Source organism: Pantherophis guttatus, chromosome 6 (genome assembly GCF_059756535.1).
Source record: "Pantherophis guttatus breed Tessera chromosome 6, ASM5975653v1, whole genome shotgun sequence".
NCBI classification, from domain to species: Eukaryota; Metazoa; Chordata; class Lepidosauria; order Squamata; family Colubridae; genus Pantherophis; species Pantherophis guttatus.
Genome location: NC_142068.1, coordinates 35,447,900 through 35,577,663, shown reverse-complemented (window position 1 = coordinate 35,577,663; position 129,764 = coordinate 35,447,900). Strand labels below are relative to the sequence as shown.

Genomic DNA, 129,764 nt, shown 5'->3' with positions numbered 1-129,764 from the left:
TGGGGAAGAAACCAGAGAGTCAGGTAGTGCATTCCAGGCGTTGACAACTCTGATACTGAAGTTGTATTTTTTGCAGTCTAGTTTGGATCGGTTTACCATGAGTTTGTATCTATTGTGTGCTCTTGTATTGTTTTGTTGTTTGTATATTGTTATGTTGAATTAAGCTTTACACGGAAGTGGTAGAAGCTTCAAATCAAAGAGGCTTACTTTAGCACTTAATGGATCTCGGTATTAGTTAAATATTCTGTTTTATTTGTTTAAATGTACTGACTGCCCAAATCCACTCAGTTGCAAATACTGTCGAACCTGGTTATTACTCGGACGTTTGAATATGGAGAAACCCACAACTACGATATCACTAATGAAGAAAACCCTGAAAAATGGCAGCGGCAAAGCCCATGTCTTCTGTTACCAACACAAATAGATATGCTCAGGCAGTCAACAGAAGTAGAAATCAATTTCTCCAAGGGGCTGCTACGCAACGCTGCTCCCTATTTGTGCACTTTAGCAGGGTAACGTTTCTCTCCCCGACCTTGAGCAACGATATAACAATGCAATTCTCTTCTACTTTTGGCCTCTATAGGTGCTTGGATTTTTCATTTGAGGATTGTTATAAAACACTAGTTATGGGAAGCTTAGTAATGCATGATCTGCCGCCGTCCGCACTGAAAACCAAGCATGGTAACTCTCTCACAAATACATGTATTTTAGATATTGTTTCGTTCAGCAACATCTCCCTGGCTTGGCAGTTAAGGAGTATTTTCTGTGGAAACTACAACTTCCAAAGACTGGCATGTAGCACGACGCTGTCTTACTTGGAAAAGAAGCGCTGTGAAACAGTCCCCTCTCTTGTCCCGCCCCTTCCTTTAAGCCAAAGGCGGCTCTGGCAGTAGGCATGCAGCCAGCAGATTGCAGGGCAAGCTCTTGACACGTACGTTTCACCAAGGGGAAGCTGGAAAATTGCGACAACTTTAACATTTAGGGCTAAGAATTATACTCCATGTGGTATAAAACCACAGGCGGTCGTAGAAAAACTGCACTTTTCCTGATCAATTTAACAGAGCAACAACAACATTTGGAAGGGATTTTAGAGGGCTTCTAGTCCAATCCCTGCTCAAACAAGAGACCCGGGGTGAAATCCAGCAGGTTCTGGCATGTTCTGGAGAACCGGTAGCCTAAATTTTGAGTAGTTCGGAGAACCGGCAAGTACCACCTCTGACTGGACCCAGAGTGAGATGGGAATGGAGATTTTGCAATATCCTTCTTCAAGAGTAGGGAGGGAATGGGGATTTTGCAGTATCCTTCCCTTGGAGTGGGGTGGAAATGGAGATTTTGCAGTATCCTTTCCCTGCCATGCCCACCACGCCTGCCAAGCCCACAGAACCGGTAGTTTAAAAAAAATTGAATTCACCACTGAAGAGACCTTGTACATTCCAGACAAATCACTCTCCAATCTCTTCTTAAAAACCTCTAGTGATGGATCACCACAGCTTCTGGAGGAAAGCCTTCACACTGTCAGGAACTTCTTAGTTCTAGGTTGGATCTTTCTTCAATAAGTTTCCAATTTACTTCTCCTGCCCTCAAGTGCTTTGGAGAATAGGTTGAACACCCCCCCTCCTTTCTGATAGCCTCTTAGATATAAGAAGATAGCTATCATCCCACACCTGGTCTTTCTTTTTGTTAGACACTAGACAGTTCCTGCAAGCATTCTTCATAGTGCCCAAGTCCTTTTTGTTGATCTTCTCTGCACTCTTTCTAGAGTCTCAACATTCTTTGTAGTGTGGTAACCCAAACCGGATGCAGTGTTCCAAGTGAGGTCTTAAAAAGGGTTATAAAGCAATACTAACACTTCATGTGATCTTGATTCACTTGCTCTGATTCTCAATAATAATCTGAGATTGCTGGAGATACAGCTACTGTATAGTCAATTGCTATATCTCACACTAGCACAGTTTTCAGTGAGATATTATCCTTTCTGGGATCTTTAGGAGGGTGGTGTCACACTAAATAACACAGCACATCAATAACTCCTAAGCCTCTTATTTTGTTAGTGGTTACAATAAAGCAAACTTTAGTTCAATACCAAATAACTGGAACAGAACAGTTCCTTAGCACTTGGGAAATCATCCAAGCATATGTTATCCCACATTTTATGCATAGAACACAGTAGCATTCATATCCCTCACTACAGGTAGTCCTTGATTTATTGCCACAAATACAACCAGATCACACAAATACAATCACTAAGCAAGAAGGTCATTATGGGATTACACCCAATTTTATGGCCTTCTTGCCACAGTTGTTTGGTGAATCACTGCAGTCGTTAAATGAATCACATGGTCATTAAGTAAATCTGGCTTCTGGATTAACTTTGTTGGAAGCTAGCAGGGAATGTCACAAATGACAACTGTATAATCCTGGCATACTGCAACCATCATAAATATATGCTAGTTGCCAAGTGCCTTAATTTTTATTATCGGCACCAACTACAGAATACATCTTGAGTTACAACCACCCATTCAGCAACCATTGAAAGATACAATGGCACTGAAAGAACAGGATTTATGACCAATCCACGAAGTTGCAGCTATTGTAGTATCACATGATCACCATTTGCAACCTTCCCTGCTGGCTTCCCACAAGCAAAGTCAATGGGGAAGCTGGCTGTAGGTTGCTCCTTCTCTGACTGCTACTTGCTGCTTGCTGGCCCATTCTTTGTAGTATCCACTTATGGTAATTTCTCATGCCTGTGATCCATAGGACACTCCTACAACACCTTCCTGCCTGCACATCAGCTCACTTTATATGCTTTGTAGTGCCCACTGGTGCCTTCAATGCTCCCACCTGGCAACCTGCTTGACTGGGACTCCCATCACTTCCCATGTGCTCATTTAAAACCTCATTAATTGAAGTTACGATGGCAACTGGGACTGCTGGTATTGCCATCACTAAATGATGAATCACATGACATTGTACTTTACAATCACATCATGTAACAATAGAAATTCCAGTCTCAGTTGCTCTCATAACCTGTTGACCACCTGCACTTCTAAACCAATGTTTCTCAACCTTTTTTTCATCTGTGGTCTCCTTCCCTATTTTTTCCCCACAGCACCCATCCAGGTGCTACTACTAGATGAGGACTAAGTTTGCAGTTAGTGTTTTCTGGTGTCAACAAGTTATACAAGGGCAAGTAGAGTAAAATTCCCCAACATTTTAAAGTGGAAGACTGTCACACAGAAAACAGGAAGCTCTGTCTACTTTAAATGTAAGAAGCATTGGGACAGTCCAAATAAAGCAACACCACATTTATTTATTTATTATCCCACCTTTATTATGTTTTTATAAATAACTCCATATCTACAGTCCATCCTTCTCCTATTTTCCACACAACAATAACCCTGGCCCAAAGTCACCAAGCCAGCTTTCATGGCTAAAGTGGGAGTAAAATTCAAGTCTTTTGTTTTTCTGGCTGGTGCCTTAACCATAATTTAAATATCTATGGGTTGCTGAACACTAAATGGGCATAAATAAAGGAAATCCAAGTATTATAAAATTCACTGTTGGATTTTGACAGTTTTGTCCAATCTGATGCCATCCAGGTGGACAGGATGACAGAAGAAATAGGCAGTCTTTTGCTGGTTATATGTTTGGGAGTAAGACAAGGACCAGGATGGATGTAGCAAAGATGCAAAGTGTTTGGGTGCAGCTTTTTAGTTCTTAGATTGGGAGGAGGAGTTTGAAAGTCTTTCTTTGTTTTCTTTACTCAGTTAAACAAAATTATTCTCTGGTCAGAGTGGGGAAACAGGGTTCAAGGAATGGAAGGAAAGAGATTTCTAGCTCTAAATCATCAGGATGTCCAAATCTGAATTAAATGTTCTATAATCCCAATTCAACTACATGCCTGAATGGTGCTGAGTTGAGAAAGAAACATGAGAGATCAAATGCACGGGCGAAGAAAGTGATTTCTACATTTTGTGAAAGTAAATAGGAAATAATCGCTGAAAATGGGAGAAAATGTTACAAGACATCACATTAAGATATTCCCTTTCCTTTTCTTTTAATCCAGTTTGAATCTCTCTGTGATGCCTTTCTGTAATTTTTTTTAAATGAAGCACTGGAACATATAATATGTAGTGTCACATGTAGTGTCTTAATCCTTTTAAAAAGTAAATTCTGAACAATTTCAAATAAAAATTACCCTTCATACCCTCTAAATAGAACATTCAGTTCTGATTTAGATACTAAGTTATTTTGTTTCGCCTTATGAGCATTAGCAGAAACCAATTACAGGATTTTAAACACATAATTGTATAAATTGGATTGCCTCAAGTATCTATAAATGAGTTTTGAATGCTTCAAAGGTTGAACAAAGTAAAACTTTGTGCAGTAAAATATAAGTATCATGTGTTTCTCGTGAACAGTATTTATTTTAAATTAGAGGAAGCACACTGATCAGTGCATAATGTTCTTATTCCAATTTTAAGATCATCCTTCGAGCCAGTATCTCATATAATAGGGATCTCTATCATCCAACTATAACATGTACATAGCTTTTTTATTTCATTTTTCTGTGTCTTTCTTGGCCCTTCCAAAAATTTCTACAGAAACACAAATAGTGAGCCAACTGAGCCAATGTAGACCTCATTCCAACCTGCTGTTTTAATGTCTTGTTCTTTCATTCTTATGTCAGCAGAACAGTATCAGGTTAGCAACTATTTAATCTCTTGCCATTTTTTTTTCAACAAAATCCCAGGCAAAAACAATTTGTAGAAAGATTGGAGTTGGAATGTCTCAGGGAATCATGTTTCAGGCTATGAATATTGTTTTCTCTAGACAGCAAGACAATTAAGAGATCAATTTCCCCATATATGTAAAGAAAAGTTGATAGTTTGGGGATAATTAATGGATATTCTTTGTAGAAAATAAGATAAAATAATCTTTATCATCACTTTCTTTTGTGAACATACTGGCAGACATTAAAATTGAAATTCTGATACCTGTTCTCAAAAGAAGTATTTTGTGATAAATCTAAGTGTGTGTGTGTGGGGGGGGGGGGAAGAGAACCCAATAGCTTCCTTTCTCCTTTTCTCATTGGCTTGCTATAGGCAAATGGAGGAAATAAAAGCTATAGCCTGGAGATGAGGAAGCAGGTATTGGGGGCCATGCAGCAACAGAGTATATTATTATTATGGTGAAGAAGATTATGTAAGAACAACATTGAAATCCAGAGTTTCTAAGGGCAGGGATGCTAATCAATCTACTAGCTTGTTAGTCAATAGTCAATAGCTCCAAGGTTGAAAAGCAGAAGTCAAATAATATATTAAGCTGTAGGAAAGGTGGAAAGAACAAATGCCAGAAATTTGTCAGACTTCACATTTGCATTGACAAAGGACAAAAAACTGTTTATAGTGGTTTTTAAAATAGTAGTATACAGTAAAGAGTTTTATTTAATCTTGTTTTGTCAAGTTTCTAGCATAGCAGGAAGCCTGACAAATAAAAGAAACAGTCATGTGTAACTGGCTTCACTTAGCTGTAAAATGTATTTTTTTAGCTAAAGGCCACATTTGCTGAGTGCAAATGTGCATTTGGAATATGTTGTGCTTAGTGTATCATTCTTCTGGCCACTTCTGTTCTTTCTTCTGTATTTTTGTGTTGTTTTTATACAAAGCAACAGAAACAAACAAAATTCTTTCTATTTGTAAGTCACCCAGATTTAGCCAGCCTCAACATTTGATTAAATAAATATATCTGGATTAATTTTTTTTAACTTCAATTAATGTTAAATTAAATAACAATTAATGAAAGATTACCCGTGTATTTAATAATGTTTTGACATAAAGCTTTACAATTAAATGGCGCATCTTGGCAGAAGGTTATATCAAGACTTTTGAAGCTATGGGTTGCACTCTTCAGTCTTACAGTAACTTCATTCACAATAATTCGTCAGTCATATTTGTCAAGTTTCACACACTGCTTGGTTATAAATTACAGGTCCCAAGTTCTTGTTTCAGAGTTGGCAAAGCATTCTCAATTCAGGTATGGCTAATCTTTCTTGCAGACAAGATCGAAGCCTAAACTGAATATCTCATAATCCACTGATTATGTAAGTGCAATGATGGCAGAGATATCATCTGTTTATGTTCTACAGTGTGAACTTTAGGCTTCTAAAATACTAGACACTTGTCTTTTGGTTTTGATGGTTGGAAAGTGTCACCTGTTTTCATAGTCGCACTCTACCATGGATTTATGCTGTCCTGTTTCAGACCAAGCATATATGCTGAACTGATTTGTTAGAGCTTATTTATCAGTGGTTCTAGGCAGTGAGCTGAGTTAAAGCACAAGATAAGAAATCCAGACTGGTCCATGGAGTCAGACATCATGGACCGTCAGCTGGTCCAGTATTAAAGAGCCAAAGTTCAAACAAGGTTCAAGAATTTGAAAATGTGGAGCTCAAGTTTGCTACAGTTATTTCCAGTGAAGAAATTGGTTACCAATGTTGGTCTAATATTGGATTGCCGTAGATATCAGGTTCCAGGCTAATAAGAAAGGAGGACACAAGCAAACTAGGTTTGTTGCTGCCTTTTTCTTTATTTCTGGCACTCACTGACATCCAATAAGGAACTATTGTTAGGGCTAACAACCCGAGCTTCTTTTTATATGTTATTCCCCTTATTACCCCCGCGTGTGTTGTATCCTCCCTCCCTAACCCAGAAGTGTTGCACCGTGCAATGCCCCCATCTACATCCTGACTCGCAGTAAAGCCACCCACTGCTCCACTCAGCAGACCCAGCAGGAGAGCAGCCGCCCCTCAGCTGTGGCAGGAATGACCATCCCGGAAAGTTCAAATTGATGGCAGAGAGAGCGGCAGCAGCTTCTCCCACTCGTGCCAGTCTGCCTGATGATGTGATCGGTGTATGGCCATCTTTCAGCTGTGCAGCAACTGCACTACAGCCCCGCGGAGTGAAAGGATGGTTTCGTGCGAGTCCACAGCTTCTCCAGGCAGTTGGTCATACTGTGCACGGTCTTGGGCAGGTGAGTGGTCACCCCCCCTCCAAATGGCAGCCCCGGGCCGGCTGGCACACCAGGGCTGTCAGTAGATGTGTCTGTTCTGCCCCAGCTATGGACCCCAAAGAACGCAGCACACACAAAGTCTGTACAAAACTTAATTTACTAAAATAACTCAGTCTTTTTTAAACAAAGGCTGTTAATAAACTTCTTAACAGCCTACAAGAAACCAAAGATAAAGTAATCACAATCTTACTATGGTTGACAGAAAGACCAGAAGCAATTTGCAGAGAATCCAGACGCGAAGGAGAGTGAACTAAAGTTGTTCCCTACAAATTGCTTCAGTCGGCGTTCCTCCTTAAATAGGCTAAGGGAGTGGCCAATTAGCCCCAAGCCTTACTCTCGAGGAGACCTCCTCCTGAGGAGCCACTCCTGCCTTTTGGCAGCTCTGCGCGCCTGTGTATCAAGAAGAGGCTCCTCCTCTTTGTCCTCTTCACTTAAAGGAGCTTCTGGACGTTCTGAAGGTCCTGGCTGAATCCCTGCCTCTGGCACCACATCTTCTCCAGCCTCCTCATTGTCTGACTCGAGTGCAAGCTGCACAGGCTGCTGGTGCAGCACCACACCAGCCTCCTTGTTGTCAGAATCAGCTACAATCTGCACAGGCAGCTGACGGGCCACAACAGTGTCTGAATTATGGTATTGTTTCTGGAGGAGCTCAGCAGACCATCTCTAATTAGCTGTTTGAAATTCTTGGCATATTTTTGAGCTGGTGGCCTTTTGGTATCAGGACTTCTATCAGCTGACTCATTCTTCACCTGCTGCAAATGAATGCTGGTGGAATTGCCTGAAGTAGCTGATTGCTTCTTGAATCCTGAGGTTGACATTTTGCCAGGAGGGGTTCTCTACCTGTCAGTCTTCCAGATCAGAGGAGAAAATGACATTTTCTTTACCAGCATCAGCCCTTACAGCTTCAGCTTTTACAATATTTCTGTAAAAGTATGATCTACATTCTACAACGACATAAACATTAGGAATCAAAAGTGCAAGTCCCTGAACATAGCAGATGTTCTTTCTCTACACTAATGAGTAAATGAGTTTTAATTGGGCCAAATTTATATATCTTTTAATTGTTTTTAATATTTGTTCTGCATGTTTTTTAATCTGGCTGTACACCGCCCTGAGTCCTCAGGGAGAAGGGCGGTATAGAAATCCAATATAAAATAAATAAATAAATAAATAAAAAATAAATAATATATTTAGGAGCTTCAATCTCTTTGGTGTCGCAATGTTTATCTCGCTTTTGAGAAGAGATTGTATTTTGGAAGAATCAATCCTGTTTCTGAACATATGATGACATATGCTGATATTACTAATCTAGAAGGGCTGGATTTCTGCAGTTTCCATGAAGCACTAAGAAAATGGGGAAAGCATTTTTTTTTAAAAAAATAGAATATATCAGCTTATAGATAAATTTTAAAAGATTGGCAGAAGTCAGCTGAAGAAAAAAAAATGCTACTTCAGATTCTTTAGTATCTTCACTTGAAGATACTAAACTGTCAGACATAAATTCTGTGATTCCCAATTAGAGCTGTCAAATTTCCTGACAAGTAGAAGTTCATTTCCTTCTTCTTCTGATACTTTTCAGCAGGTGCATGTACAAAAATCTTTCTGATTTCTGCCTATTTTGAGAAGCCTTTTAAACTACTGGAATTGCGATGCAAAGTGGAGGAGAACTGTATCATTTCTGCAATGTAAAACTCCTTATTGAAGCAATGCGAATACATTTTGTGCTGGATTTTATGCTGTGTACATACAGCTTTTGTTGACAGAAGTGTGGGAGAAAAACATAGGAAAGTGGTGCAAGGGAAGTGTGGGAAGTTTTGTAACTATAGTAATATAATTGATTGAATTTATACTAGAACTGATGTTATAGTAACTTAATGAAATGGTGGGATGATGGAAAAATAGGTATTCATCTGTTTGTAATTATTGGTATGCTTTAATATGTTTATTTATTATTGATGTACCATGTATCACGTATATGTGCAAAAAAGGCTGCAAGCGAAGGTCTGAAACTACAGGAAAAACTGGGTGTGGCAGATGGAGAGAGTTGTAACTTGTTGAGATAATTGTATTTACTCTTCAAATTATTTTCCTTTCAAAAGAAATTCTCACACTATAGAACAGAGGATTCTGTTTGAAGAAGCATGCTAGCCAATATTGCACCATTATTTTCTAACCCTATTGTGTAGTTGTTCTGTATTATCTTTGCTTCCATATAAAGATGACTCCCACTTTCTCAATCAAGCACCTTTCATAATAGGTCTCCTTCATAAGAATGCAAATAAATCAAAATAGGGTTTCTATGACAACACAAGTGCTCCTTTCACATAAAGGGGGAATTGTTGGAAGTTTTATATCAAAATATATTTTATTACTTATACTGCCTCCACCTTCTCTTAAACATTAATCTACAATGGAATGAGAATCAGTGTTTCCGCTAGATAATTGACAGTCAAGCTGAAACTAAGTTAATCAAGTAAAAATAGAAAATGGAGAAAAATCTTTTACTCAAAACAGTTAGCGTTCCAAGAAACTCATCCGCCAAAAGCAGAACTCTGAGGCAGGTAGATTCCTCATTGAACGTATTTATTGGATAACTCTCATCAATACACCTAGAGAAAACCAGCTAGAGAAATCCAAAGGTTCCCATGGTTTTTTCCCTAATCAAAAGAGCAAATATTTTCCTCCCCAGGTGTCACCGATCACATTGCCCAATGAAGGTAGCTGGGAGGCTGCTTGGTCACTCCTCTCCTTCACTTGCCATCTGTTGGGATGAACTTGGTTCCCACAAGAAAAAAATTAGTTTTGATTGGTAGCCAGTCTATCTGCTGCCATCCTCCTTTCAAAGTTTGTGGCAACTGTAAGGCAGGAAAAAATGGCTTCAGCCTGGTCAGTTTCAGAGTTGACAGTTGGACCTCTCCCTTAACTGGAAATTTCCTTAAACCTCAAAATAAGTTACCCAGACTTAACTCACACATCAAAGAATGTCTATAAACACAAATAAAGTTAATTAAAACTGTCTCCCAGTGGAACTACATGTTTACAAGAATAACGTTCATAAATGACTTGTACCTACATATGCCCACATCCCTCAAGTGTCATCCTAGAACCAGCACACATCCACACATCTTAAAATCCACACCAACGAAAAGCTATCCTATACTGTAAAACAGCCCTTCTGTATTTCATTTTGTCTATAGCCACCCCCACAAGCAAAACTCTTTGCTTTTGGAAATAAATACATCTCTTTTCCTCATAGCTTCCTGGACTTCATTTTGATTTGTTCTTGCACAACCCTGGCTCAAGTTGGAACCCCAAATTAATTTTTGGACAGAAGTTATAGCTATGTGCATGGGACTCTACAAATAATAATCTTGGTAGATCCCTATATAAAATGGCTGTCAGGTCCAAACCCAGGGATGACATTGCAAATTCCAATCAAGTTCAATGTCAGCGTCTCACCGCTGGCATAGAGAGAAGAGAGATAAGCCCTGAACTTTTGCCTGCTAAATCCCTTTGAAGCTGGGTTGTCGTGGAAATGAAGGGAGGGGGGGACATTCCTGTGAAATGACGAGACAAGAAGTCAGTGGAGTGACTTGGAAGATAGCCAATGAGAAGCAGATAATTGGGGGTCGGAAAGGGAAGGATTGGGGGCAAAAGGTCAGTCTTGTCCGCATTGAGTCATGATCCGGTTGCTGTGCTCAAATAAAGAGAAGATTTTCTTAAAGATTGGCAGTTTGGAAATTCATTTATTTTGAGATAGCATCGAAGTCTGACATTCAGTCCTTTTACTTGTTTATACTTAAATGTCCAGATTCTTGCCAAATGTAAGCTATAACCTCCTAATCTACTAAATGTCAGGGTCCCAAGTAACACTCCCAAAGAAAAAAGATTCTGAGGCTAGAAGTTCCTCAAAGTTCCATTTTATTAGAGATGTCACATTGGCACATCTGGGAAAACCCGAATCTGAAAGCTTCCAGGTTTTCCGCACCCAAAAGAAAATCCAAGTCCCTTCCCCTGCACCCACATGTCCATCACATGGTCCAATCAATGCACCGTCCCAACTGGAGATGCCGCCCAGACACACCACCCCAGGGACAGGCAGAATGTCCTTGACTCCCAGAGAAAAGAATGTTATTACGGCAAGATATCTCTGCAACTCCATGCAATCCCCCCTCCCAGTTTCCCACAGCCCTAAGTATGGCAGCCATGAAGATAGAAAGAAAAAGATGGCCTCCAGGGCAGACACTAGATATATCTTGAGGGATTCTAGCAGGGGTGGGTTCTACTTACCTTTACTACTAGTTTGTAATGGGGCCGTGTGCAGACGCAGAAGCGTTCTGATTACATCGGGGTCGGTAGGCGGAGCCTCCTGCCAGTTTCGCTACCGGTTATATAGAACAGTGTGAACCGGGGACAACCCACCACTGGATTCTAGGGTGTGGCTATCCTGAACATTTCCACCCCTTCTCCATCCATTTTGGGACTGCACAGTCTCTTAATCTGTGCCTCTTAATCTGAGCTGCCAAAACTGGAATATGTAGGGAAAACAGGCTTTTACATCACAACACATATCAGAATCTAGCTCATTTTGGCTGATCTTAAAAGACTGAGCAGTACTAGACCTGGTTAGTATTTCAACATCCTAAGGCTGAATACCACACTAAATTGTAAAAAAAAACAAAAAAAACACACACACATGAAGCCAGTGATGAACTTTGTATTATTGCTAAGCTAAATGAAATAATGACGTTCAAATTGAAAAAGACTTTTTCTCTTACCAGTTTTATTTAGTTACTCTTATAGTTAATCTTGATGAGCATTCTGCTATATAGGAAAAATGCCACAACAGAGAAGGCAGATGTCTTCAGTTCCATGTAATGAAACTATAAAAAGGAGGAATGGTTAAACAAAGAAGAAAAAATAAAATTACCTTTAAAAAAAACATTTTTATTAAAAAACATGGAAATTAGTTTGTTCTGGCCTCAGCTTTTTATTTTTCTGGCTTTGTCTATTACTTGGAATGTTGTCCCCAGTATAGGACTCAAGGCTAAGTGCTCTCCTCAGCCCCAAGTATACTCTAGACCTTCCTTGGATATTATATAGACATTAAAACAAAAACAAGCTGCTTTTTTGCAGCTGAAGGCAAACTTTAATTTATTTTATTTTCCACTGGTAGAAAGGCAAATGGTGGAATTAGAGATATGATGATGCCATTGGAGGAAGTGTTGGAGTTGGCAATTTTGTAATATTTTTCTTAATTTGTTTTATTTTGTTTTGCTTTAAAGTAAGCAATTATTCAGTAATTTGCCACTGGATTTTGTTGGATTTTGTTGGAATGAATTTGGAGAGCTTTAGAAGTCATAAAAGTGTGGTTTAACACCCATAGTTTATCCACTCTGAATAAATAAAAGCATCCACACAGATTTATGGTTCAATTTTCATTAAACATGTGCATTTAAATTTATCTGTTTAGGAGCGAATGTTTAATTCCCACTTGACTAAATAGTGTCACCATATTTTTAATATGTCAAAAAACCCATGCCTAAATATGCCAATATATTTTATTTATAGGGTATACATGGCACTGCCAAAAAAAAAAGCTGAAATATAAATTTGATTTAGTTCTTAACTAGTTGTCCTAGTCACTAAAATATGCTTTTAGTTATGAGAAAACCAAATAGATATTATTATATTCCAAACTTCTTTATGGAAGCCACTAATGTAGTATCAATTCTCGGTTAAATCAAGGCTGCTAAATAAGTACCATTTATAGCTTTACCAGTATTTTGTGTATTTTGTGATCTCCTAGAATTCACAAAGGGGAATGGGTCAGCTAAAGCTATTGATCCTCAGTGGCGCAGTGGTTAGAGTGCAGTACTGCAAGCTACTTCTGATGCCTGCAATTTGGCAGTTCAAATCCCACCAGGCTCAAGGTTGACACACCCATCCATCTTTCCGAAGTGGGTAAAATGAGGACCCAGATTGTTGGGGGCAATATGCTTAGAGAGGGCTGTAAAGCACTTTAAAGTTGTATATAAGTCTAAGGGCTTTATCAATCAATCGTCAATAACTTCCCTGTTTTACATTACTTCTTTGTTTTTGGAATGTTGCAAATAGAAAGGATTTCATCTGATTATTAACCTTTTCAAGCCTAAGGCCCATTTCAATACCTAAAATCTCTGACCCCCTTTACCCCCTTTTGAATATTGCACTTTTATTTTTTTAAAAAAGTCTACATTCTAATGGATATTTAAGCATAATAAAAAATAGAGCATGATTGTCTGAAGAAACTTGTCCTTAAATTTTAAGAAGGATAATTTTGTTTTGTTTAAAATATTTTAAATTTGTTCAAGCAGTTGAAGTCTGCCCTCTGGTGATTCAAAAGCATTTTACACTACAGAATTATATACTGTATTTCTTTGAACTGGCATGATGAGTATCTCTTTCTGACACATTGTTTTAGTGCAATGGGTTTCATGCATAAATTGCTTTCCCTTGTAAAAGAAATTTTATTTTTCCCTTCAAACTTCTATAGGGTTAATACTTGTAACTGTAGCGTGTATTCAATTTTAGGATTTGTTTGAATGCATTGATTGCTATTTTGTAAATCCAGGACACTTTCCTCCATTGATTTTGACGGCGGGAACACACAGCAACGGCCTCTTTCCAGCCCTTTGTGAAAGCAATTTCTGCTGCTCTTTTTCTTTTTTTTTTGTAATCACAAATGATACTGTCCACTTCATCTACTATTTTTAATGCCATGACAATCACATCCATTCCAATTGTGTACTGTGCATTGTGTCTCATGGGCACTGGCAATGGTAATTACATTTTTGTTTGGCAAATTGTAAACAGTACAACTCTTCTTTCTCCCTCTTCCTTCCTTCCTTCCTTCCTTCCTTCCTTCCTTCCTTCCTTCCTTCCTTCTTTCCTTCCTTCTTTCTTTCTTTCTTTCTTTCTTTCTTTCTTTCCTTCTTTCTTTCTTTTTTTCTTTCTTCCTTCCTTCCTTCCTTCTTTTTTCTTTTCTTTCTTTTTTCTTTTCTTTTCTTTTCTTTTCTTTTCTTTTCTTTTCTTTCTTTCTTTCGTATTGAAAGTGGTAAAAATGTCACTTTCTATTTTTCATCCTTCCATCCATCCATTCATATAAATATACAGTTAGGGATTGATTATCATGGGAATAGGGAAGTAAGTACTTGAAATCTGGAAAATGATCCCTTTATTTTTTAACCAATTTACACATGGGAACTGAGGAGATTAAGGCTGCAGTGTGGACAAGTCCATAATATTTCAAATTAAAAATAAAACTTGACTTTTTGTCAATTTCTGAGAAGCTGATGTTCATTGTAGAAGCTATTTACATTGCAGAAGCTATTTATTTAGCTGATGTATGTTGTAGAAGCTATTTATTTACTGTATTATATGACAAAAGACAAATAAACATATACACACAAGCCACATCATTATATACAAAACTTCTATGAACTATGCCAGTGGCCTCGTAACTGGATGTCCAATTCAGCTATCCAGATTATCACCTCTGACATTACTTGATGAAGATCTTCTAGAAAACCAGAGGATGCATGTTGTGGGCAATCTTGCACAATATGTTTAATAGTTGCATATCAGCCCCACAACCACAATAAGGGGAATCTTTCCATTCCCACAGATACATGGCAGAGGCATTTCTTCCAGTGTCATACTTCATTCTGTTCAATTTTGTCCGGAAGGAGTGAGCCAGGTTAAAACCAGGTGGTTTAGTAGAGGGATCACTAATGGTCAGGCCACAAGAAGATACCTTGGACCATTCCTCTGTCCAGACATTCTTGGGGTTAAACTGAATAGATGTTAAGTGAACAGCTGTTTTTCATTCTGGCCTATGGGGTTTCAGTCTTGTGATGGACTAACATTGAAGGCATCAGTAGAGCCAAAAGTGAATATTTGGCTACGATCCTTACAAATTATTCAACTGATGTTCTAGTATATCAGGAAAACCACACGAGGACTTTCATTAACTGACAATTAAGGATGAAATATTTGGATATAAAATAATAACCACATTGACTTTCCTTTCAGAAACTATTTAAACATAATTTTATCTTTGATTAAATCTAGTTTCCCAACTATCAGAATTTGCTTGGCTAATATTAAAAATGGAATTCATACAGGCCTTTGATAAGTAAGTTTATTGCAATAATTATAATAGTCTTTAAGAAGAAATTCTAGCAACAGCCTTTTTAGTGAATTTCTGGTTTAATTCTTGCACCTTTATCTTGTACTTGTGTTGTGCAATGGGATCAAGACCTCTTCTTTTGCCTGGGATAAGAACTAGTCCCTTGTTATGTAATGTTTATGCAATAAATTGATTAGAGACATATGGCTTCAGGCTGTTTGCTTTTGACCTTGCAGAACAAGTTTTCCAACCAACATTCCATTCTAAATAGATTAACCTATATTATTTCATGGCCAATGGTAGAAATCCCAGTTAAGAGGAGAAACCTTTTCCATGTTTTAACTATTGTTAATGTTTTAACAACATTATAACTATCTATGGTAGATATTTCTTGATCATTATATACTGTTTGTTATGCATTAATAACTTTTTAAAAAAGCTAGTGTAAGATAATTTTTGGCAGAGATATTCCAGTAATGACTTATATTTTAATTAGATTCAATCACACAAATGGGAATACTATTGTTTTGTATTGTACTCTCACAGCTATTTGCAACTGTTCTCTTACACAGCCATTTCAATCATAGTATACCACAAGCATATGACAAAATGTTTTCATTTTAAATAGATCTGTGTTCAAATAATATATACTTTCACAAAAGATATTTGTCTTTGTTTTATTATTTATATCTGCTTTTTCATTAAGCTACAGAAATGATGTGATTGACCATCTTTAGCAAGTCATGAAGCAAAATTCACAACTGGAGATGAAATCAGTTTTATCTTATTTGTAATAAACGCAACTTTTTATCATTTGTGAGAGGGCCTGTCACCAAATGTACTTGCCACTTTTAAGCATCATAATCATTAGTAGTACATGTCCTATAGAACATAGAGAAACAATTTTCTGAAGATGGAATTGAGAAGTAGTAAAATGGGAGGGTTAAGAATTAGCAATGGAGGAAAGATGTTGGTTAGAAAATGAATGCTTGTTATGAAGGCATCAAAATTGTGAGTTGGCGATGCTTGGTGAGCAAAAAGGAAAAGAAAAAGAAGAGAGGGAAATCAGGAGTCACAAAGTTCATATAAAGAAATTACATTAAGGTTCAGAAAACATTCCCAGGAGAAAGAGGACAAAGTGGTGATCTGGGAAAGGCACAGTGGTATTAGAGGTGTAGTTATGTGTAGATAAGATACGTACAGATAAATTATTGTCAGAAATCCAGTAGACCAAATTTTTCAGAGATTCCAGGCAAAGCTGACCTGAGCACAGTTTAAGCATACTCCTAAACCTTTCTTATGTAGCTTTAATTATTGTGGCAGCTTCTGTACAAGAGAATGGAGCAGTAAAAAATCAATTTCACGGAATTCATAGATGGGCCAAGACAAGAAGTAGTTTTACAACAGAGATATGTTGCATTCACTCAGAGAAGAATTTCTAGAGAAGCCATTGGGAGGAAGATGAAGGCTGAGACATAGGAATGGTATTGAATAACTGCTACTCTATTATGAATAACTGAATAGCTGCTATTCTATTATGAAAGCTAATAGAGTCAGTTAAAGGAAGCAGCCGATAGCAGAACAAGTGATTTTGGAAAGGGGAGAGGTGGTAGGAGTAGAAGTGTAAGAGATAAGTTGTAAAGCAATTAAAATAAAGCACATTTAACTGACGTAAGTGATCAAGAAGGAATAAGAAAAGAGAGGTGAATGAAAATCTTTGTGGTCAGGAAAACAAAGTTCTTATTAATAACAGTGTACTTACTATGAACAAAACCTGTAATCTAACTAAAAGGAATTTAGTTAGCACAAGATAGAAAGGAACATGTCTTAGAAATACAATAGGGATAGAAATGGCACAAATAATACATTTCAGTTTTTAAACAACCAGTGAACATCCAGTATAGTTTTGTTATGCTTTGTTCCATATAACTCAATCTCTGCTGATTATTTGCTCCTGCTGCTGCTGTTCTTTTATCCTTTATCTGCTCCCCCTCCAAAGCTTTTCAACACACTTTCATCTCTGATATAGCTGCATTTCAGACTTGAACACCGAAGTCATGAATACTAAAACTACTTTATTATAGGGTTACAATAACAGAACCTTGTAAGTTTGAATGGACTTTCCTGCCTTTTTCCTAAGAAGAACCAGATAAGGTCAAGTCTGAGAAATTTTATGAAATTCCATTCCTGTTTTCAAATGAGATTTCTTTTATCTGACCATTGTCTTGGTTAAACTCCTCCAACTTTCCCTCAAAGTTATTCTCATTTCCCAGTACAAGCTTAGATGTGATTTATATAACGTACAAGATGTAACAAACAATGTATTGTTGTCTTGCAATGCACTAGTCACTAAGATCACTTTGTTTGGCTGAGACCTGACAAGCTAACATGCACACTTTAATAACATTGCTACTTATAAATAAAATAAAATAATTCCTTCAGCAGTGCTACATCTGCTCCACGCCTTACTAGCATGAAATGTAAACATAAACTAGTGTAAATTATATGACTGAAATGTGTATATGTTACTAGTACGAAAGGAAGAATGGGATTTCTACTACACCCCCTTTGTATGCACAGTACAGCATATTAGTGGCAGTAATTTTGAGAAATATAAATGCTGCTAAATAAGTACATAATAACATAACAGCATAATGCAATTTTGTACTGTCTGAATTTACAAGATGGACACATATCTTGTAATTGAAGAAGAAATAGACACTGCAAAATTCACATTTTTGTTTAGCTGGTAGAGTGTTATAATCTCTACTTGCTATCATGTTCTATTCATATACTGTATAGTCCAATTTTGGACTAAAATCTTGCATATATTTAAGTAATTATTTTTTAAAATTATTTTGTCATTCTCATGCTTTTGATGAACCATTTCATCATTTTAAAATGTTAGCTCTTCCTGCTTGCCAGCTGTTTAGGGAAACTGATATTTGGGATGAGTTCTTTTTCCGATTATCCTTTGGGCATTCTCTAGTCAAATTCATATAATCTAATTTTCACCCAGTAATTCAGTGTAATTCATTTTAAACATTAGTAAAAAAAAATGTATTATCCGCATTTTAGTTATGGAATGTATTTTCAAACATATTAGTCTACCACATCTCCTTTCTTTGTTCTTTTCAGAGAGCAAATGGATAAGCATGAACCTATTTGTGCTGGCAAACCCTCCCTCCTCCATAGAAGCTATTGAAACAGACTTCAATCTAGAAATTTGTTATCATCAGTGGTGGGTTGCCCCCAGTTCGGACCGGTTCACAAGAAGCGGTAGTAAAACCGGCGAGAGGCTCCGCCCACTGCCCTGGATGTCATCATCAGCGAACTGCACATGTGCAGAAGCTTCTGTGCATGCACAGATGTAAGGCGCGCACGCCAGTGACGTAAGCACACATGCACAATCCCGTTGCGAACTGGTAGTAAAAGTAAGTACAACTGACCCCTGGTTATCATGACACAATTTTCCCAAATGACTTACTTTTTGTTGGAAATCAAGCAGTCACTATACTATGATCTCCACAGTAGGATGATAATAATTCTGAGGAAAGGTAGTGTGGAGTTTGTAAATGTAGATTCTTTAGGATGAATTGAAATATGTCAGTCTCCTTTGCCTAAGGAATAATGACCGTAACACTAATAGCAATTTTTAAAATAATGGTTCACTACTTTTTACTGATTTATTTTTCAACTGTATAGAGAATAGAAAACTACGTACACTGATAAAAATGACATATTTTTAATGAGGTGGCCATTTGAAAGAGAGTTTCTTGTTTGGAAATAAGGGAGCTTTCTTTCTTAATGAAAAGTTCATGAAATTTCATATTTCCAGTATATCAATAGATTTTCAGTATTTCTTTCATTTCCTTTGTAGATCTTATAGCATTAATTTCTTCTTGGAAGAGTTATCTTGATCAGTACTACATATTACTGCCAGAGGGAGCTTGTGTTCCTTTGCTAAATACAACGTCACATATCTAAGCTGTTAATATTTCTACTTTGGAATCTAAACAGCTGTTGTTGCAATACAAAGGTGGTTTATTTCAATTTCTGGCTTGTTTGTTTTAAATAAGAAGAGAAATAAAGTAAAGTAGGATAAATCGGAGGAAACACATAAAGGGAAAGAGATTTCAAATGTAAAATGTTTTCTTGAAGTCCTCCTCCCCCCCCCGATTATAATCATGCTCTCTGAGTAGAAAATCTAAACATGGTCAGTATACTTGCCTTAAATCCTATTCATATAAAAATGAATGTACTGAAATAAAATTTTCAGAATTCCTGGTCAGCATGCCTTTCTAGCTAGGAAATTTTGGAGTTTTCATGATACAGTGTGTGATATTGGGCTAAATCACCAGTTATATCTGTAAATCAAAGATGCTTTTTTCAAAAGGCAACTATATTTTATTTTTCCTTGAAGATGTTTTGCTTCTCATCCAAGAAGCTTCTTCAGTCAGACAGAAGAAGTTTCTTGGATCAGAAGCGAAACGTCTTCAAAGAAAAACAAAGTACAGTTGTCTTCTGAAAAAAGCACCTTTGAGACAACCATGATCTGGATGACCGAGACTCTCCATAGACATATATGTAAACCAATAAGCAGAGCTATTGTTTATTTAATCACTTATTTAGCAATGGATAGGATGAGGCAAGAATTCCTGCTAATAAGAGCAACACAGATTTGACAAAAACAAATTATATTGGGAGAAGTTTCCTATAATAGTGAAAGTTGGTAGCCTTTCTATGATCAGTCTGGATTCCAATGCAATAAAAGAAAAGACGATCCCCCCCCCATTTGCATTTCTGGCTGTGCAGGGGTAACTTTCCAGGAACTACCTGGAGGGTATCAGTGGCAGTTAAATTCTTTAATTTACTTATAGTCAGCCTATTTATTTTTTTACTGTTTCCCTTTCATTCACATTTCCCAAACCACTGATGGCCCACTTCCTAGGACAGTGATGGCTAACCTTTTTGCTGTCGCGTGCCAAAAGTGGGCGGAGCAGGGGGGGTCACACATGCGTGTGCCCACACCCATAATTCAATGGCCCCCTTTGCCCTGCCCCTGACCTGCCCCCTCACTTTTGGCATGCGACGGCAAAAAGGTTAACTGGTGGGCCTGGTAGGCCCTTTTTTGCCCTCCTCAGGCTCCAGAGGCTTTCTTGGAGCCTGGGAAGGGCAAAAATGGTCTTTCCCCCCTCGAACCCCTCCGGAGGTCGGAAATGGCCCATTTTCCGACTTCCAGTGGTCCTTGAAGGCCTGAAAATCAGCTGGCCAGCACGCGCATGTGCTCTGGAGCTTTGCTAGGGTAACGCTCGCGTGCCCACAGATATAGCTCCACGTGCCACCTGTGGCATGCGTGCCATAGGTTCGCCATCATGGCCCTAGGATAATGGCCTCCTTTAACTAAACTCAACCTTCCTCTTCTTGACTTTCTCTGATGTTCACCATAAACTCCTACAGACCTTCAGAAAGGTGCATTCATTTCTTTTTTAGCCATGCTAGAAACTTGTTGTTAGCCATAACTGCATGGTAAAGTTGATTCAATAAGTTGACAAGAACTCGATTTCCTTGACCTGGGGATAAGTGCCCATTTACCAAAAGTCAGCATCTATTACCAGTAACATACAGTAACTAGAAGCTCTAAAATAAAGAAGGCCTTGACCTTAGGCTGTGTTGGTGTCATTTGCAAATAACTGATTTGGGAAGGCACCATGGGTCTCCTGTTACCAAAATAGTGCACATGTAACATGAGGCATGTAATTTACAGAAAGGAGAATAGCTCCTTGTCTTACTAGGTGGCTTTTTTGGATGTTAGATGGGTTTTATAGAAATTCTAGAGAGATTATGAAACATGTAGTTACCAGACTGTGAATCAACTGTTATTATTTAGGTCTTCTCTCTGATGGGTAGCTACAGAATTACAGAATATACACTTTCAAGAATGTTCACTTTTAGAAAAAAAGTCATGTTTCCATGAGAGCTATCTCTGTAGTTTGCTGTTATAAAGTTTAACAAACAGGTGATTTTCTATGTTGAAGTGTCCTTTAAATAACCCTGTCCTATATATTTAGAAGCTTTTCTTTCTTTTAGGTCTGGTTCTTAATTATACATTTCCCAAACTTTATTTGCCTGCTGACACCAAACTATAGTGCTGAGTAGCAGTTCCATTTAAATTATGAACTTCTCCTTTTTTTTTTACACCTTAGAGAACATTGTTCAGATTTCTGAACTGCTAACGTGAGTGATCTTTTATTTATTATGATGCTAAATGTTATTGAAAGATCTGTTTAATTATTCCCTGCTGAAAACAGTGGTGGTTCTTAACACATATTTTGCATTTTGTAATGTCCTGCTGCTGGCATAGTTAATAATGCATGTAATAATAGTAATAAAATAAAAAATTATAACTGCATAAATAATACAGACAATGAACATAGTTGAATTTAAATGGTCAATTCTATAATTCAGAATGAATGCATTATACCTAAATAATTCAGATTGATAGAAAGTAATGGAAAACATGAAGCTGAAACTTCAGTATTTTGTGTGAGCCTGAAAATGTTTATCTTGATACTACTGTATGTGTTAAAAAGTCATTTTTATAGCATAGTGAAAACCATTATACTTCCATTCCAATAAGTCTGCCTACCAATAGAAAAAAAGCTTATCATAGGTATCCACTTTTATATTACCCAAAGAAAGAAATGTTCGTCATGAAAGAAAAAAGAAGCCCACATTTACACAATATTATAAAATGTCAGTGATACGTTAGAAATATACAACTGGAAATAATTACTATATTTTAAATAGAAATATACTCCTGGTAGTAGGCTGGTGAAGTGAATAAGTGTCTTCTGATGTCTTTGATTCTTTGGGAGAAGCTGTTCTTCATCTGCTTGTGTATCTCATGATACCTACTTGTAGAGCAGGGGTGTCAAACTGATTTCTTTGAGGGCTGGATCAGCATTGTAGTTCTCCATGGGCCGGCGGGGGGAGCAGGGGCAGAGGTGATCTTCAGCCGGTTGTTAAAATTCTGCCCAGTTTGGCGAACTAGCTAATCCCACCACTGGCTGACCCCGCCCCTCCTATTTTTTGGCTCATTTTCCAGGCCATTTTTGGGGCATTTTACGGGCTGTTTTCCAGGCAATTTTTGGGCTGTTTTCGATTCCAATATGGCCCTGGAAAATGGCCAAAAATGGCCCAAAATGACCTGAAAATGGGCCGGAAAATGGCCTGTAAAAGGGCCAAAAAAACAGACTGAAAAATGAAGATTTCAAATCTTCAATTACCTCTCTTGAAGCTGTACAACAATCTGAATTTGAAAGGGGAAGAGGAATTTGTAGCTTGTGTGGGAATACACTTCAGACCTCTCAATATTTCACATCCATTGTGCTTTTTCCTGCTCCGCTGCATAAATCTTTTAAACATTTGCTGGCAAACACAAAGTGAGCCTTCACCCCAAAGCATATTCTACCTTCTGAATTTGGATTATTACACAACCATATGAAATATTATAAAATCACACCATTAAGTACAGTAACACCTGAATTTGTGAAAAAAATTATATAAGTCCCCATACCCCATATATAGATTATGTTGAACAAATGTAATGTCTTTGGGCTGATTTAAAGCCAAGATATGAAAATAAGGAAAACAAGAAAACTTCATCGAAAACTTGAATTACCATAATGTTTCTTCCTAAAGCCCCCTACTTCCTTTTTTGCTCCAATTACAATTTCTGTAATTATAAAAAACTTTATGTCCAGTTTTAGAACCAATTCTGAGAAAATAAGCTTGAAAGAGGATCAAAAATCCTTCCACCCACTTGGACCTTTTTCTCATATCAGTACATCTCTTTGCAAACATGTTGTGCTTTAAAACTCATTATCTGTCTTTAGCATAATTAGTTGGACAACAAGCAGACTCTTTGGAAAGAAATCAAGGAAAGGAGGGAGGGAAACCAAGAGACGCACCCAAAAAAAGTAATAGGGTGGGGTAGGGACGGAATCTTAAGTTTCAGCGTAAAAGTCTCTTTTTTCCAGTGATAACAGTTCTAGGATAAATCAGATCAATAATAATGTCTGCCAATGTATCTCTTCTGCTCAGCTTTTCCTCATTTTCTGACCATTCCAGAATATAAATAAAGACAGAGGAGGACAGTTTTATGATTGGGAGAACTTTGTGTCTATTTTTCCATACTATAAATAAAGAGAATGGAGAACAATTCTTGTGATTGAGAGAACTTTCCTATTTTTAGGGCCAGAATGATCACAGCTCAATGACAGAGCATAGATATTGCATATTCAGGCAAAGCAGAGCTGACAAAAACTTCTGTTGCGAACTTCTTCTCATAAATTATGGTCAAGGAAGGTGGAAAAATTAGTGATCTTTGGCCAGGGGGGCTGAAAACTCTGTCCATTTTGGCCAGCGGAGGCACTGCAGGCTGGTCCTTTGATATTTCCAGGCTGGCCCCGCGGGTCTTGACACTCGGCTTGTGGGCCTTGACTTTGACACCCCTGTTGTAGAGGATCTTTCCATAGGGATATGACTATTATTGATTGTCTGAGCATTTCAACTGGCTACTATATTGCCTTGTTTATTTCATTTGCTGCTTTTAGAGTGGGGAAGGACTTAGATGGAGGTTTTTTAATGATTTTCAATTCACATTTCATGATGACTTCGATCATAGCAATGAAAAAGTTAATTTCAAGTGTTTTGCTCTCTTCTCGTAAGTGTAACTGTATGTGTATGTGTGCGTGTATATACATGTGTGTGTGTGTGTTTTATCAATTACTCAACTTCATTGAGATAAATACTCAATGATAAATACTCAAGGAGTCTTAAAATAATTAAAAAAATATGAAATAGGTTTAGCCACATTTTTGCAAGCTGTGTTATCCTCCTGGAGTATAATATATTTATTTAGATAGTTGATTATTTTAAATATAATCCAGGAATAGGCAACTAGTGACCCTAGGACTGCATGCCTATTTTTTTTTACAGAAAACCCCTGTGCAAAGAATTAGTTTAGATTTTTTTACTAAAATAGACTGATAATCTTTTAAACAGCAGGTTAAATGAGAAAGTAAATTATATAGGAGAGTAACAAAACCTCTCTCTGTCACTTAGCTTCTGACCTATCACTATCAGCATTCATTCTGCAAAGCAAAGTATCCCTGAAAATAATAACACATTCCTAGTATAATTAATTTAAGAAAGATACAAGTGGGCTTCCATATCATACTTGAATAATTATTCAAAGCCCAGGAGTCTATATCTGGGAGCAAAATCAGGTATTGAGGAGGAGTGATTTCGCCTTGGGTAGACGGAAAACACGATTAATCTTTCATGAATACAATTGTTTTAATTCACACAGGTTTTTATAGTGCCAAAAAAGGTAATATGAAAAATAATGCAGAGCCTGCAATGTAAGAGATACTTTTAGAGTATCATTATTCCACATGGTGTCATTACATGTCTTGTTATTTTAAAAGGAAACAAAAATATCTGATACGTCTTTTAAATTTTCCCTTTGAAATAATCACATGCAGCAATTAAAGTATATATTGAGCAATTGGGATTTTAAGATTCAGTGACTGTTGCAACTTCTCTGTATTTAATGTTTCCCTTTTTTATTTAGCAAAGCAAACATTAATTTAAAGAAAAGCTACCTTTTATTTTTGCTATCAATTGTTCTTAAATAATGTACTTACATTGAATTATTTTTAAAACTATTTTCTTGTTCTTCTTTGGTAAGCACTGATCAATACAAATGGGAATGGAATGGATCAAAAACAGTTTGAAAATACTGTAGAAAACAAGACCTTTTTTGTTTATTGTTTTGTTTTTAGAGCTGTGTTTATTTAAAGAAAAGAAAATGAAATAAGGAACCCTGACTAAGGATTCTGTTGTGTGGTTTTCATACTTCAAATGTGTGACTCTTTCAAAAATCCCACCTGGAAATGTACTAAGATGTGGCTGATTTCCATCAGAAATGGAACTCTAAGTAGGTTGGTTTCTTTTTTAAAAACATGAAAATGTTTTAAAATAATGTAAATAAAAGCTTATTCTCGGGTCCCAAGATGGAAGCAATTTTCTTCTGTTATAATGTTAAGTAATCAATTCCTTTTGTGTCTGCGCAAAATGTTGACTTTGGGTTGAACATTAGCATATAGTTGATGTACCCTGTGGTATGCTAACTTAACAGGAACTGGTCTGTGTTTCAGTAATTTCAGGTTTTTTTGAAAAATTTAAAAGATCTGATGTTATTGCTGCTATTGTAATGTCTGTAAGTGAATATATTTCTTGGAACAAAGAGATTAGACAGTTTATGGAGCTTTACTTACCGTACTTTAAATAAAAATTCTGTGGCTTAGTTTCTGTAGAATTTGAATTTAACATATATTTCTTAAACCTTTTATTGTTTGATATATAAACAAGAATAAATACATGTTTCTGCAGCATTTATTTCTTCTAACATTCATTTCTTCTAGTGACCAGTCATGTTTCCTTCTTTCAATTTTAAAAAAATCTATAGTTTCAATTACTAAGATAATTTATATCAGTTGAAATTGTTATGTTAAGGCAGGTTTTTTTTAATTGAACTGCTTTTCTTTGCTGTTGTAGCTATCGAAGGACCATGTTGTAGAAATGGATGACATTTGTAGAAAAACAAATCAATATTGAACCTTAAGTTTATTTTTTCTTTTAATGCCTCAGTTTATTCAGAAATATAGGCTGTAACTGATTTCATTGAACCCAGTATAACTTATTTCTCAGAAAACAAACTAAAATAATTTCTCAGCCATTTTTGAAGGATAGATACTCTACCTTTTCAATTAGATCTGTGCAATGCAAGGGACTGCTCTAAACAGCTAAACAAGCTCTGATCACTAAAACAGAGCAGCTATGTTAGTTTGCTTCACATAGCTAAAAGCCCTGATTCTGCTGGGAAATTATTGAAGCAGGTTCTAGAAGGGAAAATCTTGATGAGAAAAGTCATGTTGCTGCTGCAAGAGAAAGCACTCTCTCTTTCTCTGGTGAGAGAGAAGTTCCCTAAGGATGGGTTCCGGCCCAAATCTGAAAGCTCGGAAGACTAAACTTTTGGTCCTAGTGACTAATCCAGATTGAATGCCCTCATCTGTCTGCCTAAAGATTTGTTCAAGGGGCAGCCTCAATGAGGAAGTCTTGTTAATGAGGAAATTATGGGCATTTTACTTTAATCATTGTACCTGCTTATCTCACGGTTCTATCCCACCTAACACTGGAATCCTTAACTTGCCTGCCTCGTTGCAAAAGTGTGGCTTTTATTGTACAATAGAAACTACTTTTTCCTTTTGTTTAACACTTATTTGTGGGGTCCTTGGGGCTCTCTGAGCTTCAGTGTTTTCTTGCAAATGTTTCATTACTAAACTAGGCAACATTATCAGCACTAGCATTGATGATGTTACTAATTTGGTAATGAAACTTCTGCAAGAAAACAAGCAAACTCCTATAACACAAAAGGATCCCACAGTTCAACCCTGAGCTACAAATATTTTCTTCAATTCTTCTATTTCAACCCCCCCCCCTAATCTTGCTCACTTTTCAGATGTAGGAAGTTAGCACTCACCCCTTTCCTGGAAGAATGAAATATTTTAGAAAATATTAAAAAGGCAGAATATAATGTTTTCCTGCATGAGAAATGGAGAAACATGTTTTAAAGACAAAGCAGCTTCCTGCCTCTCCCCCACACACCATTGTTAATGGACCATAATCTGCAACACAATAGGACCCATCTAGGACAGAATTTACCACATGGCACCTGGGAAGATTACATCAGCCAGCAAGGCTAGCTAAGACCCCCAGCCCCCGGGAGTCTGACAACCAATCAGGATACTCTTTCGGGGCCCCAGGAAGTTCAAAGCCAGAGAGAGCATAAAACCCGGGGACTCGCTGTATCTCGTCCCTTTTTTCCTGTTCAGGAACTCAAGCCATGTGATCCTGTCCACCATTAAACCATCTTTCCAAGCAGTCTCCATGTTTCCAATGTCTTTTTCCACACTTGGAGCAGAACCCAGAAGGATATTTCTTCCTACACAGATGCCTTCATTTTCCTGCCTCTCTACCTGTTAGTGTACTGTATAAGAATCTCTGCCTTTCTATTATTCAGGTCCCTCTTTCTTGAAAAACAGACACCCAAAGATTGTTGAATAAAGAGCTGGTCATTTCTCCACACCTTGTGCTCCTTTCTTCAGCAAAAATTCCACAACAGAGAGAAGACTGAGTAAAAGGCTTGAAATGTCAAAAAGAGACGGGTTCCTACTATGGTTTCTGTTCACCTTAATGAATGTCAATGAAGTGTAAGCAAGGAACTCCATTTTCTTCACCCTGGGGCAGCTGCTCACAACCCCTAGTAATGCTTGGTGCTAGGATACAGATCTAATTTTAATCTTTCCTTGGGACAAAAGTACATGGGGGAGATTGCAAATTAACTTGAAAGTGTTTGACAGGCTTGTGAACTCGTGAATAACACAAGGATGGTGGGTAAACATCTTTTGATTGTCTCCCAGTTTCATTAAGCCACGGGTTGCAGACTTTGCATATTCTGGAGTATTCCTATGTGGCCTTCTGGACAGAAAAAAAGAAACCTCTTCTGCAAGGCTCTATATTCAGGGTCATTCTTTTTCAGATTGATGTGCACCCAAATCCCACTTCAATTAAATGGCATTCTGCAGCCTCCCATTTAACCTATTGAGACAGATATAATTTTCTCATTTAATCACTGCATTAAGTGATGCTGCAGCCTTAATTTTGATTCCTTTCAAATAGCTAAAAGGAAGAGCTCAGTTTAAAAGGAGATGCATTTCATAGTATCTCCTTTCTATTCCAAAGGCATTTGTTAATTTTTCAAACTGGAGCCTGGAAACGGCATCTCCGTACATTAATCAGCCAACAGCAAGCTGAATTATATAAACTATCTACACATAAATGGCCTTGCAGCTAAATATTCTGCTATCTGCAAAAAGCATTCAAAGCTAAAGCTTTCCTATTTAAATTTACAGATTAGATTACAAATTAACAGAATTGGAAGGGACCTTGAAGGTCATCTAGTCCAACCCCCCCATCCAAGCAGGAGACCGTACACCATTTCTAACAAATGGCAGTCCAATCTCTTCTTGAAAGTCTCAAGTGATGAAGCTCCCACAACTTCCAAAGGCAAGCTGTTCCATTGGTTGGTTGTTCTCACTGTCAGAAAATTTTTCCTTATTTCCAGGTTAAATCTCTCCTTGTTCAATTTCCATCCATTATTCCTTATCTGGCCTTCAGGTGCTTTGGAAAATAGCTTGACTCCCTCCTCTCTGTGGCAGGCCCTCAAATATTGGAACATTGCTATCATGTCTCCCCTAGACTAGCCATGCCCAGTTCCTGTAACCGTTCTTCATATTTTTTATGTCAGATGTAAATGCCTTATTCTCTAATGTGTAAATAATATATGAACGGGGTATCAGGGGTTAACTTATTCTTCACTTCTTAATGTATTCATAATTCACCACTCCCACATATAGCTCCACCCATTGTATATATAAGGAGCCACCTACACCCTTTTCCTCGCTTCTATCTGTGAATATTCAGTGAATATAGAATGCCTATTGTAAATAAAAGGAAATATATTTAAACCTTTAACTCTTACTAATATTATTGAGTCTGATCCTGAAAATATTGCAATAAGCTGGTAGCAGAGGATGGTTAATTGACTCAATAAAAAACTTAAAAATGTCTAAGAAAGATAGGCCCAACACCAGGGCCTACAGCAAAGAAATGGAAACAGAACAAGAAATAATCAACGAATCCACAAACGCAATTTCGAGAGAATCCGAAGAATACACCACTGAAGACGAAGAAATAATAGATGAAATTGATGACCAGAAGGAAATCGAAATAGAGAATAACGAACTCAGGTCAGAGATATTAAAACTATTAAAGAGCCAGAAGAATGATGAAAGCCTCATCGCGAAACTCCAAGATATGCTGAAGAACAGCGGAGCAGCGAGAGAGAAAAACATCACTAATGAAAAGTCTAAAGACCCAAAAATAGTGAGTGATATGACTGCAGAGAAAGTCATTACGAAGAAGAAAAACGGTGATCCCGCGCGAAATTTTGAATGGCAGCCATCTTGGTTTCAACAGGCCTCCAGGGTGAGCGAAGCAGAGCCAATCAAAATGCTCAATTCAAAATTTCTGGCGCGAAAAACGTTATCAAACAACGAAAATGAAAAAGAAGATTCAAACTCCTCAGAAGAATCAGAATCAGAAAGTGAAGATGATTCAACAAACTCCCAAATAAAATCAGCAATGAAAACGCTTTTTGCTGCATTTGGGCCAAAACTAAAAATTAACAAACAGCTACCGAAGAAGCGAGCGAGCAAGCCGATGCTTCAAGACCTGCCCGCTCCCATCTTGACTACGAGAACGCCGACGCCCGAACCCAGAGAGCCCTGCTGGTACCGCCCTACGCCACAGACCGAAGTAAGCACCAAAGCCCTCAGGGGAAGAGGAAGAGCAGCCGCCGTCGTCAAGACTCCCAAAATCGAACCAGAGACCGATTCATCTGAAGAGGAGCAGAACGAGCGAGCCACAATGGAGAGAACCTTCCACGACGACTCCAAAGAAGAAATGGACAACGCGCATGCGCAAAACTACGCAGACGGTCCGGGAAGACATGAACTGGCGAGGAGACCATGCAGACTCTCGTTGCGAGCATCCCCATGCCGTTTTGCAATTTTCTACACTTGCGAGACCACGGACTACCTCAGGTTGTAAGTAATGGACACAATAATGTCGGAAATTTACCCAGTGACTTCCCAAAGCTAAGGGTTGATGGCGTTAATTTGCAAGAATGGTATCAACAGCTCCAGGTTGTCTTTATGAAGGAAAACTTATTATTTTTTATCACTAGTCCCCCAAAAAGACCTTGGACTCTAAAAATAGATTGTTTACACCATAGAGCATTTTTCTTAATAATATCTAGTGTGTCTCCTGCAATGTATCATAGCATTAAGCCAAATCTGACTGTTTCAGAAATCATTCAATGCATGTTTAATTTGTTTCACAGTGACAGTGTAGCTACCACCACAAGGATGTCTAAAGATTTCTTTTCACCTAGGGTAAAACCAGGGGTTTCCATAAGTGAGCATTTAATATATTTAAACAAAATAAGAGCTGAGCTGCATTTGAGGGGGGAGGTGATTTCAGACCAAACAATGAAAAGTGTTATTATCAACTCACTTGATTCATCATGGGACAATTTTATGTCACATTTAGACACTATCAATCTAGGATATTTATCCATAGAAAGTCTATCCAATAAATTGATAGCAGAAGACAATTCAAGAAGGAATCGTTCTAGCAATCACACAGAACACAAACCATATAGGAAAGTAGCTTTCCAAGAAAAATATAATGAAACATTTAAATGCCACAATTGTGGATCCAGGGAACACAATAGAAGAGACTGTCCCAAAATTTCAAGAGAAAGGCATAGGTCAGAATATAGAAACAAATACAATTATAGACAGTCTTCCATAGATAGACATAGATATAGGAGCCCACCAAATTACAAAGAAAATAGAGGGGGCAGAGATAATTCAAAGGATAGAAAATCTGGCTCACTGAACGGGCTAAATAAACAAGACAACACTAACATACAGCAAAATGAGAACAATAATTGGCTTATTGATTCTGGAGCAACTAATCACACCACTAATAACAAAAATATATTGTCTTCATTTGCAGAAGATAAATTTGTAATAAAGGTAGCTAACCAAGAAAAGGTGCAAGTATTAGGTAGAGGGAATGTAACCTTGCCTGGTCTAGGAAAAATAGAGGGGGTATTGCTAATACCTGAGATACCTCATAACATACTAAGTGCCATAAAACTAAGTAGAGATTCTGACATTAACATTGTTTTTTCAAAAGGAAAAGCGATTTTGGAGAAGAATAAAATAAATATAGGCACAGTGATGATTAAAGGAGGCCTACCTTATCTGATAACTAAGGAAAAATGGTTGCATAACATTGACTCAAATATGGAAGATTGTATTGAAGTAGATGATGAAAATATTAGCAATAGTGACAATGATGAGTGTAAAACATCTCATGATCACAAAGATGCACACAATGAAAAAAAACCAAAAATAGGTAAGCCAATTCATGATGAGTGTGCTCACATCTTACATAGGAAGTTAGGACATGCCAGTTTTCCTGTAGTACAAAAAATGACTGAACACGCAGAAGGTGTTAGAATAAAAAATTGTGAAAACTATTTGGAATGCTCAGTATGTAAATCTACAAAACTAAAAACTAGCCCCAGGCCAAGAAAATCTACTAGATCAACTAACAAAATTTTTGATTTAGTACACATGGACTTAGTTGGTCCATTAACTCCATCAATCACTTATAGAAAACGTTACTTCCTGACAATAGTGGACGATTATAGCCGCTATGGGTTTGTTTATACATTAAAACACAAAGATGAAACATTTCAAAAATTTAAAGAATTTTACAAACGCATAGAAACACAACACAACATCAAAATAAAACAAATTATGACAGATAGGGGATGCGAATTCATGTCTAAAGAATTCTCCCAATGGTTAAAAGACAAAGGAATGTTACATTACACATCTAGTCCATTTTCTGCGTTCCAGAACGGGATTGTAGAGAGGAAAAATTCCACATTACAAACCATGATTAGATGCACATTGGAAGATGCTGGCTTAAGCAAACAATTCTGGTCAGAAGCCTTGCATTATTCAAATTACACACAAAATAGAACATGGTCCAGCATTGTAAATAAGACACCATATGAAGTGATGTATAATAGAAAACCAAAATTAGCACACATGCATATATTTGGAGTCACAGCAGACGTACACATACCTAAACAATTAAGAAGAAAGGGAGAAAACGTATCCAGAAGACTCAGATTTATGGGATATGAAACCGGTACTAAAGGGTACAGATTCATTGATAACAATAACAAATTTATAGTCTCCAGAACAGCTGTGTTCCATGAACAGGCTAACTGGTCTAAATTACATCTTAATGAAATATTTCCAAATAAATATAAAGGTACAAAATCTCATGAAGAAGGGATCATAGAAAAGCAAAATATCAACAAAAATAAGAACAAAACCAAAATTTGGACAAATAGCCAACACAAAATTAAGACAGACACATTAACAAAAAAGGAAGCAAGATATTTGCATGATAACGATAGTAAACCTGAAAAAACCATTAGAAACACCAGAAATCAAATGCCAAATAAATACAAGGATTACATAATGCATATGGATGGTGAGCCAACAACACCCAATACATATGAGGAAGTGTTAAAACTCCCTCGTGAAGAAAAGGAAAAATGGGAATTAGCGATGAAAAAAGAGATGGAAAGTTTACAAGGATTAAATGTATTTACACCTGCAATTGCACCTAAGGATAAAACAATTATTGGTACCAGGTGGATATATAAAATTAAGAACTTAGAGGGAGGCAATACTCTATACAAAGCTAGACTAGTTGCACAAGGTTATGCACAGAAATATCCGGAGGACTATACTGACACGTATTCCCCCACAGTAAGAACAGAGAGTGTCAAAACAGCTCTAGTGGTAGCATCAGCACTCAACCTTGATGTATTTCAATACGACATACAGACTGCGTATCTACACGCTAAACTAGATAAAGAAATATACGTAAGAGCACCTCACAGTCAATACACAAACAAAAATGAAATTTGGTTGTTAAACAAGAGTTTATACGGGTTAAAACAATCTGGTAAACGATGGTATGATTGTTTAGTGAAAGTACTTAGAACCATGGACTTCAACGCTACTACTGCTGATAACTGCTTTTTTGTCAAAAAGGATGATGATTACATTGAATTTGTATTGATTTATGTGGATGACATTTTATACATAGGAAAACATAAAGAGAGAAGAGAAACCTTTGTAACCAAACTAAATGAACATTTCTCGTTAAAATCTCTAGGTAAAGTAAACAAATATCTTGGTGTCCAAATTAATAAGACTAGAAGGGGATTCAAACTTACTCAGAGAGATAAGATTGTAGAACTTTTAAATAAATGCAATTTAAACAATGCCAAACCTTGTGATACTCCTATGCAAACTGATTTTCTAAGAAATACTGATGAATCTTCCCCCGAATTCAAGGATAACACATTTTATAGATCAATCATAGGTTCACTTCTTTATATATCTAATTGGACTAGACCAGATATCGCCTTACCACTCAATCTATTATCCAGACATGTCAGCAAACCAACAATGTATCACTGGGAAGCTGTTAAAAGAATTTTAAGATATCTGAAAAGTACACTAGACTTTTGCTTAATATTAGAACCTAAAGACAATAAAGAACCAAAGCTTACATGTTATGCAGATGCAGACTGGGCTGGAGACACCTCATGTAGAAAAAGTACATCTGGTTATATATTTCTCTTAAATGACTGTCCAGTTTACTGGTACACTGGTAAACAAGAACTAGTGGCCACTTCAACGACAGAAGCGGAATATGTTTGTTTATCCAAAGCTGCAAATAACCTTGTATGGTTTAATGATTTAATTTCAGATGTTTGGAAAAAACCTGTTTTGCCTTTTGTTATGCATGAAGATAATAAAGCAGCCATTGAAATATCTAGATCTGATGCCATTGGACAAAGGTCCAGACATATAGATATAAAATTTAAACATGTGAGACAATTATCTCAGGATGGATTTATTAAAGCAGTGCATTGTGATACCTCAGAACAATTAGCTGACATATTGACAAAGCCTTTACCTTCTAAGCAACACAAATATTTAACTTCTAAGTTATATGTATTGTATTGTCCTGAATCTGAATGTAATTGGTGTTGTATAACGAATCGGCATTTAGAGGGGGATTTGTCAGATGTAAATGCCTTATTCTCTAATGTGTAAATAATATATGAACGGGGTATCAGGGGTTAACTTATTCTTCACTTCTTAATGTATTCATAATTCACCACTCCCACATATAGCTCCACCCATTGTATATATAAGGAGCCACCTACACCCTTTTCCTCGCTTCTATCTGTGAATATTCAGTGAATATAGAATGCCTATTGTAAATAAAAGGAAATATATTTAAACCTTTAACTCTTACTAATATTATTGAGTCTGATCCTGAAAATATTGCAACATTTTAGTCTCCAGTCCCCTAATCATTCTGGTTGCTCTTCTCTGCACCTTGAGTCTCAACATCTTTTTTATAGTGTGGTGACCAAAACTGGATGCAGTACTCTAGGTGTGGTCTTACTAAGACTTTATAGAGTGGTAGTAGTTCCTCACTTGATCTTGATTGTATCCCTCTGTTAATGCAATTTAGGATTGCATTGGCTTTTTTGGGCTGCCGCTGCACACTCCTGGCTCATATTTAGCTGGTTGTCCACTGAGATTCTACAGTATTTTTCTGTCCCTGACTCAAGGGCTACTTTCTTGCTTTTGCTTCCTCAGTCTATGTTGTCACTTGTTCCATCACCTATCCCTACTTGCTTGCCTTCCTACTTTTATCCTTTCTGGTATTTATTATTTGGCCTGTATTCAACTGAACAAACCAAAAAAAGAACAAAAGGAGCAGTGAAAGCAAAACACACACATGCACACAAACACATTTACAACTTCTTGTTGTGTTGTAAATGTCATAAATATGTTTGTGTGTAAATTATTATTGAAGTAAATAATTTATTTAATCTATGCATGTACTATAAGCATCTCATTCAAAAATTGCAACTAATATCAGGTCTTCAATTCACTCGGGGCAAGTATTAATAAATGTCTTTTAAACCAGCTATCAATTTCTAAATTATAGGAATGTAGTTGACACAATATTATTTTTTTAAAGAAAATATTAGTATGGTTTTTATTTTTATTTATTTTTGATATATTTATAGTAGCCTCATTGTTGCTAGATGCCTAGGATTATATTGTATAAGATGAGTGGCCATATACAGTATATGTTATAAATGAATAAGAGATAATGACTTCTTCCACAATGTAACAACATTTTGCTTTAATAAAGTGCTATTTTCATAGCAAAACAATGCAATACATTGTAGCCAGCAAAATGTACTTCAGTTCAGAAACTTTAGGTCAACCAGGTGGCAGCATCTTGGCCTCCTAGGCTGATAAAAAAAAAAAAAAAAGCAACATCAGACCACAATGGAAACTTCATAGAAAATCCAGAGTTATAGGCTACTTGAACAGAAAAAATCCTTGGAGAAGGAGACAATGGAAAATTATTTCCATTATTGATGCCAAGTAAAACAACACAGCATGTTTGAGAGGAACTTGAGGTTCCCCTTTGGTTACAATGAAAACTCATGGCCATTTATATGAAAAGAAACTGCTGCAGGTCTCACCCATAAATATTAGCATGACAGGTATAAAGGCTCTTCAAATTACAAAGCACCATCTGTTGAAAATGAAAGTGAATTCTTATATCTCTTCTTCATGGCTTGACAGGATACAGGATTCAGGATACTGATATAGGAAAGGAAGGAAGAGTCCTAATTTACATATCACAACCAATATATTTATGACATTTTATTTAAATGTAGCTAATAGAATTTCCTGTTTTGTCAATTAAATTAATTACAGCCCTTTTAATAACAAGAAAAAAACCAGAATATTATATAAATTTGCCTTGCATGATTTATTCCATGCCTGATAAACAGTACAGAATGTAATGATTTGGGAATCAAAAATATTATAAATACTATAGTTCCATCATACATTTCACATATCTCATCTTATTAGGGTTGTTATTGTAGTAGCATTCCATCAATTTCAGATGTATGTATCATGCATATATGGTTTGTTCCAGTAACCCACTTATCATCAGCTTGTCCTGATTTCCCAACATCTGTCATGGATCTTGCTAATCCAGGCAATGTCTAAAATGGCATGACTCCCCTAGTTCATGTTCCTCTCATATTTGAGGCAGGCAATTGAAACATTTTGGAGTCTTTGCCCAAGATGTCTACTTGTAAGGTCAGTATCAGCCTGGATTTGAAACCTGGTCTCCCAAATCAAAGATGCTAGATGCTCTAATCACAATACTATCCACTGTGCAGATGTTGTTATACGTGGTTATACGTGCTACGTGGTTATGCCATGCCACCCACTAAAGATGGCATAGTCCTGGAACCATGGGTCATGGTTCAGTTGAAACTGGTTGTTCCCCACCCAGCCTCTCCCAGCCTCCAGAATAAGACATTACTTAATTTACCAGGGCAGAGATATTATAAATGGGTATCATCAGAGTACTAATAACACCTCATCAGTGGTGGGTTTCTACCGGTTCACCCTGGTTCGGGAAAACCGGTACCGGCGGTGGCAGGAGGCTACGCCCACCCGCCCAGACGTCACTACGGACGCTCTGTGCATGCACAGAAGGTTATGCGCACGCACACTCACAGTTCTGAACTGGTAGCGAAGGTAAATGAAAACCACTACTGTACCTCATCCCATGATGCCTGATGAGCTAACCCAGTAGCCTTATGTAGATGTCAAAGAAAAGAGCAGAAAGTATTGAACCCTGTGGCATCCACATAGTAGTGGCCAAGGACAGAATATCATCTCCCCAATCATCACAGATTAAATTGGCCCTGAAGGATATGGTGTAGGGGATTTGATTAGTTCCACCTGAAGAAGAAACTGAAATGGAAGAAGCAGCATAACACCATCCAGTCTCCGTTTACCAGCGGGAGGAAGAAAGAAAAGCACTTGATATTTCTGTAAAATAACTTAAAATTTTCACTTTTTAAAAATATTCTTTCTATTAGTTAATCTCTCAGAATCAATCTATTTAAGATGCACAGTGCTATAAATTTAATAACATGTTTGTGATCCTTATGTTTTCTTCCAAGTGAAAATAATCTGACCTCCACAATAACACAGAAATGAGATGTGCTTTTAAAAAACTAATGACAGCAGTTTCATTTAGGAAAAAAGAAAGACTATCAATATGTGTATTTTCATTCATTCCTGTCCTGATGTAGGGAAGACGGGAAAGGTTAAAGTTGCAGGCTAAATAGCTAGATTGTGGGATACAGAAAACAAGATTTTCTAAAATGGGTAGCTTTGTAAAAGGAGAATAGATTTTGAGAAAAGATAGGAACATTTCCCTATTATAGGGGACATAGGGGATAGGAACATTTCCCTATTCCCTAGGGTGATATTATAGTTCAATTATCCCCTGATTTAAAGGCCAGGCAATGGAACGAGGGGGACATTATAAAGACAAGATCATTTGGGGAGGAGCAGAGATAGCACCCAGAAACATATATCTACATACTACTAAAACTCTTGCTATCATGACCATTAATTGGGAAAAACAGTAGGACAGCAGTTTTTGAACCAAGGTACCTCAAATGGCTAACTTACTGAATGTGTCCAAAATCTGGGGTTCATAACTCCTGAAGAAGGCAAATTTGGGAAGTTGTCACTGCTCCTGTGCTATAAACTGATGTAGCACTGCTGGGCTGGTGGTGTGGTCACGTGATCTTCATTTTAAACATTCTGTGACAGTTTCCCATCGAGTCTCCCTACCCATTGGTCTCTCTTCCACCCAGCAGTCATTTCCTCCTGTTGGCAAGGGAAGGAAGGAAGGAAGGAATTTCTGATGCTCCCTGCCAACTTCCCACAAGGAAACTCAATAGGCAATCTGGCAGGAAGTTGGAAGTTGCTCCTGCTCCCACTGCTTTTTTTGCCCAGCCATGGTCATTCTGTTTCTCTGTTTAGGTAAGGAAATGTTTCTTTAAAAATCAACCCATGGGGCCACAGGTTGTCTAATAAGATTTTATCATTTTTAAAAAACTATTCAAATGTTTTTATTCCGTTTAACAATTCTTTCTTTTTTAAAAAAAAAATATTTTTATTATGCATTTCTCTTTATTATACATCACATTTCCAGTTTTGCAACGACAGTGAACTGGCTGTATCAAGTCCGTTTTAAGTATACATAGTATTATACACCCTGATTATAACCATTATTATCGTAGTCATAAAGTATCGTCTCTTTTAAATATATAATATTGTACATCATAGTTATAACCATTATTTTCATAGTTGTACCACAACGCTCTATACATTTATGACTCTATATGTTTTAATCTATAGTCATGTACAGTCCAATAGTACTATTGCATACAAAATATATCTTATATATATATATAACTGTATTTATTTCTATTTTGTTAATCTTCTGTATGGGCCGCCCCTGAGTGGGGTGGGACTGGGGAGACCATCGGAGGAGCCCTGTGCCCCCCCGCGTGCTTCAGCTTTGCCAAGGCAGAGGGCGCTAGAAGGGTGCTGTCCCGAAGCCTCCCTGCCACTTGGTTTGGGGCGGACGGTGCCAGCAGGCCCAGGCACAGTGGGCAGGCAGGTGGGTGGAGCGGAGAGGAGAAATGGCAGAAAGGAAACCCTTTTAAACAGCGTTGCCTGCAATTCTTCTTACTCCCCTCCGTTCTTTCTCTTTCTCTCTCTCATTCTATCTCTCACACACAGACATTTGATCACTTGAAAGGGACAGGCTGGGATTTGCTTCTATCATAAGCATGCGCTTCCCACAATCTTCCACAATTGCCTGTCCTTTTCTCAAGCAGTAGCAGGGTAGAGGCCTGGAGAAGCCTATTCTGATGAGCCGCATGGCTTTCTGCCTCATAGTAGCAGCAGCCTAAACAACACCTGAGCTCCAGGCCTGGTGGAGTGCAACTGTCCTTGTCTCCTGCTCCATAGCCACAAGGTGAGCTGCGGAACAGAGAGGTCCTCAGTGTCAGCCCTTGGGTCGCCGTGGCTGCCAATTGCACAGGGACATCCGCATGCCGCACCAGGAGCTGCCAGCTGGGCAGTGGGTCCACACCCACACACCGCACTGGTAGGCAAGGCCATGCCCACATGCCGTGCCACAACCCATGCCTGCCAGCATGTAGCCGTCACCCTGTGTGCCGCACAGCTGAGCGGTGCAAGGTCTCCGTAGACCACTAAAGACTTACTGGCTGTGGGGCGGCCTGGCAGGTTCCTTTGCTGTATCCAGGACCGTGCGAAGCCTGCTATGGCTGGATGGGTGGCGAGGCCTGTGAAGTGTGTCCGCAGTGTGCATCGCCTGCACACTGGGCTACATCGTCATCACTGGAGGACGCCACTTGAGTGGTGGGAGGTTATAGGGGCGGGCTCCAGGGGTGGAGCTATAGGAGTGAAGCTGACACTATTTAAAGGGTGAGGGATTAACCACATTAGCACTGACTTTGCCTATTTCCTGTTTGTCACTCTGTGCCAGTTGTTACAGCTTATTGGATAAAGCTTGTCAGTTAACCATCTTTGGCTGTCTGAATTTTTTGCTGATGGCCGGAACGTGACACTCGGCTGCAAGATTACTTGGCGCTGTGGGCAGGGCTGGGGCTAGCAAGAGTGCACTGGAAATATCTCCAGGCAGCCGGAGAGACAGAACTTCCGGCCCTTGCTGGATCAGCTGATCCGCAGGCTGTAGTTAAGGGGCCCAGCAGCCATGATGTGACCGGGGAAGGGAAGAGCTGCCTCCTGTACTGGCCACACCCACCCTTCACTAGGGTTTATTTTGGGGTAGGGCATATATTAGGCCCACCCCAAAAAACCAGGCTAAGATTTATTTTTGGGGTAGGTTGTAATTTTCGGTAGTTTAAAATAAGTTCAGAATGTGAAAATGTGTCTCCTTTTATGTTTGATATAAGAGAAATGAAATAATATGTTACAGTCTCTCATTGTATAGAATCTATTAGGATGTTGGCATAATCAATCTTCCTCTAAAGAATGCTTGGACCGATTTGGATTGGCATTTTCCATAGTAATACGGTAACTGTATATAATGTAGAAATACTTTAGTGTAGAAATACACCTTAGTTTCTGAACTAGGCTGTGTTTCTATGTCAGGTTTTTCCACATTATTTTCTATATGACAGCTTTGTTTTATCCAGACTTTGGAGAACTAACTGTAGAAGTTTAATTTTTGTTTTTGCTAAACAGTTTTCCAGGTAGTACTTTTCTCCTACAAAGGCACCTCAAAGAATAGTTTTCATTATGTGTATATGACCTTTTTTACAATCTGCATAAACAGGAATTACACAGCCATCTATGGCAATGTTGGTCAATACTCGCTGTGAAATAACTGACTTCTGCTATAAATAACTGACACTGGCTTTCTAACAGAGAACTTTCCATAAGGTATTGATCACTTTTACTACACTTGATCTTAGCCAAAACACTCAAAAGCAACGCACATCTTGTAGTTCTTTGAGAAGAACAAAACTGAAACATTTTCTATTCAGCTGTTATAGCTCTCTTAATCCAAGTCAGACTGTTAAGCACCTGCTCTTTTCATACAGAAGCTGCTCATTTTGATATATGATTTCATCCATATAGGTATGAGAGATAATTCCATAGTTATCAGGTTGACGTTAATATGTAGCAAATTCTGACAAATAATATTTGGGTCTATTTAGCATCCAAACAGAAAAGGAATATGGATAGAAACTATACCTTTTATTTCAGGAAAACAATCCTTAATAGCTGACTGAATGCAAGGAAATGTATTTCAAGATTTGATCCTTCCTTCTCTTGAAATGCTGCCATTTTAGAAGAGGAGATTTGCATTTCCTTTAGCCCTCATTATCTATGTTGATGACAGAAGCCTGCTTATATTATCTCATTTCCTGCTGTGATACCATTATATAAGGTCATCATGTCAGGCTAGAATTTTCCAGTCATTAACTGGGCCATGGCAGGTACTGCAGACTCTGGGCTGAAGTATAAAAAGCAGTTAATTTATATTCCAGAAAATGCATATATTTATGCCTACACAAACACACAAACAGCAGTATTGTTTTCAAATCAGCAGGTAGTGCCCCGGAACTGTCTTTCTCAACATTCACTTCTGCATGGTTTGCTCACAAACAGCTCTCAGGTTGCTATTGGTTCTTTTCAATCAGGTTCTGCGATCATGTAACATTCCATTATTCTCCAAAGCTTCTTTTATAGTGCCAGTGACAGAGATGATGAGTCTTATTGACATTGCTGCCAGAAGGGGTTTATTCATTGGCTAACATGTTTTATCAACGAACAAATGGTCTAGAGACATCATAAAATTTGCCATGGCAAATAACGATAAATAACTGTCTGCATATGGTATGCAGCCTGTGAATGTCTTCTCTATCAAAATGAAGGTAAGAGTTAAAGTAAAAAGTAAATGCAGATTTTACTCCGCTAGTGGTTGCCAACTACAGGGGGCGGTACTCATCTGTTTCAAGGCCATTGAGCCAGTGCTGTCCAAGACATTTCCACAGTCTTGTGGCCAGCATGATGTCCTGAAGCAACGTTACCTTCCCACCAAAGTGGTACCTATTTATCTACTCACATTTGCATGTTTTTTAACTGCTAGGCTGGCAGGAGCTAGAGCAAGGAAGGGAGTTCACCCCATCATGTAGCAGTCAGGTTTCGAACCTGGCCTGCCAGCTTTTCAACTGACAAGCCCAGCATCTTAACTGCTGAGCCATCATGCTGCCTTAAGGCAGAGTAGTTATGTACTTAGTCTCCATCTTTGGAATTGTATCAAGTTCCTGTGCAGTCTTCTCTACAGCCTTTCTTTATCATATTTTTGAAATTGATCTGCTTCCAAGAAATATACATTTCTTCAGCTGGGTCCAATATTAGTTTATGTTTAATCAAGAACTCCTTGGGTTTCTCTGTAGAGTTCAGTCTGACTCTTCTTGGTAGGTAAATATCATTATTTCAAGTTTGTCTCTGTAAAATGGAATTTTTATCTTCTTCAAGATATCTAATAGGAAGAAGTAATATTTTCTCTTTCCCAAAATTCTGACAGGAATGTCATTTAAAACAATTATATCCACATTTTCCATTCTTAATTTAGAGTAGCAATCCAAAATGTAATCTCTCGTTGTTCTTACAAAGTTACTAAAATATCTCTTGGTGATTTTTCTCATGGTGACAAATCTGGAGTTTATATATTTTGTCCACTTTGGATTCTAATTTCTTTTTTTTCTCAATTAATTAAATGAGCCAAAGATTTAATCATTCTTGATCTAATATCTCTCTAGACAGTTTATGAACCACTCAAAATCTTAACTGGAGTTGCTTAAGCAGCAACCGGTAACAACTTAAGTAGTTCCAAAAGAGTTGTTTCGTCCAATTCAGCTTCATACTGGACATCCTTCTTCTCTGATTTATGCTCCAGTCTACTTTATCCTTTATATGTTTAACATCTCCAGTTAAGTGGTGAATCTCTTTACAGAGTTCCTCTGGGAGTGTATCCATTTTTAATTCAAACTTTGCTCCCTGGATTGCTTCATTTGTTTTACTTTTACATTTTTCCAAAATAGCTCTTAGGGGTTCCAATTCCCTGATCCTCTTCTCTCTTTTTCGTGTTGTCATTGTCAGTTCTCCCAAGATATAACTAAAATTTAAAGATTAAAAAAGAAAATCCATTTAATTTAGTAATATTAATAATATTACAGTCTTTGGCTCTCTCGGTGTCCAATTAGCTACAACACTACGATATAATTTACAAGTAAAGTTCAGTTTCTATGCTCCCTCTTGTGGTCAAATATTCCTTTAAAGTCAAATAACTTTGAGTCTGATGTTAATTTTTATCCAATCAGGAGCAAGTAAAATTGGATTTTTTTTATCCTCTCCACAACACATTTAAAAAGTACCATTTAACGAGTCTTTATTCTAAAACGGAAGTGGTTCAGCAAAGAGAGTTTAAAATAAATAAAACCTCTAACACATTTAAGTCCTTAAATTTTTGAAGTGGTTTCTATAGTAGTTTCCAGCTTCCTTATTTTGGCTCAGTTACAGGAACACCTGCCCTCATTGCCATCTTAAAGTCACAGAGCTTCACAAATAATGTTGTTTCAAAAAAACCCCAAAAAGGCAGGGGAAGCAAACTGCGCGAAGAAGATCCTCTTTTAGAGCAAAAAGGTAAATGTACAAAAACTTATATCTAAGACGTGACAAATTTTTTTCAAGAATTGATATGGTAAGTATTTCTAAGTAAGTCTTGCAAATAAAATTTTAAAAGTTGGTATCTTGCCTAAATCTTTCTTATAACCCAGTTCTTTTCATACTTAGAAAAAAGATTCTTAATTATAGATGGAAATTAATTGAATCTATTTTACAAAAGAGTTGATTGTATAGGACTGCAAAAAAAAAATTAAAAAAAATATTTTGATAATAACCTGGGGTTTAGGGTGCCAGTAAACTGGTCATGAGGGGATATTTTATACAATATAAGAAGAAATTCCAGGAAAAGATGCACAAGATAGTGGATAAAAATAGAAATATAGAAATTGAATTGCAAAATACATCTATGGATTCTAAAATTTTACATCAAATTAAACTGTTACATCAACCATTGCCTAGGTTAACAGTTCAAGAAATAGAAATTAAACTGAATTATGTAAACAAAATCATTTTGAGTTTACAAATAAACCAGGAAGAGGCTGGAATATATATTAAGAAAGGAAAGAGAAAACACAATAACTGAGAAAATCCATGAAGATGACAATGTAATAACAGTTAATGGTCTTATTAAAGAGTCATTTCAAATTTTTATTCCAATCTTTACAAGAAACAGGAATTTGATATGTATAAAATAGATAATTATCTGAAAAAAACTGGATAGCTCTGCAGACAAAAGCACTGTAATTTAACACCAGCTGTCTGCAATTAAAGTAAGTTCGAATCTTGCCAGGCTCAAGGTTGACTCAGCCTTCCATCCTTTCTAAGGTAGGTAAATTGAGGACCCAGTTTGTGGGGGCAATAAGCTGACTTTGTATAAAATATACAAAAGTATGAAAGCTATTGCTTAACACACTGTAAGCCGCCCTGAATCTCCGGAGAAGGGCGGCATATAAATCAAATTTTTTTAAAAACATTTTTTTCCCAAACTTTCACAAGCTCAGAGACAACTTATAAATGATTCAGTAACTTCTTTTGAAATATCAGAAGCTATTAAAAAATGAAAACAGGAAAAACTCCAGATCCAAATGGTCTTACAAGTCAATATTATAAATGTTTAGAGGACCAACTCCTTCAGTCAATAAAAGTTATAATGAATGGAGTATTATATGGAACAAAAGATGCTTCAAACTTGGAAAAAAGCCAATATTGTGTTATTACCAAAGAAGAATCAAGATGTCCTGAAAATAAATAAAAAAAACTATAGATTAATTTCATTATTAAATAATGGCTACAAACTTTTTGCTGCAATTTTGGGAGAAAAATTGAAGAAGGTTTTACAGTTATATATTCATGAAGATCAATCTGGCTTTTTGCAAAAAAGACAGTTGAAGAAACAATGACTGTTCTTAACATTATTAAATATTTACAATGAGAAACAGGCAGTTTTAATATTTTTAGATGCAGAGAAGGCATTTGATAGTTTAAATTGGGTTTTTATCTTCAAAGTTCTGGAAGACATGGCCTTGGGGGTAAAATTTATTCAAGGGATCAAAGTGTTCTACACATCACAAGGAAGCAAAGATTAGTATTAATGGAGAATTAATTAAACCATGTGAAATCCAAAAATGCATGAGGCAAGGATCCCCCTCCCTGTTGTTTATACTGAAACTGGAAGTTTTAAATAGGGATATTAGGCAAGATGAAAAAAATAACATGTATGAATATTAAAAAATAACTTTATAAACAGAGAACATTTGCTGATGATTTAGTTATATATTTTTTGCAAGACTCCAAAACCAGCATAGAATATTTTATGAAGAAAGAAAATGAGTTTGGAGCTTTAGCAAGCTTTAAAATAAATAAACAAAAAACAATGATTCTTGTTAAGAATATGACCTCTCAGGATCGTGAAATATTGGCAAAATAGTCAGGTTTTAAAAAGGAGAAAAAGGTGGAATACCTGGGGGTTACACTGACAAATACAAATTCTAAACTATTTCAAAATAACTTTTGTGTCTCTTTGGAGTGATATTAACAAAGATCTATTAATTAATTGATTAATAGATTAATTAAGCTTCAATTCCCACTATGGACGAATGGTTGCAGAAGCTGATGGAGTTGGCAGAAATGGCTAAATTGACTATTTTGAGTAAAGAAAAGAATATAAGTACCTTTGTTTCCACATGGAGACCGCTTCTGAACTTTGTGCTCGAGGTAGAAAAAAATGAAACTCTGATTTTGGGTTTGCTATCTATCAGTTTTAAGAAATGGCTAGTTTATATTATTATGAAAAAGCAAAAAGTTGTAGTTTGATGTTGATGCCTTATTTTACTACAACAGAGGAAGTCGGAAATCAACACTTTTTCTTTTTCCCACCCTTCACTTCTCTTCTCTTTCCCCCTTCCCCCACTGCTTTTGTATTTACTTTTGTATCTTATCTTATAACTTATAACTTAATAAAATGTTTAAAATAAAAAAAACAAAGATCCATTACGATGCGATAAATTGCAACTATCTTTATTACGTAAAATTTCTAATTAAGATGAATGTTTTACCAAAGATGCTATTCCTATTTGAAAGTTTACCATTACTGTATTTTCCGGTAAAAAGTCGTATAAGACGACTTTTTAACACATGAAAATCTTCTCAAAAGTCGGGGGTCGTCTTATACGCCGGGTGTCGTTCTCCTGTAACCAGGCAGACCAGCCTAAAAGGCTCTGACCATACCAGCTGAGTTGCCTGCTAATCAGGCAACTCAGCATGGATCGTCAGAGCCATTTAAAAATCATTTAAAAAAAAGCCATTTAAAATCCCCCCTCCAGCTTGCTTACCTTAGCTGCTAGTCTCGCAACGCTTGCCTTGCTTCGCTTGCCTGCAATCCATTGCATCAGCAAGCAACTGAATCTCCCTGCCTGCAATCAAGCAGGCAGGGAGTTGTGGACTTCAACTTCCAGAATTCCTCAGTCAGCAAAGCAAAGCTGGCTGAGGAATTCTGGGAGCTGAAGTCTACAAGTCTTAAAATTGCCAAGGTTGGAGACCCCTGTTCTATTGGGTAAGTTTTTTCCCTTTGGAGCTTTAAAAAAAATAGTTAATTGGGTTTTTTTTTTAGTTGTTCTTTTTTTAGACCTAGCCATTTAAAGTTTAGGAAGTTTTAAATTTAGCTGCTTTCATATAAAAATAAAAATAAAAATAAAATAAAATAAAATAATATTTGTGCAGTTTTCTGATATTTAGTGTGTTTCTGTAGTGTTTCACTCTAACTACACAAACACACAAAATCTCACAAAGCTTTATGTGGAATTTTGTGTGTGTAAAGTGTGAAAGTTGGGTTTTTGGGCTTTTTGTGGCTGTGTGAGGTTCCTGCTTGTTGCAGGGGCCATTTTGGGTCTAGCACAGCTGCTTTTACATTGTGGGTGACCCACTTGTGTTGTGTTGTGTGTGTGTAAAGTGCTAGGGACTTGCTCGGCACTTGCTCTCTCTCTATTGTTTGTTATCTTCCTCCTATCATCATCAGTTCCACTTTGGTTGACATCTTAGAAAACAAACAGCATGGCAGCTCCCATGGGTTTATTGTCTTATCCTTCCTTTCAGCTTTAGAGTGAATTAGGAAAAGTTTAATCCAATTGCACTGTTTAATGTTTACATGTTTGATGACAAACAGCCTTATGTTTATTAGTGACAGTTTTCCTGCTAAGTACCTGCATGTCATAAGCATTTGAATTAAAATTACCATATTGAAATCAAATCTGATGTTTTTTAATTTTTATTTGGTGTGCGTTGAAGAGCGGTAGTCTTATACAGCGAGTATAACCCAAACCCTATATTTTAACAGAAAAAGTCGGGGGTCGTCTTATATACCCAATCGTCTTATATGGTATTTATAACTTATATTCAATTTAAACAATGGCAAATGAACATCTCTACGTTTATATGGCAATGGAAAAAAACAAGAATTATATATAAATTATTGCAAGATGCTAAGGAAAGAGGTTTGGGTTTAAGAGATTTGAAATTGTACTTTGATGTTTGTTGTTTCATCTGGTTAAAAGAATGGGTGACTCTCCAAAATAAGATATTACTTGAGCAGGAGGGCCATGAATTAAGATTTGAATGGCATGCCTATTTATGATATAATAAGATTAAAGTAAATGTTGATTTCAGCAAACCACTTTGTTAGAAATGCCATCCTAAGAGTTTGGAATAAATATAATGTAAGCCGAGCTAATCAACTTGTGCTAATTAAGCTATGCGGAAGCTGTAATGGGCTGTTTTTTCTATTTTTGCAGGCATCGGTCTACTCATTTGTTTTCTTTTAACACTGATCAGCTGTAGGGCGGCCCTTTGAAGCCCCGCGGCAAGAGTTTAAACAGTTTTTTTCCCTCTAGCCATCAGCTGGGACTCAGGAGGCAGCCGGGAGCAACCCACCGTCGTGCATTCTTTCCAAAAATCGGGACTTTTTTAAAACGCCGCGGGATGCGGGCCAAATTATTAAAAATTGGGACTTTCCCGCCGAAAGTGGGACGTCTGGTCACCTTAGCATAGATGTTCTTGGGTGTCATACCAGGAAGCTTTTTTAAAAAAGAAATGGTGACAAGGCTAGATTAGTGGATTTATGGTCAAATAGTTTTTTCAATTATGGTGACTCTATCCTAAAGAGGAAATTATAAGGATGTGTTTGATATTGGTTTACATATTTACAATTGAAAGATTTAAATTAGATTTTAAAAAAGCTATAAATTCGATTTTGTAAAAAAATGAATTGGAAACTATTGTGTTGTAAAAATGAACTTATTATTTCTAAGGTTTATAAATTGTTATTAAAATTGAACGTGGAAAATCAGTATGTGAAGCAATGTATAATTCAGTGGGCAAATAATTTTTGATATAATGTTTGAACAACAGGAAAACGTGGATAAAATATTTAAAATTTACATTAAATTATAATTTAAAAGAAATTTTTTTATAATTTGATGTACCATTGCTATCTAACACTGGATAATTTGTTAAGAATGTATAAAAACTTCAAATAAATGTTGGAAATGTAAATAAGGAACTTTTTACCATTTATAGTGGACTTGTGATAAAGCAAAGTAATACTGGAATAGGAGTCACTGTTAATATAGAAGATTCTTAAAGTGAATATAAGGATAAAAGCAGAGCCCTTCCTTTTGGGCTTAATGGATAAAGAATTTGTGGAAAAAAGGAACTTTGATGTTATATATTCTGACAGCAGCAAGAATACTCCATGCACAAAAATGGAAAGATACATGATTCCCACAGTGGCTGCAAAAGTTGATGGGAGTTATCAGAGATGGTAAAATTTATTGCTTTGATTAAGGAAAAGAATATAATTAATTTTGTTTTTACTTGGCAACCCTTTTGGACATTGTGCTTGAGGTGGAAAAACCGGAGCTTTGATTTTGGGTTTTGCTGATTGGATAGGTTTGTTGCCATAGGTAGAAATGGCTTGTATATAGTATTATATACAAGTAAAAAGTTGATGTATGTTCTTACCTTATTTTATTGCACCAAAAGGAGTAGTAAGGCAATGCTTTTCTTTTTCCCTTACACTTTTTCCTCTTCCCCTTTTCCTCCCCTATTTTCCCATTATTTTCATTTCTGTTTGTATTTCTGTATTTTGCATTTTGCCAATCTAATAAAATTTGAATCGTTTAGCGCCAGGTTTTTCTATCATCCAATTTTTGTCCACGTTTTCATCTCTTTCTTTCTCCGCCCACTTTTCACCGCAGGGCGGCCTAAATCAAAGATTAAAGTACTGTAATGCAAAAATATTGCATAAAAAATAAATAAATTCCAGCGTCCTCAGCACTGGCGCGTCGTAAGGCAGGAACTTTAGCCTTGGCAGACAAGGCCCTGTGCGGACCAATCTCGCCGTAACACGCCACCCCCTTCGCCCGCGCGGGGAATCTCTGACAAAAGCAAGCGGAGGCATACGTCATTCTTTGCCACGGGCGTGGATGAAGCCTAGGGGGCGCTGTCGAGGACTTTTGGAAAACGACCAATGGAAGGGAGGAAGAGGCGAAGCTCGGCTTGCGAGTCAACGAGGCTGAATCAAGTTAACGCTCGCGCCGCGGCGGCGGAACAGAAAGCCGAAAACCACGAGCCGGGAAGGGAGGGCGGGAACGAGCAGCTGCCTGGTGGAAGCGGCGGCGCTGGCTGAGCGGCGCGGCGGGATCCTACCTTGAGCGGGGAAGGCACCTATAAGAGGTAAGTAGGAGCCGAAGCTTAAGTGCAGAAAGCCGAGATCGTTTCGCCTTCTTGGAATGAGAACAGTCGGTGCCCGCCATCCCCTGCTTCGGCGAGGCGTTTCATCGACGGCTTTTCCCTTCGCCCGTCCCACCGCAGCCACGAAGCAGGACAGCTTGGCCAATTCCGTCCCAGCTGAGCGCAAAGGCAGCCGCTCTGTTTGAGCTCCAGCGTGGCGGCAGTCCCGTCCTTCTTTCCCACGCCTCCGGAGCCAGCTGCTTTCTGTCCGCTGTGCTAAGCTGCGGCTACGCGTTCCCTTGCTTCCGATCCGGTTCGTTGTTTTCTGACTAGGAGCCCCTGGTATGCCCTCTTGTGCACCATCCAAACCGCCTCAGTTTCTTTTCTGCAGATCCGTCTTTCCACGTAGCCTATCCTCGTCTCTTATCCGGCTAGGATCTCCTTCCACAGGTACTACGGGTTGGGTGGAGAAAAAAAACACCGAGAAAAGCGCATCCTTCCGCACTTCTGATGAGACTTCGTAGACTATCGGATCACTGCGGGTGGACTTTAACCGTTGCCTGTGCTGAACCCTCTTTGTCTGCTACCCTCTGCATATCCCAAATTGCCTTACCATGCTATAAAAGCCTTCATGAAATATATTCACATTTTACTATAATTGGCTCAAGAAATGTAACTTGCATTCAAGTTGGGTATAGGTAACCCGATTGAATTTAAAATAATAACATTAGTATGTATGTATGTATGTATGTATGTATGTATGTATGTATTTATTTATTTATTTATTTATTTATTTATTTATTTATTAATTAGTTCAATTTATATGCCACCCTTCTCCGTAGACTCAGGGCGGCTTATAATGCATTATAGCAATAGCCTGCATACTTTTTTGTATATACCTGCTTATTAGGGCTTTCGGCCCCCCCTTTTGGAAGCGGTGGTGTTCTATACAAAGTTGGCTTATTGCCCCCACAATCTGGGTCCTCAATTTACCTACCTCGAATGGATGGAAGGCTGAGTCAACCTTGAGCCTGGTGAGATTCGAACTTGCACTAATTGCAGGCAGCTGGCAGCTAAGTGCTAGCACTTAACAGCACTTGAGTCCGCTGCACCACCTAGGCTCTTTAATTGACCTTCCCTGCAGCTGTATCATGTCCAGGTTATTGTGGTGTATGAGATTATTTGCTGAGGGAGAAATTATGCAATCAGATAGGGAGAAAATATTTATTCAGAGTCCCATCAATGCCATAGTTGCAGAAGATTGTCTCTTTCAAGGGAAACCATTTAAGCTATAAGCTATAGCATAATAGTTTAGTTTTATATTTATGTTTTAATAAATACTTTATTATTGATGGTATCAGAAAGCTTGTTTTAACTGGGATGAGTACTTTCATAATAAGGACTTTTGTTCCATATCCTAATTGTGTTTTCATTGCCTCAGTTTACTCATCTAGGTGATTGATATTCTGGGTTCCGAAGTTTCAGAATATAATTTCTATTACCACCTATCACACATAAATTATTTCTATATAAAATTGATGTTTATTTAAATATATAGAAAATGTGTATGTCACCCACTCTGAATGGTTCTGGGCAGCTTATAAAGGATAGTAAAGGTATCACTCATATAAAATAAGAGATGTAAAAGAAGAAAACTGAAACTGTTTGAATACTAAAGGTATTCAAAGGGTATTGAGTATTAAAGGTTATGGCAAAATTTGAGACTTTTAGGTTTTTCCTAAAACTTAGTAAGAAAAGGGTTGCTTTAGTTCCAGCCGCAATTTATTTCATAATATATCACTGCCACAGAGAAAACTATGTTTTTTAAAATATCAAATTATTCAAAACAACCTTCATTAATACCTGAGATATAGATTGATAGATAAAATAGAAAAAATGATTTAGAAAAAACGAGAACACAAATCACCCCTCCTTATCAACAAAGAAATGGATGGATGGATGGATGATTGATTTGCTAGAAGCTGCTACTCCAAGACATTATAAAGCTTTTGTTATTTTGAATCATACAAACATCTCCTTAATCAGGATAACTGAGTTTCACTAAATCCAAAGTATAAACTTTCTAGAAGTCCAAACATGCAGTTGGTAGCAGCTGTGTTAAGACTAGGATGAAATTAGGTTAAAGAATCTAAAATTAGGAAATAACAGTTACTGTAAGAGCTAGGAATTAAATTATATTTTTTTATCAGATCCAGAGATTTAAAGTCTTTTGGTCTTGTGCATTGAAGGCACGTGTACAGTATTTTGATCATGGTAGTCTCTTCCTAGGCTCCTTGCTTCCAAGCTTCAGCCCTCACAATTACAATCCATTACCAGTGACATTACTAGTGATTCTTTCATGTATCTGTGGACTTGGTGCAAAAGTCCAAAAATGCTTTTGGAAGTACTTAAAAGTTGAGTGACATAGTTCAGGTTATGCTGCTGTTTAGAAAAGAGACTGAATGGCTCCTGCTTTTAGCTTTGCTTCATGTTTCAAAACCTTTATTGGTCTTAGAAGAAATCAATGAACTAAGTGGATGTAGTAATGAAAGTAAACAGCATTGCAATTGATAAAAATTATTGTGCTGAACAGATGAGTAACACGTTCTGTCAGGCAGTGCTTCTAAGAACTATTATATATATTTATCCTGAACAAGAATGATGGGATTATGGATTGGTTATTTTCTACTGCAGGGAATGGTCTAGACTATCTGTTCGGATTTAACATTTGTCTTGATGATATGGGCTCAATATAAAATATATTGTATTGGATAGCATTAAAAAATACAGTTTCCTTCTCAGAACAGGAACAACAGAATGTGCTGTTTTTCAATGAGCCCTGGAAACGTTTTTAAAAATACGATACAATTGTGGTACTGTAATTTGAAGTAATTCAGACCATATTATCATCTAATTTCCTTTCTTGTTCTGCTTCATGTCTACAATAAATGTCTCTATTCTTAATGTCCCATTTAATAACTTTGAAAGGAGGATTAGGGTAAAAAGTGAGTAGGTTTTACTGGATAGCAAGCCAAGTCTTAATCATTATAAGTTTTTGAAGCAGGTAAGCAGGTGGAAGCCACTACTAGAGAACATATTTCACATATTCTCTTTTTAAATAGTCTAATGCACGGGTGTCAAACTTGATTGCGTCACATGATGTATCACAATGTTTTTTGCCTTTGCAGAGCTGGGTGGGCATGGCCTGTGCATGATGCGTCCAGCCTGCAGGCGGCCAGTTTTACTGGTCTAATGTGTTTTTCTATTCATTTACATTTATTCATTGTGATACTAAAATTGTGAATTCTGTAATAAATCACATTTATCCAAGGAAATTACTTAATTACAACTAATCAAAATACTTTTTATTGTTCAGTGACTCTTCTTTATTCCTTATTCATAGATATCAGCATCAGTTTCAGGCACTGTTCTCCATTTATACTCTTTTCATGTTTCCTCTTGAAGGAAAACACAGAATTTCTTTACAATGCTTTTTGAACAGTTAATGCTAGAAGATTCTCCTGGAAGCATCCTAATGCTCTCAAGGAGATGTATACAACTATGCATAGTTATTAGGCCTTTGAAGTTGTTGAGCATACTTGTGAACATATGCTTAAAATGATTTATAAAACAGATCTTAGAAATGCATTGCAATAGCAATTTAGCTGTGCTAATTACTTTTACAAACTCTAAGCACAGTTGTTTCATTTATTTGAGATTATCATTCAGCTAATCTTATAATTTATTTATTTATTTATATTTATTTATTATCAAATTTATATACCGCCCTTCTCCCGAAGGACTCAGGGCGGTGTACAGCCAAAGTAAAAAACATAGATACAAACATTAAAACCAATTTAAAAAGATGTGTGTGTGTGTGTGTGTGTGTGTGTGTGTGTGGCCCCAATTAAAAGAACAATAACAAACCTATTAAAAACATTTAAAAAAGTGTTAAGCCAAGCCGGCTTGCTGAAAAAGAAAGGTCTTCAGGGCACGGCGGAAGGCACTGAGGTTTGAATTCTTCGTATCTCTGGGGGCAGTTGATTCCAGAGGGCAGGTGCCCCCACAGAGAAGGTCCTCCCCCTGGGGGCCACCAGTCTATATTGCTTGGCTGATGGCACCCTGAGGAGGCCCTCTCTGTGGGAGCGCACAGGTCGGTGGGAGGCCATTGGTGCCAGCAGGTGGTCTTGAAGATATCCAGGTCCTCGCCATCCAGATCCGCACGGCCTCCAGGCACCGGCACATCACTTCAAGGGCATCATTGGTGCGGCCCGGGGTGGAGATATACAGCTGGGTGTCGTCAGTGTACTGGTGGTACTTCACCCCGAAGCCACGGATGATCTCACCCAGCAGCTTCACATAGATGTTGAACAAAAGGGGTGAGAGAACCGACCCCTGAGGCACCCCACATATGAGGCGTCTCGAGGTCAACCTCTGCCCCCCTGCCAACACAAACTGCGACCGGTCCGAGAGAAAGGAGGAGAAACACCGTAACACGGTGCCCCCCATCCCCAACTCTTCCAACTGGCGCAGCATGATACCATGGTCGATGGTATCAAAAGCCGCTGAGAGGTCTAACAGGACCAGAACAGAGAAGCAACCCTTGTCCTGAGCCCTCCAGAGATCATCTACCAATGCGACCAATGCCGTTTCCGTGCTGTACCCAGGCCTGAAGCCTGACTGGAATGAATCTAGATAAGACGTTTCCTTCAGGTATTGCAAAAACTGTCGTGTGACCACACTCTCAACAACCTTCGCCACAAAGCGAAGGTTGGAGACGGGACAGTAGTTGACTAATACTGCCGGGTCCAGGGAAGGCTTCTTGAGGAGAGGCATCACCACCGCCTTTTTCAAGGCCATGGGGAGGTAATCCTCACTCAATGAAGCGTTGATAATTCCCTGGAGCCAGCCTCGTGTAACCTCCTGGGAAGCCAGTACTGACCAGGAGGGACACGGGTCCAGCAAACATGTGGCCGCACTAAGTCTCCCCAAAGTCCAGTCCACGTCATCAGGGGTCACAGAGTCAAACTCTTCCCAGATAACATTCTCAAGACTATTCCTTGCCACCCTGCCCGAATCTACCCAGTCAGAGTCCAAATCCCCCCAAATCTGTGCGATTTTGTCATACAGATACTGTCCAAATTCTTCGGCCCTGCCTTCCAGGGGTCCTCCCGCACTCCCAGATGTAACAGGAAGCAGGTCACCCTGAACAGGGCTCCTGGACGATTATCTGATGACGCAATAAGGGCGGAAAAGTAATTAAACTTTGCCGCCTTTATCGCCACTAGGTAGGTCTTAATATGCGACCTTACCAGTGTTCGGTCAGATTCAGCGAGACTGGCCCTCCAACCGCTCTCTAGGCGTCTTTTCTGGTGCTTCATCTCCCTCAGCTCCTCGGTAAACCATGGAGCCCCACAGGATCGGCACCGGGTTAGAGGCCTCAAAGGCACGACTCGATCTAAAGCCCCCCCAGACGCCCGGTCCCAGGCAGCTACCAGGTCATCGACCGAGTCGTGTGCCAGGTCCTCAGGAAATGGCTCAAGCTTCGTCTGGAACCTATCCGGATCCATCAGGTGCCTGGGGCGGACCCACCTTATTGGTGGCACGGTGTAGCGGTTCGAAGGTCCAATACGGTTGAATATGAGCAAAGCTGGGCCCCTCACTCTCTCACAGCGATGGGGCGTCCGGATCCAATAGCTGCAGTGCAGGCAGATGGTCACAGCCATTCTCTCACAGCGGCTGGGTGACATAAAGCCAACAGAGTTCAATTCCTTTCCTGCAGATGGAGCAGCAGCCATTGTCCAGGACTCTCAGCTTCTCCCTCCAAACCTGCAATCTCCCTTCCCCTGAGCCAAGGCCAAAAAGTGGTAATTGGGAGGCAGGGATAAAACAACCAGCAGCAAAGAGGAGATAAAGATCAAACAGCAATAAGTCCAAAGAGGGTGGTAGTAAAGTCCCAGAGTCAGAGGTGATGGAAAAAATGACCCGACCACAAACAGAGAGTCCGGGCAGCAACAGGGGAAGGCCATTTCATAAGGCGGAGAGTGAATCCAAGGGGGAGACCAGATGGTTGTTCATCAATCCCCCTCTATCACTTCAACCGCCTTTCGATTTTCTGGACCAATTCACCCCCGAAATCATACCTGTCTTCTCAGGCAGACTCTGCCACGCTCTTCCCAGGTCCAGGTCCGTTTAGGAGGATTTTCAAGCCTCATCTAACAGCTGGGCCATACACCCCCCGATCCTCAAGTCTGGGCTAAATGTCCATTTGATGTGGCCTAAGAGCCTCCGGGCGCCGATTTCGATGCCATCAGCTTCCCACACCTCCCTCCGGCAGCCGATCACTTTTTCAGCTGTCATACCATCATAGGGGGCTTGGGTCGCTGGAGACGGTTCCCTCGGTTGCCTTTGCTCTCCGTCTGGCTCTCTCAACCCCTTAACTCCTTCACCTCCTTTGGTCGGGCCGCAGAGTAGATCGCCTGATCTCCGGGGCATTGCGGCTGCAGAGTCATCCTGGAGGCCGCCGCTGCCCTCCTCACGGCATTCCGATCGCAACTTCTCATCGCGGTTTTGCCATCCAGGAGCCGATCCCGACAAAGGATGGCTCACCTGAACCGCCAGACCTTCGGCATGCCAAACGTGGGGCCCAAGATCGCTAAGTCGGCCTCCAACGTTCCCAAAGTCCTCCGTTCCCTCGTCGGCCTCACCAGCGAGCCCCTTGGAGGTCCGCCATCTTGCGCATGCGCAGGGACATTTAAATCTTAGTAATTTAAAATGTGTGTGTGTGTGTTATTTTCATATAACACTTAAATGCTCCTCATTTATTAAAACTGAATTTCTTAAATCAGCAACAAGTTATTTGCTACCTTACGATGCATCTAATAAAAAAAATACAGTATAGATGTTAACTATCACTTACACAATTCCTTTAGTTCAATCATGATAGCTGGGCTAATAGGAAATGAACATTAAGAAACCTGAAAGGCATTGGATAGTAAACCATGAACCAGATTTACCTTTGTATTTCTTCATTTGGCTTTCCCTTTGTAAATAAAATAATTTTTGATCTTTGTTGCTTAATTAATTTCCATATTAGCCCTTTTTATTAAAATTGTATTTATTATCTCGGGAAGGAGAATTCTATGGCAGTCTTCTTGATTGGGCTTGTGTCATGCCTAGGTTCGAAGACGACATAGTGCAATCCAAATGATTGGATCCTTTATTTGCTTATACCTAATGGATAGAATCTTCTTACAGTAAAGATATGACTTTCTAACCTAATAGATAACACCCAGGGAGATGTGTAGGATATGACTACCTGAACCTCTTCCTGCCTCCTCAATCCAGATTACTCAATTTCTTAATTTAGAGTTTTTTCTGGATTGTGTTCTGAAAAACCATGATGCTCTTGCTAGAATTTCCTCCCTATCCTCCTGGTACATGTTCCATCACAGTTTGTAAGGTAATCTGTGTTGAAGTTGGTTGTTTCTTAGATGGGAAACCACTAGGAATCCATAGGCTGTATTGGAAAGAAAATGGTAGAAAGCCATGGTAAATCTTTTCTTTATTGTTGCCAAGCAAATTATGTGGATGTGCCCATAAATTTACCAGAAATTGATATCAACTTGAAGGATGTTTTACTTTGAATTACTTAACTCTTATCAGTTTCACCTGAAGAGCAAAAACTAGACCCTTGATTAATACCTAATGTTTCCTAAGATTGTGTTTGTCTTGGCAGCAAGACAAAGAAAAAAGAAAGAAACATTCTATTCCAGATATATTTTGAATGATGTTAACAGCTGCAATGGTAAATTGAACTTATATTGTACATTCTTTTTTCACAGACTGCTGCTTTGATGAACATTTCATTAGTATAAGGTTCCAAATCAAACATAGATTGACAGATTGTTTTACTACAATTATAATGGACATAATTCTTTTTCCCATTCTTATTTATCCATTTTTGCTTGATCTCTATCAAACTTTCCATTCCATTCCATTCCTCTTAGATTAATTTGTTTAGGCATTCTCCTTTAGTTTGGGCAATTTTTGAACTTTGAAGTGGGTCAGGTAATGCAGATAGAACTCTTCTGTTGTGTGATATAAAATTATTTACATTACTATACATTATTTTTGTTCAACAGTGATTTATAGTAGATTATGTTAGTAATCTATTTGGAAGAATTTTTTCCCCTAGAGTTACACCTTACAATGGCATAACTGGTTTCCTCATTTTAATCATAAAAAGATGGAATAGTTTTTCAAAGCATGAAAAAGGAACCACCTCATCATTTTCTGTGTCTCATTTCCTGGCTAATATGTTTATTATGTTTTATCAAAATAGCAGCAAAAACATATAACATGTTCTCATTTTTAATCTTATTAAAGTCCTTTAAATTGTTGATTTATGCAAGAACAAAACCCCTTAAATTTTATAACTGTGATGTCTTCAGGATTTAAAATGAAGCTGAACTACATTAACTACATTATTTCTTCTAGGCAAAAACTGCAAATATTTTTTATTTTATTAGGTGAAATGGCCAACTCCCAACTTTTCTCCTTAAATGTCCAACTTTTCCCCTAATAAAGCAGCTCCCCATAGTGCAAATGAAACAATGGATCTTACTCAGTAGCTTATAAAATGAAGATGAAAGGAAATCACAGAGGAGGCTTTGGAAATGAAGATTGAAAATCTGTTTCACTAGATTTTAAATGCAGCTTTTCAAGAGATTTATGACATGCTTATATTTCATATGTAGAAGGAATTCAGGATTCTGACTTTCAGATGTAGAATCGTAAAATGAGAAGGCCAGCTTGAACAAGTTACTTGATCATAGACATGACCATATTGGCAGCTGACAAAAAACCAGGAACACTTAGAGAAAGATTTAAAGTTAGGTATTTGAGGAATCCGGTTACTAAATAATACTTTCAAGCTATTACAGAATCCTTATGTTGCTTTGCCATTATAAGAAATATGGGAACTCTACAGTTATATTAAAACACCATACATTTACATGTCTTCACCATAAGAAAATTTCTTCTATTTGTTGTGTATTGAATCTTTTCTCAAAATTGGAAACACAATTTGCATTAGACTAAATTTCAAAGACCCACGAAAGTTTGATTCCAAAACTGTAGAGAATGTACTATGGAAAAGTACGTATAACATATTCCAAAAAATGTTCTCTAGGTTGCTGCTTTATTTTTATTTTATCCCTTTGTATCATAGCTTTTGAATTTTTATCTGCAGAAAAAAACCTTTTTGTCCTTTTGCAACTGGATATTTTACTATTTCAATTACATAAAAAGAGATAATCATAATAACCATAATAACTTATGATGATAAATCATTATATGCTTAATGAGACTAGGTAGCTCTCAACATAAAAGAAATTGTATTTAAAAAAAAATAAAAATGCAAGCACAATGAAGTGAGAGGTCTGACATATCTCACTGAAGGATGAAAAGATCTCCACAGCTGTTCTAAACGGTAGAGTGGGCACTATCTGGATCTCAGATGAACCTAATTCCAGAAGGTGTGTTTTGGAAGTCAGAGAGATGAGATTGTTTAATTGAAGGTGCCTGGTGCATAACAAGGTATCTTATAAGGTTTTGAATCTACAGGAGATTTATTTCTGAGACATCGTGGCTAACAATGAGAAATGCAAATACAAATAACAGTATGAGAAAGAAAAATGGAATCATGAGAAAGAAGAATACACCTTAAATATATGAGTTTATCAAAGATGTGCTGGAAGTGCTCTTAGATATTTAAGGACATTAAGGATACACAACAACGTATAGTAGATTACAGGTGGTCTTCAATTTACAGCCATTCATTTAGTGACCATTTGAAGTTATAAGGACACTGAGAAAAGTGATTTAAGCACATTTTTCATTCATATGACTATTGCAGCATCCCCATGGCCATGTGATCAGTATCCACCGTCATGTCATCTGCAGCCATCTGACAAAGTCAACGGGAAGCCAGATTCCAGGTTTCCAGGTTTCATAACAACCATGTTGCTAACTTAATAACTGCAGTGATTCACTTAACATTGTGTTGTGCCCAGAAATAACTGTCTTGCTTAACAACAGAAATTTTAGGCTAAATTGTGGTCTTAAGTCAAAGACTATCAGTACACACAGCATACTGATACTGAACTAAAATATAGAATGCATAGTCTGCACATGACCAGGAAGTTCTAAATGTCATCTCTATAGCATTTAGCCATTACATTGAAAAAAGGGAATGTGAGTCTAGACTTAATCTTAAATGGCAATCTCATTTATTGTGTGATATGAGTATGGGAGAATTAATGGAAAACGTTCAGATTGCTACCAATATTATTTTATTATGAGAGTGGAAAATTGATAACAAATTTAAAAGTAATGATATTTAACTTCAAAGGAGGAACTTCTTTAAAAAAGTATAACATAGTTTTCTATTTATGTTTTTGTTTATTTTTCTCAAGTCATATATTAAAAACATGATTTCATATACTACAGGGATTATCTTTTTTGAATAACCTCCACTTTCTCAGAACAAGCTCATGACTCGTTTAAAATTGAATTTATTCATCTGAGATATTATTATAGCTTTGGAATATATTGTCTGATGTACTTGATTTAACTATATTTATTCCCTGAGATATGCTTTTTTTCCCTTAATCATGTTGATGAATCATGATTAGGAACATTAATTACAGAATGATAAAAATCCTCCTATGACAGTATGCAACAATAGAAACAACTGGAATAAAATACATTTTTGACTACAGATGTCCTGAATTCTATTTTAAGATGAGTAGGCAATATTGGTATAGAACCAAAATGATGATATAGAGCACAAAGTCTAAGTTCAGTTGCAGTAGGGAAAAAAATTAAATTGTTAATGTCTAACTAGAAAAGATTGTAAATTTCCTTTCATTTTTTGCTCCTGGCAACTACAAGGATCATGCAGTTTTCTACGTAACATTTTCAGAAATAGTGTGCCATTGCAACTGGGCAACTGGCCCAAAATCCTGCAGTTGTCTTTCATGGGACTAGAACTAGAGCTTTCCCACTTCTAATTCAGTACCTTATTTACTGGACCAAACTCACTCACTTTTCATTTCCTTGATCTGTAGTCATTAATATTTTCTTCCCAATCAATTGGCCTTCTGTATGAATATAGAAATTATAATTATCTTATTTTGACTTGATTCATATGTCTGTATGGGGACTGTAACCTATGTACAACAGTTATGTGGGCTGTTGGCAATTGCAAATATGATGCCTTTAGTACAGGCATCCACAAACTACGGCCCGCGGGATGGATCCAGCCCGCCAAAGCCATTAACCCGGCCCATGTGGGACCACGAGGCTGCCCCGCCCACATCACCACACCCACCCACCGGCCCCCACCCTTCTGTCAAATGCAGGACTTAGGTTTGTGAGGGCCAGTAGAGTGCTTCTGTGGGGTGGGGGGAGGCCAAAAAAGGAGTGGGCCTCAGAAAGCATCCTTGCGCCCTGTTTTTGGCCATCAGAGTGCTTCTGGGGGGTCAGGGAAGGCCAAAAATGGGTCGTGCCTTTTGCCAGCCGAGGAAAGAACTCAAAGATTTGCCAGGGATGTCACTCCATTGGGGTGTGTGTGTGAAACTGAAGGGTCCGAACGGGAGAGGCTGTGCCTGCTGCGTAATTACACTGTGTGATGCTTCGTGGATGCAGCTTTGCTCAAACTGGGGGGAGTCAGCTGACACAAACGTCTCCTGACTTTCTTCACGGATCAAGGGGTGATCTTTGCTTGCTTGGATGGTCAATTTTCTCTGGCAACAGTAAAGCAATTCGGGTTTGGGAGAAATTTCAGGCTTGGCATGAGAATCAATCAGGAATCAGGTGAACCTCCCTCCTTTCTGTGGATCTGCGCAATGTGGGATTCTTTGAACACCTGCCCCCCGCCTTCATTTCCTCTTCTCTCCTCCCACTGCTTCACAGCTCCGTGAATGGGCTGGCAGTTCCCCAGATAGGGCTGGCCAGAGGGTGACGAACCTGGAGCAAAAGTAAAAGAAAAAAGGCTGTGCTGCGCAGAGAAAATGTCAGCAAGCAGATGCCATTCTGTTCTGGGGCTTCCGTTTTTTTGCACTTTATAATCTCCCATGCAGGACAAGTAGAAACAGGGGCTCCCTGCACTTTTTTAAAAGTTAGGATCAAGTACCTATAGACCCTTTATAACTTATGGACTCCAACTGTCAGAATTCTCAGGGCTATGAAAGAATTAGGGCTGAAGCTGGGGGGGGGCATAACAAGAACATTCCGTCAGAATGTTCAAATGCACAATATTCCACTTGTAACAGCTGAATTTTTTTGCTTTTTTTGGGGGGGGGGAACTGTTCTGCCCCGCCGCCCTCGCAAATCTCTCATTATGACTATAGGAGCGATTGGGGTAGTGCTACCTGTGGATTCAATTTCAAGTACCTCCCCCAGTATTAAGGTGAACATCCTTTTGCATAGTCCCCCCACCCCCCACTGATAAAGAGCGGGATCTGTTGGCCTTTGTTCTAATGATCGGGGGAGGATGCTAGGCTGAGGTTTCAGCTGGTCCTGGAGGGTGAATTCCCAAGGAGGATGGAAGAAGTTGGGGCACGCACATCCCCCTCCCTCCATTAAGTAAAATGTACTTTCACTCGTAAACTCCTTCATTACAGAGTTATCCAGATTGGAGATGTGGAGTTAGTTAAATGGGAGCGGTGGACGGGTGTTCAAAGAATCCCACGTTGCACAGATCCACAGAAAGGAATGAGGTTCAGCTGATTCATGATTGATTCTCATTTCAAGCCCAAAATCTTTCCCAAACTCAAATTGCCTTTCCGTTGCCAGAGAAAATTGACCTTCTGAACAAGCAAAGATCCCTCCTTGATCTGTGAAGAAACAGTCAGGAGACGTTTGTGACAGCTGAAACCCCCCTTCCCCCAGTTTAAGCAAAGTTGCCTCCACAAAGCACCGTGCGGTGTCAGCAAAGGGGGGTTACTCGCACTGGGACGTCCAGAGGTGAGCCCAGCCCCACTGCCCATGGTGGCCCCTTCCGCAGGTGGTTTTTTTTTTTTTTTTGATGGACCGGATCTCCCTCTGCTTAAAATTACTGTATTTTCCTTTTTGGAATTTAGCTACCACACATAGATATCAGTCCCGGCGGTAGCCGGTAAGGCTGCCTGCCTGCCCCTGAAGGAGGATGGCTGTCTCTACCCCTGGAGAGGGCATGGAATGGAATAGAAATAGGAGAGAATGGAATGGGAATGAAAATGGACATAAAATCAAACTTTAATAAACAAATTCAAAATGTATATGAAGCTTAATTTATAAAATATGTGCAAACTACAAGATGATGATATTTTGTTATAATTAGCAAGTTAGGAGAGAGACAACTTTTAAGTTATATATCAGCTCCCCAAAAAGAGAAAAGTAAATCTTGAACACACACAAAATTCCATACATGTGCAGAAAAATCAGAGTAAGAATAATGCTGCACACGGAGATAAAAAAAAAATAAAAATGTATGTAACATGTAGCAATAACAAGGCAGGCAATGAGGATACAATTTTACGTATCCTGTCGCTTCACACTAACAACAATGCACATTTTGCAAATGAAATATTTCAATTAGTCTTCGTAATTGTCATGCCTGGACAGTGATAACTTTTTTGTATTTCTTCTATGTTTTCCCCTAGTATACATGAGAACATCCTGGAAAAAAATGTTCTCTGGTCATTTTTCACTTTTCTTCCCTACCCCCACTACATAAGCTTATGAAATAAAACAGCCCTACTGTGTCAGCAAAAGATTACTGCACATTGTTTATCATACTTGCCTATCATGAGGGTGGAGAATTCAGGAGCTGTCTGAATCCTTCCTAAAGTTTTTAAAAGAATTTTTAAGGTGCTGTGCATATAAATCAACGGTGTGTACTTTCCAATAAGAGTTTCAGTACATCCTAGTGGACTGCCATCATCTTTTTACCCTCCAATAATCCTGGAAACACATTTGGAGCTCTCATCCCTGATAAGTATAATTATTTCAGAAGGTAGACTGGGAAAATGATTATTTTGGAACTAAGCCAATATGTTAAAGTTGTTGCAATGATTCACTGTAATAATATGTTTAACTTTTGTTTGAGACCAGCAGTTGATATTATGAAGTGGTTGTACAATGAATGGGCTCTTTGGAAATGTCAAATACTGTTTTTACATGATTTAAAGTGGGAGTTGTTAACTACTTTCGTAGCATAGTAATTTTCCACGCCTGTGTACTTCAGTCTAGGAGAACATAGTCATGACATCTTTGATGTGATTAGATCAACCACAGATGTGACAACTCTTTGAATATACAAAGCTATGTGACTAAAATATTTTCCCTTCAATACAGAGTGCTCTACATGATCTAGGCTGTTGTTTCAATTAAAAAGTGTTAAAAATTGGGGACTTTGTAAAACGGATGAAGTATTAAAGGAGCCATGTGCTCTAGAAGGCATTCCTGATTCTGTGTGTGAGGGAAGAAGTGTTTCTGCATGTGTGTTCAGTTTTCTTGTATCAGAATAGTATAGTTGTATATTTATCAGTTGTATATTTCTTGTATGAGAGTAGTTTGTGCATACACATATAGCAAAAGACAACTTTTGTTAGGACCACCCACTTAGCTTCATGAGACCAGTTCGCTTGAAGAAGTGCCTCCCACTCTTGTGAGTTCCTTTTTATACCTCCAGTTTACAATTGCTAGACTGGGATAGAGGAAGCTTCTAATTACAAGTGATGAGGGATGACGAGCATTCTGATCTTGGTATATTTTTCTAAAGATCATAGAGCTACATTCTTCATATATTGAATAATCTTCATGTTTCCTCATTTTTTCCACAATATGCTTGAAAAAAATAACCACTCTTCTTTGTGTAATTCAGTGTTTTCCAAATTGTTGCTGTCGGTATGAATTGAATTTAAAATTCTGTAGTATTCAGCTAACATATATTAGAAGGTACCATAATTGAGTTTCTCTAGTAATGTGTTATGTATCTACTTTAAATGTATACATTTGCATAATTAGATAATTTGCTTTTGTATGTTTTTCTCTTCTGGAAAACTTCTTTATCATAACAGACTCTTATATAAAAGTTTCTCCTATGTGTTTTAACATTATTTAACAAAAATGTATGTTTTGCACTCATTGTATGGTTGTTGATGTTCAGGTTCATGTAGTTAGAATGATTTGGAAAAATGTTGAATGAACTCTAGTTCAATATGTATATTTGTAAATATTTATGCAAATAGAATATAATAGAATAAAAAGTTTATTGTCACTTTAAATGTACACTAATCAGCATACATTAAAATAAAATTTCATTGCATTCAGCTCTCAAAAGATAACCATTATGCATAACATTTTTACTGTTCCATTCCTACCTGTAGTTCTCATTGTGTTGTCTTTAAAATTTAGGCAGCTGATTTAGTATGGAACTGATTTAAAAAATTAGTTCTTGAGTCTACTTTTACAAAGTGGCTTTTTCGCCACTTCCCCCAGCCTCACAACACAAATCACCAGTACTTCAGACAAAGTGAAAAGCATTTATTCATGAAGGATATGTCTTTATATAGGATACAGAAACAAATGATACGTACATTCGATATATATGATGTGTGAGAAAGTAATAAATAAAGCAACTGGATGTTAGAAGTTGACAATAGAAAATATTGATCCTAGATAACATTCCACAGGTGGCAAATGTATGGGTTATATCACCGCCTTTCCCAATTGAGTTTGTATCTTTATACTTGCAAGTGTTTCAAGTTTGTCTAGAACAGTGATGGCGAATATTTTCTGGACTGAGTGCCCAAAGCATACGTGCGACTGCACATGTGGCCCCCGTGCATGCATGCGCCCCCATGCATGCATGCGCTCCCAAATGCATCCCCAAATCCCCTGCATGAGCATGTGCTCCCCGCATGCACGCACAGACCCCGCATGCGCACACGGCTCTGCATGTGCCCCGGCACCATGCATGTGCGGCAGAGACCCGAAGACCAGTTGGCCAGTGGGAGGCACACACGCATACACGGCGGAACTGAGCTGGGGTGATAGCTCGTGTGCCTGCAGAGAGGGTGCTGCATGCCACCTCTGGCACACGTGCCGTAGGTTCGCTATCACTGGTCTAGAATATAACCCCTATTGTTTCTTTTATGATTTAAGGTAGTTTTTGCAAATAAAAAAGAAATGTCTTTGGATAAAAAGAAAAGTCAGTTTCCTTAACTTCAAAAGAAAGCATGGATACAATGCTAAAATGCTAATGTCACCTTTATTAAATTTTGATTTTTAATAATGCTTTAAGTTTTAATATGCTTTAATAAAGCATTTATTAATAATGAAGCATAACATTCCAGGTAACAATGATACCTTGCAAACATTATTAAGAAAATCATCAAACATAGCAACATGGAGGGAAACAAATCTACTATAAAAGTTTCCTGAAGAATTCTTAAGTTTTTTACATATTTTTCATAAGTATGACTAATATATTAAAACTATTTTAAATTAATATTTTATATTTATGTTTGCAGGGAGTATGCTGGAGGTAAAACCATGAAAAAGTAGTGGAAAGAAGAATAATGGTTTTCCGAAATCGTTTTCTGTTTCTGTTGGCTTTAGCTGCCTTATTAGCCTTTTTGAGCCTTAGCCTCCAATTCTGTAAGTATAATTTTATATCATAGCTAAGATTTGTAAATACCATGGTTTTTTTATTGCATTTTAATGTATGTGTAGGAAGTAAAATCAAAATGTCAGAATGATTGTGTGTGCAACATGAGGACTCATTTTCTGCTTTATAAAATGACACAGATGACACAATTTTGAACATATTTTAAATAAACTGATATTAATTATGACTGTGTGGGCTGAAAATGATTGATCTGTTTGATGTGTAATGACAAATGAGAAACGAGAATTCTTTCCCCCCTCACTTTCTGCAAAATATTTAGTTTATTTCATATGTATAGATTTGAAAAACAAATGAAAATTAACTGTTACTTTTTTCATATTAGAATTTTTGAATAATGATATAATTAAAACATGACTAATTCTCAAATACATGAACATAACTTTTAAAAGGGAAAGAGATAAAACATAATTAGATTTGCAAGGTTCGTTCACCAAATCCAGTTGTAATAAATATTCTTTTAATCTTGATGTAGAGTTGATTTCTTGGTCTGATCTACCTCTTGAGGCTGACATTGTTTTATGCTTTACCTATTCCTTTTCTCTTACTAATGTGAATGGGTTTGTATAAATGTGTCTATCTGTAAAGTTTACACATAACTTAATTCCATTTTCATTGTTTGAATTTAATCAGTGTTTTTCTTTTCAATGCTTTGGTAACAGGTACTTCAATGCCATCCTCTTTACATTCCACAGACTGTCACCACATCATAGTTAGAGATGGAAGATCATTAGATAAGAATAGCCCTAATCCACAGCCACTCAATTTTGTCAGAACCTATAGCCAAAAGCTGTTCTTCCCCAGTTAGACCCATACAACGTCCAGGCACTGTGAAAATAACTTGATGGCAACTCTTGGATTGTCTAAGGCAGGAGTCAGCAACCTGCGGCTCTGAAGCCGCATGTGGCTCTTTCATGCCTCTGCTGTGGCTCCCTGTCACTCAAAATATGCGTCACAACCATCAATGTGCGACATCCACCAGCATGAGATTTATTGAGCTTTTCAACCCTCGGTAGGCCAACCATGGATAAATCCAAGAAAAGAAAAGTTTCAGAAGAAAATAGAACGTTTAATTTCACTACATAAGCTAGTTTTGTGGCCGCTCAAGAAATAGTCAGGGATGGGAAGGGGTTTTGTGACTCCTGGTGTTTTCTTTTTTGTGGGAAATGGGTCCAAATTGCTCTTTGAGTGTTTAAGGTTGCAGATCCCTGGTCTAAGGCAAAAACATATACCTATCATCAGCACACTAATGGTACTTGACCCCATGCTGATAGATGAGGAAAGTAGTATTTCAGTATAACTAGCAATAACTTTTACTCATAGCAAAATACTCTTATAACATGGGATATTCTTTTGGGAATGTGAATCTATGAATTACTTCAGCAGATACTTATCTACTAAAAAATTAGAAGTCTTATGTTTAAATGTCTTACATATTAATTTTAAGAAGCCCATATTAGATAAGATACCATGACTGAGTTCTAATGTATATATGTGTTTTTAAGTTATTGTAAAATACATTCCATCCTTGCAAACATAAGAGTTAGGCACAAAATAAGTATAAAGTATCTTACCTATGACTTCTGTGTGTATGTGCGTTTGTGTGTGTGGGGAGGGGGAGAAAGAGAGGGGGGTTGAAACTGATAAATCATTTGGATTGCTTTAATGTCTGGGCTGATTTTTTTTTTTTGTCCACAAAGAATGGAATTATTTAACTTTTGAATAAATGTTTAGATTTCTTCATGTATATACCATCATGCATTCCTCATAATATAAAGCATCTGTTCAGGACAAAATTAAGCTCTTGACAAAAGGCGACTTATAAATGTTGTATAAAGAAAGGAGTTTTTTGTCATTATATAGATGAAAGATTATATACTATTTTAGGTTTAGGAGCCGTTGTAATCTTGGTGGTATGTAGGATGATCTTCATAGAGGAAAAAATAAATGTGAAGAAACATTATTGGTACCGAAACAGACACTTTGTTACTATAATTATTCGTTTGGATTTTCTGAAAGCTTTGGGGTACTTTGATTATATAGAGAAAATTAAAGAGGACAAATCTCAAAACTAATACATAAAGGAAAAATGAATTACTTTGAACCAACCTAGAAAGTTGTGATTTGATAGAGAGTCTAAGACTCTCATTAAACATTTGAAAAGCTTAAAAATGATGAATCTACTGCAACAATATTGGTAAATTGTAAAATTGTAATATTTTGTACTTTGAGAACTAATATTATTTTCCTGCTTACCCTGGTGAAAGAAAAGAGTACTAGTTCTTGACTAAATTGGATTTTAAAACCCTCCAAACCACTGGCTTTTAAGAGTGAATTATTACCTATTGGACCACAGCTGTGTTTCATTTATGAGTACAACAGTAAGTCCATAATATTGATTTTCGTCTGAGAACAGAGGTGTCTGAAATGGCCTAAGGTAAACAGCATTAAGGTTTGACTTTTAAAGGCCTTCAACTATAACATATTTGGCAGTGTTTCCAAAGAAACAATACCTGTAACCTTGTCATCTGTTGTCTCAGGGTGATCTTTCTCCCTCAGGAGAAGTGCTTGTCACTGTGTACCCCTCAAGAGAATATGCATATACTGTATGTGCATTCATCCCACACTCCTACAAGAATAAGAAATGTTATGTAGAGCAAAAAAGAAATAAGAAATAGTAAGCTAAAGAAAAGGAAACATAGTTAAATCTAGATTACAACTACACTATTAATATATTTCTATAATATAACTTTCTAGCCTATATCTTTCTTCCCCTATATCCCCTATATTTCATAAACTGCTTTTGTGTCCTTTAAAATTCTAATTTTTGTCTTTGAGGATTGAATCTCAGAGTGAGCTGAGTTGTCAATAAACGGAGTGAAGCTTTTTTTTAGCCCACTATTCCTCAACTTTGCAAGTTCCAAACATGAAAAGTACCAGTTTTGGGAAAAGCTGATTTATCCCAATCAATTAATCTAATATATGATGTCAGTTTGGGAAACAGCAGAATACATTTGTACATAGTCCATTCCAGAAAAATTCCTATACTGTTTATCATGCTCAGTATAATAGTATGAGCATGCCTTTCTGTGACTTTGTTCAATTTCATAGATTAGCAAAAGAAATAGTCCAGAATTAGAGCAAAACAATACATTTTTTCTCTGTTTACACACAAGAGAAATAATTCTGTTGGAAAACATTTTAGCATCACGTTTTCTAAGTAACTGCTGATGAATGGAAGAGTTAAAATTTCTTTTCCCATTCTTGGCAGAACTGTTCTAGTATATCTATTTTATGTTGAAAGCCAATGAAAATTTACCATGGATCCTTTAAACAAAGTTTGCTGTGTGGTTTCTCAAGTTTGTAAAAGTGCTTTGAAATAGTTTGGTTGCGCAGAACTGAAAGAACCTACTGTGTTTAAGGCTAATATTCAGGGGGGAAAATCTATCCAAAGTCGAAAGAAAAAAAGGAAATAAATGGATTTGCTTCCATGTCTGATTTTTTGGGGTAAATATTAATGATTTTTCTTCTGTTTCTTCCTTTTAGTATTTTAGTATTAATTGTATTTGCTAACTCTGTATTTAATTTTTTTAAAAAATAAAGCCTTCTAAATGGATAAAAAAGAGATGAACAAATATAGTAGAACTCAAGAGATTCTACCTTTATTTTATATTGTTTTTTTATTTTTCAAAAGTGATTATGCTGAAAGCAGTAGTGCACATATTGTATGCATAATCATGTAAGGTGTGACAAAATTAGGATAAATATAAAATCTACGACAAAATGCTGTTTTCAGTAGTAATAGTTTTAATACTCAAAGTAGAATATTTATTAGGTTAACCTAGCAGAAGGGCATGTTTATTTTTTTCTTGTCTCTTACTTCATATTATGTTGTATATAGAATATGCTATATGTATTAAAGATAATCCTGGAAAAATCATTTATTTCAAAGATTTTTCTTTTGTAGGCAGAATAGAATTTAAACATATTTAGGGAAGTTGACATGGATTGTCATTGAAAACTATATTTTCTAAGAAAACATAATTCACTATACATAAAATAGCAATGTTAAAGCATTAGACCATTTATTTATTGCTTATGCTTTTAATTAAAACCTTGTGATTTGATTTTACTGGTTCCTTTGTCAAGAGAATTTTGTTTGGGTACTATTTCTCTTACACTGTCTGCACTTAACCCAAATCTGTTATAAATTGTTTTGCTGATGAATACCACTCCATCAGCAAAATGATATCATTACAGTACATACCACCTACTAAGAAATCATTAATTAATATGATGTAGAAATAGATTTTATACTAGAAGTCTAGTATAAGAAATATAGAAGTTATTTCCTGTTTCCATATTTATTCCATATTTATTTATGCATTTTGAATTTTGAATTATGCAAATAAATAATTTAGCATTAGGCTAATCAGTATCAATTGATGTTGGTTATTTATATTTTAGTACATTTGATTCCTGTTAAACCAATTAAAGACGATGGTCTGCATTCCAAGAATCGAAAGAGAATAATGCCTAATCCACTAACAGAGCCACCTGCTATCGATCCTATTTATGAAGCCCAGTTTTATTGTAATGTTCCCAGCATCTCTGAACGCAGTATGGAAGGTAACTATGCAATTTTGTTGTTGACTGCTCTTTTATTTTCATTTGCTTAATTCTATTGCAGTTTTGAAACCTTGCTAATAGAATGCTCTCAAATTCCAAACAGAAAGCAGCATTTAACATAAAAGTAAAGACACCGCTCAGACATTACCTACTAGCTTAAGCTTAACTGGAACAGCTGCTCAAATATAATTTTCTCCCTCCCCCACAGGACTGATCTAGTCATGCCTTGCATTTAAAATCCTTAGAAGCTGTAAGTAGAATGAATGGTTTTTATAGAAAAGCATGCAGCTTCTGAATCTGAGCTGCAAGAATTAGAAAATGGATTTTTTAAAAAATAGCCCAATTAGCACTATTATTTATATATAGTACAGCAGTAGTCTCTGTTAGGTCTGTACCTCATACAGAGGTTTTATGCAGTCATGGGAAATAGGTTCTTTGGTTACCTATTTGATTACTCCAGAACTTTTCCATCGTGGCTCCCTATGTTCGAATCAGGGTGCTTCCTCCTAAATGAGTTAAAATGTCTGGTCCAGCCGAAAAATAAAATAAGTATATGTTTTGCTCTCCCATCATCACTACCAATTGCCTCTTTCTGGCTTACAGCCAGAGGGCCTTCTCAGTATTACTAGGCAACCAATCAATAGCTCTGTCCATTGGCTTGTCAGAATTCACCCCCTCTCCTTTCACCCATCCCCCTCTCTTTTCCTGGGGACCAGCTGCCTAGTGCAAAAGAAAGAAGATGGCAGGGGAAAGGAGCTTTTCATCCAGAGCAATGACCTGCATCAGCCCAAATTATTGACACCCTGAAGCGCAGCTGACAGAGAGAATATAAGTAGGGCTTGCATGAAATGCATTCTGTTTCAATATCCAGTACCCTTATTAGCTGCTTTTTATATGATAATCAAAATTGATGAAACTGACAGGCATCTTGGAGTCATTGTGCTTGAAGCCACAGAGAAAAGGGTTCTTTCTCTCCTCCTTCACAATACACATACCACCACAAATACTTTTAAAAAAATAGTTTTTATTGCTTTTAAAATAATAACAGAAAAAAGCAAAAGAAATAAAACACAAGAATTCAAGCATTATCCAAAAAAAAAAACAAAGAACCATATAGAAATAAGAAATAAGTGAAAATAAATGCAACTGAAAAAAAATTAAAGTATAAATATGCCGTTAGAACAATGAGCAGTCAGTTCCAATTCTATATATAATTATCTAATACATATCATTATTTTCATATATATTATATATAAATAAAACTCTTATATCTTTTCACCACAAATACTTGTCAGCTGCTATTTGGGATCAGCTTGGAGACCTCACCATTTTAGGGGGAGAACCTGGTTTGAAATAACTTTTCTTGTACTCAGGGCTGAATGGCCCTTATCACAATTTGTTGGCTGCCTTAGGAGGAAAAATGCTTAAGTAAAACTGAGAATAGATTGGGAAAAAGATGAACGCAATATTATGGGGACTTGGCAGTAAAAGAAGGATACCAGTTCATGTTCATGTAGTGGCTAAAAAAAAGTAAAAAAAAAAAGGTCCCAAATCCTACTGACTGAATTTAGAGAGAATTATATCCAGTAAGTGAGTATAAGAATGCAGCAGTTATTTCTCTATCATACTGTCAAACCTACTCAGAAGAGTTTATTTGGGGAGTTCTTGATCTAGCTAAATACCTCCTGGGTCACTTCATCTCTCTTGTGTGAAATATGTCTCTCACACAAAGAGTTTTATAACCTTTTGTGGAAAACGATCTCAACTGTTACAATTGTTCAGTGCCAAGGTTGTATATTTAATGAAAGGTGTAAATGTATTTTAAATTATTGGAGTTCAATTGGAATTCTAAAAGGGATCCCCTTTATGAGTCTATTCTCGCTTTTTTTCTTATAGGTCATGGACCTCACTATTTTAAACTGATTTCTGTTCATGTACTAATTCGCCATGGAGACCGATATCCTTTGTATGCCATTCCCCGAACAAAACGGCCAGACATTGACTGTACATTAATGCCTAACAGGTAACATTTCTGTATTATACTAATGCTTTGTATATTTTATTTCTACACAGATAATGTTAGTGCCTGATCAAAATTCATAATCATTTTTGAATAGATTGTCATCAGTTTAAGCACAGATCTACAAACTTTTTCTATAAAAGGATTCTTTCATGCTTTATTTCTATAGTGTTCTGAATATTCATTCACACAATATTGATAAACTTATATTCTTATTTTCCTTTCTCTTTCTGTCATTAATCTCCTTTCTCCCACTCCAAAATTGGTAGAATTTTCAACAGAGGTGACTCACAGCTGTAGAAAATATTTTAATCCTTTACTGAAAGCACTGGAATTTCAGCTGATTGGAAAGCATAAAGCTGACTTTCTGGTCTTCCTCCAATCAGTGCTAAAACATGTGTTGATGAGTGGGTGGATTTGTTAGTACTTAATAATATTATACTGGTTTTGTATTCTAGTTATTTTATACATAAATAGAGATGATCTTACCATTAGGTTTACAATTTAAAGATGCAATACTGAAGAGGAAAAGAAAATAATATCAATATTATCAATTCTAACATCTTAGATTTTCATAAATGGTGAAAAGGGTGTTGCATTATTGCTTTGAATATAAGAGAAGTTTGATGGAGGAATAATTGCCAGAATAATAACATATTAAAAAGTAAAAATAGATTTAAGATTGTTTTAAGATGGCAAAAGCCAATCATTTACTTATTCGTTTATTCATTCATTCTACTAGGCTTTTTCATTTTTAAGATAATATATTATGCCAATTCTGTAGAAAATATTCATTTCAATGGATGTTTTAATTTGAAGTTATAAAGAAGCTGGATATTTCAGCAGAATGACAATTGCAAATAAATTAAGATTATTTCCAAACTAGAAGGGTTCAGCAAGGAAGGGTGAGAAAATAATTCCAAAGGCAAGAATATAAATATTCTCATCTGATAATATAATAACTTTAGAAGCTATTATGTATGTCAAAGGAGGCAATACCAAGTACTGATTGAAAGAAGGCCCAAACATTGCACCTGACATATTTATACTGTTTTCTTACCTTGAATCTGTAAATAACTGTTCATAAATAGAATGCATTAAAATTTGAAGAATGTTGTGTTTAACTCTGTAACATGTAAATATTGTGTCTGTTTCTGTCTCTTCTGTCTCACTCAGTGAGTCAGTCTTCAGAAGCATCTCAAATTTTTCATACAATTGTGAAGTAAAATCATTTAAGAGAGAACCAAACTTACTAACCTTTTGTGATAAACACATTTCCTCAAATAGAATGCTGAAGTGAGCCATGCATAATAAATTTTCTAGAGTAGCCTTACTGGTGAATAGAAGTAAATTGAATTGGTTCTAGTAAGCAATTACATTTTGTAATAAGATAAGTGATGAATAAGTTGTTAATTGCACTGATTGGATTTTTAATGAACTTACTCTAGGGAATGAAATATTAATTGAAGAGAGATAATTTAAAGCCTTTTGGACATTTTATAGGACATGACAACCACAGTTCTAAAAATATCTGGTATAATAGTACTAGAAAAAAGTCCAAAGTTGTCAAAGGCATTCTATGATAATATTAATTAAATCACTATTTTAATTCTTCTATAAAGTTGAAAAGTAACAAAGCCAAAGCCAGCAAACCACATTGTAGAGACTTACATTGTAACTGTTATTTATACAAAGTTCTTTTGTTCTTTTTTTCTATGTAAAATTAGTTATGAAACAATATTGAGTTTATATCTCCTAATTTAGCTGTTATCCCCATGCAGTTGCTATTATGACAACGCAGTTGTGTAAGATTAGATGAGTGCTGTCCATATAACCTATGGTTTATGAAACATTTAGCCATTTAGCTACAAAAGTAGTGTATGTGAAGTGAGTTTGAATATTTATAAATGGTAGTGTTTTCTTTGTTCATTTATGAACTTTTTTTCATACGTACTTATATGTCTATCACGCAGAGTAAGCTATGTTATGCAAAGCAGAAAAAAAGGAATAGAAATACAATCAAATCTACAGCATTTACTTTGCCCCTTTAATCCTTGCATCATATAGTTTCAGCCACTATATCTATGTATATGCTGCTTCATGTATCCCACTTTTTGGAGGATCTCCCGTACAACAGCAAATGACAACCTTCTTGGTCTTCCACTTGCTTTTAACCCATTTACTCATTTTTTATTTGTTTGTTTTTAATTTGATCTTTATTTATTCTTTGTATGTATGTGACCGACCACTTACATTTTTGTTTTGTTTTGTTTTGGTCATATTTGCAGTCAGTCCACATTAATTCAGCACCATTTGTTCTTGACCTTATCTCTTGTTTTACCAAACATATTTCTTAATTACAGTACATTATTTCCAGAGTTTCTCCTTACATTTCCATTTAACAAAGTAGGTAGAAACAGCCATTTTCACTTTTTAAAAATTTCTTTCACAATCTTTATGCTACCTTATAGGTGTACATACTTTCAGTTTCCCCAACTTTAAGTAGTGTAATTGCTTTTATTTTTGCAATTTATATATTGCATATGACTTCTTTTACTCTATTTTCTCCATCAACATGGAAGAGAATATGTTGGAGTTGGTGAGAATGGAATAAGTTGAGAAATAAGGAAACCAGAACAAAACAGCAACTTCCTTTATCATTGCCAAAGTTGGGGGAGGCAGGAGTGGCACACAAAAAAAGGAGAAAGTAAAGTTCCTAGGGTTTGGATTGGATTCACTGGTATTAATTATTTAGAAATTGTGTCTGCTTTTTCTAATTCAATCCACTATCACCAATAATTGATTATACAGTAGCTAGTAATTTCCAAGAAAAAAACAGACCTTTTTTTCAAGGTGAAAAACCTTGTATGATAAACACTTGACAGTCCTATGGATGCATTCAGCAAGAATTTGACTAACAAATGGCTGAGAGGTGGAGAATGGGGAAAGGGGAAAGCTTAACTCCATCCTTCAATGACAGCAGCTTTTGTGGGAGAAAGTTTATTGGGCAGAGAATTCCTGATTTTATGGTGGAAGATGTGCTCCTAGTGGATACTGATTAAGGGGTCTAGTTGGTTGGCAAAGCAGCATTGGTTGGATTGGCTATATCAACTTTTAATTAATGTATGTTGTAGAAAAAGGATAGGGTACTCAGCAGGCATTACAGGTCCAGATTTGATACAGGGGGTGGATAGACTATTTAAGGCATTTGGGGGGATATGCATTTTGGGACCACTTGGTAGAGAAATGAAAAAGGTCTGACAGTAGGCTTTGGTTATTATATTCAATTAGGATAAAGAGAGAGAGACAGAGAGAAACCTCTTATTTCATTCAGTCTGTTGTTCTTGTCATCTTTTATTCTTTTTCCTTTTAAAAATTATATTGTAATTACCATGTTTTGATTGCTGTGGGCTGCCTAGAATTGTTGGGAGTTTCAAGGTTACATATAACTCATACAGACCAAAGACATCAAGCATGCAGACATCTGTGGAGTTCTTAAATTAGAAAAAAAATCACAATTGGTAAGGATGCTAAATATCACAGAAAACAATTGATAGTGATGAAGTGAACTGAAATAACATAGTTTTGTTCTCTGGCCTTCAAAAATAAATGAAGATGCATAGTATCCTAGAGAAGTAAAAAGAAGTTTAATTTTAGGGTGAAAAATAATAATGAACTTAGACAAGATCATGTTATCTATTTCTGTGACAACACAGCCAGAATAGTTGAAACACTGTTTTTCCAGTAATGAATGGCTTTAAGAACTGAACAGTGAATAAGAAAGAAGAGAGAAAGAGAAGAATTATGACCTTGACTAAAAAAATAATGACTAAGGATACAGTGGACTTCAAGAGGCACTAATCAATCCATCCTGGTTTAAATAAAGACTAGAATAGGCTTTCATCAAAAAAGCAGAACTTCACAAACTGTGGGCATGTAACCCTATTTTATGGAAATCAAAACTGAAGAACCATTCTAGAAGCTCAAGCACACTAACAAAATACTTTTTTTATTGTGCATAAATAGCATCAATCTCCACACTGTTGCCTGGATACTGTTAATTGGCCATTCAAAAGAAAGATTCTTAATATGTTTTTTTAAATGGAAAAGTAATTAACCAATGAATGTACTTTCAGCTGCTTTGCATTTCTTTCTTTGCATTTCTTCAACTCCATTCTTGTCTTGTGAATACTAGCACGCCTAGTGAAACTTCTAGAATGTGGGAGTGCAGGATTTTTTTCTTGAGGTACAAATGCTTCTACATACTCCCTTTGAGGAGTAGCTTTTCATGAATGTATGTATGTTAGCATTGCTTAGATACTGTTCACTGAGACATAAGCAGAATGCTTTCTGACAAAAGCAGTACTGGTTTTTCATGAGGTAAATTGTAAATGTTAGTGTTTAGGATATAATAGTGAAGTGATTCTTAAAAGAGCTTCAGGTTTCTAAACAATACATTTTTATGTAATATTTCATTGGAAATTGAAAAGTCTTTTCAGTGTTTTTATATTGTTTTAGAAAGTTTGTTGTAAATTCTTAAGTTTTTATTGTATGTCATACAAAAGTATACAGATTATGCAGTATGATTGTGTGAGCAGATATTTCATGAAGAGTGTTGAAGAATATTCTTACAAGTAATAAATTATACTCAAATGCATAACAAATTCTGAAATGTTGTGTATAAATAATGTCAAGAAAAGAAAGTTTGTTAAATTCCTATTTGTTTCAAATTATCTCTGACATTTTTCTGGATAAGAATGAAGTTACAACTTTACTTGTGGGGATGGAGCTTGGTAGAAAGTGCAAAATGTTTCTTGATTCTTAGACCTGATTTGGAGACAAAGTGAAATTTGATTGCATGTAGGGGATCACTTTTTTAAGAGATGGGAGATAATGTGACTGTTAATCTTGGTGGATCTGTTAGCAGCTTTTGATATTGCTGACTGCACTAACGACTTGGTTTATACATTTAGATTACTACATTATATTGGGCCTGTTCCTATTTTTGCGGAATAGTATATATTCAACCAAGCAGAGAAGTCATTTATTTTAAATACAGGTAGTCTTCAACTTATGACCACAATGGAGCTCCACATTTCTGTTGTTAAATGCAACATTTGTTAAGTGATGTTTTTGCCCCATTTTACAACCTTTCTTGTCACAATTAAGTGAATCACTGCAGTTGATAGGTTAGTGACATGATGGTTAAGTGACTCTGGTTTCCCCATTGACTTTGTGTCAGCAGGTGATCACATGATTTGGGACAATTAAACTTTCCTTTATAACTGCAAAAATTGTGACAGATTTTTTTCAAATTCCACTGGAAAAAATGAAGGAACTATATTCCTACTGCAATTAAGCTTTTCGCCTCAAATTTCTTCAACTTTTTATGAGGTAAAATTAGGGCCTGACAAAACAAGTTAGCTTTTAAAGAGCCTTTTCCTAGATATCCAGATGTGTGTTCCACTGTATTGCTGAGATTAGAAGCTGCTTTCCTTAGGATAGAAGCCGAAGTCTGGCAAATAATATTTTTCACTGGCTAAGGCTCAGCTTGATGACTATGACACTTTTCTTAGTAATTGTTTCATACAGGTATACTATAGATTCAAGTACTGGAGAAATGTTATAAACAAATTGCACACCTGTGGCCTTTCCTGTGAATAGTTTCCAAGATCCTTGCTTCAACAATACAGTCAAAGTGATGACTAAGTAGTAGATTAAGGATATAGAATTACAAAGGAATACGGTCGAACTATCAGGTTTTATTGGTCTGTTAGCAAACATTCAAGATACTACCCTGCAATTTACCTAAAGCTGCATGCTATTCTAAATATAGGTAGTCTTTGACTTACAATCACAATTGGGCCTGAACTTCTGTTCTATGGGAGGCAATGGTTCAACGAGTCACACCTGATTTTATTATCTTTTTGTCATTGACGTGAATTACTGAGGTTGTTAAGTGACTCGTGTTACTAAGTGAATCCAGCCTCCTCCAGTGCCTTTGCTTGTTAGAAGCTGGGAAGGTCTTAAATGGTGATTATGTGATGTCATGATACTTCAACTGTTGTAAATACATGCCAATAGCCAAGCACCTGAATTGTGATCATATGACCATGGAGACAGTCATAAGTCACTTTTTCAGTACTGTTGTAACTTTGGATCAGAGGTGGGTTTCAGCAGGTTCTAACCAGTTCTGGAGAACCAGTAGCAGAAATTTTTAGTAGTTCGGAGAACCGGTAGTAAAAATTTTGACTGCCCCGCCCCCATCTATTCTCTGCCTCCCAAGTCCCAGCTGATCAGGAGGAAATGGGGATTTTGCATTAACCTTTCCCTGGAGTGGGAATGAAAATTTTACAGTATCCTTCCCCTCCCCCGCCCACCATGCCACATCCACCAAGCCATGCAATGCCCACCAAGCCTCACCCACGGAACCACTAGTAAAAAAATTTAAACCCACCACTGCCTTGGATGACTACTAAATGAATGGTTCCAAATTGAGGACTACCTGTGTCATTGGGCCTTCTCCAGCCTGCTTGAATGCTCTTCCATCAGCTATCTTAGAGAGATATTAAGAAAGTGCTCAGCCATAGAGAAGCTTTGGGTATATCAATCAGGGGAGGATGAATTATTAGAGCATATATTCTTCAATGCATGTTCCATAATATTACTTTATATTTTTATAGGGTTTGTTTTTTAGTTTTAAAACTAAAGAGATATTTAAAAGTTGGCTGGCCTATAAATGAAATGAATAAATAATATGTTAAATAAGGTTACTGCAACCTGTAATAGTGAAAATCCCTGTCAACTCTGACACATTTTATGAGTATTAATTTTTAGTTGCCATGAGCCCAAGATGGCATATATGATTGAAAAATACTTCTCTTTAGCATCTAGGATCCATTGTAGTAAGGCTAATATATATGTTTATTTGACTATTATTGAAAACATTTTGCATGGTTATATTTTATGGTTGGTCAATATGCATGAGTTCTTGGCTAAGATGATAATAAAGCAAAACTGAAATCAGTTAAGGAAATAATTTGTTTTAAGTTGTAATTATGCGTAATAATATCTGCAGTGAAATGAAAGCAGTTTGGCACCACCTTGTGGTATACAGTAAGTATTTAAAAAAATCAGACAAGATAGTAAACACTAGTCTGACTTATTTTAAGTGCTTCTTGTAATTTCAAAAATTCAAAATAACATCACATGGAAATTAAATTCATTTTTAAAAAAATCAGATTAACTTTTGGAATGCATAGCACTAGAACTATATACAGTAACTTTTCTTATTTTATTTTAAAACATAAAGTTTACTTTTCTTTTTAAAAGTATTTTTAAAATTCCCTACAAATTAATTGAATAAAAAAATAAGAACATCATAGTCTTTAAAGTGAGCACCCTTAAATAGATCATACCTCATTACAATAAAATGTCCAAAACCTGAAAAATGTTAGTAAAAAGTTATTTATAGTATCAATAGAGTTACGTCTATATTAGATTAATGGGGATAATGAAAGTTGTTGTATTTGTATCAGGATATGTGCGATGGCTTAGTGGTTAAAAATGCTGAGCTTGTTTGCTGGAAATTTGACAGCCCAGATTTGAGATCTGAGTATTGCATGACGATATGAGCACTTGTTCCTTGTCTCAGTTTCTGCCAACCTAACAGTTCAACAACATGCAAATGCAAGTAGATAAATAGGTACCACTTCAGTGAGAAGGTAATAGCATTCCATGTATCTTGGTGTATAGTCACGCTGACCACATGACCATAGTAGTGTCTTTGGACAATGCTGCCTCCCTTGGCTACGAAACAGAGATGAGCACCACCCTCTAGAGTCAGACTCATTTGGACCTTTACCTTTACTTGTATAATATGTGACATTTATTTATTTGTATCCTGTCTTTTATTTTTACAAATAACTCAAGGGGATGAACATATCAAACACACCTTCCTCTTCCTATTTTCCTTGCAACAACATCCTGTGAGATGCCTCAGCTGAGAAAGAGTGACTGGCCCAAAGTCACCCAGCTGGCTTTCATAGCTAAGATAGGACTTGACTTACAGTCTCCTAATTTCCAACCTGGTGCCTTAACCTCTAGACCAAGTATATATAAATATATAAAAACTTCTAAGAAAAATACATAGAAATTGTTTATATTTTCTTGCGAACCAGTAGTAAAAGCGGCGGGAGGCTCCGCCCACCCACCCGGATGTCATCATGGATGATCTGTGCATGCGCAGAAGCATGCATGTTTGAGTGAAGCATGAGCACGCGCGTCCTCCCATAGCTAACAGGTAGTAAAGGTAAGTAGAACCCACCCCTGTTTCATACCCTTAAATAGCTGTTTTGGTTAATCTCTTTTAGAAAGCCTTCCCATCCTTTGCTTGAAGCTTTTATTAGCCATATGTCTAAAGGATCAGAAGCCCAAATGGATGGATCTTTGAGCAGCCTGCCTCGATACCCAAGCCATTCACTGTGTGAAATGGGAGAACTTACGCAGACAGGTACATACATACAACTGGTTTATTTTCATTTCTAATAAAAATCAGTATGCTGGTGATGCTTTGATTTTTTTTCTTAAAAGTTTTTGAAAAGACTTAAGAAATGTTTTAAATGCCTTTTCAGGGAACATATTGATCCTTTCCACAGCATAATATAGTTTCAGTAAGAAATTCTCATTTTTCCTCCCTTGTCTGAATAACTCTTTAAAACTAGCATGATTCCTGTTTTTAAGCCATTTTGTATTTGGCTGGTCAGTTGAAAAAACTTCTAGTATAGTTACTGATATATATAAAAAGACAAACCTACCATTTGGTTTGTAATCTAAAAATACAGTGCTAAAGGAAAAAGGGTCTTAAGAGGAAAAGTAAACAGTAACAAATTTTCATGCTTTAAAGATACTAGACTTTGGTGAGGTTCCCTTAACTTTGAATGCAATTGTAGTCCTCTTAACAAAGTTCTTTAAAATAATGAGCTGTTTTTATTGAAGTACAGTTTACAAATAGCTTTCTGCTTTCCCCTAGCTGCACTTGCTATAAATATAAATAAATAATAAACAGGAAGCAGTAGTATTGCCTCCCTTGTACTATGTTGTTTTAGCCTGACATTATCAGAAAAAAATGGATTGATCTTAGAACTTGGCTTTCCATCAGTAATTTATGTCATAATGTTATATAATGTTAATGTATTTTTTTATTATTACATTGATTAATATATCGTGATTTTGGTGAGTCTTTGTGTTTTTCTGGACTGTATTTGTTAAACAGAATTGTCTTTAGAGCTAAGCTGCTGTAGTAATCATTTGTGAAGAAATAAGATAATTGAATTTTTTTCTTCATAGTTTGTTAAATTAAATTAGTCTTTCAATATTTTTAAAAATATTATTTATGTCTAAGTGCTGATTATATGGTTATACAACCAGAAGGTACATTTTGTTATTCTTCAGAATAATAAATTGTGGGTTTGGTGCTTGTTAATTAGTGTTGCGTAAATTTCAAAAGAGTTTTTACCTCTGATGATGGCTAATGGAAGCATCCTGTTTTGAAATGGTACATTACTTACATTCTACTAAAATTTACATAATGTTAATTGCATCCTTTGTTATAAAGGAAGCAAAAATAAATGTAGAAAATTTAAAGGAAGATTAACAGAAGAGTCAGAGCAGAGAGTAGGACAAATTGAAAAGATGGAAAGGAAAAGAAAATAATGTTGCTATATAAAACAAGAAAAAAGAAACAGTGTTTTGATAATCATTCTATAATAAATTATGTAGAAGTTTTGTTGATGAATCTACAAACAGGAACATACCAGGGTAGCCTATACCTTAAGGTCTGCAAAAACTGGATGGGTTTAAGGGATGAGTGGTTCATTCAAAATGCAGCCCAGAGCGCCCATAACAATTTTTGTAAAGTACAATGAAAACAGGAAAAAAAGATTATTACAACCATGAAGGCATTTTCTGGCAAATGTGGCATTCTTCAACAACAAAACCCACCATGACCATTTGATGCCATTCTGCCAAACAAAGCCAGTTGGTTGCAGATAGGGACTTTACTTTGAGCAACAGTGCCTGATCAGCCCTTTTGTTATGGAAAGGTTTCATTTAGCACAAAGTTTGTTATACTATCAATATTCTACTTTCTACTTGATCTACTTTATTTAGAAGTTGTGACAGGTCATGCTCATTTCATGGGAAATAACTTCTGTGTTGTTTCATGGGGCTTTTTGGGGAATGGAAAGATATTGACAAGAAAATAATATGCTGATTAAATACATCTAGAGAGCTTTATTTATTTATTTATTTAAAATGATTGATTGATTGATTGATTTGATTTGATTTTTATCTATTTTTTAAGTAACTAAACATGGCAAACATATCTAATACTCCTTCCTCCTCCTATTTTATCTACAACACCTAGACCATGAGCTAGGTGGGGCTGAGAAAGAGTGACTGTCCCAAAGTCACTCAGCTAGAGCTGAGCTAGGTGGGGCTGGAAGAGTTTCTTGGTTTCCTGGTTTCTAGCACCTTCTGATTTTAAAAGCTCCTCATAAATTAGTGTTGCATACCACTTTTTAAAAACGAAGCATCTGCATTGCTTTGCTTCACTTTACCATAAAGCCTCATTTAGCACCTCTAATAATTTAAGAAAGTTTCTAATATGTGCAAAAGCTTTCCCTTTTCCAGTCAGCTAGCAACAGCACCAGAATAAGCTTCTAATGTTTATTTGATACCTCTTTAGGACTTATTGTTATATAAATTATTAATCTTATTTTACATAACATTAAACAAATGTAAATAAATGCACATGGCTAAGGTCTCCTAGATTTTACTTAGAGGAAGGCTTACCTTGTTTCTTTCTTTTTAAAGGAATTGTACAACACCTACAAAATGGACAATTGTTACGTGACATATATATAAAGAAGCATAACTTGCTACCAATTGATTGGACAAGTAAACATCTGTATTTGGAGACCACTGGAAAGAGTCGAACTCTGCAAAGTGGACTAGCATTACTCTATTCTTTTCTACCAGACTTTGATTGGAAGAAAATTAATTTTAGGAATCAATGGAGCACAATTTTTTGTTCTGGACACTGTGAATGCCAGAGAAGAAACCATTACCTGGAGGAAGAGCAACGTCGCCAGTATAGCCTCCGAGTGAAAAAAATAGATTTGGAAAAGACTTATGCAGATATGGCCAGAATAGTTGGCATTCCCACCCGGCAGTTAAGAGCTTCTAATCCCATTGATTCTATGTTGTGCCACTTCTGCCATAATGCCAGCTTTCCCTGTACTAAGAATGGTTGCATAGACATCGAGCACTTTAAAGTAATCAAGAAACATCAACTTGAAGATGAAAAGGAGAGGCAAAAAAAGAAATATTATTATTTGTATGCACTACTAGCCACCCATCCAATCCTGAACCAAACAGTCAATCGGATGTTAAGGATTGCAGAAGGCAAGAAAGAAGAATTATTTGTTCTTTTCTCTGCTCACGATGTTACGTTGTCACCTGTTCTTAGTGCCTTAGGCATCACTGGGGCCAAGTTTCCAAGGTTTGCTGCTAGACTAGTCTTTGAGTTATGGAAAGATGAAAAGAAATATAATGAAAACTTTATTCGTATCCTTTACAATGGGGTTGATGTTACATTCCAAACTTCCTTCTGCCGGGATTTTAACAAGCATTTTGGCAAGATGATGTGTCCTTTAGAGAAATTTGTCCATTTTGTTAAGCAGGACATGTTTTCACCTTTTAATACCACTAGTTACTATGATGCATGTCGCAGAAGACCGTTCTAAACGGAAGAGGAATAAAGTATTTGATTTTGCATTGTTAAAAGTTTGTCTTTGAGGAAGTTTGATATTGTCAAAAGTCTTGTGTGCCTAAGTGCAAATGCATATAGCTTGAAATTATCTTACTTTTGCCAAAATTCATTCTAGATTAATTTAAAATGCCATATCCCATTATTAACCCAGAAGTATAAAAACTATTTTCTTTATGGTCAACATGATTTGTTGCATAATTGATGTAAAACAGATATTGCTTGAGTAACTGAATACATATATTCTGATTACGTAGCATTCTACTGCAAAGATTTAAACATGAAAGCAAATATTAACAATCCCAGTTGATATCATAGCAGAAAGTTTTTCTTCATTTCATAAACCCATTATTATAATCAGTTATTTTTAAAGAGTTAAAAAAAGCAGCCATTAAAAAAAAGAAAAAGGTGTTTGATTCAAATGTTCTTTGCACATCAGGTTCTGGATACACTTGATCTTAAGCTATGTGTTTCACTTACACTATAGATTGAGTAAAGATTGTTCAAGATGGGGCAGTATTATTTCAAAACTACTCTTTTGAACATGTGGACAATCTCAATCCCTGTAATCAGTGACGTTGAGGAGCACCAGCATTGTAAAAAGTATCTTGTACATGACCAGTGTGGATCAACCTATACAGAAGCTACATAAGACTCCATTTACAATATTGCAGCCGCCTTCTAGAATTCCAAACATATGGAAGCAATTTTTGTTAGAAATCATCATGCCATATACAAAACAACCCGTAGATTATATTGAAAGAAAAACTCTGTTTTTGCACTTTTAGCACTTTATGTGTACTTTGAACACTAATTACAAGTTGTGCCAGATGCTAGAAAAGGATTCAAAAGAAAATACAGAGGAGATAGACATGGAGAAAAAAGTTTTTACATCTTTATTCCACTTCTTTAGAATCTATCTGTTGAAATAATTTATGCTGTAAAAAAGAACAGCAATGTGTTTACCATTTGGCTGCATATGACCAAAAGACAACTTAACACAAGGCTTAATTTTGTAGTCCCATTAGTACTTTTATAGACTAGGGAATACATTTTATAAAGTGAAACATCTTTTTTACATTATAGTGACATAACTGTTTTCTACTTTCTTTGTAAAAGAATGTCAAAACTAGTGTTTCAAACAATCTTTTAATCTTGGTACTTAGATTCATGCAGAAAAATCTTATGAATAATCTAACTTGATAAATTCATAACGTAAAAATGAACAGTTCATTTCAAAATGTTTTCATCATACAGTACAATGTTTTTTAAAACTCTGGTAATGCTACATTTTGTATTTTAAGTAGCTTGTATATACTCAGAACCATAATTTAGTGAATGTTTTAAGGTAAAATGGTGCTAGCAGTTAAAACTAGCTGTGATTTCTATTCAAGCTTTACTGGCTTTTCGGCATCATTTTGACGATACGTTTAGATGTTTCTATAAATAAAATTTTGAAGAATTTTTAGCAGTAGTCGTTCTTTAATGCTAATCTTTATGTAGTAGTGCTGGGTTTGTTTGTTTTTTAAATAAAAATATTGATTGTTTTGCAGGAATATTACATGTTCATTCTGTCCCTGTAGGTGTGTAACCTAGTCTATTTTTGTACTTAACTTAATATGCATTTTAAGAAAAAATTGTAACTGCATAAAAAGTTCCAAATGTGGTTATTACCAGATTTGTGGCAGTTTGGTCTAATGGTTAAAGGTTTTGGATTAGCAGCTGGAAGACTGATTGGTAGTTCTACTTTAGGCAGGAAGCCATCTGTGTGACTGGACTAATTACATTTTCTCAACCCTGGAAAGAAAACAGTGTCAAACTACTTCTCAAACTGTTGCCGTGAAAACTGAAAAGACTTGTTTAGGCAGTTGCCAGGAGTCAAGAGTGACTCAAAGATAGAAAAATAAAAGAAATAAAAACTATTTGACATTTCATAGAATTTATAGTAGACATTTCATAAAATGTATATCATTAATGTTATATAAAGCTTTTCAAGCAAATTTCATAAAATTGAAAATTCCTCCTCTCCAAGCCCTATTTCACTAGTGGCAAACATACCTGAATATTTCCTGCTTTAAATTCTCATAATACATAAAATACCAAAAATTAAACAGTTCTAACAGGTAGAAAGTTGAAGCTATTTATAATTCATCTAAAAGAGTAACATACAGAAATTTCACTTGGGTTTTCCAAAGGTAGTAATAAGGAATGTACATGCCCTTTAGAAATTATTCTTTGCAGCTCCTCCAAAAAGATTCCTAGAATTGAGATGTCCACAGGGAGGATCTGTATTTCCTTTATGAATTTCTAACCTGAACCTCTGTGCAGGGCTTCCAGTGCACTTAAGATTCTTGGGAAGATATTTGGAAGTAAGTACATTGATTCAAATTCAGACAGGTATCATGAAATGGTTGAATTAAACTAGGATAATTTATAAGTCAAATCAAATGTTGCAAATAGATATTACATGAGCAAAACCCACAAGCAGCACAGAATTATACACACATAAGATTGGAATTAATTCAAATAGTAACTGTGGGGTACCATTAGAGAAAAAACATCAGCTACCGAAGCAATTCAAAGATTGGAATAATTCTATGTGATCCAGTAATGCACTAAAAACATCTGGAGAATGAAACTGACATGATTGGTTATGGTATAGTCAACCTGCCAAAGATGTATAGCTTGAATTACAGTAAATTATATACTTTCTGATTTCAATTCAGAGTGATATATAAATTGGAGACTCATAACTTACCTTGTTAGCTTACTCTAAATCTTACCTAATCTTAACTCTTGTTGCACTAGACTAGGGGTGGGCAAATGTGGCTCTTTTACAACCTGTGGGCTTCAACTTCTCAGGAATACTGGGAGTTGAAGTCCACAGGTTGTAAAAGAGCCACATTTGCCCACCCCTGCACTAGACATACCGGTACCACCCATGTCTAGTGCAACAAGATCCCCTAGTTCAAATGACATTTACTCTATGTTTATATCCACATTATGATAAACTGCAATATCACAAAACAAACCAATATTCCACCACAAAAACAAAAGCCTATTTCTGATTGAAATATATCCTAAAGGGATCCTAAAGGGAGAAATTTACCATCTAACAAAACTTTATAACATTAGGAAAGAACGAGAGGTTAATCTATCCCTAATCACATACCTCGATTTTAATTTACATGAAAGCTGGGACATGATCAGTGAAATAAAGACAAGGATAGAGAAAGCTCGAACAGCATTCTTCAAAATGAAAAAGGGCTTCTGCAGTCACGACATAAGCCTAAGACTGAAAATCAGGCTTGTCTTTTCTATCCTGCTCTACAGAGTAGAGTTGGTCTCTGACAGAAAGCCATTCGAAGAAACTGGAAGGATTTAAAACGTGGATTTACAGACTGCTATTACATATAAACTGGGTTAACAATCACAAATGAGGTGATAAACCCCCTGGGAAAACAGCCATTAAAAAGCCAAAGAATATTTTGGACACCTGATGCGACACCCAGAAAAATACAGCATCCTTTACTTAACCCTCCAGGGAAAGATTGAAGGCAAATGAGGTCCAGGCAGATGAACATTATGGCTTCAAAACCCAAGGGACTGGTTTGGACAAAACTCAGCAGCACTTTTTCATGTGGCTGTTGACAAAAATAGGATTGCCAACATGATCGCCAGTGTCTGATGACAGATATGCCATAACAAGAAGAAGAATCCCTAATTAGGTATATGAAAATGGCAGAACTCGGCACATACTAGCAACAAACAGTCCTTTTATACTAGAGGTTGTGCTATGCTGCCACTGAAAAGTCATTCATCAATGTACAGGACAATTGTCTGAATGGTTGAAGTTTTCTATGGAATCTTAAATCCTGATAACGATATCAAGCTATGGAAAAAAAAATGGGGATGGAGTTAGCAATTTCCATATTGATTTAAACAGAGAAAGTTCTTTATATTTTGAATATCAATCAGCCTTAAATTTAAATTTGCACTTCTAGTATGTGATAAAAGGCATTCACAGTTCCAAGAGTTCTCAATGAACTTTATATTGATGAAAATAATTTTAATTTCAGTACAATATTTATAATAATGTATTCCTAAAATGTATGCTTTAGGACAAATGCACATAAAAAACATAGCAATGTATTTGTGAATGTTATTGCTAGATGCATACAGGAGCTTTTACGTAGAAGTTAAATATATGCAAATTACAGCAGAAATAAAGTTAACAATACAAAAATTACAGACCAAGGAAAGTCATGCTATTTTGATTGTTTTGTGTTGAGCATATTTCAGTTTCACATAACACTTCTTGGCTCAAATGCATTGTTCAAAAAAGTTTTTAACTTCAAAAAAGGAAGACTTAAAAAAATAGTAAAGATAACATTGTTGCTGAAATATACTGAATATTCATTCTGAAACTGTAAAGGCTAAGATTCCCCTCTAGTGGCCAACCACTATATTTATTTTAAATAACATCTCTTTAAAGTCTAACCAAATTTACTATTATATAAATTTTTATATGGCAAAGGGGTTACAACTTAAGATGCCATGAGACTCTTTCTTTTCTGCTTTTTAATACCATACTTTTTGTTTTTTAATGTCTTACTTCAAAAGACTAAATGCACAATATTTACAATTATTAAATAGTTCTAGTTAAAAAAAATTAAATAAATTCCACTATTTCTTTCTGGAAGAAAGTGAAGGAGAAGAAGGAAAATTAAAAATAGAAAATTAAAACAAAATATAAGTCTAGTTTACAAAACAACAACAACTACTCTTCACTATATTTTTCTGTTGTTTCAAACGACCCTTGCTTCCATCCTTATATTTATTATATTTATTTATTAATTATATTTATTTATTGCCTTTTGTTATTTAAAATTTTCACCTCCCTCTCAGTCTTTCAGGATCTCATCCTATGCTATATATTTCATTAGATAGACAAAAATTGTACAAAAGGAAGCCTACAGAAAATCTAGTTTAAATCAACAACTTTAAAAAAAGTATTTTAAAATCTTAATTCTATTAAATTATGTGCTAACGCAACAATCTAGATGAAAATACATTGTATTTTACCTTATTCATTCAATCTATACTTTCATTTTCCTAAATGTGTTAGCCAACTCCATTCCCCAAGTTCATCTCACTTTCAGTCAGACCTGTACTTCCTATTTCATTTCTCTTAATTTCACAAATACACAACATGAGAAAACAAGAAATGACCATAAATAAGCTTATCTGCTGACTCCTGAGCCCCAAACTTCCTTGACCACATATTTATTCTTCTACTGTAGATTAAAGGCACCATCTGACAGACCCCAAATCACTACTGTACCTAGTAGCTGGTACCAATTTTGAGGATGTGTCTGACTTGCTGCCAGCATCCCCTTAATCAGCAATACTAACTCGGCAGTTTCTCCAATACACTTATTCCAGATTAAGCTTGGCACAGAGTCACTTGCCATCTCCTACCAAGTTACAAAGCAGAAGCAGATTGATAAGTCTGTTGCCTCAAATAGCAATAAGACTTATATACCACTTTACAGTGCTTTATAGCCCTCTCTAAGTGGTTTACAAAGTCAGCATATTGGCCCCAACAATCTGAGTCCTCATTTTACCCACCTCAGAAGGATGGAAGGCTGAGTCAACCTTGAGCCTGGTGAGATTTGAACTGCCAAATTGGAGGCAGCCGACAGTCAGCAGAAGTAGCCTGCAATACTGCATTCTAACCACTGCGCTACTGTGGCTCATGATCATGGATCAGTGTTGTTAAGGATATTCTTGGCTCATAACTGATATTGTGGATTATTGAGCAGAGTACCCTTTGAGTATACGCATGAAAATGACTGAGAGTGGTTGTGAACAATTACAGTTAACATACAAACACACTGAGTTGTTGTAGTCTTTTACTTTTAGAAAAAAAGTAAAGCAACGTCCAAAAACAATCCAAGTCATACACGGGTAAGGCGAGAGTTAAAAGATCAATCCAGGGATATTTCAAGTACAAAGTCTTCTTACCAGTTGTAGTCATACACAATAAAACAGTTCTTCTTGAGTTTCAAAACAGGAACAAGTTCAATATTAAAACATTCAATAAATAGTAGAAAGAAACATGTAGCTATGATCAAACAGTGATCATGCAGAGAGATCAGGTAGAGAGTTACAGCAAGTAAGCAGGTAAAATGGTGTAATATCCACACAAGCCATGATTCAGACTTCCCTTAAGTACATTGGCTACAGAGCTTAGCCAAACAGGATACAGGATGATGCAATATAGTCTTAAAGTAATATAATACCTTTCTGACTGCAAACATACATTGTTGGTTTATATATTGGCTGACCAACTAGTTAGACAAATAACCATTTCCTAACAAGTGTGATCTAACATTAGCAAAGGATATCTTCTGGTCAAATATTGTGAAGATGCTGCTTCAGAAATGCATGTATTGACTAGACTCTGATGCACATAAAATGGCAACTAGTAATTACGCAGCCATATATTTATTTCTCATGAAGATTTTTAAGAAATCTGGTGCCCCTTGGGCACCGAATTACAGCACATGCAAAAGTGGTTCTTCCTTAAGATTTAGTTCACAAAAAGCACCAATTAGAAACAGTATCAATCCATAGCAAGGAGAACAATGTGCTGTATGCAGAGTTGCCTAGGGCTAACATCTGTCACAGTGAATATTTGCAAATAAACAAACCTATTAAGTCAAAATCTCCTTGTGGATAATTTGCAAATGTCAAACATGGATTAACTCATTTGAAAAATGTTCTGCTTAAAATAGTTGTCCTTGAAGCAAAATATGTTAATCGTTTTCTTTCTTTCTTTTCTATAGAGCATCACTGAAGAAATACATTTTACCATAAAACAAGTCAAACTTGAATTATTCTCATAGCTTTAGATGAAGATTAATTGAGAAACAGAAACACTAACAGAGACAGAAATCTTTCTTGGATGAAAGCGAACAAAAAAAAATAACAGATGTACTCCAAGCTTTCAGTATGGACGGCAAACATGTGGATAAATTCTGTATCCTGCTATGTGCATGTTGCGTATATATATCTTTTTCTACTTTTGAATCTAAAGTACATCATTTCCTCTCAATTAACTTGAAAAGATGTGTTATATTCATTGTCATATCCTTCAAGAACAAGAAGTTAAATAGTCTATCCCAATAGCAACCTTTAACATTCCAGATGTTGGTGATAATAACAATATGTACATATGTTTCTTTTAGAAAATATTATGCAATTGTTATGGAAAATGCAAAAAAGCAAAAGTAGAAAATAGGAAATAAATTAAAGGCAGGATATAAGAAAAAAGAACCAATAACACATTTCCTTTCAGAGTAGGCAACATTATGCAAAGCTAGAAAAGAGTTAAGAAATAGTAAGCCAAAAAAAAATTAAAGACATGAGAAAAGAAAAGAAAAATAACTAGGTTTAATTTGCACCAGTATCATTCATGATGCTTCTTGTTATAATTCTAGTGTTGTAAGCTATCCTTGCTTCCATCACATACTGCCTTTGTTTCTTTAATTTTTTTCACATTAAGATAGAAAAACATAAGATCCCTTTCAAAGGAAGTGTGCTCTTGGAAACTCAAAAATAGTTTGAAGAGTAATATTGCAAATATACTCAATGTTGCTCTCAGTGAAACTGATTCTTCATGAATAAACCTAGAATTTGTAATTGTTTTACTTCTATTGTTTTCATACATGACCATTAACTACCTCTTTATCCCAAAGGTGCTGTCATGCCCTCGTCAGAGTCTGGATCTGTGGCGGAAGATGAGCTGGAACAAGAACTTACTTCTTGTGAGTGAGAGCGCAGCTCCGTTGGTCTTGGAGGAAACTGGGGAAGGGCAGAGTCAGTCCAGGTAAGGCTGTTCAGAATTAATAAGGAGAGCTCAGACGAGGAGCAAGAACCACCCACTCCTGATGCTAGAGTTCGGAGAGTGCAGAGAAGGCGTGATCTGTGCAGACGGAGCAGGCCACGCGCGAGGAGAGTGCTCTGCCCAGCTTCACCAGGCACACCTGGTGAATGAGACTTAAGGAGATGCCACGGGGAGGGGCACTTGTCAGGAACAAATGCTGAATTCTTAAAGAGTTGTGTGTCGACGTTTGAACTTCCAAAGAGTCCTTCCATTCCTTGTTGGTGTTCTGGACTAATTTTCTGGATCTTTTGCTCCCTGAACTCCTTGCTTGGGTCTTGTTTTGCTGAAGACATTTGGGATTTATTGCTATGCAGCCTTGGTGCAGACAGTGCTGGGCTGGACTAATTGCAGCCAGAGGCTGCTTGAGGTTTGTGTGCGGGTTTGTACTCCCTCTGCTCTGGGACTTTGCAGAAACATGAGAGCGTTTGGGGAGTTTTGGAACAATAAAAGGGTGGTTTGAATTGCCAGCTGTTTGTGTTATCTCTGTATCATGCCCTGGGTCATCACAGGTGCTTTTTCAGGAGGCAACTGGACTTTCTTGTTTTTTTTCTTTTGAAGATGTTTCGTTTCTGATCCAAGAAGCTTCTTCAGCTCTGACAGGATAGTGGGAATGGAAGGATTTATATTCCTTCCAGACAGCTGGTAATCTGTATCCTTTATGGGTTATTAACTGTCTGCAAGGAATATAAATCCTTCCATTCCCCACTATCCTGTCAGATCTGAAGAAGCTCCTTGGATGAGAAGCGAAACATCTTCAAAAGAATAAACGAGAAAGTCCAGTTGCCTCCAGAAAAAGCACCTTTGTGACAACCATGTCCTGGATAACTGAGAATCTCTACAGACTAATTGCCTGTTTACTTCTAATCTTAAGTACAGAATTTTTCCCTAAGATTATTCACCATTCTCTCACTTTCCCACCTTTTTCCACAATAGTCTTTCCAGATAATGTCCATAATGAAAACGCCACAAAGGTGTCATTAAATAATAATTGTAAATTACTTTTGATTGGTAATCTGCTGTATTTTCCTTAATGTTTGTATTTTTCCATCTTGATATTTAATCTAAGAATGCTTTAATAATTATCTCTTGTCAGGGGATATGATACGGTATAGTTTTATTTTATATGGTTAGATCTTATTTTAAAACAAAAGTAGCATAAAATAGCAGTATATCCTCCAGTAGTATGCTATTAGATTTTTGGTAAGATAACAAGATTTTTTTTGTTCTTCATAACTTTCCTCTTTACCATAGTTTAGCTAAGATTCCTTTGTGACAGTCTATTGCCAAGACATATTCATTTTCTTCAAAGTTTCCTAAAGAAATGAAAAGCAAGTCACAGACTACTATATTCAAACTGTTCATCTGTCAAAACCAAAACACAGAATTAGGCAGTCTTCACATTTCTTTTCAGCCTAACTGTCCTCAAAGGGATTTAGGTCTGCATTTTTCTTCACGGTTTCCTGCTATAAATGTCTTTTGGGAGAAATCAAGGGAATCTGAATTTGTTATTTTTCATTCTTTCTTCTCCTGTTTCCCAAAAAGTTTGAGATAGATTTCCTGTACACTGGTAACTGGGTTAAGTTAGCAAAACTAGTATTAAAAGGACTGTTTGGATATAAATTTGAGTTGCATTTATTGCATTCATGAGTGATAAAAGTCAATTACATCTATTGAAAAGATTTATGATTGTTAAAAAAAGGAAAGGGAAGATTTGTATTGTGATAACCATAATCAATGCAGCATTAATTACTTATTTGGTGATTCTCATAATGAATGCACATTCTGAAACAATCTTAATTGAAATCTCCATTGAACTATCCTGGACACTGTATTTCAGCAATGTTTTAAGGTTATGTATTACTACTCCTTCATGGATTACTGCCTTGTCGTGGTGTTGTGCAGCTCAATGAGACTATGAGCTATGCTGTGCAGGGCCATCCAAAACAGACAGGTCATAGCAGAGAACTCTGACAAAATGTGATCCACTGGGGAAGGAAATGGCAACCCACTCCAGTATCTTTGCCATGAAAACCCTATGGACAGTGCCAAAAGGCCAAAAGATATGATGCTGGAAGATGAACCCCTCAGGTCAGAAGGTGTCCAATATGCTACTGGGGAAGAGCAGAAGGCTAGTACTAGTAGCACCAGAAAGAATGAAGCAACTGGGTCAAAGCCGAAAGGACACTCAGCTGTGGATGCATCTGGTGGTGAAAGGAAAGTCTGATGCTGTAAAGAGCTATACTCCATAGGAACCTGGAATGTAAGATCCATCAGTCAAGGCAAGCTGGACATGGTCAAACAAGAGACGACAAGACTGAACATCGACATCTTAGGTATCAGCGAACTAAAATGGACAGGAATGGGTGAATTAAATTCAGATGACCATCAGGTATTCTACTGTGGGCAAGAATCCCTCAGAAGAAATGAAGTAGCCTTCATAGTCAATAAAAGAGTAGGAAAAGCAGTACTGGGATACAACCCCCAAAATGACAAAATGATCTCAATTCGAATCCAAGGCAAACCATTCAATATCACAGTAGTCCAAGTCTATGCCCCAACCACTGGTGCTGAAGAAGATGAAGTTGACCAGTTCTATGAAGCCTTCTAGAATTAACACCAAAAAATGATGTCCTTATCATCATGGAGGATTGGAATGTTAAAGTAGGAACCAAAAGTTAACTGGAATAACAGGCAAGTTTGACCTTGGAGTACAAAATCAAACAGGGCAAAGAATTTGTAGAATTTTGTAGAATTGTAGAAAATTCTACAAAATTGTAGAATTTTGTCAAGAGAATACGATGGCCATAGCAAACACTCTTTTCCAACAACCCAAGAGATGACTCTACATATGGACATCATCAGACGGACAACATAGAAATCAGATTGACAATGTGCTCTGCAGCCAAAGATGGAAAAGTTCTATACAGTCAGTAAAAACAAGACCTGGAACTGACTGTGGCTCAGATCATGAGCTTCTCATTGCAAAATTTAGGCTTAAATTGAAGAAAGTAGGAAAAAGCACTAGACCACTCAGGTATGAACGAAATCATATCTCTGATGAATATACAGTAGAGGTGATAAATATATTTAAAGAATTAGATCTGATAGACAGAGTCCCTGAAGAACTATGGACAGAGGTTCACAACATTGTACAAGAGGTAGCAACTAAAACCATCCCAAAGAAAAAGAAATGCAAGAAAGCAAAATGACTGTCTGAGGAAGCTTTACCAATAGCTGAGAAAAGAAGGGAAGCGAAAGGCAAGGGGGAAACAGAAAGATACACCCAACTGAATGCAGAATTCCAGAGAATAGCTAGAAGAGATAAGGATGCCTTCTTAAATGAACAGTGCACAGAAATAGAATAACACAACAGAATACGGAAGACCAGAGATCTCTTCAAGAAAATTGGAGATATGAAGGGAATGTTTCATGCAAAGATGAGCATCATAAAGAACCAAAATGGCAGGAGGCAGAAGAGATTAAGAAGAGGTGGCAAAATTACACAGAAGAACTATAGAAGAATGAGCTTAACATCCCTGATAACCACAATGTGGACACAACACCTGAATGTGGACAACAGTCCAATCAAATCAATAACAATGTCAGTACATGGAGATGTACTATCTAGTCAGTCTTGACATTTCCAACTATAGATTGAAACAGACAATATAAAAAATACAGGTTAAATTTAGGAAGTCAAACTAAGCAGGTGTGTCAGAAAATCAGTTATCACTTTAATTTACCAATGGAAGTAACAAATTTGGTATACTAAATTTATTTGAAAGACAAAGAGAACATATGGAAATACAGGAAAAAGTAAGAGATACTGTCACAATCAGAGCAGGAAAGAACTTTCAACTATTTCAGAGAAAAAGATTTAAGCTTTCAGAACAAGTTATTATAATAGTCAAAGCTAGATGAAGATGAAAGTCTTGGGTAACAATGACACTGAGTAACTAAATTCAAAATTTCAATGTCAAGCAAGAGAGAATAAAGAAGAATATTACGATCAAGAATCCCAAAACAGAGCAAAATAAGAAGAAAAGAAAAATTAGTATTGCTTTAAGAAGATCAGATAAATCATTGAGAAACATATACCTGCACTCCTGTAGTAATACTCCAGAGAAAAGATCTGTCAGAGGTACATGAAGTTTTTAAAAGTTGGAAAGACTATAGTGAAACCATTTCCTAAAATTATAGAATGACAGAAAGATTTTCACAAAGAAAATATGTTTATAAATCGACATTGCTATAAAGAAAGATACAACAAGCAATAGACCATCTGTCAAGTAGGAAAGTACTAAGCACTGATGAAATACTGGAACTGTACAGCAATTCAGATGCCAAGGGAAAAGGTGCTTTGGAGCATACATAAATACACCTAGCACCTGTCAGCAAGCATGTTTTTTAAACCAAACATTTCTTTTTAACACCATTGCATTCCTGCTGTGGAAAGCAAGTATATGAAAGTAGAAAAAGACACCACTGTGGCTTTAAGGAATGATTTGCCAACAGATAGTACATTAATATCCAACAAAACTCTGAAGTAACTTTTACATTTGAATTCAAAGAACTGCACAAGGCTAAAAATATTCAATGAGCTATTTAAAACTGCAGGAAAAGAGCAGCTCTATGTCAACAAAGATGTAACAAATTTGTGGCCTAAAGATTTTAAAAGACCTGTGTATACAGATTAAATGAGAGGATAAATTGCATAGGCCAAAAAATAATTCTGCTTTTTCTTCTCACTGCATTTTCAAACCTGAAGCAATGTTCAGGTTGAAAACCTGAAACCATCTAAATTATTTTGCATATTGTTGAGGTCCGCCAGCAGCCTGCGGAGCTGGCAGCAGAGTTGGACAGCGATGAGGCTGAGGAAGAACATGGGCCAGTCCTGGAGGCTGGGGAAGGCCCAGATTAGGGGTCTGTGTCGGAGGCAGAGATGGGGCCAGGGCCATTGGGGAGTGATGTGCAGACTCTGGAGCCTCCAGAGGCTGACAGTAGAGAGGCAGAGGAACAGGAGGAGCCTGTTCCTGGTGCACATATGAGAAGACCTGCCAGAAGGCAAGAGCAGCTAAAGCAAAGAAGATGACTCGGGAGTAGGGCCAAGAGATGATTGGCCCCTCCCATAAGAATTAAAAGACCAGCAAAGGCTCTTGGGCTCTTTGTCAGAAAACAACGTTGATAGACTTGTTCTTGTCTTGCTGCACTTATCTCTTGTCAGCGTCTTCTGCTTCTGAACTTTTGCCAAGAGAAGCCTTTGGCAGTTTGCCTAATTATACCAAGATTGGTGATTAGACTGAAGAATTTGTGTTATGAAGAATTTGTTTTGATTTAGTTTGGACTACACTGAAAATGAGTTAATTCTCAGATGCTCTAATAAAGTCTGTTTGTTTTGGACCTGTTTGCATCGACTACTACCTACTTGGGCCCCGGTCACAACACATATTGCCATTTGTTCTTAAGGAGAAAAAATCCTTAAGGATTTTTCTCAAGGATTAAAAAATCCTTGATCTGCTTAAATGCAGCTATTGTTTGAGACAGGAATAGGTTTTGGGATATTTATTTATTTATTTTATTTATTTATTTATTTTATTAAATTTCTATATCGCCCTTCTCCCGAAGGACTCAGGGTGGTGAACAGCCAGAGGATAAAACACAGAGATACAAAATTTAAAATAGATTAAAACAAATTAAATAATTTAGGCTGAATTTTAAAATACCCCATAATTAAACAGATTAAAATTTGTGTTTAAAATTTAAATTTAAAAAAGGAGAAGATTTAGGCCAGGCCAGCTTGATGAAATAAAAACGTTTTAAGTGCGCGACAGAAGGTGCGAAGATCCGGGATCCTCCGTATCTCCGGGGGGAGCTTGTTCCAGATTGTAGGTGCCCCCACAGAGAAGGCTCTCCCACTAGGGGCCGCCAGTCGACATTGTTTGGCCGACGGCACCCGGAGGAGCCCCTCTCTATGGGAGCGTACTGGCCGGTGGGAGGCTATTGGTGGTAGCAGGCTGTCCCGTAGATAACCAGGTCCTAAGCCATGGAGCGCTTTAAAGGTGGTAACCAAAACTTTGAAGTGCACTCGGAAGACCACCGGGAACCAGTGCAGCTCGCGCAGGAGAGGTGTTACATGGGAGCTCCACGTTGCTCCCATCACCACCCGCGCGGCCGCACTCTGCGCCAGTTGGAGCCTCCGAGTGCACCTCAAGGGGAGCCCCATGTAGAGAGCGTTACAATAGTCCAGATGAGAGGTGACGAGGGCATGAGTGACTGTGTGTAGGGAGTCCCGATCTAGAAAGGGACGTAACTGATGGATCAGGCGAACCTGATGAAAAATCCTCCCGGTCATGGCCGTCAAGTGCTCTTCTAAAGACAGCCGTGAATCCAGGAGGACGCCCAAGTTGCGAGAGTATGATATTGTATCCAGCAGCAGCTATTCAGCGTAAGTATTCATATGTGGAGAATCTACGTTCCTATGGTAGTGTTGTCCATGTATAAGAAATAAATAGAAATCTTCTCTTTTTCCTGTCTTTCTTTAGACACCATTTGGCAATGCCATGTAAGTGGCATATATAGAGATTACTTTGCTTAGATATTTAGATTTATTAGTATGGTTGGTCACATAGTAAGCCAGATATTTAGACTGGATTTGTCAATGCTGATAGTGTTCAAGTGTTACTCCAGATATTTTGGAATTGCACCCAAGGCACCTATTTGTATTGGCTCTATCTTTGTTTTATTTTGCCTTTTGTAAATGTTAGATGGAAACTTTGTCAATGTGCATATTTTCTAAGTGCCATGCAAGATTTTTTGATAAGGTACCCAGTGTAGTGATTATAAATTATGACTGTTTTATGTTATAATTTTCAGTTTGATTTTCAGAACTTGATTATCCACCCAACTCTAATTCTTCTAGGCATTCAGATTTTTCTTGAAAGTGTTACTTCTGTAGGTGGTACTATGAGTTTAAAATTGCAGCAGCAGGAGGGGAATCTCCCATAGCAGTTTCTTTTAATTAGGGTGCCATGGCTAAATAATGAAACACATTGGGCTTAATAAAGTTATTCCTTGGCTCAGTCAATTAAGGTTGGCTGATGGTCTAATTACAAAGATGCAGGTTGTTAACGATCACATTTGTGCAGTAGGTACGCCCTAAAGGTAAGGGATCCTGCTATGAACACCTGCTCTGGCCTTGGATATGATCCACTGGGCTAGTACTAATGGCACGGATGATATATACCAGAACAAAAGAGACTACATTGCCATGGTAATAATAAAAGCTGGTTTTTAGAAACCAGCTCTACATACTTCCTTCATTCCACTTTTTGAGTAAGGAATAAAATATTATATTAAACAGTGTTTTGTCCTATGATCCATTATTGGCAAAGGCTGCACTGCACTTCTTAATCATCTAGTCGTTTTCGAGCACTGGATAAACCATTTCTGGATTCCCCAGGCCTTGTAACTTTTAGTCTCAATATGTGTTCTATTGTCAGTATTATCCTTTCTGTTTAGTGACTGTGGATGTAATATCATTTATAATGTTTATATATATATAAATTGAAAATGTTGTCTCCCGCAGTAATCTGAGAAGTATTTCTACTGAAATAACCCACTAATAATTGTAGAAACAAACAGCCAAAAAATGGATTAAACAATACCTAAATAATTAAGCTCTGTCAGCGGGACTAAAACATATGGCAGTGGTTGTTTGTGAGCACATTTGATCCCTAGGCAATGAATTAGGCTATGGCTGGAGAAGGAGATGATAATTTTTTTTAATTTGCCTCTAGCAATGCTAACAACGTTCAGATAAAGAGTTACTTCCTACAGCAGCTGACAGCCCTGTGTCCCTTCCTTTCTTTTCTATCTATGCCTGAACGTACACAGAGAGCGAAGACTAGTTAAACCTCTAAGGAATCTAATGCTTTTGATCAGAAGGAAGTATGAGTCTGTGCTTTGCTCCTTTTAGTAGTTACCTGGCCTGAATAATTGTAAGTTAAACTGCATGTTGAGTGAAGTCCCTCAAGGCTGACCATTTATTTCAAAGCAGAAACCTAACATCAATAATGAAAGTCCTGGTTAATAAGGGCATTCTAAAATGGTGGAAATATAGTTCCAATATAGACATCCAAATATAGTTCCAATATAGACATCCAAATATAGTTCCAATATAGACATTATATAATATCAAAAGAAATTTAACCCTAACTCTAAGCATGTTAATATGAGATTCAGCTGCATTGTATAAAAATCAGATAATCAGAAATTATTATCCAGGGCAAAAATAAATATTAGTCTTTGTGTGCTGCTATCTGATAAAAAGGGAAGTGGTCTAAACTGCTACAAACAACATATTGTCTTATTTGCAGCAAGTGAAAAGTTTCTTTCAATTTTATAATTTTCCTTTAAATTTTGTATGTTATGTGTTATTTAGCTAAAAACATTGCAATAAATAGATACTCTCTTTCTCCCTTTCTTTCTTTGATTGCTTATTTGTATCCTATGACTATCATTAAGTGTTGTACCTTATGATTCTTGATGAATGTATCTTTTATGTACACTGAGAGCGTATGTACCAAGACAAATTCCTTGTGTGTCCAATCACACTTGGCCAATAAAATTCTATTCTATTCTATTCTATTCTATTCTATTCTATTCTATTCTATTCTATTCTATTCTATTCTATTCTATTCTATTCTATTCTAATTTTCTTTTAATTGTATGGTTCTTATATTGACGCAGATATATCGTCCAAAATGAGGTGTGGTGACTCAGAGGTTTAATGACGCTGGAAGTAGTCTCTGGTCCAGCAGTTCAAGTCCTAGCTTTGCGTGGAGTGTGAGCTCCCATCACATGCCTCAGCTTCTGCCCACCTAGCAGTTAGAAAGCATGTTAGTAGATAAATAGATACCACTTTGGTGGAGAGATGAGCTTCATACAGCAGTTAGAATTTTGTTGGCATTGAATCTTTCTGGTTGCAATGCCTATTGCAAGGCGGCTTCAGTGGAGAAAGAGGGCCTTGGATGCTGCTGCAAGAAACCGTTCATCTTTCTTTCTGATGCAAAGCTAGCTCGCCGTCCTGTGGTGTGCCTTAAGAAGTGTGCAAACATGTACCTAGCAGAACTGGTAAACAGGCAGCCAAACTACTACTCTGCATTAGCATTGTAGTTTCTTAGCTAATATAACAACGCCATACGATAAATAAGTAAACTTCATCCAAAGTATAATGAAGAATTACCTGAAGTTTCCATGGAATCATTATAGTTGATATCTTGAAAAGAATGAATTGATGAGCTAAACACAATATATTCAAAGATTACCAGTAGAATTTTCTTATTCTTTTTAAATCTGTTTTCCATTAGTGAAAAAATAAAAAAAAATGCATGAAGAAAAAAGCAATAAGAAATTCTATTTAATTGTAATTATATATTATATCTGTATTACATTGATTCACTGCAGAAAGGTGATTGTAATCTTGTAATTTGTATAATAGATCATTTTTTGTATGTTCTTCTATAAGTAGTAATAATCCATGTATGTCCAAAAAACTGATCACAATTAAATACATATGGACATCGGTAAGCAACTTAAGATACCCTTACGTAACTTAGGTAAAGAATAGATAACTCCCTAAAAACAAACCTATGTTGTTGGGTAAATGAACCTAGAGTCAATCTTGGTCTATGGTCTCACTGATCCCTATAACTTTATTTATAAAATTTAGGAGCTTATAATATTAGTATACTTCTCCAGGAATTCCTCTCTGTGCATTGAAAACACCTGATGAATGGGAAAAAGCCTTTTAAGATTTACTCTTATTTTTTATACACTTCTTAGCATAGGGAGAAGTAAACCACAGAAATATATTGAACAAGTACTATTCATAGCACTGAAATAATTCTGCAGTTACAACCTGCATTGTATTTGAGAAGAATATTTAGTTTGATAATGTGAGAAGGTTGGGGACATTGTGAAAAAGAACATTGGATGTATGTGTCCATGTCACGTACCCATTTTTAGAATGGAGTATAGTCCCTGTATAGGACTAACCTCATTTTGTTTTGGCATAAAGAAAATAGCTCTAATCCAACTAGACTTGACATCAAAGAAACCCACCTCACCTTCTGATCAGTAGTGCTGCAATAATGGGGGATAGTAACATTTTCCCCCTGCATAGCTATTGACATCTTGTCTATTACAATAATTCAAAACTCTATTCATGGTTAAATTATACCCATAAATTATAAGTCAGTTCTTTAAAAAACAAAAAAACAAACCCTCTCCAATCTGACTGGCCTTGGCATAATCATTGTATACGGATCATAAGCTCTGTTGAATAGAATAATTTCTGTTTCTGTGGTTGGCAGGTCAGATGAAAGTTCATCAGTCAATTCATTACTGTAGTGATAATGCTGTCTTTTATGAAGAGCTGTTTGCACTCATTCAGCCCAACCTCCTCTCCCTGAATGTAATGGTGTATTATGTGGAGTGTATGGTAATGTTCTCTCAGAGGCATCCGTTGACCTTCAACAGTAGTGATTCATCTGTATATAAAAACCCCAGTGACTGCTTTTCTGTTTTATTTTACACACACTTTATGACACCAATAACACTTGCTCTACAGGAAAAAGTGTACTTTTGATTTCTCCCTCTGTAAAAAAAGGTCTGAAAAAAGATGATGTTAGAAGGCTCGCTGATTTTCAAAATTATACTGCTGCTGGTGCCAAATCGGAGGCACAAATTTCCAGCTGTTCCAGCAACCTTGAAATAAATAAAAAGAGGCATTTATGAAGACTTGTGATTTTAAATAGCATGTTTTTCTTTCCTGATTACCTTCCTGTCCCCACCAGTCATTCCTCCAGGATTTGACATAAAATAAGGTTGTTTACCTCATTACAAGTTCTCAAAACATCATAAAGAAGAAAAATTAAGCAATCAAGCTATCGTAACATGCATTTAAAGAATTTGAACTCATCTACTAACAAAAAAAAAACCTCCAACAATTTTGATTACGTCCATTAAGCTCAGTATTAGATTGCTATTGACTGGTAGAAGAATCAAAAGTACAACTGAAATATAATTTTCCCTATATCAGGTGCTCCATTATGTAGTTTTTCATTTTAAAGGTGCTGTCTTTATTTCCATATTTTGTGTGCATGTGTATATATTCTTTATAAAACATTTGTTCTAATAAAATTATCTTATTATGATATAATAATAATAATAATAATAATAATAATAATAATAATAATAATAATATTATGCTGGATTTCAGATACAAAAATGTCTTGATTGCATGAAATAGCACTGGAATTATTTCAAAGGTTAAAAAAGAATCCTTAAAAAAAATAACTCCCAAGGATCTTATGAAGAATGGTGATTTCTCACCATTGGTATCTCTCTGATAGTTAAGTATGGTTATTTTCTCTCACTCTCATCTTGTGATCTCCCCTTTCTGAGGCATCAGAAGCTCAAAATAGTCCTTTTGTCAAATATGGGGTTTTTTGGGCACATAAAAAAAAATAAATACAACTTTTTGTGCAGATGGTTAACATAAATCAAATTCTAATTCCCTGCTCAGTATGTATTTTCAAATTGAATCAATACCATACAACTCTCATGAATAAATTCTGAAACAGATATAGAAGTGCAAAAATCCCTAAAATAAAAATCCCTAAAATTCTACTCCAAGGGAGCTTGTGTGTCATTGAGCTAAAAGATTTTTAATCACATTGGCATTTTAAGTATTTTTTTTTAGTTTGAGTTGTTATCTATTAATTACAGTATTGTTGTGATGTTATTGTGGCTCATCTCATAGTCAGCTAGATGTTCAGGCTGGATTTGGTATTTTTGTCCATCTATTGAATCCTTTCCAAGGACCTGAGATAGTCAGATGTCAATGTTTGATTGTCATATAGATATCATTACAGGATATAAGCTGTTCTAGGTAAAACTGCCTTTCGCAATTGACTGATGGTGAATTTATCAATGCCGATGGTGTTAAAGTGTTGTCCAGTTGTTTTGGGATTGCATCAAACATTGGCTTGGTCTTGTGCAGCTAGCATTAGCACCTCTTTTTTCAACTTTCCTGCTCTTAGCCATTGACAGTTCTTGTTATTATCTGCTTTCCCTGTTATTCTTTTTAATGTAATCCCTTATATTCCTATGCCTCCTTTATTATTTTTTTTCTCCAGTGACTCCATTTGGTAGTTTTTAAATCTTCTACAAATTTTCCCTTGCAACTATGTGAGAAATGCTGAGTTAAGAGAGAGTGAATAGTGACTATCACCCAATGAACTGTATCTACTTCTTGAGGGTAGTTAAATTTAAACAATGTTCCTGATTCTGATACACGTTTCCTTGCTCACTACTATAAAAATTGCCTAACTAGAAGAGATAAGAATTATATTATCCACTAAAAACCATATTAATCTTCTTTGCCTAGAGATGGTTTGTTTTACACATCTTTTCCTAAAGTGTGAAGTTTCTCTGAAAAGTTGAAGTTGGGTTTTTTTTTTCATTTTTAAAACAAGCTTATTTGTTTTCATTCAAAAAACTACAAGTCAATATTTTTCTTTTTTAAATTAATAGCTTAGCACTGGGAATTGCCAATCTATTAACAGTTATAGGCAAAAAAGCATAGTGGTTTTGACCTACTTTCTCAGTTGTGTGCCAAAATATCCTTCTTCTTTCACATAATAAAACTGGATATATCTTACTGTTTCAGGGTGCATCAAGATATAATGGCAGTAGAATTTACTTTATATATTTTGCACCTTACATTTGGCATTATCTATCTATCTATCTATCTATCTATCTATCTATCTATCTATCTATCTATCATCTACTTACCTATCTACCTATCTACCGTGTTTCCCCAAAAATAAGACCCTGTCTTATATTTTTTTGAACCCTGAAATAAACGCTTGGCCTTATTGCCATGCATCAAAAACCTGATTGGGCTTATTATCAGGGGAGGTCTTATTTTGAGGAAAACAGGGTATCTATCTATCTATCTATCTATCTATCTATCTATCTATCTATCTATCATCTATATCTACACAGACACACACATACCACAGAAAAAGAATGATTTTGAAATCAGGGTATGGAATAGTCTCCAATTCCCAATAGATAGAGTTAAACAAAAATATTACAGTGTCAACACATAAAATAGTGCTCTCTCTCTCTCTCCGTACTTACTTCCCACTAAATGATAGGGTCATCTAGTTTAATTGCACCCCTGTTTCTTTGTAATAATTCATTGCAAGCTTACAAAGAGAAATGAAATAATGAATTGATAGCATATGGATTCTTAGATAACTAAGAAAAAACAGAAAAAGAGATACATTATTACATGTAGCTCATTTTATGAGCCCAAATGTTTACCGATTGTTTTTGTGATATATTTCTTGATTCAGAGTGTCCAAATGGCAACGTAGACCCACTTCATGCTTCATTACACTTTTTGCAAACCTCTGTCCCTTACACAGGGCACCTTCCTCTTTATAATGCTTGTGATTCTTATAATGTAGATAGGTGACTTCCTCCATTCCCCATTTTCTAATGTAGTGCTGTTGCGTATGACTAAAAAATCTGCTGCAGTCTCCATCATAGGGTCAGAAGAGGAAAAACCTTCTCACAGATTATGCTTCATGTTTCATTTGGCACAGCAGTCAGGAGAACAGAAAGCTATATTATATTTCATTATTCAAAATAACCTACTTTCTTCTAGATACAGAGCTTCAACTTAAAAAAAAAAGAACCATTGAAACAGAGTGATGGCTGCTGCTGATTGACTACTTCCTCAGTATTGAGGCCATTTACGAAATGATAAACACATATTATTTATTATGCATTTTATTATTTATGTCAAAAGGACCCATGATAACTTGGCATGAAGAGAGCTCAGTATGAGCAACATCATAATTCTACAGGAAAAATAAGATGAATGATAAGCGTACATTGATTTCATTCTATCATTTATATGCAATGCATTTTGTAAGGCAAATGATTTTTTTTCTAATTCCAAAGCCATTGTGTTTTCTTGCTGAAATCCTATCACTAATCAATAATATAAAAAATGAGGGCACAAATCCCATAAATCATGGGTGTCAAACTCAATCATGTCATGTGACATATTATGATGTATCGTGACATTTTTTGCCTTTGTGAAGCCGGGGTGGATGGGCCTGCACGTGATGTATCGGCCGGACACATCACACGCAAGCCACACCCACCCCGGCTTCACAAAGGCAAAAAATGTCAAACAGGCAAACTGGGCTGCCAGTTTGATAGGCCTGCCATAAGTGATCACTCATAATGTTTTGAGTGACTGACTTTCATCAAAGAACAGTTTCTACTGTTCTATTGTTTTAAAAGAAACTACCTATTGCAACGGTAACCCCATTTTATGAATTATAAATAACCAAGAATTATAGCTTTTTTTCCATATCAAAAAAGGAATGTTGGAGGAGGCAGTTGAATGTGGAAATTCCTATATAGTATCTAATGACAAGAGAAATTTGACACAGAAGAGGGCCACTGTAAGCTTCTCCTCCCTTCTATTACAAAATACCCTTTTTTAAAAAAACGTGCTTGCTTGCAATGCATATAAAAGATAAGTTCTCATTAACTTTTCTTTGTACCAGCTCAAAGTTTTCAGACATGGAAGGGGTCAGGATGATTTTTGTTAATGTTTAGTCAACATATTACAGAATCTGGTTTTAAGAAGCAAGGAGGTATTTTCCCAAAGTTCTCTTAAGCAGGAGCTCATTCAGCTCCTGTGTAATTTATTTCAAAAAGCCACATACCAAATCTTCTGGGAGCAGGCTGAGCTGTATCCATTCTGGGGCACTCTGTACTAAACCTCTGGTATGAAAAACCTAGGACTTCACTACTGGCATTAGAGAAAAATAACCATTCAGATATATAGGCAGTAGCAAACAGGAAAAGGGGCAACTTTAATGTAAGCTATTAAACTCAATGACATGAATCTCTCTGTATCCTACAGAGAAGCCTGCTGAGAACTATGGCCTTTTCTCTCCCTCACACAATAGAGCAATCTCCCTAAAGGTACAATGCACCTTTAAGCAGATACTTAAACCAACTGTCTCCTCTTTGGCAAAGTGGTCTCTGTAAATTCTAGCTGTCTTTGCAAATTTTCATCCAGCTTTTTCTGACTGTCTGATCTCTCTTCTGGGTTGTGTTTCTAATTTGCTTATCTTCTTTTCAATTTTTTAACTCTTCATCCCCCTCCAGATAATTTACTGGGCAATTTCTAAGTTGATGAAGTTTACCTCCTCTCTTTCTTCATGAATTTATTCACTAATACCTAGAATCCTTTCCATCCCTCATCCTAACAACAGTTTTTGCCTCCTTATGAGCTGTAAAGAATGGAATCCCGGCTGGGCAGAATGCTTCAGGAAAACCATCTCATGTTTCCTTTGTTCTATTTCTTCCTTACTGATAAGCAATCTTTTGATCATCATATTGACAACTGCTATCAGCTTATTTCAAACATCCTCCTCTCCTCTCCTCTCCCCTCTCTCCCCTCTCCCTTTCCCTCCCCTCCCATCTCCCTTCCCCTCCTCTCCTTTCCAAACAATAAACAAACCAAACCAAATTTTAATATCTTATTTTTATTTTTTTTAAAAACCCTGAGAGAACAATGACAGAACTTTTTCAAAATCTGCATGTTTTGACAGATGAGCAGCCAGAACAGTGCAGGAAAGCATATATATATAATTTATTGAACTGAGAACTACACATTTGAAGCAATGTGAAAAGATTATTGCACATTCCAAAGTACATATTGGCTTGAGAATATTGAATCAGGTCTGCATGTTTAAAAATAAAAAATAGATGAAATCCTGTAGTGTTCCTAGATAGCAACGTATGATTAATAGAAGAGTAGAATGAGAAAGGATGAGCAAAATGCAAAACTAGCAAAGTATTCAAAAACATTTCACAATGTAGGAATACATATACTCATAGCATTCCTCCTTAAATCATTAAAGCAGCCATACCTTTTTATATTCTCCTACAGCTGTTTTGTATGCTACTTATGGCTGCTTTTATATAACTGAAGCTGTAACTCCAAGCTGCAAAGATGGAAAGCAAAGTGGATTAGCATTCATGTGTATTGAGAAAACTTATAAAGCTTAAGCAATTTATGAAATCCTGGGAAAAAGTGTTTGATTTGTTGATTTGAACCTAGGAGCTTCATCCATATTTTCACAATTTGCAAATAATATTTTGAAGGATTTTCATATCCCTGCAATCAATTAAGAGTTCTCAGTCAAGTCCAAAGCAATTGGGTTTATACATGCACTTTATACATTGACTTTGCACTAGTATGTTGCCTTAATATTAATTCTTCCTCTCTTTATGTTCTGCTGCCTATTTTGATTTTCAAGTATGATGAATTTTCTTATCAAAATATTGGATTAGGTTTAAAAATAATTGACACCAAGACAAGATTAATCAAGTTACACTGAAATGATTGCAAAATTGTGGGTTAGGTAAACATATTATGCTGCTCAGGAAAAATCTTTCTGGGACTAATAATTGAGTAGTTACTACTCATTTACAGCCACTTGATTAAAATGAAATTAAAATTATTGAATGGAAGAACTATTTGCATTTTAATTCATCATACATGTGCAAAAGCGCCTAAACTATGACACATTTTCTTCTAGCATGCAGTAAAGAACTAGCTCTGAAGTCGTCAATCAGAAAGATCAGCAGTTCGAATCCCTAGTATAGGTTTCCTGTTGGACTAGAGGACCTCCAAGGTCCCTTCCAACTCTGTTACTGTTACTGTCATTTAAAGGTAATATGTGTATAGCCTAAGTTTGAGTTATGTACACCTGCAATAAGTTAGAATATTTATTTCTAGGTCAGCCTTCAAAGTAATGATACAATTACACAAGCCAGTCTTTTAGTCTCCCGGACACTTAGAACATAGAATATAGATTATCAATCAGATGATAAATACGGTGTATTTTGTCATGGCATATTCATATACATTCTTAATAAAATGCGCAGCATAATAACGTCCATTTCATTGTAGCTACATGTATTGCTTGTGATGAAATATCCTCATGGCATTTTTTTTGTGTAATCTATGGCTTTTACTGTAGCCTCTCACACTCTTGTCTGTTTGGGTGCCTTCCAGGAAGACAACTCTATTTGTTGAACTATAATCCATTTTCCCTGACTATTGATCCAATTAGATCTGATGAGAATTGATTGATTATGTGTCGTCAGGTCGCTGTTGACTCCCAGTGACTACATAGATTTTCTTTATGATAATCTGACCCTAACCTGGTCCTTCAGTTCTTCTAATGGTATACCCATTGAAATTTTAATTGACTCCATTCACCCTGCTCTTATCTTTCCTTTACTTTCCCAGAATTGCATCCTTCTTCAAAGAGCTAGTTTTTTTCAGAAAAAGTTCCCAACATGAGGCATTAAATTTGAGTCTAGTTATTTGTGCCTCACAGTCTAACATATAGTATATTATCTGAAGGAAACAAATTATTAAAATATATAGATTAATAAAAATGTCCAGTACTTGCTTGTTTTGGTAGTTGTTTTGCGAAGTAGTTCTCTATGGTACCTACTATAGTTGTATATAATGCAAGATGTTATATATAATGCAAGATAGTGCTCATGTTGATCAGAGAACTATACAACTACCTGGCTTTAGTTTAATTTACACACCTGTAAAATACTCTGAGAAAAAACAAAGGGCAACCTTAGTTGTAAAAATATGATGAATAGCAGTAATTATAAACTAATAATACATGGGAAACAGGACTGCAAAGAATTTCTTGCAATGTACATTTAGTGGGCATCTGGATTACATCTGGTTAATTACATTTTTAAGGACTACACATTCAAAAATACATTATTGGGTAATGAAAGGCAATGATATAAAACTATAATTTGACTAAGGATAAAGATGTAGAAGGAGAAAAAACATTCCCTGTGTTAGTTTTGTGTAATCAGGATTACACAGTGAACTAACTGACAGAAGCGTTCTGGATAGCACTGGCTAAATGATTTAAAACAAATGATAAATCTCTGAAAGAATGGAAAAGAACATTAATTTTAACATTATCACAAGAAGAAAGTTTTCATTTATGATTAGAAAATTAGATTAAATTGTAAACAGAACTCAGATTTTTACTGAGTAAATGATTATGAAGAAATTGGCAGACTAAGCAGAAAAATCAAGAAAGTGTTTATTTTCCTTTACATTTTTGGGGTTTTATTCTTATTTAGCATGCCTAATATCTGCAAAAATAGTAAACTAATAAAAACTCAGTAAGTTATAGCAATAGGTAGCCATCAATTGAATTAATTTATTTCAAGTTGTTTTAAGTTTTCAGAACTTTTCTAAAAAATGAAGCGAGATGAATAAAAGCAGACGAAACCAAACCTAAATCCACACAGGTGAAAATAGTACAATATATCAGAATATTTGTTTGTTTGTTTGTTTGTTTGTTTGTTTAATATATATGTTGCCCATCTCCCCAGTAAGACAACTGTTTCATATATTCATAAATGTACAGGGTTAGAAAGGACTTTATCTAAGACACAAATGCTCAGACTATTCCAGACAAATGGCTACCCTGTCGTAAAATATCTAGTGTTAACTCATCATCTAGTAACTCATGAGTCCAAGGAGAAGGCTGATCCACTATTTAATAGCTCTCATAGTCAAGAAATTCCTCTTTTAAGGAATTCCTCTTTTGATTTTCTTCTGTAAAATTTCCATCTATTGGTTCTTGCTTATCCTCAAGCTATGGAAAGTAAATCCATATCCTGTGACAAGCCTTCAAAAGTATCAGAAAAGCACTTTTGGCTTTTTATTCTTTAGTCTTTGATAGCCAGTTCCTTTTACTGGTAGGCTTCAGTTGCCAAACAGCTTAACCTCTTTGCTGCTCTGCCTTTGAAGCCCTACCATTTATTTAAATCATCTTTGCATTGTGGCAATCATAATGTACATCATATTCTAGATACTGTCTAACCAGGGCAAGACAGAGCAGAATTATTATTTCTTATAATCTTGACACTATACATTTGTTGAAGCAGTTCCATATTTCATTAGCTTTTTTTGACAGTTGCAGCACTTATACATAAGTTTACCAGGACACCCATTCTCAAAAGCATTGCTGCCAATCCAGGTGCCACATATCTTATGCTGGCGCATCTGGTTTTGGTTCAAAGTTCAAAGGGCATAACTTTGATTTTTCACAATTGAACGTCATATTGCTGGATGGAACCTGATTTCCAAATGTATCCTTTTGAATGTTGGACCTATATTCTGAGATGTTACCATCTGCATCTACAAATTTGTCACCTACAAAGGATCACTTCTATCCTCTCATCTAAGTTATTTATGAAATGTGAAAGGCATTAAGCCTAGGACAGAACTTTGAGTTACCCCACTACACCCTTCCTGCCCTGTAAACATAGTTCCATTAGAGATAATAGGTGGGGGTGGTTGTTCGGTCAATGATGAACCATCTGATAATTACATCATCAATTCCATACTGTTCCATTTTTCAAGAAGGAAACTATGGCTATATTTATCAAATGCCTCACTGAAGTCTATAGTACTTCCACATCATTCTATTATTTTGTCAATCTAAACAAAACGTAAGATTTGTCCAGCAGAATTGTGTCTTCTCTGTCATGACACTATCCTTCAAATTTTTCAGCAATATGTTGCCTGGTCACAAGAGATATTTCTAATATGTTGCCATGTAGTACATTGCCAGAATACACAACACTGTGTCGTGACAAAATAGTTTTCACAATGGCCATTTATCCAGGTTATTAGTTTTTTTTTTTGAAGCATTGGCTGGTTTCATATCTTGAAAGATGAAAGCTTTCTCTGCCTATACAATATTGGTTATGTTTAATGATTAGGTACCATAAAAACTTATTTGAATGTTTGGTTAGGAACATTTGGTTATCAATTGCTTTATTAGATATATATGAGACATTAGAATATGTCCAAATTGAATCTATATCCAGTTCTAAATATCTTCAAAACATAGTTTGCCTACAAAAATATCATTCTTACTTTCACCATACTATTTTAATGTCAGCTTTTCTTTCAATTCCAGCCTTTGCAAAACTCAGTTTTATCAATATACTCTTGGCTGTACTATTAACTTCTTCTGTCTCAAGGGGTGGCAAAGAACTACTAGGGCACCACGGCTTTGTTACAGAACAGAAATATAAGGAAGTTGATCTAAAGCAACAATAATTTTACAAAGAACTGACATCTCCCAAGAGTTTTCTAGGTTTGAGGATGTGTAACAGCACTGAACTTAAATGGGCTGACTGTATGTGATCAGGGGCATCTCAGTTGAAAAATAACCTGAAAAATAGAAAGGAATCAGATATTTCAAATGAAAACTGGAAAGAAAAATCATTTAGAAGATAGCCTGAATATTTCAGTCTGTAAGACTATCTTCACTGGGGAAAGAGTGTAAATGAACCAGTGGATCTTATAGCTGAAAAGAATATGTGGAATTGCCCTATAATTCTAAAAGAAAGGCAACAATCAAAATAATGGGTTTTAATTGTACATGTAAGGTACATGCAAGAATTAGCTTAACAAAAATAGAGGTATTTGTTTCCCTCAACAGATTTAAAGCTAACACTTTATAACAGTGGTGAAATGTAAAATTTGTTACTACTGGTTCTGTATGGCTTGGGGGGGGGTTATTTGACTGGGTGGACGTGGCCAACTTTTTTAAAAAAAAAACTTTTCAAAGCATTTTTTTAACCACCTCTTCCCGGAAGAGGTTGCAGAAAAAAATGCTTTAAAAATCTCTCTGCCGATCAGGCAACTCAGCTGGGATCATCAGAGAGACTTTTAAAGCATTTTTTTCTGCAACCTCTTCCGGGGTTAGGAAGAGGTACCACAGCTGGGATTGTCAGAGGCTTTTCAAAGCATTTTTTAAAACCACCTTTTCCGCTGAAGAGGTTGCAGAAAAAAATGCTTTGAAAAGCCTCTGACGATCCCAGCTAAGCTGCGCGATCAACAGAGGCTTTTTTTTTTTTTACTTTTAAAAGCATTTTTTCAGTGGAAGAAGTTGTAGAAAAAATGCTTTTAAAAGTTTTTTTTTAAAAAAGCCTCTGATAATCGTGCAGCTCAGCTGAGCATGGTGGGAGGGGGGCACAGGGATTTTTGCTACCGGTTCTCCAAACCACCTGCCGCCATCGCTACTGGATTGGGCAATCCAGTCCAAACTGGGAGCATTTCACCCCTGCTTTATAAATAGTTGCTAAATTGATTTTAGATATATGTAAACTTTAATGTAACTACAGTCTCAAAATTTTATTTTTCATTTCTGTATGTTCTCATTATTTATAACTGTTTTACATTTTTAAATATCCCATTACGCCTATATGAATATCAGTTTGTGTTTGACAGTATGCATGTAAAGTATATCTGCACCTAGCCAGCACTTCTAGGATGGCATTTGGTCTCTGATAAAATGAGTTCTAGGGCATACAAGTTGACAACATGATATATGTATTAGTCTTTAAAATTGTATAAGTTTTTGCTGCTTTTGCCATAATTGTCTATAGTGATGTATTTCTTCTAAAATCTGCATTAGTCTCTGAAATGTAATGATTTTTTTATCTTTTGCTGAACTAATTATACTTTTAAAAATAAGTTCATACATAAATACTTTAAACAAAAGACAAAAGAAAAATTCCAACCTTTCAAATATAAAGAAATTTAATAGGCCAGACCTGATAGTTCTGTATAGAAAAAGGAAGAAGGGAGGCTATGCTTAGAATGAAGAAATTGCCATAGCTGAGCGGCTGCCAGTTTCAAAACTAATAAAATTAAAGAAATCCATATAATGAATTTTGTATAATTTGGGAATGCTGAATGGGAAGAAAAAAGTGTGAGCAGGTGAATAGTGCCATTTTATCAAGGTTTCTATGTCATTAATACTTTGACAATTTGCCCCCTATAGATGACAGTAGTTAAAGGTAGCATACTTGAAATGATTACTGCAGGTTTAAATATATCAAATGTCATTCCATATTTAGTTGATCCATTGTAAGGCGATGGCAAAGAGCCATTAAGAGGAAAATGGGTAGGACAAAAAGGCTCAAATTCATTTCATGGTTATGTTGTTAAGTAACAAAAATACAATTTTTAATTTTATTTCATAGCTATTCTGACATGACTTCCTAAAAAGAGGAGATATCACCACATTTTGCTATTGTTGGTGAAAGAAAAACAACTTTATTGTTTTAATCAGAGAGGTGGGGTGGGGTTTTTTGCCTTCTTTCTGTTTTCTTGAACTTTCTACTGCGTGTGAAAATGGTAATTTAATTCAGACTTCTGCTTCAGTCTTAAACCAAAGAAACAGATCAAAATCATTTGTTTGGAGAAATACATAATCTTTGATAAAATTGATGCAAAACTTTCAGTGCTGCTTGATTTAGTCATGAGTGATTCAGCAATTGCATAATTAAAGATATCAAAGTGGAGCAGGAATTTTCATTTTACGGCATAGTAGATAGATCTGAATCTGAAATACATCTCTCTATCTCCAGTTCTGAATCTCCACTAACACTGTTTAACTGGATCTGGTATGCTACAAAAATATTGTTAGATAATTGATCTAGCTTATTATTTAATGATATCAGTTCTGTCTCAATGCACAATAATCAGTTTCTACAGGTTCAAAAATCAGAAACATAGTTTCTTACAAAGATTCCTCCTTTTTGCACTAATCCCTTTCAAATTGCTGGAAAATTTGGCATAGAAGGTTTACATTGTAGGATTTTTGTGTACATTTAGTTCTAAAACAATAAAGTTAAAGAAACGTATTTGGAAAACCAAAGTATAGTTCTAAAATCAATGCTGTCATTTCATTGTAATTCAGTACTATTTGAATTCATATACACATCTAGTTTTCTTAGAAATTGCATTTTAATTTAGCAACATTTCTATAGTGCTGTAGTCCCAAATAATGCTGAAGACACAGGCTCTTATCACTGAAAGTCACTGTTTAGTTCTATAATCTATAATCTTCAAATTTTATTTGAAGATTCATATTCTGCCATCTATAAGAAATGATGTGATGTTAAAACAATAAAAAGGTATCAAGAACAGCAATAACATTCAATTATGATTCTTTTGCCATGGTGAAAAATATACTTCTATCAATACTCTTTAAAGTCAATAGCTGTCACTATATTCATTTCTAGTATAATTCCACAACAATAATTCCATTATTCAATATATTTACTTTCTTAGTTTTCTTGAATTTTACTGACACTGCAGTCCAGATTACTAGAAATAACTGTCATGAATTCCAAAGGAGACAGTGATGAAAAGTTATTAGCTACTGCTGTGTACCTAATCTCCCATATTTGAACAAGTTGATTTAGAGTCTGAAGACATATGAACTTTATTTCTTTCTCAACTGAATAGAATATTTGGATTCATTTTAGATTAGTTGATGGCTTTGTTCTGAAATTGAAATATATTGTGTTATGGCAATTTGGAAGGCAGGAAGAATATATTATTTATCAAGAGGTAAATACAAAACAAGTTGCCTTCTGAACATTTCACTGATAGAATTAAATTTGATAATTTTTTAAAATATCTACTGGGAACTGCTGTAGGACACTGTTTACAATCTTTCTTGAGAGTTAATTCTAGAACTGTGATATACTGTAGTTGGTTTCATCATGTTCCATATTTCACTGAATGAAATTATTAAATAAATTTTCTTGAAATTCTGGGCTAAATTTGGAATGTCCTGGCAGATATCTTTGAATTCTATAGTCAGTTCTTCATATCCAATTCCAGATAGATAGTTAACGTTTCAAATTTGTCTGAATTAGGGATTAGTTTGGGGAAGAAGGATATAAACTGATTTATTTAAATTATTGTATATATTTGATGAATAAATAAATATAAAAAACAGTGTTTGTGACTGGATTTTGAGCAATTTCTTCCACATGGGGCTGCCAAAGAAAATCATTCAGAAACTTCAGCTGGTATGGAAGAATAGTGCTTTGTATAGTCACAGGTTAGTACTGATAAATTACACCATTGGTTTAAGAAAGACTTCTTACCGGGATATTTCTGAACATAGTTCAAGTTGCTGATCATGTTTTATGTCTAGAATTAGAGGCCTGGATATCTAAGGAACCACTGTTCTCAGATTTTTTTTCTGCCAGGCAGCCAGGATACACAGACTAATGTTCTCCATATACCAGGAAATATTGGGGGTGGGGGTGGAGGGGTGGGGCTGATAGTGGGCATTTTCTATGGGAGACTTTCCTATGGAACAGCCTGTCCCCCATTGCAAGAATGACCCTGACTCTTAGGCTTTCCACAAGATGGCAAAATCCTGCCATTTCTGGAAACTGAAGTCAGTATTCTTATTTAATGTATTGAAGAAATTGTATGTTATTTTTTATTATGTGTTTATTTTTTAATCACACATTTATTATTTTTTATAAATAAATCATTAACATTTGCAATACTCTTTCCTACTTCTATTTTCTCCACAGCCAACCCTATGAAGTCGGTTGGCTTGGGTTGAGAAAGTGTGATGGACCCAAAGTCACCAAGCTGGCTTTCAGGTTTTATATGGGACTAGAACTCACAGTCTCCCAATTTATAGCTGGTTTCTTTAATCACTAGACCAAACTGTTACTATTATATGGTTAGGTTTTTTAAAAGATAATGATAGCACCCAAGATAGAGCTTTAGGATGATGGTGAGAAAAATAAAGAAAATTTCCATGCATACATAGTGCATGTCTAAATAAATAAAGTTGGGCAGGCTTGTTGGCTTATAAATTTGCACCCCATGCAAAATGACTGGGAAAGCATTTAAGGGGAGGTTCTTAATTTCTTAGCTGTCTTTCATTTTCAAGATATCAATAGTAATGAAGATATGTACAACCATCTTCATGTGAGTTTAATCAACAAAGGTTTGTTGATAGTTTAGATCTTAAAGTGATTCAAAATGTCACATCCACAGAATTATTTGGAACTCAATTTTATCTTCTTTTGTTTTTTTGTAATTTTGTTATATACTGGTCCAGCACGCTCCTTGCTAGATTTTGGCTGCACACAATGTGCAGACGCCTCTATAATCTCTACATGGATCACATTTTTAAAGCACTGGGTAAACACACGATGAGTCATTTTGAATTTAGAGAGTACTCATGCTTGCCTACACAAGAGTGGAGGAGTTGGAGCAGATGTTCAGTGTTAACACATCATACATGCTCTCAGACCTTAAAATAGGCAGTGCATGTATCATATTTTTCAATAGCATGATATCTTTTGTTTATCTGATACAAATCTTTTTTAAAAATAGCAGGAGGAGAAAGAATGCTGCGTCCTAGGCTCCCCTTATTTTCAGTTCAGCCTGATAACTCAAATGCAACACACATCCTTGCTTGTTGTAGTTCCATGCTTTTACTGCACTTTTTACATGTTTATAGTATGATTGTTCCAGCTATTTATCTCAATTGGAACAAAACATGGCAATTATTAGCAAAATTCTAATTATGGTACCAATGAAAAGTATGGCAAGAAGACCTAGTTAGACAATAGATGTAGCCAGAAGAACTAAAGAACCTAGAAGACAACATGGAGAAGTTTAATTATCAGCAGGTACTTAAGAACAAGAAATTATTTACTGTAGTTTCCATATGAAAAGTAGTCATGCCCATATCCAACAGAATCAGTTTCAATACATCATTACTAGTGGTCAGATGTAATTCTTCCCAAATTTGCCTGAAGCATAATTTTTTGTTTTGTTTTGGTTCTGGTTTGTGCAAAGCATTGCAAAAATGAAAACTTTAACAGCTACATGATTTTATATGAATGGGCATTCTCCAAAACAGGTTACATGATATGTAAATAAGAAAAGAAAAAAAAACCTTTTTTTTTTTGTAGACTTAAAGATGAAATTTCTTTTAAAAAAGCAGGGACTGAAATGCTTCATGATTTATTCATACCTCCTCAAAGTTCAACAAAGAAAATGTTGTTGTTGTTGTTTTTACATTGGACACTTAATTATAGTCTTTCTAATTTAAAAAATGGGACATTCATTTAAGTCTCTTGTTATTTTTTCATACAACAGTAGATGGCAGAATGAGATCATCATCTGAGAAAAGAAGTCAACCCAGAAATGAACATTCCTATAAATCTTTAAAATGAAATAAATAACATACTTCATTAAAATTAACTTTATTAGTCTGTTTAAAAAAATAGAATGAAAAAGATGAAATCGTAAGTAACATTAACTCTCTTTTTAAAATCTCTACAGGCATTAACAAATTTGAAATCTGTAAATTTCATGGAATTTAGAAAAGGATTAGGATAACACAAATTTACAAAAGATACAAGACTGGAACTCCAAAAGCGCATTTTTTTCATCAGTATAGAATAGACATAACTTCCTAGATTGTCACCAAAATTTCATAAGAAATTTTGTTTCTTGAATTTTAATATTTTTTTAATAATTTATATAATACAGGTAAAACACACTGCAGAAGATAAAGGTGGGGTGGGGGGCAGGAAAGCATCTGCCAGAATCCTGACATTTCTCTCTTATTTCAGTTAATGGAAGCTAAAGACTGTTGAATTTATTTTGCAGTGTGTCACTGAGCTTTATTTCTACAGACTGGTTTCTTTAGTACATCTTTATTTTAATGCAGTATAAGATGATTTTTCAGTATTCTTCGAAAAGTTTTTTCTTTCCCAAAGGAAAACACCGAATAATTCTCACTATAAAAATTGACTTCAGGTTCACTTAAGAAGAAGAAAGGTCAGGGATATTTTTTGGGAAGAAAAAAACCAAACAAAATGCAGTCACTATGATAGAATTTCAAAACTGAAGATACGATCCCACTCCAACTTCCTTCCTCCATACACAAGTTGTTCTGTACTGTACTGTTAATCTGAATCCAGCTGGATAGGATTGGAAACCAGCTTATTGAACCAATAAAAATATGCCACAGAATTCATAGACCAGTGGAAGAATTTGAGGGAAGATAGCTTCTGCAGAGAAGGGACATTCCATTTCTCTTATTATGTATAGTCAATGAAAAGCCAAGACAAAAAAATTCAGAAGAGGAAAGACATGGTTCAACTCTCACATTCTAATCTATTTCTTAGATAGGAATTATTTTGTTGTAGCCCTTTGATTTACAAAATCAAATAATTTGCTTTCTTTAAGTTGCAATTTTTAAAGTGGGATAGAAGCATCAGCTTAAAAAAATGGTAATGAGTTTATCACACTCCTACTGAGTCTTTTCCCAAACCTTTAGTCTTTTCCCAAACCTTTGATTAGAAGTGTTACCCTAATCTTTCAGTATTCGTTTGGTGCTGAGAAGCATAATTGCTTGATCTGGAGAAGATCCTACGTTCAGCCTAACCCAGTGTTAGGTAAGACTGGGAAAAACCATGACTACAAGAGTTTAATTTGATTTTCAGTGCTGAGTTAAGATGGACCCCTGGTCTGTTCTGGATGTAGTACTTCTTCTTTTCTTCTTCTTTTTTAAAGAGCTGCACAACAGCACATAGAGAAATGAATTAAACAATTTCTCACTGAAGCCAAACTGTTTCCACTCTGTTAGACTGGCATAGATTATATATTACTGACTTCTGCAAGAAAAAGCTGTATTTTTGCAGGGCATGGCTTTTGGTACAATAGTATTTTTTTATTTTTAAGCAAAAAAATAAATAAAAATCTAGCACATTTTTATATTTCTCTCAGTAACAGTTAACTCTGCTCAGATATAGACATTTTTATTCTGGCACAGAAGTACTTCCCTGGATCTGACTTCAGTGTTCAGGCTCAATGAAACCAATCTTCATCATCCCTTTTCTAACAGGAATAGGTATTTAATGCTTGCATTTACCTACCAGCAATCTTTCCTGAAACTCCTTAGAGACAGAGATTTGGCATGTGGTCAGGGAGGATCAGACAGAATTAGCCCTCCCACAAGGTAGGGTGAAACATTTTCTTTTCACTCAGCAGATGTTGAAATTCTGGAAGTAGGGATTATTTCTGGAAAATAAAGTTATCACATGGACCACATTGACTGCTACTGAGTCTCCTAAACTAATATTTGCAGGGGGTCAGATGCTGAAATTCATATTGGCAATCTTATGAAGAGCTGCAGGGAAGCTCTTCAAGATCATTGTAATGAAACCAGAAGAGCATTGTCAGATGTAAATGCCTTATTCTCCAATGTGTAAATAATGTATATATGGAACATCAGAGGTTAACTTATTCTTTGGACTTTAATGTATTCATAACTTACCACTCCCATTCCTAGCTCCACCCCTTGTATATATAAGGAGCCACCCTCACCATTCTCGTCGCTTCTACCTCGAATATTCAGTGAATATAGAATGCCTATCATAATTAAAAAGAAATATATTTAAAGCTTTAACTTCTATTATCTTTATTGAGTCTGATCCTGAAAATATTGCAACAAGCTGGTAGCAGAGGATGGTTAATTGACTCAATAAGTAATTAAAAATGTCCAAGAAAGATAGGCCCAACACCAGGGCCTACAGCAAAGAAATAGAAACTGATCAAGAGATGATCAACGAATCCACCAATGCGATTTCGAGAGAATCCGAAGAATACACCACTGAAGAAGAAGAACTAATGAGTGAAAATAATGACCAGAAAGAAATCGAAATAGAAAATAACGAACTCAGGTCAGAGATATTAAAGATACTAAAAAGCCAAAAGAATGATGAAAGTCTCATCGCGGACCTCCAGGAGATGCTGAAGAACAGCGGAGCAGCGAGAGAGAAAAACGTCATTAAAGAAAAACCCAAAGATCAAAAAATCGTAAGTGAGATGACTACTGAGAAAATAGTTGTTAAAAAGAAAAGATGTGATCCCGCGCGAAATTTTGAATGGCAGCCATCTTGGTTTCAACGAACTTCAAAAGAGAATGGAGCAGAGCCAATCAAAACGCTCAGTTCAAAATTTCTGGCGCGAAAAACACTATCAGACGAAGAAAGTGAGAAAGAAGTCTCAAACTCTTCAGATGATCCAAAATCAGAAAGTGAAGACGATTTAACAAAATCTCAAGTAAAATCAACAATGAAAACGCTTTTTGCTGCTTTTGGGCCAAGACTGAAAATTACCAAGACATCTACGAAGAAGCAAGAAATCAAACCGGCGACTCAAGACCTGCACGCTCCCATCCTGACTTCGAAAGCGACGACGCCCGAGCCCAGAGAGCCATGCCGATTTCGCCCTACACCACAGACAAAATCGAATACCAACGCACACAAAAAGAAGAAAAGAACCGTCACCACCACCAGAACCCCAAAAACCGAGCCAGAGACCGACTCATCTGAGGAGGAGCGGATCGAGAGAGCTGAAAGGGAGAGAACCTTCCACGACGCCACCAAAGAAGAAATGAACAACGCGCATGTGCGAAACTACGTAGACGACCCAGAAGGACTTGAACTGGCCAGAGAACCGCGCAGACTCATTGCAAGCATCCCAATGCCGTTCTGTAATTTCCTGCACTTGAGAGATCACGGACTGCCCCAGGTTGTAAGTAATGGACAGAATAATGTAGGTAACTTACCCAGTGACTTCCCAAAACTTAGAATTGATGGCATTAATTTACAAGAGTGGTATCAACAGCTTCAGGTTATTTTCATGAAAGAAAATTTACTATTCTTTATAACTAGCCCTCCAAGAAGACCTTGGACTTTAAAAATAGATTGTTTACATCATAGAGCATTTTTCATAATAATATCTAGCGTGTCTCCTGCAATGTATCATAGCATCAAACCAAACCTAACTGTATCAGAAATAATTCAATGCATGTTTAATCTATTTCACAGCGATAGCGTAGCTACAACCACAAGAATGTCTAAGGATTTCTTTTCCTCTAGAGTAAAACCAGGGGTTTCTATAAGTGAGCATTTGATAAATCTAAACAAAATAAGAGCTGAGCTACAATTGAGGGGGGAAGTGATTTCAGATCAAACAATGAAAAGTGTTATTATCAATTCACTTGATCCATCATGGGATAGCTTTATGTCACACTTAGATACCATTAATTTGGGATATTTATCCATAGAAAGTCTATCTAACAAATTGATAGCAGAAGACAATTCAAGAAAAAATCGATCCAGTAACCAAACAGACCACAAACCTTTTAGGAAAGTAGTCTTTCAAGATAAACATAATGAGGCCTTTAGATGCTACAATTGTGGATCCAGGGAACATAGTAGAAGAGACTGCCCCAAAGTCTCAAGAGAGAGACATAGACCAGAATATAGGAGCAAATATAATTACAGACAATCTTCCACAGATAGACACAAATATAGAAGCCCACCAAATTACAAAGAAGGTAGAGGGGGTAGAGAAAATTCAAAAGAGAGGAAATCTGGGTCACTGAATGGGCTAAATAAACAAGACAGCACCAGAACACAGCAGGATGAGAATAACAATTGGCTTATTGACTCTGGTGCAACAAATCACACCACCAACAACAAAAGTATATTATCTTCATTTATAGAAGATAAGTTTGTGATAAAGGTAGCTAATCAAGAAAAGGTTCAAGTACTAGGCAAAGGAAATGTGACCTTGCCTGGTCTAGGGAAAATAGAGGGGGTATTATTAATCCCAGAAATACCTCACAACATACTAAGTGCCATAAAATTAAGCAGAGAATCTGATATCAATATAGTTTTCTCAAAGGGGAAAGCAACTATAGAAAAGAACAAAACAAATGTAGGTACTGTAATGATAAAAGGAGGTCTACCCTATCTGATAACTAAAGAAAGATGTTTACATAACATTGATTCAAATATGGAAGATTGTATTGAAGCAGATGATGAAAATGTCAGTAACAGTGACAATGATGAGTGTAGAATAACTCATGATCACAAAAACACATACAAGGAAAAGAAACCAAAAATAGGTAAACCAATTCATGATGAGTGTGCTCACATCTTACACAGGAAGTTAGGACATGCAAGCTTTCCTGTAGTACAAAAAATGACTGAACACGCAGAAGGTGTCAAAATAAAAAATTGTGAAAATTATTTGGAATGCTCAGTATGTAAGTCCACCAAACTAAAAACCAGTCCCAGACCAAAAAAATCTAACAGATCAACTAACAATATTTTTGATTTGGTACATATGGACTTAGTTGGTCCATTAAGTCCCTCAATTACCTATAGAAAACGTTACTTCCTAACAATAGTGGATGACTACAGCCGATATGGTTTTGTTTACACATTAAAGCACAAGGATGAAACATTTCAGAAATTTAAGGAATTCTACAAACGTATAGAAACACAACATAATATCAGAATAAAGCAAATTATGACAGATAGGGGATGTGAGTTCATGTCTAAAGAATTCTCCCAATGGTTAAAGGATAGAGGAATGTTACATTTCACGTCCAATCCTTTTTCTGCATTTCAAAATGGAGTTGCAGAGAGGAAAAATTCCACACTACAAACCATGATTAGGTGCACATTAGAGGATGCTGGTTTAGGCAAACAATTTTGGTCAGAGGCATTACATTATTCGAATTACACTCAAAATAGAACCTGGTCCAGTATTGTGAATAAGACACCATATGAGGTGATGTACAATAGAAAACCCAAATTATCACACATGCACATATTTGGAGTCACTGCAGACGTACACATACCTAAACAATTGAGGAGAAAGGGAGAAAACGTATCCAGGAGATTAAGATTCATGGGATACGAAACTGGAACCAAAGGGTACAGATTTATTGATAGTAATAACAAATTTATAGTATCCAGAACAGCTGTGTTCCATGAACAGGCCAATTGGTCAAAATTGCACCTTAATGAAATATTTCCTAATAAATGTAAAGATACGATATCTTGCGAGGAAGGAACAACAGAAAATCAAAATATTAACAAAAGTAAGAACAAAACCAAAACTTGGACTAATAGTCAGCATAAAATAAAGACAGACACATTAACAAAAAAGGAAGCTAGATATTTGCATGATAACCATAGCAAGCCTGAAAGAACTATTAGAAACAATAGAAACCAAATACCAAATAAATACAAAGATTACATAATGCATATGAATGGAGAACAAATAACACCTAATACATATGAAGAAGTATTGAAACTTCCACATGAAGAAAGAGAAAAATGGGAACTAGCTATGGAAAAAGAGATGGAAAGTTTACAAGGATTAAATGTATTCACACCTGCGATCGCACCTAAGGATAAAACAATTATAGGTACCAGGTGGATTTATAAAATTAAGAACTTAGAAGGAGGCAATACCTTATACAAGGCTAGACTAGTTGCACAAGGCTATGCACAAAAATATCCAGAAGACTATACTGATACATATTCACCCACAGTGAGAACAGAGAGTGTCAAAACAGCCCTTGTAGTAGCATCTGCACTCAATCTGGACGTATTCCAATATGACATACAGACCGCATACTTACATGCAAAATTAGATAAGGAAATATATGTAAGAGCACCACACAGTCAATACACTAATAAGAACGAAATTTGGTTATTAAATAAGAGTCTGTACGGATTAAAGCAATCCGGCAAAAGATGGTACGATTGCTTGGTAAAAGTACTTAAGACCATGGATTTCAACGCCACCACTGCTGATAACTGTTTCTTTGTAAAAAAGAGTAATGATCATATTGAATTTGTATTAATTTACGTGGACGATATTTTATACATTGGAAAGCATAAAGAGAGCAGGGAAATCTTTGTAAATAAGTTAAATGAACACTTCTCACTGAAATCTCTGGGTAAAGTGAATAAATACCTTGGTGTGCAAATTAACAAAACTAAAAGGGGATTCAAACTTACACAGAAAGATAAAATCATCGAACTCCTAAACAAATGTAACTTAAATAATGCTAAAACCTGTGACACCCCTATGCAAACTGATTTTCTTAGAAACACTGATGAATCTTCCCCTGAGTTTAAAGACAACACATTTTACAGATCAGTTATAGGTTCACTCCTTTATATATCTAATTGGACTAGGCCAGATATTGCATTACCTCTCAATCTATTGTCAAGATATGTTAGTAAACCAACCTTGTATCATTGGGAAGCTGTCAAAAGAATTCTAAGATATCTGAAGGGTACATTAGATTTTTGTTTAATGTTGGAACCCAATAATGACAGAGAACCAAAAATTACTTGTTATGCTGATGCAGATTGGGCTGGTGATACATCATGCAGAAAGAGTACTTCTGGTTATGTTTTTCTATTGAATGATTGTCCAGTTTACTGGTATACTGGTAAACAAGAACTAGTAGCCACTTCTACTACAGAAGCGGAATATGTTTGTTTGTCCAAAGCTGCAAATAACCTTGTATGGTTCAATGATCTGATCACTGATGTTTGGAAGAAACCCACCTTACCATTTATTATGCATGAAGACAATAAAGCGGCCATTGAAATATCCAGATCCGATGCAATTGGACAAAGGTCCAGGCATATTGATATAAAGTTTAAGCATGTGAGACAACTGTCTCAAGACGGATTCATTAAAGCAATACATTGCGATACTTCTGAACAATTAGCTGACATATTAACAAAACCCTTACCTTCTAAACAACACAAATATTTAACTTCTAAATTATATGTATTATATTGTCCTGAATCAGAATGTAATTGGTGTTGTGTAACGAACCGGCATTTAGAGGGGGATTTGTCAGATGTAAATGCCTTATTCTCCAATGTGTAAATAATGTATATATGGAACATCAGAGGTTAACTTATTCTTTGGACTTTAATGTATTCATAACTTACCACTCCCATTCCTAGCTCCACCCCTTGTATATATAAGGAGCCACCCTCACCATTCTCGTCGCTTCTACCTCGAATATTCAGTGAATATAGAATGCCTATCATAATTAAAAAGAAATATATTTAAAGCTTTAACTTCTATTATCTTTATTGAGTCTGATCCTGAAAATATTGCAACAAGCATGACTGGGAGGTTTTGAGTGATCCACTGCATGTCATTTTGCATTGCAAAAGTTAGGGTTGGGAATGGGACAAGGCCTCCTAGAGATAAGCCATTCTAATTCCAAAGTTTAAAATTATTTTAAAATCCTAAGAAATTATGTCATTCAAAATTTGCAGTTTTGCAGTTGAATTTTGGCTGCATGATTTTAAGATGTTGAAAGGCCACAACAATATCTTAAATCAATGTCCCACGAAGAGCTTGATTAAGATTCATTCTATTTATCTCCCATAATACCTGCCTAGCTAATTCAATCTGGTAGGGTTAGTGTACTCTGGGTTCCTTAAATAAAGCAATCCCATCTATCTGAACCCTACAAGCAGAGCTCCTCTGCATCTGTTTTCTGGAATGAGGTTTCCCTCTGAGATTCAGAGGGACCCTTGCACCCAAAGTACTTGAATAGCTGGTTCTTCTCCCAGGACTATAGTAACATTAAATTGAGCTCCTTTGGGTGATGTAGGTTACTTTTTTTTTTCATTCCTGTCCAGGTTCTTCTATTTTTTCTACCTTTTATTCTTCATATTTGTTTCTTGTTTCTTGTATTTTTTTTAAAAAAGGGTTTTACTAAAGTTGCTGGGAGTCGAGCTGCACAATAAATAAATAAATAAATAAATAAATAAATAAATAAATAAATAAATAAATAAATAAATAAAGTGGTTAACTTCAATGCATTTAAAGAGAGGATTGCCACTTGTTTTTTTTTTTTACCACAGGTAATAAATTGTCTTAGTCTGAACTTGGCACCAAACTGGTAGCTGCATCACAGAATCCAAAGATAAGTGAAGATATGTTGAAATGCTAAGTTAAAAGAGATACTAATTTCCTGGACAGATCAGCTTTCTTCAGGCATTTAAAATTCTATTCAGAAGAAAGATGGTAAAACTCTGAGACTGTGTCTTGCCAAATGTTATTACAGTTTGTTAGACTTTTGCTGTCAACAAGACAGAAATCTACTTTATAAGTAGATTTTTTTTAACAAGAACAAAGCTACTAGCAATCTAGGTGTGTGGTGAAACTGATGACAATATGAAACATAATTGTCTCTGTTATAGTATGTAGTATGGTCATTTGAATCAGCTTCATGAATTAGTATTTGCCTCTTTTGGGATAGGGTCACAATGTTGGTTTGGCACAAGCCACAGCAACAATAGGTTGTAGATCAGTCTTTTCAACATGGTGCTCTCTGGATATGTTGAGAGTAAAACTTCTAAAATATCTAATTGGGGAAACCTCGTCATTGATTAGTTTGAAGACGAACAGTACAGAAACAATACATCTGCATGTAAATTATTATTTTCAATTCCGCCTTTCATTGTAACCCATTTCAAGCAGAAATTTTTAGGCCATTGCTTCCCAATTTTTTCCCTTCATTACCTAAAACAACATTAGAAAGTCCTTATTTAAATGGTCCTGTTGTCATTGAGTAATGGGTTCATGTATCGTTACCCAAAGAAAAACATCTTTTACGAAATTATGGGTAATTTATCCAGGTTTGGGAAGCAATGTGTTAGACACTGAAAATCATATTTCAGTACAAAAGAATAGAGAAAATTAGGCAAATACAATGATTAAAATAAATAGTTATAACTGAATAGTTACACACACACACACACACACACATCTACTCAAAAGAATGTACCACTCAGTTGAATGATTTCATTTCCAGAAAAGTATGTAGTCCCAAAGATCCATATTTACAACAATAATTTTCACACACAACCAGTAAAATCAGAGTGTGGAATTGTAACTCTTCAACAGATATTTTCTTATTACCTTCTATTACTATAAACTCCACTTAAATTTTCTTTAAAAAAAAACACCATTGCAATTTAATTATTCTTTGACAGCTGTTAAAGATTTTCTATTTTCTATTCTTTGAATGTTGTTGTAACCTTACAAAATTATCATATTATCATTATCCTAATACTTATCATAGAAACAGTAATAAAGTCAATGCTTTACAAATATTTTGGTTTTGGAAATTGGTGGGATACATCAGATGTTCTTTAAGGAATGTCCATGTGTTCCTTTCCAGAGATATAGCTTATTGCAGATATGGTGATTTATAATTTGAGTGAGTCCATAAGGACTCAAAGCAGACTCAAAAGCTTAGCTTTCATAAATCAGGAAATAAATTTAAGATAACAAAAAACACAGTGGATTGATTGTGATCAATGTGAATTTAGCACGCAAAATAATTATTTCATAAAAGACAGAGTCTATGCAGGTATTCAGGTTGTAGGTGAATACCAGCATAGACTCTGTTTTTTGTAAAATAATTTTGTGAGCAAGATTTATATCGATCACAATCAATCTATTATGTTTTTTGTTCTCTCAACATTTATTTCCCTGATTTATGAAAGTACATATATTTTAACCTCCAAAGTTTCTCACAAAAATCATGCAGAGAGGAAATTTAGGAAACTGAAATACATTCAGAGGGTGCTCAATTTGGAGAAGTCTTTATATCAGCAAAACCATAAAATAATGTTGGTCATTAATAAATAGTCAATATATGAATCTCTCTCTCTCTCCCTCCCTCCCTCCCTCCCTCCCTCCCTCCCTCCCTCCCTCCCTCCCTTCCTCCCTCTCTCTCTCTCTCTCTCTCTCTCTCTCTCTCCTATCTCAATCTATACCTAGCAATTGAAAACAGAAATATTGGGGAAATTATTCCTTCCTACTTTAGTTGCAAATATCTGCATAGATCTCTGCAATATTTTCAAATAAGGGGGTCCAATTGAACTCAGAAGCATTTCTGTATACAGTGATAAGAGCAGATTCAGCACGTTGGCTGAGCTGAACAGAAGCAATGCAGCTTGCCACTCATACTTTTATCAAAACATCTGCTACTGTGATAAAATGGAAGCCATTTATTGAGAATGTGAATTTTCTATATGATCACTAGATGGAATTTATGGGTGGTATTTAAGATTCTATTGAACTATCAGATTTGCATTAAATTATGCATTTCCTTCTCATGGAAGGAAGACCTAATAATAGAAC

General features: G+C 36.2%; 1 protein-coding gene and 1 long non-coding RNA gene across 4 annotated transcripts; one reads left to right on the top strand and one right to left on the bottom strand.

The window, feature by feature from the left end:
• Positions 1–35,313: 35,313 nt before the first annotated feature.
• LOC148113087 (uncharacterized) lies at positions 35,314–41,214 on the bottom strand. Its single transcript, XR_015728612.1, has 4 exons — positions 40,840–41,214; positions 37,711–37,911; positions 35,685–35,805; positions 35,314–35,447 (listed from the first exon to the last, which is right to left on the bottom strand). It is a non-coding gene; the product is annotated as an uncharacterized LOC148113087 (long non-coding RNA).
• A 71-nt stretch (positions 41,215–41,285) lies between these two features.
• On the top strand, positions 41,286–86,184 carry PXYLP1 (2-phosphoxylose phosphatase 1). 3 transcript variants are annotated; one of them, XM_034439438.3, is made up of 6 exons: positions 41,286–41,522; positions 66,087–66,213; positions 70,709–70,870; positions 72,767–72,893; positions 81,263–81,402; positions 83,766–86,184. In XM_034439438.3, exons 2-6 carry the CDS (start codon positions 66,135–66,137, stop codon positions 84,695–84,697), a joined length of 1,440 nt encoding a protein of 479 aa, XP_034295329.1. In that variant the 5' UTR covers positions 41,286–41,522; positions 66,087–66,134; the 3' UTR covers positions 84,698–86,184. The 3 variants fall into 3 exon arrangements, with proteins under 3 accessions (XP_034295329.1, XP_034295327.1, XP_034295326.1); XM_034439436.3 differs by lacking the exon at positions 41,286–41,522 and adding an exon at positions 43,168–43,296; XM_034439435.3 differs by lacking the exon at positions 41,286–41,522 and adding an exon at positions 49,129–49,506.
• Positions 86,185–129,764: the final 43,580 nt, after the last annotated feature.

Bases quoted from the DNA above. Each gene is read 5' to 3' on its own strand.
- PXYLP1 (XM_034439438.3), top strand. From the start codon at position 66,135: ATGGTTTTCCGAAATCGTTTTCTGTTTCTGTTGGCTTTAGCTGCCTTA. The intron at 70,871-72,766 runs GTAACTATGCAA...TTTTTCTTATAG, and splicing joins CTCTGAACGCAGTATGGAAG to GTCATGGACCTCACTATTTT. The intron at 81,403-83,765 runs GTACATACATAC...TTCTTTTTAAAG, and splicing joins GGGAGAACTTACGCAGACAG to GAATTGTACAACACCTACAA.